The sequence below is a fragment of the Apus apus genome, chromosome Z, assembly GCF_020740795.1.
Source record: "Apus apus isolate bApuApu2 chromosome Z, bApuApu2.pri.cur, whole genome shotgun sequence".
In the NCBI taxonomy this organism is placed as follows: domain Eukaryota; kingdom Metazoa; phylum Chordata; class Aves; order Apodiformes; family Apodidae; genus Apus; species Apus apus.
The window spans coordinates 5,782,115-5,926,293 of NC_067312.1; the positions used below are offsets into that span (position 1 = coordinate 5,782,115).

At 38.8% G+C, this 144,179-nt stretch overlaps 1 protein-coding gene across 4 annotated transcripts; it reads right to left on the minus strand.

The window, feature by feature from the left end:
• Positions 1-29,541: 29,541 nt before the first annotated feature.
• PIK3C3 (phosphatidylinositol 3-kinase catalytic subunit type 3) lies at positions 29,542-102,940 on the minus strand. 4 transcript variants are annotated; one of them, XM_051642147.1, is made up of 26 exons: positions 102,816-102,940; positions 100,967-101,155; positions 100,303-100,446; positions 98,922-99,051; positions 92,797-92,883; positions 90,505-90,600; positions 84,501-84,572; positions 83,990-84,079; positions 83,323-83,427; positions 82,763-82,855; positions 80,925-81,110; positions 78,260-78,414; positions 76,956-77,043; positions 75,738-75,805; positions 72,599-72,704; positions 71,635-71,751; positions 70,794-70,925; positions 68,928-69,056; positions 68,525-68,594; positions 67,800-67,864; positions 64,722-64,806; positions 62,900-62,974; positions 53,854-54,022; positions 49,535-49,625; positions 32,819-32,944; positions 29,542-30,323 (listed from the first exon to the last, which is right to left on the minus strand). In XM_051642147.1, exons 1-26 carry the CDS (start codon positions 102,881-102,883, stop codon positions 30,309-30,311), a joined length of 2,751 nt encoding a protein of 916 aa, XP_051498107.1. In that variant the 5' UTR covers positions 102,884-102,940; the 3' UTR covers positions 29,542-30,308. The 4 variants fall into 4 exon arrangements, with proteins under 4 accessions (XP_051498107.1, XP_051498110.1, XP_051498108.1 ...); XM_051642150.1 differs by lacking the exon at positions 102,816-102,940 and adding an exon at positions 101,448-101,741; XM_051642148.1 differs by lacking the exon at positions 83,990-84,079.
• Between the last annotated feature and the right edge of the window lie 41,239 nt (positions 102,941-144,179).

Below are 144,179 nucleotides of genomic sequence, written 5' to 3' on the forward strand. Positions count from 1 at the left end.
GAGAGCACATTAAATTACTAGATGACAGTCTTTGGCTTTGGCTGAATTTAACAGAGGTGGTTTCCTTCCAGTGAGACCTCACTGGTGTTGTACCAACATGGCGTTGACCCACCAGGGAAAGAAAGCAAATACCTACATATGTGGCCCTGCTAGTCTCTTGGGTCTCTTGCAACTGTATATATATATGTAGCTGAGGCTTTGGGATAACACTTTTTCTCCAATGCAGAAATATCCACTCAGGAAATCACTCAGTTTTGTGAGATTTTCAGGGAATTATCAAGGTGTTATCAATACTACTCTCACAATGGTATTTTAAATACCTCTGAGTAAGGCTCCTCTCTAAACGAAGAAAGAATAAGGAATCCAGTTTCATCCACTGGTGATATGAACAATGCTTGGTATCTAAAATGCCAGATTTCATAAGAGCTGTGTTTTTTTGCTCTGCTGTTGGAGTCAAACGACACATGAACTCTAGGACTATGAATATTCAATACAGTCCAATACTTCAGTCAATACATGCTAATTTTTAACATTTTGTGTCATGGAAGTAAACTCAAGAATCAATTTATCCGTTTCTGTCTGCCACACCACCTGCAGCAGAGATAATGATCCAGAGAAATGAAAGGTCTTTGGTAGAAACTTAAGGTGTAAATATTTCAGCCAAGAAAACGCATGAGATCTTGAAAATTAACTAAACAAATCTAAACAAATGAGACTGATATCTTATTTCCTACTCAGCCTGCTTTTCATGGCTGTTCCCTCAGTGCATTTTAGCAATTCCTATTGATCTCTGGCTTTGTTTTCTTTGGTTTCTATTGGGGATTTTTTTGTCCGATAAAACTTCAAGAGCAGAAATTAGTGACTAATTCTAATGGGTTTTGATCTCAAAACACTTACAAAAGCTTTTATATTTTTATCAGCATGTGGGATCCCATATAGGATTACAACATTTGGAATGTTTTCCTCCCTGGTTCAACTTAAGAGTCCCTACAACATTAACAAAAAAATACAGGGAATTCCAAAAAGCAGTGCTCGTGACTCCACCCTATTCTGAAGAGTGGAGTCTCAGCTGTCTACAGAATAACTTGTCTGCCTCCATTAGGTAAGCCTAAATCAGCTACACAAAAAGACATGGTCAACCTGAATCAAAAGTGAGAAACTTGATTCTCTGCTCTCTCAAAAAATATGCCAGTCTTTCCATCTTTCATCACTTTAGAGCCCCACTCCTCTCCTCCAGAACCCTCTCAACAAAGTCTTCTCTCTCCAGCCAGTGACAAAGCTCTTGCAAAGAATTAATATCAGAAGAGGTGAAAAGGGACATTACTGAACAGTACTAAACTGTCATTCCATCACCTGAAGAGATTTACCCTATTTTAAGAGAAATTATGGAAATGTTTTGGTAAAAACACTTATAAATATTTTGTGTTATTTTTCCCAGTTACTGATTCCATTAATGATCCACTTTATATGTGATAATAGGTATTTCCTATTAAAATATTCTCAGAAAAAAAAATGTATTTTATGTTTATAAAAACAAAATAATAAATATAACCAATATAAGTATAAAAATAAAAAAATAATAAAAAATTATGTCTGAACATCAGAGTTTTAATGCTCAGATATAGTTTAAATTGTTAAGCAACAAGCTTGGGAAGCCATTTCCTAGAGAAAGAAAACACATATACTTCTTCGGGTCATGGTGTTATCGGATGGAGCTGACATTTTATGGTCTTGAAATGGGAGTAGCGACAATTGCATGTTATAGAGCACTAGTTCAGTGTTTTGTTCTGGGCCTGTCTCTAGTGGCCACATGGTCCTTTGCCATACTCCTGTAAGAAAAGAAAACAAGACTGCCAAATTGTGCTTGACAGCAGCTGCAGTGATTTGTTTTGGAGATACAGGATGATTTGGAGAGATATCCCTAGATGTTCTCCACTTACTGTTCACTAGTTCAGTTATCAGAGAAGATTAAAAGCCTGCTGATTTCTGGGGGACGAGGAGGCAATTATCTTTTTGGTCAGACGCTGGCAAGGACCTTCAGGTTTCTCCACCAAGACATGCATTTACTGTGTGAACCTGGGTAGATCACACAGGTTGCGGTTCATCTTACCTAGCTTTGGTGGGTGAGTATCTAGTACAAGCCAAATGACTCCTTGTGTGCCTGTTTGACATCTGTTTCAGGCCTATATGCCTATTTCTCCACTGAATTATTAACTTTGACCGAACTCCTGGCTTTCAAGGCTGTTAAGATGCACCTCAGGTCCCTTCCCATTTCCTTGAAAAACAGTCCTCTCTTTCACCGAAAAGTTACACTCCAAACTTGTTTTGGGTTTCTACCAGGGCTTTCGTTTCAGAAGGATCACAGCCTAACAAATGTGAAGAAGAGGGAAATATTCCCAGACCAAAATGTAAATTGCATGACAGAATTGCTACAGCCTTAGTGTGTCTCACAGATTCTCTGTAAAACTGTCAAAGAGATTCTCCTTTATCCCCAGGACATGATAAGAAGGTGACAACCTGGGCTTAAGAAGCAGGACATGTTCAGTTTAATACCAGTGGCCACAAGCAGTTCAGACAGCCACCATGGCTGTGGACTGACAACCAGCAATTCCTAAGCTCTACATGGCTTGAGCAGGGGGGAGGCAGATAATAACTCATGAACTTCCTATATAAACATCAAAGCAGATTTGAATGCAAGAAGGTTTAGTACTATTATATTAAATAAAATCCATGATAGATGGCTAAGTCACAGGAGGCCAGTAGCAAGCCTTTGCTGCTGTCAAGTGATTAATTTCAGGAAGAACATCAAAGAGAGGATGCAAGGAAAATGAATGAGACCCTTGCTGCTTAGAATGAGACAGCAGTGGGGAACTCCACCCACATTAGAACTGCAGCCCAATGCCTAAACCTGCCATAACACATCATAATTTCCATTGCACTGGATTCTTATAATCAGGACAAGTGGTAAAACTTACTTTTCTCCAGAGTGGCAGTAAATAGCAGGAGATTTAGACATCTGAGAGAAGCAGGATAGCAATATTATAGTATAGCTGGCCCTGCACGCCCCAGAAGTTGTTAGGTTAAGAATCACAATATTAAAAAAAAAAAAAAAAGCAAAATCCTTGTGTTGTGATTTGCATACTTCAGCTTCCTCTCAGATGGAGACTTTAAACTCTTATCTGCACTGAGAGAGAGAGATTTTAATTTTAAAAATAAATCAAAGATTCTTACATGGATAAAGTGAATCCAGCTGTCAGGGCTTTATATAAAAAAAAAGGCCAAAGAGCATGGGAGTTACCTATCTGTGGGGTCCAGAAGACCCTCCAATGCTACTTTTGTTCTTAGGAAGCTGTCAGTATGTTTGAGAGAGAGAGAGAGGAATGTATTCACTGAGTTGGTTTTCTTTCCATGGACCAGTGAAACCTGGGGACAACTGAAGCAGATAAACTTGGCAGCTGGAATAATTCTTGAACCCTGATTCTAGCTGCATACTGAACTTCTCGGGAAGCTTTAGATCATGTGTGGGCTTGTTTTTTCGTTTTTGTTTTGGTTTTAGTTTTTTTCCCCCTATGGCTGAGAGTTAGACTTTCATCAGAAAGGACAGATGTTATTTGATGCTTTGATCAGCTCTGTGGAGAGCCTGATGCTTAGGATAAACTGCACCAGCCCAGGTGGGTGGAGTTTGAACACCTATTCCTAACTGAGTAAGGTAACAGAGAATATCAGCCAAAAGCATGGAAAAAATTGTGTCTGCCCTCTAGAGAGAAATTCCATGTTGTACTTTGCATGGACATATGGGGCCAGTACTTTCAGACACATCTTACCCAAGGCTGGTTCTTCTCTGCTCCACTTAAAGGAGCCAGACTCATCTTTTTCAGTCATTGGATTCTCTCAGATGGGAATCCAGGATCCCTAATACTGTGGAGTCTCTTTAGGTGATGGGGAAAAAAAGGCTAAATTTGGAAGAGCCTGTGTCCAATTTCCACTGCCTTGCTGAAAATAGAATTTAACCCATCGATACCATCACAAAAATTCTAGGACTGCAGCAAGTTGGGAGTGTGTAGGTGACACTGCAGTTTGTTATTATTTGTATTGAGGTGTATGTGTTCAAAGGCTATGTAATTTTTAAGAGATTAATAAACTGCAACTAATTTCACATATGAGGGGTTCTGTGACTTCCCTTCACATACTCAGTAAGACACACAGTAAATGGCAACCTTAAAAGACCTACCAGCAGAGATTCGTCAGTCTCAAAAGAGAATTGATCATAGCCCTCTGGAAGTATGACCTCCTGTTTAACACAGACCACAGGATTTCACCCATCATGGCAGGGGGAATTACTCTTTCTTTTTTCCTAACTGAACACTTTCAAGTTCAATAACTAGCTGGTGGCTGGACTATAGCTTATCACTGAGTAAGACATCCAGTCTTGGTGTAAATGCTTCATTGTGAATTTACCACCTTCTTTGGTAAGCTTGCAAGGTGCTTAAACACCTTAAACATCTTAACAGAATTAATTATTTTCCATTTTAGTTTATTTAACCTGACCTTCCTGCCATCCCATTCCATTATGCTTTAGAGCATTGGATTGAATACCTCTTAAGATAATTTCCCTGGTTAAGACTGTTGCGCAACCACCACACACCTGACACCAGGGACTGAAATGGGCACTTTTTAGTGCTAAAATCTTCCATGTCAACAGCCTGAGATAGTTCAAAGGTGCTGCTACATGGGAGGATAATCTAAATTTGGACTGCCACAAACTGATATCCTGCACTACTTATACCAGTTCCTGTCTTCCTGAGCTCACTGAGTAAATCTGTTCAGTGAGTTCAGCCCTAAGAAATCCCCTTCAATAAAAGTAATGGATCAGGTTTTTATTGGCTTGCTCTCTGAACTGGATAGACACATGACTTGCCCGATACTGGGACAAGGAAAGGCAGTTCTGACAGGCTGAGCTTAGCTCTGTTGAACTCATACTTTGGGAGAACCACAGTGGATTTGAACCATTTGTGGAGCATGGTCACAAAGGAGACAGTGATGGGGAGGCTGCTACTGATCAGCAGAGATCTGAAGATGCAGTCCTGAACTTAAGTGTGAAAAAAATCAAACTAAACCAAACCACATCTCACCTCCTTGATCCCACTGGCGATTCCTAAGTTAATCTCCAGTACTGGTCAAGGCATTCACCACCATGTGCAGGATTTCTCATACCAAAAGTGTATGGAAGGAGTGATACTTTATAGACGGAGTGCAAAAACCCTGATTGAAGACCCGACTCAGAATCCATCTTGCAGACATTATATGCTCGACCCCCACCAATAAAGGGCTCCCATGTTCAAAGTAATGCAAGACAGATTGATGGACTGGCCTGAATAAAGGTGACCCATTTTTCATATTATTCTAAAATATTATCTTTTCTCCCTTCCTAAATAAAAGGTTGGAACTTAAATCAGCTAAGTGCGTCATTTGATTAAAAAAATATATATATATCTTTATATATATATATATATATATAGGCACCATCTATAACACTGACAGTTCAGATAAAGGGCTTAGTTTCAGTTCAAAATATAAGTTTCTAGTATGGAATGTAAATGAAAACATTTGTTTTGTTTTATTTTTTTGAAGTAATTTATATTTAGTACTCTGACAGTTACAAATCGCATGGATAATTTATTGAATTTTTTGCTCCCCACAAACCCAGTCCTCCTTTCTTGGAAAGACCCATAATGTTATGGGAGCCTGGCTAGAAATACTAACTTGAGAAGCAGTGGGAAGGAAGATAAAAAACACAGAGAAATTACACAGATAAAAAAATAAAATAAAATAAATTGCAGGCGGTAGTTCAAGTTACAAAGTGCTGGGGGTATTAAAAAGAAATCCATCATATGTGCCAGGAAAATGCATGCACTGTACTGCATTCATATGCTGGTCCTCCCCTTCTAGCTTGGAGTCACAGTACATTTTTCCCTTTTTCAAAGGGAACTGGATATTACTGATGTGACTAGCTCAAACCCTTGCCTATCAAGAAAACAGAGAGCTCAGCAAGCAAGAACTAAACTACATACAATTCTTACATAACTTTCTCTAACAACATTCCTATTTTCCCTTTCCCTCACTGCCATTCTACCCTACCTCTACCCCAGCACACCAAAGTCTATGGTGCTGCTGCACAAAGCAAAGATGTACAAAAATTTAAAAAAGAAATTATAAAACAAGGTTGTGCTGTTTGTTTTAACCCCGATAACTTCAGAGACCCGGTTCAAGCTGCAACCCTATGCATGGTTGTATCAAACCAACTGAGTGGCAGAGAAAAATGAAGCATACAGCTACTCCTGGCAGAGCCAAGCATTCCAGTGGTTTGCCATGCCCATTCTGCCTGGGGAGGACAAACCTTAGGACAGATTCAGTTCAATGTGATTGCAAGGCACTTAGGACCTTGCTCAATGCCAAAGTGTTGTGTGATGGGGTATTTTCCCTGAGTTAATGCACATAAATAATCATTTAATCTAGAGACTCTAATCTAATTTTGACTTTACAGCATCTATGTGAGGATAAGAGGAAATTATACAGGAAAAACGGAAATCGAAGGAGTCACCTCAAGACCCAAAACACTGTGTCATGAAAATTACTGTGAATTAGATAAATGCTCAATTTATTACATGCTGGTAACAGCAGGAATAATTTTGTGCCTCACGGAACAACAAAGTAAAAGACAGATTGGATATCCTATCCTCTAAAGACCAGTTGTGTATAAAAAACCATAAAATTCACCTTTGCCAGGATCTTCTGAAAACCAAAAATATAGTTTTGCAATCATTCCAACACCATCAAATGCCAACAATAACTGAGCAGCCAAATGTAAGTATTAATATTTTGGTGTAGAAATCACCTAAAGGTCCAGTTCAAAAAGAGAGTGTCATCATACCCCCTACAAATCCCTTTTTTTAAAAACAAACCACGGTTCATAGAAATAAAGCACTCCATCTACCCCCTTGCCTTTTGGAATTTTTGTTTATCTTTTTCTTTGAAGAAGATACAGAGCCATACAAGACCCAGCACACAGAGTTCTAAAGCACTTAATTAGTTTTTGCTAGGGCATTTCAGAATACTTATTACTTAATTACTATAGAGCTTATTCTCTGTCTCTAATATATGACTAGGATTCAACACCTGTGTTTTCATTGGTTTGCCTGAAAAAAAAGCTAAACACAAAAGAGGAGGCTTGACAAAACTGTTAAGTCTTTGTCTCACAGCCTACAGTTTTGAAACTCAGTAATACAGACAGATGGTGGCAAAACAAGCCAAATTCCATGGGAAACTCAGAGCTGACATCATTTTCATATCATTGTTTTGTCAGTAAGAACAAGCAGTAAAATAGCTTAATGTTCACAAAGCAAACAGTCAACCTACAAACAGCTGAAAATCACATTAGGTAACCAACCCCATGGACTGCAAAAAAAATTCTCCAGGCAGATGTTACAGCATCCTACAGGAATTGCACCCTAATGCACCAAAGCTTTCAGGTTGCAAACTTATATGATTAGAAATAGATGCTATTCCTGGGTCAGGTTGCATCTCAACTGAAGTTGGTAAATTTAAAATTGAGACATCTTACCTATGTTAGGTGTTTTGGTCCCCCTTTAAAATCAAGAGAGAAAGAGCTGCTGAGTGCTGCCCCATGGGTTCTCAAGTTGGCACTAGAGGTGTGAAAAGATCAGCCCTTAGTGTACCCAGCTCTCCCATCCCCAGTGGGCCAAGGTCTCTACTCCAGCAGCACCTAAGAGCAGCCTTCTGACTGGCTTGTACCTGGAAAAAAGTAACTTCAAAATGGAGAGTAAGGAACATTTTAGAAACTTGCCTCTATCAGACAAGCAGGACTCATTGTTGCCTGTATTCTCATGAAAGATTTCAGATGGGGGTGACAGGGAATGTAGAACACACATCCTTGGGCCTCCCCAGTCCTTCCCTCCCTCCTCATTGACAGAGCTTTAATCTAGATTTGAAGGGGTAAGGGGGTAAAACTGAGACTGCTGTAAATAAGCCCCAAGTATGCATGGCGGTATTTGTAGGATGGGGTGCTAGAGAAGACGCTTGTTCTGCCATCTCAGTTGAGGTAGGGGACAGAGTTATAACAGGAAGAAAAATGCAAGGGTTATTTATTATTCAGAAGCCACGGAAATACCTGAGAAGGGTCAGGCAGTAATTAGGGCCTGTGCCCACAAAAAGGTGTTGAGATCATTAGATCATCTGAAAAGCATCTATACCAGCGAGCGCAGCACAGGCAACAACCAAGAAGGAGCTGGAAGCCACGATGCAGCAGGAAAACTATGACATGGTGGCTATCACAGAAACATGATAGGATACCTCACACAACTGGAGTGCCACAGTTGATGGCTACCAGCTCTTCAGGACAGATAGACAAGGAAGGAGAGGCAGCGGGATGGCCCTGTATATTAGGAATTGCTAGAAGTGTCTAGAACTAGACTATAATGATGACAAGTTAGAGTGCATTTGGATCAGAATTAGGGGCAAGGCCAGCAAGGCTGTTATTGCTATGGGAGTCTGCTATAGACCTCCCAACCAGGCCAGTGAGGTGGGTGATCTGTTCTATAAATACCTGGGTGAAATCTCATGGTCGTTTGCCCTTATTTTTTTGCGGCACTTCAACTTCCCTGTTGTCTGCTGGAACTAAAACACAGCAGAGAGGGAACAGTCCCGGAGGTTCCTGGAATGTGTCAAAGATAACTTCCTGACACAGCTGGAGAGTGAACCAAACAGGCAAGGAGCCCTGCTAGACCTGCTCTTTGTGAACAGGGAAGGGCTGGTAGATGTGATGGTTGGAGGCCGCCTTGGGCACAGCGGCCACAAATTTTATAAGTTCTCTATTCTTAGAGATGCCAGGAAGCGGGGCAGCAAAACTGCCACTCTAGGCTTCTGAAGGGCAAACTTTACCTTGTTCAACAACCTGATTGCCAGAATCCCTTGGGAGTCTGTTCTGAAGGTTATAGGAGTCCAGGAAGGCTGGACTCTCTTCAAGGAGAAAGTCTTGAAGATGCAGGAGCAGGCCATCCCCATGTGCAAGCTGGCAGCAGAGAAGACCTGCCTGGCTGAACAGGGAGCTTTGGCTGGCACCCAGGGAGAAAAAGAGAATCTCTGGCCGTTGGAGGAAGGGGCAGGCCACTCATGAGGACCACAAGAAAGCTGTGAGTCTCTGCAGGCAGGAAATTATCTGTTGCTGGATAAAGGATTGGTTGGATGGCCAGGTGCACAGAGTTGTGTTCAATGGAGTAAAATCCAATTGGCAGCCAGTCATGAGTTGTGTTCCCCAGAGCTCAGTGCTGGGACTGCTCCTGTTTAACATCTTTATTGGTGACTTAGATGAGGGGATAGACTGCACCCTCAGTAAGTTTGCAGATGACACCAGATTTGGTGGGGGTGCCAATATGCTTGAGAGTGTGGAGGTTCTGCAGAAGGATCTGGACAGGCTTGATCCTTGGGCTGTGGCCAATGGCATGAGTTTCAATGTTGTATCCTGCACTTTGGCCACAACAATCCCAAGCAGTGCTACAGGTTTGGGGATGAGTGGCTGGAGAGCTGCCCAGCAGAGAGGGACCTGGGGGTGTTGATTGACAGCCAGATGAGCATGAGCCAGCAGTGTGCCCAGGTGGCCAAGAAGGCCAACACCATCCTGGCCTGCATCAGGAATAGTTAACAAAGCCGGACCAGGGAGGTGATTCTTCTGTTCAACTTGGCCTTGGTGAGGCTGAACCTTGAGCACTGTGTGCAGTTTTGGGCACCACAGTATAAGGACATTGAGGGGCTGGGAAGGACGCAGAGAAGGGCAACTAGGCTGACTAGGGGTCTGGAGAACAGATCTTGTGATGAGAGGCTGAGAGACCTGGGGCTGTTCAGCCTGGAGAAGGGGAGGCTGAGAGGAGACATCATTGTTCTCTACAACTACCTGAGTGGAGGTTGTGATGAGGTGAGTGTTGGCTTCTTCTCCCTGGTGACTAGAGATAGGACAAGAGTAAATGGTGTCAGGTTGTGACAGGGGAGGTTCAGATCAGATATTAGGAAAAAATTATTCACAGAAAGAGTGGTGAGGCATTGGAACAGGCTGACCAAAGAGATGGTGGAGGCACTGTCCCTGAATGTGTTCAAAAAGCAGGCAGATGTGGTGCTTCAGGAGATGGTTTAGTGGTTAGGTGTTGTAGGGTAGACAGTTGGACTTGATGGTCTTGAAGGTCTTTTTTTACCTTGATGATGCTATGATTCTATGATTCCCCTTCCAGGCTGCATGACCCGGCTCTGCTGGAAGGCACTCATGCTGCTACTGAGCACCTGCTGTCGCACCAGTGGCACCAGGGGGGCCTCAGGGAGGAACAGTCACTCATGCACATCATCCTGGGGTTTCCATCAAATCCTAGTGACTGCCCCAAAGCCACATGCTGTTCATTTTATTTTTTTTAAAACACTACCCCCCCTCCTTGCTGCATCAAACTGCTTGATTTAATTATTAGTTTCTTTTGCCTTTTCTCCCTCCCAAGCCTCTTGCCTCCCCTGTCAAAGCCTCATCTTGCCTCTGCTTCGTCATCTAATTAGCTTGCACAGAACACCTGGGTTCTGCACGCCAGACTGACATCTTTTGCCATGCACCAATCTACTGCTCAATTGCCTCGATTAGCTCCCATTGTACACCTGGCTACAGCATTAATGTGACATCTGTACAGTTCAGGGAATGTCTGCTCTATTATGGAGCTTTTCTATCACTTCTCTGAGAGAAAGAGATTATTGTGCCCTTAACTGTATCCCTACGTTAGCCGGAGGGATCACTCTCTGCCTCCTTGTCTCACATATACAACCACTCAGCCTCTTTGCAAATGTTGAAGCATGGAAAAAATTGGTCCTCTGTGAGAGACATGAAATCACAAACCACCAAGACTTTGAAAATAAAAATGTATTTGAATGCTTGGAGCCAGAATTGCAAAGCTGGGTAGAGCTGTTATAACTGTTGCACCTTGATTGAACACTGCTGTAATCCCAGCAAAGTCCAGCTCTTTGTCCTATTTGGGCTGGTTATAAAGTTGAGGGGCTCCTCAAGCTGCAAAGCAGGACTTCAAAATCTTCATTAGTCTCAGACTGCCCAAGTTGCCTGCAATAAATTGCAGATGAGAATGTTCAGGGGATAGGTCCAGACTTTATCACAGTTATTTTACGCTTGCTTCCATAGAACTGCTCATTCAATTTGTCACATGCTCTTCAAAGGACATTTGAAGGAGAGTAGAAAGACATCCTCAGAAGGTGAAACTCCAGACAATGTTAACTATTTTAAACTTAACAATAATAAAAGGTGTAACAAAGTAGTTTGTTCAGTGCAGGTGAGGAGAGGGACATGGAGTTCTTGGAGCAAGTCCAGAGGAGGCCACGACCATGATCAGAGGGCTGGAGCAGCATTCCTATGAAGACAGGCTTAAAGAGTTGGAGTTGTTCAGCCTGGAGAAGAGAAGGCTCCAGGGAGACCTTAGAGCATCTTCCAGTGCCTGAAGGGGCTCCAGAAAAGCTGGGGAAGGTGTTTTTACAAGGGCATGAAATGATAGGATGAGAGGGAATTGTTTCAAACTGAAAGAGGGGGTATTTAGGTTAGACATTAGGAAGAAATTATTTCCTGTGAGATTGGTGAGACACTGGCACAGGTTGCCCAGGGAAGTTGCGGAAGCCCCATCCCTGGAAGGGTTCAAGTGTTGGACGGGGCTCAGAGCAACCTGATCTAGTGCAAGGTGTTCCTGCCCATGCAGGAGTTTTGGAACTAGATGATCTTTGAGGTCCTTTCTAACCGAAACCATTCTGTGATTCTACCAACTGAGGGCTAATGCTTCCCAGCAAAGATGACAGCTTTGTCCCTGGATCCAAAACTATAAAATAGCATTTTCCAACAGGTCACTATTTTTGGTTCATAAATTAAATTTTTATATGATCCAAGCATCTAATAGGACTTATTTTGGGAAATGTCACGGAAGAAATTAGTTAGCATAATTCATTTTGACAGATGTCAAAGCTAAAAACAACATGTTTAGTGATGTTCTGATGAATCTGGAAGGTGTATGTTATGTCTTTTCATCCCTCTGTCCCTTCTTTGCAGTAGAACTGCTGCAGCTTGTTGGCCAGTTTCAACTATTCCTAGCAGAGCACAGAGGCTATATGAAAGTATGCTTCGTGGAAATGACTATCTAATTAAGAAGGGAGACCTTATTAAGTTATTTGCCGAGTAAAACAGCTGTCAGAAGAAAAACAAAACAAATACAACAACATCTAAACATCAAGCACAGCCACTATTTGCATTTTAGCAGGCACAAGAAAATTTATCAGAATGACTACTTCATAACAGACCAGTCTCTTCAGCTCTTTAACACTTCCACTGTTCAAATAACAAGCTGTTAATTTTGCATTATTTTGGGTGTCTGAGAGAAGCCCCCTTGGATTCAGTTTGCACTTCAGTTTGCAAGAAGAAAGTTAACACTGTAAGAAAGTAAAGGAGTAATGGGTGACCACTGTGTTGCATTAAACATCTTTGACCTTTCTATCCATCTACCCAGTCTGTAATGAGACATCACAGAAATTGCAATGAATTCCTTATCTCAGGACTTCAGATGTAGATTCACCGAGAACCAGCATTATACTCACTGTAACGTTAACTTCTAAATGGTGACACCTTTTAGATGTAGCCAAATTTTGAGGTCATGTGAAGTGTCCCAGGCATGTGTTCTCCTGTATTATGAAGCTAGAATAAGACTTCAGATTTACTGATGTTGAATTTTTCCTGTTGTCAACATTTTCTTCCATCTCGGCCATTTTATTGCCTTATTTACAAAACAAACATTAAGTCTTTTCTTCCACAAAACAGAAGTTGATCTGCTTATGCAAAGCAGGCCTCTTGAAGCCTTAATCCAAGAGCTCTCTTTGGCTTCTTCTCTAAGTTGATCTTTTTCTCCTTTTGTGATGAATTCTGTGGTATTTTGCCTACATTTCTTCACATGTGCATGTCTCCTAAAAAGCAACTTTAGTTTACCCAGTTCAAACTACAGAGCCTCCTGTAACTTTGCTGGCATACCTGAGACATTTAAAGACTCCTAATGCCTTTTATCAGCTAATAAACCCCTTGTTTTCACAAAGTTTAATCCATCACATTAAAGGATTCTATGCGTTTAAGTTGTCCCACTGGATTATTTGACTACTAAAATTAAATGACTAATTGTCAAGCTGAATGGGCACCAGTCTTCTAAATCACCTTCAGCCCATGATGAAATTCCTGCCAAGCATTTCAGCCACTGCCAGAAATTCCTTAGAAGGCAGCAGAATAATAGGGAAAGGACTGGACCTGTCTGGAAAGGGAGAGCTCAGTTACCTTGAGATGAGAGAAGCAACACATTGCTGCATTCAAGTACATTTGCATTAACAGGGAGAACTTGGGCAATGGTCCTTTTTGGGGACTGGGCAAAACGGGGAGTAGATGCTTGCAGACTGCTGTATGGCAAGAGCAGATACATCCTTATTATTGCTAAGAAGCAATGTGTGACCAGAAATACCTACACACTTCCAAAACAGAGACAAATACCTCTAGGACTGGGGAAGGAAGAGTTATGGGGTCTTCCTTTCATCCCACAGTACTGCTCAGCCTTCTCCATTCGTATCACAGCTTTTTGAGGGCTCTGATCAGTGCACAGGAATTAATTTATGTGCATTTAAACACTAACAAGGCAGGTCCTCCTTTCTACTAGAAGTACTTTACCTATATTCTTCACCTCAAGTTAAAATCTTCTCTCATCCCAGTTCTTTATCCACTCTCCTATCACCATTTCTCCATTTGGAAGAGTCCTGAATTTTTTATTGTCCTTTGTGTTAATTCATATTATTTCATCACACACATTCTAACAGTGTCTTAGCTAAAGGGGTGGCACAGTGTCACACCTAGGGAGAATGAGCCCTTGGAACAATGGAAAGAAAAGGCTAAAATTGTTCTGCTGCTATAGAAAACATCATGGGGAAAGAAACTATGAGTAAGACTGGAAATAGTTATTCCGAGCTACAACACAGGTGTTCTCTCCTCACCCAAGAAACAGAATTAAGCCCTTTTTCTTTGATCCCAGTTGTGAGCCAGTAAATAATTCCCCTCGGAAGCAGTCGATCAGTTTTCATGTCTCTTGCACCAGGTGACCTGCAGACAGTAATTTCCTTTTGACAGGGGTCTCTTTTACATACTGAGAGACCACAGCACATAGTTACAGTGGAACCTGAAAATGAGTTCTTATTGCCTTCAGGGGAAAATTATTTCATCCAGAGCAGCCTCCTATGTACCACTGTAGATTTTATTCCTGTAGCAAATATTATTTCCATATCCTATAGTTAATCTGCTGAACAGAGCAGCCCCACCAGTTGAAATAATTGCTCGGAAAACAAACCTGATCTAAACATGCCTGTACAAATATATCTGCAGTTTTGACTTCTTTTGGGAAACAGAGAAAACCCCAACATCCTCAATTCCATGTATCAGCATGGCCAGGGTTTTCTTTCACACCAAGTGTCTCCATGGACCAAAGATTAAAGAGAACAAAATCACTATATGCAAGTTTTAGAAAAGCCTGTCCAAACTGCAGGAGGCAATTGACTCACTGGAGTGTAGGCTTGACTTGACTGTTACAGACTGAAAGTGGCTTTTCAAAGCTCTTTGTGTTAATAAATTCTACCTATAACATCATTCATGGTGCCTTTTCTGCATTGTGCAATAATGTGAACTCACACACAGTGAATAATTAGCAGCCAATGGGCTAAGAATAATGGATATGGAAACAGCTTCCAAGAGGGGATTTTTTTCTCTTTTTCTCTCTTGACTTTTCAGGTGAATATCTGAATAGTCAGAAATGAGAAGGATTATATCCTGAAGGAAATTAATATCAATCAGTTTCCAAAACTAGCTGCTTTTGCAAGCTCCAGTTACTGAGGAGACCAACACATTGGCGATCGTGCCACACAGAGGACTTCTGGCCATCTCCTTGCTCTAGCCCCTGGAGCGATGATGGACTCTCACTTAGACATCCAGTAGAGAGGTCTCTGAGGGAAGTTTCAGAACAGCCCATGGAAACATGCAGTGCTCAGGAAAACTACTTCAGCTCCTGGCTTGTAGCCTGGAGCCCAGAAAGGGCATAGCCTTTGGCCCTCCATCTTCTGGAGAAGTTTTACCAGTAGCAGACATCTCCTGTGATGTAACTAGTGTGACTGTATGATGTCCAGCTTTTCTGAAGGGTGCTTATTTGTATTTCCTTGGAGCAAACCCATCAGATGGAGCCTGTCACAAACTGAGAGCATCACCTGCTGTCAGAGTCCTAATTTAAGTTTTGGCATTGTTTAAATCTAGCAAAGCAGGCATAATATCATGCCTGCTTAATCATATCCTGAGGCACAAACTTTAAGGTTAAAGAAAGCAACTGGGAGATTTGTCACAGTCCTGCGTGACTCAGTAGGTGGTGTCAGCACCACAGACACTCAAATTCTACTACTTTAACATAATTTTAAACACTCAGGCTCAGACTTTTTATTTCCCTAAGATCTCACTATTTAAAATAAAGTGTTTTTTTCCCCCTGCATCCAGCACTGGTCCTTCATGCTTCTTTTGTGACTAAAGCTTTAAATATTAATTGTCATTGCACGTGACAGAAGAATATTATCAAAGCAGTCAAACTATAGACAAAGGGATTTAGAACATTTGCAGTGGCACACAGCCCTCCAGATGAAGCTCATGACAGCTTGGTGGCACAGCAAGCATCAGGCTCAGTTTCTAGCCGCAGCAGGTCAGTACTCACCTAGGGCAGATATACGAAAAAAACCCAATCAAAACAAAAAAAATATACTATCCTGAATGAGGCTGTAGAAAGAAACAGATGTGATACACCATGGGACTCTTCCTTCCCAAGCAAAACTAACAGACTTTCCAGGTTAGTAACTTGGAGCTCCTCCTTTTAATCATCTCATTGCAAGGCTTGTAATGAAGGCAACAGAAAGAAAAAAGCAGTCTTAAACCAATATTGACATATAATTGATCTGGGTTCCTAATCACTGCTCCACAGGGATTATCAGTGCTTTAAAAAAAAAGATATATTTAATCACTATGTCCCACTGACATCAGTTCAAAGGTAGCTTCAGCTGCTCTCATCTTCAAGAAAGATCTTGCTTGACCAGACTTCAGTTAATACCCATGCTGTCTAATTTTTCAACATTTTCAACCTTGCAGAGATTCTTTGCACAAAATCCTGTCACTTCTAGTTGTTCTTTCTTCTCAGTTTGAATAGACAGGTCTTCAATCAAAAAAAGAAGTTAGAAAACTCTTATCCAGTCTTTTCCTTCCCTGCACTATAAATTAAGAATGTAGACACTTTTTTATTTGCTTTATTATAATCAAAACCAAAAATAACCCTCAGGGCTTGGTTTCCTCCACTTTAGTCCATTAGAGAGATTTTGAGTATTCTGTCTTGTGAAAATCAAGTTCTTCAGTATTTTGCCTAAGAATTCTGGTGAACGATTTATTCAGCATTTGCTCCAGATTTTCCTAAAACTATCTGATTTGCTTTTTAGAACGGGAAACACGTCTCCTAATATACAGCTATACTCCTGTATTTTGCAAAAGGAACAGATTTCCTAATTGTCATTTGACTCTAAGTAATTCAAGTACTTTTATTTATACTTATATACCTCAGAATTACATCAAACCTCTAAAAAGCATATTACATTTTAATTGTGCTGAATAGTTTTCAGTATGGAATTTTTCCATATAATATATGAAACATCAATTAAAATTAAAGGTTTTTAAATACGGCATTCATCAAAAGCAGACATGAGAATCTAGCTTTCCTTACCCAAGAAATCTGCCCTCCATGCAAGAAAAACATTTTTCTGCTCAAGGCATATTTCCTTTTTCTAAGACACCCATTTCTCTCCTGCCCTCTTTTTGCAGAAAATTTGCAAAATGGATGACAAAGTGCACATGCTTTTATATGCCTGAACATATGACCAAGGACTCAAACACAGCTGTATTGTGTCATGTCTTCAGCTGCGACCAGTAACAAAAGTTAAAAGAAGAGTGAGAAGGGCAAGAATATATCAATATCTTGCTGTTGATATTCAAGTTTCCAATGGCTTATACCTTCTGCAAATTCAAGGACTGCAGGAAAGACTGTTTAACTGACCTGGATAAATGTTTTGTACATGCACTTATCTAATTGCTATTTAGCATCCACAAAACACTATGATAAGGACCTCCATAGTTCAATTATGCACTGTGTAAAACAAACTTCATTTGTTTCAAACCTTTCTCTTGCTGATTTCCTTTTGATACCATCTGTTCATTAACAAGAGAAAAAACAAACCTTTCTTTTTCACTTTTTTTCCATATTACCTAGGATTTTCCACAGAATACCTTAGAATAGACAGGACCTTTTGAGACCACGCAGTCCAACCCTCCTGCTTAAGCTGGGCCAGCTAAAGCAGCTGTTGTACAGTTGGGTTTTGTACATCTGCACTGATGGATATTCAAAGCTAAGGAAAAAAAGAAAAAATAAATAAAATAATTAAAAATTTAAAAAGGGTGTGTTCAGACTTAACTTTCTGTTCTTGAAGTTGTGCCCACTGCCTCTTATCCCATCAGTGGCAACTACTGAGAAGAGTCTGATACACTTTATTCCCTACCCCCAGGTATTTGAATACATTGGTAGGATCCCTTTGAGCCTTTTGCAGGATGAACAGTCCCAGCTCTCTTGGCCTTTCCTCATAGGAAAGAACAATCAGTCCCTTAATAATCTCTCTGGGCCTTTGATAGACTTGTGTCCTGGTTTAAATATTAAAGCTGAATTCCAAAAACCAGAAGACAGAATTGCTCTCTGTTACCCCCTCTCCACCCTCCCAAGGGAAGACAGATGGGGAATAAGGAAGAGAGATGTAAACTTTGGAAATTGAAACTAGAAACAATTTACTGTAACACAAGATAAAAGGGTAGAACATGGGGGAAGAACAGGTAACTATCTCTATACAAACCTGATCTCGATGATGGCAGGGATATGGGAAAGGAAGGCAGCTCCAGGGGAGAGGTCCACAGCTCCTCACAGCACCTGATGCAGCTGGATTCTGGAGCAAGCACCTGGGAAACCAAGGGAACCAGCAGCAACCCCAGCTGGTGGAAAGGGGCAGGAAGGGAGAAGGGCGCAGCTTCCAGCTCTCCTGGCTTTTATAGACTGTGACAGGAAGTTGGTGGGAATACTGACCCTTCCAGTCTTTCAGTCTCTTAAGGATCCTCTCTATAGGTGTGCAACACCGTGCCGGGGTCTCCCAAACCTTAACAACTTGCTTCAGTAAGTCTGTATCTTCCTTGTACTGGGGAGCCCAGAACTGGACAGAGTACTGCAGGTTTTAGAGACCTCCGTCACATCCTTCTTCAGCCATCTCTTTTCTAGACTGAGGCTTCCAGGTCCAGATCTTGTGTTGAGAGCAATCTTGTTCCCTTGCTTATCTTTTTTACTCATCTTCATATCCTCTAAATCAAATATATAAAGTTTTGGATGGAACAACTGTAGCTTTGCTTGCATTCAGTGTGTGGATGCACTTGCACAAATGAGGTGATATGAGGATTTTTTCTGTACATCCTCTACTCCTTTTCTAACAGCTCGTAATGTTCACTTGCTCTTTGACTGGTAATGAGCATGAAAAGATGCTTTCCTAAAACTATGCATTAGTACCCTGAGATCTTTTTCCTGAATAAACCTTTTAATAGGCAGGGTTGTATAATTCAAGTTTTTCCCTGAGGTACTATTGTAAGAATAACTTTCAAATCATCCCCCTATTCTTCCTTCAGTTTTTGCTTTGCTTTCTTTAACAAAAACTGAAAAAAGGAATTTATCTTGCATTAGTATTTTTGCCTCATTTCAATTACTTTCCTATTGCAAAACAGAAAAGTGAATGGAAGAATGAAGGGAAAGTGAGGGCTAAAGGCAGAAATGTTATGTGCAAAGATGGAATATTGAAGTAATGTATTGATTTGACAAGTGGTTTTCTTTCTGACATGCTTACAGCACAGCTTATGGAATGCCTTCTACAGTCACATGCTGGTCTGTACAATGACAGAAGAATTCAGACACTGCAGGCAGAGCATTAAACGTGTAAAGCCAGCAATCCAAGGCTCATGAAGCGGAAAGAGAACAGCCAGGCCATCACTTCCTATTCTGCCTACTTCTACTATTTCACTTGCTTTTCAAAGCCAGATTGGCTGCCATGGCCTATAACCGGAAAATTGAAGGGGTCTGAAGTTGCTGGGTGGAAGACAGACATGCATAGAGACTGCTCTACTGCCATTGTTTGCATGGTTTTCTTTCTTTTCACATATCCAATAAATACTTTTTTTTAACTTCTGACATGGAATTTAATTGAAATGTCTGTTTTTTAAGAGAGAGAAGTATGTCACCTTATCAGTGAGGCAGGACTTGGAGACTCTTAGATTTAATTCCAAAAGGATGAGAAGCACACCAAAGACACTCATGGCCAAAGACAAAACTTTTCTTACAGACTAAGGCTGACTGGTTTTGCAATCCAACACACAGCTGCTTGGTGTGGAGTCAGAAATTCAGAGGGATGCATTACTGCCACCTTCACATTTTTTTGTAAAATTTTAGACTAGGCCTCTCTTTCCAGCTCTGTTTTACATAACACTAAGCTTTCTGAATACATTTTTTTTTTTTTTTTTCTCCAGAAGTTACTGGGCATAGTCTCGCAAGCAGACTAGAAGGATTTCAGTGGCTGATTATACAGCTTGGTTTAATAATAGTTGACAGTTCTTCTCACTTTGATTAAGAAAACAAAAATGACATTTTTTAATCATACTTTCAGGTTGAGTGAAGTGAAAATGTGTGAGGTGAATTATTTCTAGCAGAAGGTTTACAGTTTCTTGAGAAGGCTACTTCTTTATTCTATGCAGCTATCTAGTGTCCCTTCTTATTTTACAGTTAAATTAAACACCAAAATCCAGCTATGTTATTTACATGTCCTCTTTTTTCATTTGGGCTTGGATTGCTGGTTTCATCCATAATTATTTGAATAACAGGAATGCTCAGGGATTCTAGACCTGTGAAGACACTATGCAAATGTAATGATATGGTCCTTGCTCAGAAAATTTTAAAGGCCAAGAGAAGACAACACAGATGGATACAACAGATGAAATAAGAACCACTTGGATCCCTGATGCCAGATACACAGGATTTAAAGGAGACTGGATAAACTGTTTATACATATGAAATGGCAAACAGCTGGCATTATATCTGTGGAGCACTGGGATCAAGCCTGTCTTTTATTGTGCCAGCAGAAATTCACTGTAATGATTTAAAATTCAAGTAAAGCTCCTTTCTTGTTTAGATGGAAAAATAATAATAATAATAATAATAATAATAATAATAATAATAATAATAATAATAATAATAATAATAATAATAATAATAATAATAATAATAATAACCCTCCTTCCCAAACTCAATCATGCTGGATTTTATGATATTAAACAAAATATGAGGGGAACAATCAATTAAATCCTCAAGAGACATTAAAAAAATTGCAGCATCAGTACAAATCCATTCTTAAGTTGAGACACTCATGCTAATCTCTACCCTACAAAAGTTAATAATTTATGACTCTCCTGGCATCTTTCCACTATGAACACCTGAACATATTTGTTATTTTAAGCTTCACAAAACACAGGATCAGGTACTCATTAACATGGATGATGCAGATGAGAAAAACATGGACCCTGATAAAAAGGCCTGAAAATGTATGTGTCTTGTGGCCATTGCCAGCGTAAGCTGAAAACCTGATCATCTTATTTTGCTGTATTTCAGCTAAGCTTTCTTTTTGTATGTACCAAACACCTGAAAGCAGGTAAATAACAGAGATCAGACCATCTGAAGTATAGCCTACAATGACAATTGGATGCTACATGAAGATTTAGAGCCCGATGCTGGGCATAACACAAAAGTTAGTTGATTTCCTAAGACAATATAATTATCTTTTCTGTGATTTAAGCTTGGTTAATGTGCTTAGTTGTGTGAAATACATTTGAGTCTGCTCCAGTTTCTGGCATTTCCAGAAAGCTGGCACTCTCTGCTGCAACACCATCCACTAATAAATTCAGGTAAAAAGCAGCCTGTCTACTTGGGACACCATCTGCTTCTGGTTTTCCCTGGTTCTGGGGAGAGACCTCTCATTCATGTAATTTTGGCTAAGTTTATGGGTATATAAATATGGGAGAACTGTCTCAGTGGTTCAGTGCCAGCGTTATACTCCTAGTACTTTACTATATGTGCAGCTTGGAACTTCTGCAGAAGGTGGGCTCACTGTTACAAGGAACTTTTTAAGGTAACCAGCTGGATGAAAACATGATGGGACTTGCCCTTTCTCTGAACATTCCTGTATCTATGACTCTTCTCAGAAGATAAATTAATGCCTAAATGTGATTTGAATGCACACTAATTCACAGCTCAAAGCGAATAACACTGCTCAGAGAGTAACACAATGTCTGCATACCAGTGACTGCAATGTCTTCTTGGAGAAGATGGCGCAGGATGTCAGACTCTTTTAAAATTACTTAAACTTCCCATGACTGGGAGACCCAGATAGGGATACTTTCTGTTTGGTCCTTGCAAGGAACATGTCAGTACTGGAAAACAGAACTACCATGTATGTGTTTCAGCTTCATATAAATAACTGCATTTAAAGTCTCAGCCAGTTTAGCCATTGGAAATCTACTAATACAGTCAGTGAAATCTAATAATTTCAGAGTCAGATCATCCTAAAACAGGCATATAAGCCTTCATTTAGCTTAGCTAAAATGGAGCATACAGTGCCATTTAACATGACTTATGGTTCCAAAGACCTCCATGGCAGGCTGGCAAATATAAAATTAAAAATATATATAACCCATGCTCTTCTGGAGCAATAGCTTGAGATGAGGAGGTATACTGGCTAATCTGGGACCGACATTAAACAAACCTTTAGAAATCCTAATGTGTGAATCAAATATTACAATTTAAAGCTAAAGCTGATGGTCTCTATTTGGTTGCCTGGCAGGACAAATGGAAAGGAAAACATTATAAAAGTTATCCAAGGGCAGCAAAGAATTGAATAGGATCCTGTAGATACTGTAATCTACAGGATTAGAACATGTGTACGCTTGGCATCTTTAATCTAGAAGGATCAATTGCCCCTAACCTGTGTCTGTATGGCATCAACTGCAATAGTATCAGATTCCTCTTTTGTGCTCCTGTATTACAGTACAGTACATTGTGTAAACTACAGTCAAGTATTTGAGCAGAGATTGCATCTTCAGAGACACTCCAGTCCAAGGTCAACACTCTGCAGTCACAACAATTTGGATAGCTGGTAACCCTGCCATGACACCTGTTGCTTGCCTTTGCACTAGTACCAACAGCATGTATGGAAAATGGCAAGATACAGCAGTAAGGCACTATAAGTCAATATGCAAAAACTTGGATAACAAAGAGAGCTATCTTTATGACTGCACAAAAGGCTCAACCCTAAAACTGCCATTGAGTAGCATTACAAGATACATGGCTAGGGATATTAACATGGGCAACAAAATAATGAGAGTGGAAAAACCTGTGCTAATTAAACCTTTTGTATACATTCATAATGGAGAAATAAGACTGAACTGTGGGTGTCCTGATTTATGCTGATTTACAGGTCTTAAATGAGTTGGTGTTCTTGCTTATTATGTACCTATAACTGCAAGTGAGAAAATAATTTTCAGGACTCATAATTCTCGGTTGTTCTTGCACACACCCATTTACAATCCATACACTGTTATACTAGAAAAAAATGTACAAGTTTCAGCTATAATTCTAGCTATATTTTGTCACTGAATAAAATAATTTATCACTGCAGCATATCAGGATCAGGTACTCATTAACATGGATGATGCAGATGAGAAAAACATGGACCCTGATAAAAAGGCCTGAAAATAAAAGTGTCTTGTGGCCATTGCCAGCGTAAGCTGAAAATCTGATCATCTTATTTTGCTGTATTTCAGCTAAGCTTTCTTTTTGTATGTACCAAAGTTTAGGATTAGTTAAAAGCAAAGAAAAAATTTCATTTTCTGTGTTTTTACTACAGTTTTCTAAGACACATGGATGGGGAGAAACAGCCGAACAGAGTACATTTTTTCAGTCATCTTTCTACTGTATTATATGGAACAAATATGAGCCAAGGCTGAATGCAACATGCCATCAAAATGCATTGTTATTTGGCAGATTATAATGGCACTTCTCAGATCCATCTGAAATTAAAGCCCCAAGCTACGGTACTCGTGTGAGACAAGTTAAAAACAACTCAAGCACCACTGAGTTCACAGAGCTGGGAGGGAAATGCAAGTTCAAGAAGTGCAAAATTTTCAAGGCCAACGACAAAGCCACATCCAGCACTGTACCACTGAGCCTCTCAGCTGTTGTTTCAAAACTAGCGTCTCTCAAGTTAGAATTGGACCTAAGACCTGTAATCTCATTTTCAAAGTAAGATGCCACTCAGTACCTTGCTATTAGCATGTTGTTTCCAGCTTGGAAAAGAAAGATGCAATATGCCCCAACAGCTCTGACAAGATACCACCTACATGTTTGAGTAAATTGTGTTGTTTAAACACACAAAACACCTCCAAACTACATAACACCTTCCCCCCCCCCCCCCCCCCCCCCCCTTTAAAGAAAGAGGTTCTTGCCATGCATGCTGCTGCCCTCATCCTTAAGGGTGGTGAATGAATCAGAAAAACATTACAGCATCAAGTGCCTCCTCTTCACCTCTGCTGGCTCAGAAAACTTGGTATCCACATCATTCACTGCATGATCAGACTCCAGTGTCAAAAGTGAAAGTTATCCACACAAGAATGATGCCCATTCAGCGCCAGCTGAAGAGAAAAAAAGCCCAAGTCTAAGCTGAAATGGAAGCTACCTATCTCAGGCAATAGACGTCACTACTAGATCATGTTCTGGTTTGGTGGGTTTTCTGGTAGTGGGGGAAGGGCCCCAGAAGTGGCTCCCATGAGAAGCTGAGAAACTCCCCCTGCTCCAAAAACCAGCTAAGGAGCCATTAGAAGGACAATAGAGTATTATACAAAAGAACTGAGATAACACCTGAGCCAAGTGAGCACTTAAAGGAAAAAGAAGAGCTGTGCTGGAGAGGGAGAGCAATGCTGGTGGTTGGTGAGGAGGAAGTGGAAGAAGGTGCCCAAGTAGAAGTTTCCCTGCAACCCATGGTGAGATGGCAGCTGTCCCCCTGCACTCAAGGAGGAATGTGGTGGAACATTCCCTGAAGGCACCAGGAGGGGTGAACTTGACCACTGGACTTGGATCTTGTGGCCAGAGGATTTGCTGCCTGTGGACACTGATTATACAGCTTTGGAAGCCCCCAGGCCAGGGGAGGGACCCCATGGGGAAGCAGGGGAGGACTGTAAGGAATCCTTCTTCCTGAGGAGGAAGGAGCAGCAGGAACCACCAGCCTGTGAACTGACTCTAAACCCCATCCCCATCTCCTGTGCCACCGGGGGGAAGGAGGGAGAGAAACCGGGAACAAAGTGATTTGGGCCTGGGAAGAAGGGAGGTGTGGGAGTAACATCCGCAATCCCTGCTGTGTGTGTGTCTGTGTCCTGGGTGCGTTTGCTTAGTGTGAAATTATTATTTTTTCCCCAAGTTGAGTCTGTTTTGCCCAGTGCCTTAATCGATGAAGAACCCTCCTTGCCGTTTGTCTCAGCCCAGGAGCTTTGTCCTCCTCATCCCAGTGTGTGTGTGTGTTGAGGGGAGTTGAGTGAGCGGCCAGGGGGATGTTCTTTATTGTCGCCACGATATTTATTGTCAAGCCAGGCAGGAGAGAGACAAGAAACCACAACAGAACAGCTGTGCTTTCATCAGAAATCTCTCCCTCACATGTCTGTTGACAACGATAAAGCATTAGAAAGGTGTCAGATGGCTGACTGGACTGAATGACTACAGGTGACAACAGCAGATAGGTGGAAAAAATCTTACTGGCAATGAAAAATAGCTCTGTCCCTGTCCTGGGGACATGGTGCCCCTGTCCCAGAGTGCTACACCAGCTAGGCAAGGTATGTAGGCATCCCTCTATATCTGCAAGGAGATGTGGAACATGTTATTCCACCTAAAGTTCAAAGGGAAGCAGTTTGTGAATGGCTTGCTAAAAGTAGAGATTTTCTTTATTATTTCCCATCATCTCAGCATGAAAATTATATATGACTATGCCAGAAAAGAAGCCTATTTAAATAAACAATCAGGCAAAAAAATAAATATATTTGGCAATATGGGATTTTCAGTCTCTAAATCTGCTAGATATTATATTAGTCATGAGAGAGAAAAGCTTTTGTTTACAATTAACTTCACAGTCTGATTCCCAGTGAAAGACAACACACTGAATAAAGGACTGACAAAAAGTTGCCCTGTTTTATAGATTAAGGACAGAAAAAGGAGTTTGTTTGGCACAGCACAATGTGTATCCATTTTATTTACTTTTTACATATTCCAATTATAATGTATGAGCACTTAGCAAGATGGGGAAAGTGCTGTTATCTGACTGTCACTGTGAGGACTACAGCCTGGAGCAAACTGAATGGCTCTCCCATAGAAGAACTGATCCCAGAGGTCCCCAGAGTTCCCACATTAACTCCGCTCTCCCTTCACATCACCTTACGAGCACTGTAGTTTATCAACTGAACATCCTTCCTTGAGCGAGTCTGTAAAATCACCATCTTTTGATCCCTCACCATTGATGAGGCGGATGGGGAAAAATTTTAGAATTGTTTCTGCCAAGAGGAGGAATTAAAAATGGCTGTTAAATTTTACACAACTTCTAATTGTGGAGAGGTTTTATTCAGCATTTAAGTACAGAATTTAAGTTTTATTCAGAATTTATTAAAAATTTAAGTGGTACAGCTTAATCCACTTTGGAAAGGACCATCCCAAACACAGCTTAATTGATTAATCTCTGTGTGCAGATGAGCTATGAATTCCTCTCCAATAAATGTTCCTGCTGTTTCAGGTTTGACAATATTCAGGTGGACTGTGTCATTGGTCGATACTCCAGAAGCAACTGGGGTTAGGTGTTTTACCCTCCCAAGTAAATTTTTTTCTCCCTTGCAGAGTCTGTTTTAAATCACAGATGCTTGGAAGGAGAGGAGGACACCACTACTGCACTTCCAAGTAGCTTCACTAGTACAAAGAATCATCACATCACATCAGTTGAAGAGGTTACAAAAATCTATTTCAACACAATCCACCTGCAATCTGTTTTCAATGACTCCCTTGAGACTCCTTAAATGTACACGCTTCAGATACTTCATAATAACTGCGGTATTTTACCATCCACTGATGACACCAGGTCTTGTGAATAAAACCTCTGCTGACTACAAAATGCAGGCCATTTGGTGATAGTGCCTCCCTTTGCTGCTACCCCCATTCTGTAAGGAGGTGTTAAGATTCCCATTCTCTGTTTCTTCCCTTTTCCAAAGTCATTATCCCTCCAAAGCCTTCTAAAAGTGCTTTTTATTTTAGATTGCAGACAAGCAGAACAAAGCCAGGTAACTGTCTGGAAGAGCAGGGACATTACTTACCTAAAGGATATATGCTTTTTATACTAAAGGATAGACACTATCCTTCTCTTCCTCATCCCTTTACCCCACCCCCCAAAAAACCTACTTTGACAATTACTGCTTACCCCAGAACAGAAAAAGATTCTGTCACTTTCTGCTCCTGAAGCACTGGCAGTTGAAAAAAAACACAATGACAGGTAAGGGAGGAAAAAAAAAAAAAAAAAAAAAAGGATGGAACAACTTCTTTTGCTTTCCTCACTCTAGATCTTGACAGAAAGACCACTAGAGATTCCAGAAGGAAATGAAATCAGGATGAAACCAAGATGGATGTTGAAAGTCAAATAAAGCACCCACAAGTTGGCTTTATATTACTTTTTCTCTCCAGTTATACAAAATACAGCTGCTACCTAAAACAAGCACAAGTTTTTTTATGGACTGTTCTGTTTCTTTTTCTCTGTAATGCTTTCTAGAGAGATTTTTAACAAGTTATTCTGTGACACAGCTGGTACAGCCTGGCTTCCTACCAACTGCTGCACAGTGCTTTGAAACACACTGTGGAGCTCACAGCCTCACTCTATGTAGAATTTTTTGTGTGGAAGCAGCCCCATGCATGCACACATCTAAATACACGTGCAGGGTGAAACTGCTTTCTGACACTCCCCTGGGGACCTTCAGCTGACTGGGGATCTGCCTTTGTGTAACATACAAGGATTTCACCTCTAAGATTTTTGTACTCCTCAAGACAAAATATTAGAGATAGACACATAATATACTCACAGTACTGGAATACAGATATAACGAGACATGCTAGATAACCTACTAAACATACTTGCTCCACTAATTCAAAGCTTAAGACTCACACACTGAAAAAACCCACGTTTTTTTTTTTAAAAAAAAAGCTTATTCCCCTTTCCCCCCTTTTGGTTGTTGTTTTTATGTTTGTTTGTTTGTTTGTTGTTTTGTTTTACTTTCTAGAGATGATGCTGCAGGAAATGCTAATAGTAAGTAGATTTAAAAAATAAAATTAGAACCTATTTAGTTAATAAGGATTAAAAAAAAATGAAAAAAATTAAAAATAATCTATTTAAAAAATTATTAGTATTTAGAAAGTAACTAATGTACTTTCATCTACGATGTTGTAGCAGTTGTAGTGCTGTCCTGTTCTTCATACTGTTAAAGAGTTTATAGTGAACAAAATACGCAGATGAGCCTGAAAATAGTCACTAGCTGGATCAGACATATCCAGAGTTTGTCAGCACCCAGCTGATAAGCGTTCTACAAAATTATTTGGAAAATACAATGAAAATATATACAAGGTCACTCAACAAGCAGAAACACAGATGAACACAAATGTTGGACTATGGTCCACTGACTCCAGCAAGCTTTTCCATTTCTGTGCCTGAGGTTCTCCGTTTATAACATGGCCAGTGATTCGCAGTAGAATCAGGGACTTCCCTAAGCCTTACCCATCAAATTCAGACTCCATTTTCAGTTCATGTGTGTACTGGTTTTGGCTGGGATAGAGTTAATTTTCTTTGTGGGGAGAGTGACTGAACTGTTGTGTGGTGCTTAGTTGCTGGCTGGTGTCAAAGTACAACGACATGCTAAGAGTTGTAACTGAGTTTATGGTTTTAACAGCCTGTTGCGCAGTCCCAAATATGAGCAGGTTATTATATTCATTTTACAACACATTGTGAATAATCATGCACTCCTTCATAATGTGTCTATAAAAGTTTCATATTAACACTTTATAAACATCTCTGCAAAGTGGAATGTGATGTAGAATTAGGTTGATGATGCCTTTTGGGTTTTGACAAGGAGACATCCTTGGTCAACTGCTATGGTGTGGCTCACATCCATACTTAGTCTTGGGCAGAGGGAAGAGGAAAATTTCAACAGGAATGGAGGAGAAATTCTAGGGTTGGGGATCAGGAGAAAAGAATTCAGTCAAATAAAGTGTAGCTACAACATACAAATCAAAGTAGTATGAGCAAGTAGGATGCCCCTTCAAAACAAATAAAAAAGGAAAAAGACAAGTTTTTTTTGCAGACTTTTCTCTGAATGTCTGAAAACTCCCTGCTCTCAGAAGTATTCTTGGAAAGTAACACAAAGTACTGTATTTAAAATGAACTCATGGAAAATGGAGGCAGTAGAAAAAGGCGTATTTCTGCCAGGTAGCACAAGACCAAAAAAACCTGTAAGAAAATTATAATTACTACACCCCCAAAAAAGAGTCTGTTAAGGATAAGCTACACAGCTGTGGCTCCTCTGTGGAACTGTGCTTTCAAGCTAACACAACCACTTAGTAACGAGGGTAACACACAGTTCCTCTAAGTCACACATATAAAAGAAAAGAAGGGCTGAACCAATGTTGTGCTTAAATAAAAAATTTGGGTAATATGCTGAAATAACTATGGGCCCATCACAGCCCTAGTGGGTTTTCCCCCACATCTTCTGGTGTTTGCTAGCATAAGGAGCACAAAGCAAGACTGACTCACAAATATCAGTCAGATTCAGATAAAAATCAGTTCTTCTTATCTTTATATTTTGGAGGGATTTCTTCCTGACTTAAATTGTTATTAAAAAAAATAATAATAATACAGGAGTATAAGAGGACCCTTTGAAGAGTTACAAACATTTATGAAGAACTAATTACATTGTTGATCATTGAAAACAGATTCATTATGAACTCAACATGTGGCACAAAAGTAATTTTATGGATGACCTTATTTCTGCATCAAGCAAACTGGGGAGTGAAAATCCTTGCAAAGAGCCAAGAATTATGAAACATAATCCCCTAGTATGGCACAACTCAGCAGGTAAGATTCAAAAGACAAAACTTTACACCTCGAGACTGCAACAACAAAGAGTTTATTAGAATCAAGAATATATAATCACTGTATGGAAAACATTCAGAGTTGAAGTGTGAAATACTGAACTGCTCACTATGCATTCTGGTTGCCGAGCCTGTTAGTCATGATTTAATTGGCTGCCTACAGCTGGTTAACTTATCAGAACTTAAAAACATTTCTGTAAGGAGAGAAGAAATGATTGTCTTTTCTAAACGGTAACACTGCCCAAGGTGGGAAATAACGGATTATACGAATTTTATTAAAAACTTACTAAAGGAACAAAGTTGGTGAGAAGGGAGTAGAGGAGACTGCCATAGTTTTGTGTTTTTTTCCACACTGAGGAACTGTAACCTTATTGCTGTAGCTTTGTACATACTTGTGTTCAGTACAGCAATTATTTTTTTAAATAAGAAAATATATTAACAGGTACAACAATTTACCATCATATCCAGCCTCTTCCAGTTATCTTTGGCTTGAAAGGAAGTTGCTTACTTCAACCTTGAGACTCAGAAGTTTTCACTGGAGAGAAATGCCACAGCATCTGAGCCACAGGGATGGTATCAACAAACATTTTCCTATGAAAGGTGGTTGTTTTAAATCTTTCAACGAACACAGACTCAAAAAGCTTCTCTACCTCCTGATCTCTCCCTTCTCCATGCTACCAAACCTTCAGCTTTTGCCTTCCAAAACTGTTCGTTGAAGTCCACAAGGGCTTGAGAAAGTCTCTTTCTTGAGCATTTGCTTGTTTCCACGACATGTAGGCAGAAGGCTTATTTTCTCCAATACTAAAAGAAACAAAAAAACCCACATGGCACAGTATTTATACAACTTGGTTTACTCTCAAAACCCAAAAGTTCTGTGTAAATTGAACTAAAATGTTTAAAAACATGGTGAAATGCCTAAAGGCATATGATTTCCACAACCCTGCAGGAGAACAAACAGCATGGAAACTAACTCCATCTGCCCCTTGACAAATGGTTTCATTCAATCTACACAATCCTGCTGCTAAATTTTGTCTTTATTTTGGCATCCAATAGGAAAAAAATAGAAGCTTTCCCCAGAGGGAGAGGAACTACAGGTGCATTCTGGGATGCAGCAGAACTAATATTTACATCTTAATTTGAGTTTGCTCCTAAACAGAGACCAGCCAGCCCTTAGTAGAACCCCAAATAGTAAACCTACATTTTAAGTGGGACACCTCTCATCCCCCAAGCTTTCACTTTCTAAATCACTGCTTAACATGAGCCCTGAATTTAACTGACCTGACTTGTAAATTTACAAGGGAAACAAAATATGAAGCTGTCACTTCAACTGGAGACTGTTTCATTCCTCCACAGAAATAAATAATGCTGTTAAAATTAAAATTACTCTTGAGGGAGAAATGGCTATCCAGTCTTCCTAAGCATCAACTAAAATTAGCATACACTTTTTTCTGCTCTTGAGCACTATTGTACAACACTATTAATTTATCCTAAATGTTAAATTTATTTTCTCTTCAGACAACTGTTTTTTGAAAACCATTAGGGAGACAAGTACAACATAAAAAGGTCTGTAAAATATCTGATAATAGAGATACGTTAAAAAGTAAACTAAAAGCTTTATAACACAGCTTTGAACTCTTTACAATATTGTTATCAAAAAAAACCACCCAAAACAAGCTGATGCCAAAATATCTAGACTGCTTTATCGAAGAGCTGTACTTACTACTCAGTGACATATAACAGAATGCTGATACAAAAATGGTTACTGCAATAATATGCCTTCCCAAAAAGCTCTAAACTCCTGCAGTCGACAGCATAGCTTCCTTGTAGGCCTATTTTGGAGGCAGTAAAAGAACAGATATCTATTGATAACAACAAAAAAAAACCTTGTTGAAGGGCATTTCAAATGAAAAGTTGTGTGGCATTGGGCCAACATCTGCTATTGAAGCATGTGCCATAATACTTGGGCATTGTTATTTTGTTTGGTTGTTGTTCTTTTCAGATAACTTATATTACTATTAAGAGCAAGGCCAATGGCAATTCTATGCAGCATAGACATGAACAAATGGAAAGCAGCAATTAGTCATTGTGTAGCATGACCCCTTTACAGTAAATTCATTGACACATTCATTGTTAATTTTTTCAACAATTTACAGACTCTGTGAAGATTCCAGGAGCTAATTCTTAAGAGTACCTCAGACAAAAAGGAAAGATAATGATTTTGACTAATGTAATACTAAATATCACTAAAAAGTGTCCTATCTCACTTGCAGTATAAAGAGAATGTACATTAATGAAATTTTATTTTGATTTATTTTATTTTTTTTTAGTATATAGAGCTCAGTTCTTTAGACTTGTCAACTGCTGATTAATTTTTACTATTTTTTGTACCCTCCTCACACTTAAAAAGCATCAAGTACTCTTGACGAGGAAAGCTAGCTAGTCTAATTGTTTGCAGAACATGAACGAAAACAGTAATCTGAACTCCAAACCTGGCACAAGAATCCCCTATCACGTGGAGTCAATTTTGCCCTCAGTATCAAACCCTGGATACACCACTAGTGATGGGCTTGCAGAAGAAGTCTGTGCCAATGATCACAACTTTCTTATCCCAGCACACCATCCAGTTTCCAGTCCACACCAGTGCCCACTTCTCTGGTTATATTGCTCTGCTTTGTGTATAAGGGTATTAAGGAAGGCAGTGTCATAGCCTTGCAAAAGCCAAGCGAGAGAATAAAGCTCTCACCCAGTGCACTTAGCTAGTCATTTTATCACAGAAGGCTATCACACTGGTCTGGCATGCTTTCCCTTTTCTAGATCAGAGCTGACTATTCCCAGTCACCTTGATTCTGTTCTGCAGGTGCAAATCTGCAGCTAGAGAAGTCAATTCCTCCTAGTGCCACTGTCACGGTTTGACTCAGGATTGGTAAGTAGGCCAGCCACAGTTAAGGAAGTCTAGCAAAGTTAGGCCTAAGAAAGAAGTTTACCTTAACTCATTTATTCTAGTAATTAAAGCTAAAGAAGTTCTGGGTCCTTCCCTCAGAACTCCAGCTTTCCACCTAGCAGTTGGTAATACGACAAGTAACATCCCACTCAGCATGATTGCTAAGGTGCTTTAACAATTTTTCTGGGTCCACTAAGAGCTTGCTCTCCAGTCTTGGCAGCAAGAACATACTTTGTGTTTGCTGGAAAATGAACTAAAACAGCATAAACAGCAAAGTTAAGTCTCAAACTTACCACTCTCGACCTCTCACCTTACTCAGCTTTCACTGAGGCCATCGACTGAAAAGATACCTCACCTGTGCAAACTTGTGTATCTGCTCCACCACAGCTGCAAAGAGGGCATGGACACTTTCATCAATTAGACTCTGCATATAATGGACAGCTTCTTCATCAGACAGGTCCAAACGGAACTTGTCCTGCACCTGGAAGGGGGAGAAAAATTAATTCAACTGTTAAAACACACTAGACTATCTGAATTATACGATAGCAGACATAATTAGTTCAGTTATGGAAGTTTAGTAGAAAATCAATCTATCTTTTACTTCTAAGTTATAGCACAGAACTGGAAATGTTATGTAGTGTAATGTAACTGTAATGTTATGTAGAATGCCTATTTTTAACAGTTTTTAAAAAATGAGTATTTAAATAAGCCAGAAACAGCCCCCTACAGTTGATCCCCCCAATTAGTAATATAAATGCTTGAGATCAGAAAGTCAAGAGAAATATCTGGACATGAAAGTTTAAACAGAATTGAAATACTATGAGAAAAAAATACCCAACATTCACTGAAGAAGAATGAAGCGCCACTTGAGAAAAAACACACAACTTTACATATTAAATATTAAAAATGCTGGAAGAGTCTGGATGATCCTAATTATTTTTTAAAGTACCTAAGCACTTCCTTATTCTAAGCTTATTTTCAGATAAAATTGTCTTTCAGAAACTGTGAGGCAATTAAGTAAAGAATACAGAATCAGAGGAAGGGGCAAGCAGATCAACCCTGTCAAAACTGACCTGTACACAACAGGTGAGATTTCATTAATTTTTATTATATCCACCATCCACAAACGGTTGGTGTCACTGCTACCCCTTTTATATTGGTTTTTCTTTTGACAGCAACATATTTTTACTATTGGACCAATAATGGATGTTGTTCAGTACTTGCAATTGGTCTATGAATTAAAATCTGAAAGCACTGTAATTAAGAATACAGCAACACTTTGCTATTTCAGCCTTGGCAAAGCCTTGAGCCATGAATATTTACAAAAGCGCAAGGGATACTCTGGTGTGAATTCCAACTAAGTCCATGGCAATGGTTTGGGACTGCTCCAAATGGCAACATCTCACAAGAAATGTTACCAGGGACCTTCCATTGGAAATACTCAAAGAACCTCTGTGCATAAAATTGGCAAGACCTTAAACAGATCTTTAGGGGGAAAAAAACCAACAAAGCAAAACAGAACGAAGGAAAAACAAAAAAAAGAAAAAAAAAAAAGAAAAAAAAGAAAAAAATGAAAAGACTGCTTTACAGGAACCAAGTAAGTTTTGCAGGTATGCTTTATCTCTCACAACATTGATGACAGGCAGAGGCAGAAATAAGCACTTTGGACGAGTTCAAATAATGTGATGTAGGGATTTGAGGAAGTGCTATAGACATCAAAACATACTTTTGTAAGTTTTCTGAAGTGTTGGTTGTGCAGCAAGGTCTGCATATAGGAATGGTAAGTGTTTAGATTCTTTCTGGAAAAAAAACCAAAATTATCTTAATAGTTCAAAGCTGTGCCAGGGGAGGTCTAGACCGGAAATTAGGAAGCCTTCCTTTACCACGAGGGTATTAAAGCACTGGAACAGGCTTCCTAGAGAAGTGGTCAATGGCTCAAGCTTGTCAAAGAGTTTTAAGAAGCATTTGGGGAATGCTCTTAACAACATGCTTTAGTTTTTGGTCAGCCCGGGTGATGATCACTGTAGATCCCTTCCAACTGAAATAGTCTATTCTATTTTCGTTTTTGGATAACAATGTTAACCTTAGGTGCTCAATTTAGAAAAGCATTCATCCTGTTTAAGAACTCCCAAAGTTCATCATGTCTTATAATTAAGGAGTCCAAGATGCCAGCATTCTCTAATCAACCCTAAACCACAAAGTTTAAAACTACTAGTAGTTTTGAAAAGTAGTGCTGACCACATTATGAAAACTGCCCAGCAAATTCACATTACTTGTAGAAAATTAATGGCTGTCATCAAATCACATGCTTCATTCTCATATATTTCAAATTATCTGAGCTCTTGTGGAAAACATCATACCATTCTGCTTGAGTCTCTAGCATAATGAGCTAGGTGAACTTTTATCAAACATCTTTTGCATCAAGTATGCACTTACAGCTTATCTGTGACAATCTCTTTTACAGATTTTTATACTGAGACAGAATGCTTCACTGACCACTTCTGCCTATTTAAGAATTGTGACTTATTGCCTATCTGCATTTGCCCAATTTCTATTCAAACAGTTGAGCTCATTAAAACTTTTTACATTAAAGAACTGCCCATCAGAAATCTCTCCCCTGTAGGAAAATACCAAATGACTTGAGTTGCTTCTTAGTCTTTTTCTAGATTTGACTAAGGAGACTGACTGTAAGAAAAAATCAAGCCTTTACTGAAAATTTTCCACGCATTGACTATTTTTTAAAGCATTGACAAAAAAGTAAACCAAATTATTCCAGTAATATTCTTAATAAGGGTGAATTTGTAAAATGATACTAACTTTTCTTCCCATTTTGTATTAATTTTATGCACCAAGGATACTGCATATGCAACCACCCTCTCCACAACAGCAAAATATTCTGAGCCATTTAGTATTACTTCACATTCTTTTCAAAGGCAATGTATTCCAGAACAGCACCCTTTAGCACTACAATAAAAAGCTTGTTAGTCTCCCAAGTATGGAAAGATAATGTTGCTTCACTCAAAATACTGTTATAACTTTGATTCTGATACGTCTGAAGTAAGCATAAATCCATTTTTTCCATAACTTCCTATAAAAAAGAAGATTGATCAATACAAAATCTGTTAAGCCAGTAAAGCTCAAACTCTCAAGGATGCAAGTCTCAGGAAGAGATTTAGAATATACTTCAGGCTAATATTACAGGACTTTTTTCTTCATAACAAATGTGATGAAAAGGAAGTTTATTCTCTCCCAGAGATGCATTATAAGTTTGACAGCCAATGATGCACACAGTAGAATCCAACTGAGTTTAATGCACTATTCCCATGTTTGCAGTTATTCATAAGCTTAAATACCTCCCCAAATTACAGCACACACTTCTGGCAGATCTATTTTCACACTCACAGAACAGGTGATGTAAAAAGAATTCAGAAAATTACTAATTACAGTTAGAAAAAAATACTGTAACACTGTTAAACTCTAGTAACCAAGCCCTTCAGGTAATTCCTAATTTGTTCACAGAAAAACTCACGATGTCTTGCAGTTAGTGATATTAAGATGAAACTTCATGCGATGGAATTAATGACCATATAAATTCATGTCTCATCTTCCTCAAGAACAGACTGGAATACTGATATATGTGGAAATAAATTTATCCACAGTAAGACCTTAAAATCAGATTGCAATTTACACCAGGATCAAGTGCTGTTGAGTACTAGACCTCTGCATGAAATTTTTTTAGCACTGCAATTAAACTGCCTGCTGCAACCTAGCTGAGAAGAAGCATGCAAAGACGACAGGTCACCTCTTGAGCTGCAGCAGCAGCAACAAGATTAATACACATTGACTTATAATTCTTGTAACAAAACCAATATTAATTCTTATAAGTTCCAAAGCAAACCACGTATTCTGAAAGCCAATGGTTTACCATACAGGAGGTGCAATTAGGAAGAGATTTTTGCATGGTGTAAAAAAAATAAAAATAAAATTGGTGGGGGAGTCATGGTCTGACTAGTTATAAAATCATCTCATTCTACAAAATTGAGCAGAATGGCCACCATAAAGACATGAAAAATCTGCAACTGGAATTACTTAAGAGTTCTCATGTTGACATTTAAATTAAGTGAACTGGTTTAGTTCAGTCACTAGTGACTGTCAAAAAAGAACAGAAACATACTTGATGAACCTGTTTAAATTTTTGCTTTGGTTCCAGAAAGGAAAGTTTAGAACTAGAGAGTCCATGAAGATAGCAACATTCAACTTCAAGGTTTCAAGTTGTCCACTTTCTGTTCCTTTGCACAGTGGATAGTTCAATAACAAAATGTAATGATTGCGGTAATATGAAACTGCATGACTAGAAAATTTATTATACTTCCCCAAAATTTTAAGTGTCCTCTAAGAAAATACTGTCATTTATGACCGAGCTTTTCTTTTTCAAAAGACAAAGAAAAAAAAAAACAACTTAAAAGGGGGGAGGGGGTTGAGAGGAGAAGAATTTAAGTATAAATTAGTTGGAGCTGAATTGATAATGACAACAGGAGAAAAAGGTGGTCATCGCTACAGAATCACACAGAGGAGGGGAATTTAGCAAGGCAACAAGCTAGAAAAGGAAAAAAAATCCAGCAAAATCAACATGGAATACTTTGATTCACAATTATGCCATCTAAAATCACATCTTTAACAACAAATTCAAGAGGAAAGCACTACAAGAGGAGGAACAGGATACTTAGTAGCTTCCTCACCTTTCAGCACAGAGGAGAAAAAACACAAGAGTGATTTTCCTTTTTCCTTTAATTTGTTTGTTTGTTTTCCTGTAACTGATATGTATTAAAGTTCTTACTGCTGCCCCATGCCATGACTTTCTAAGTATCTACAGAGACTGTAGATTAAAGCATTAACTGAAAGATCCTCCTTTTTTAAAGCAAAGGTGAATTTATACAGCATTTTTTGAAAAAATATGGTTTAAAGCTGCATTTACACATTTCATTTACAATCAGATCACAGTTTACAGATAAATTATTATGCTTTCTAGTTTAAACATAAAATTAAGGTGTTAAAATATGGGAGGGTGTGGGATGAGAGAACAAAACCAGACATCAGTTTTTACTAAACTTTTCCTGAAAAAAAACAAAACACAAACAAATCCACAACAAAACAACAACAAAACAACACACAGACACGTAGTGAGAGTCAAGTCAAAATTAGAATTAACTTCCTCTCTTCCTCTACCTTCCAAAACCACACAAAACACTTTAACCTTTTAACACTTCAAACTTCCTCAATCTATTGGAAAATACAAAAGCCAGGATCTTACGATGACACAACCTAATCAGAGCAAACACTAACTAGAATCTCACAGTTTAAATTCTGGAATAAGTAAACAAAGTCCCACACCACAAATGTTATTATGGGGAAGAAGAACACTATGAGAGATGAGACTACAGCAGAAATGAAACTATTCCATGGAAAACAGTGGTATTTCCTACCAAAAAAAAACCCAACCAATAACCATCAAAACAGAGGCACAAAGGCACCCCAAATCTTTTTTTAAAGATATGACATTTCAAAACTTAATAGATATTTACAGAATTACAGAATCATAGAATGTTTGGAGTTGGAAGGGACCTTAAAGATCATCAAATTCCAACTCCCCTGCATGGGAAGGGACACCTCCCACTAGAACCTGCCCTTGAACACCTCCAGGGATGGAGCCCCCACAACATCTCTGCGCAGCCTGTTCCAGTGTTTCACATTTGGTATGATATTTCACTAATAAAAGGGAAATTGTGTAGTTAACTGAAAGGGAAAGGGCATAACATCTACTGGGATAATGGACAGTGTTAATGGCTGGTAAAAAGCTACACTTTTTGCTTTGTCTCCCAAGAGAACTTTTCATTTTGAAATGAAAACAAATCATATGAAGCAGATTTCATAGAAAACTTCCAGTCAGGCTCACAAAGCTGTGTACAGTGTAAAAATCACGATGGTAATAAAGTGATTAAATACTCAAGAAAAACCTAATAATAAAATTAAAAATTGCAGCTAAAGATCTGACAGAATGGCTAGACTATGTCCTCATTCAGTTGAATGAATCTCCATGTTTACCCTTCTCCATTTTGGTATTTTATATTGTTGGAAGTGTGACAGGCTTTGGACTGAGAGATCACACACAAACCCAGTTCAGAACAGTGCTAGTGCAGGTAAGTGCACTTCATTGCAAAATCCACGATTTTCACTTGTACTTTTTACTCCTTAAACACAACTGTCCTTTTCCTCCCACTAAAGAGCAAATTTGTATAGATTTTTTTTTTCTTTTTTACTTCAAGTCTGAGCTATTGTACACTTATAGGCCATAGTTACGCTTGTATTAAACTCAGGATTTTTTCCTTTTTATACACAAGCATCTTCTTTCTGCTAAGAAGGTAACTAAAATGGATTAGGTATTTAACCCTGAACATCAAGATCAAGACTTTTTAGAAATTCTTTGGAAGCTTCTATAAACTTTAGGGCAGTATTCAAATCTGTACTTAATGAATATTGGTATTTGTGTTTCCACAATTACTTAAGAAGGTAATGATACATTTTAAGGTAACATATCACAAGTACAGATAAGAACCGTTTCTCATTTCTGTTTATTTTTCAGAGTATTTGCAAGTCAGCCATTCTGGAGACAGATGGCTGCTCCAGTATTTATTCTTCCACCAACTTTAAGCTGCACTGCTGGTGGTTACTGTGACTACTAGCTAATAATTTTATTACTTCAATACAGGATTGCCCATTGCAAAGTCACAGAATCACAGAATAGTGATGGTTGGAAAGGATCTCTGAGATCACTGAGTCCAACCATAAGAAAAACAAACAAACACAAACAGCAAAGAAACAAAACTCCAAGCAAAAAAACAACAAAAACAAAAAAAACAAACAAAAGCCAACCATACAAAAAAAAACCCAGAAAACCAAAAAAACCCCAGAAACACACAACCTACAATCTTGACCATTAGAACATGCCCTGAAGTTCCTTATTTACACGTTTCTTGAATACATCCAAGGATGGTGACTCCATCACGACTTGGGATAGGCTGTTCCAGTGTCTGACCACTCTTTCAGCAAAGAGATTCTTCCTAATGCTCAATCTAAACCTTCCCTGCTGCAACTTTAGGCTTTTTCCTACGATCCTGTCATTATTCACTTGGGAGAAGAGACCAACATCCTACAACCTACAACCTCCTTTCTGGTAGCTGTAGAGGGTCAGTGAGATTTAAGAGAAATTTTGGTGTCCTTTTTCAGTAAATCATACATAAATTGGATATAAGCACCCTTGATGACTATTAAAATCTCAGATAAAAATCAACTGATAGCCAAAAAGAAAACAACAGTATTTTGTTATGTTTTCATTGGTATTTTTACTATTTTGCTTTACCAACTATTTTGCTACCTAACAGTCAGGATTCCACGTTCCTGTAGCAGAAACTGACATTTAATTCTTGGCTTATTTTTCAGCAAAATACTTTTGTCCTTTCCCTGCTGCTTGTCCAAACAACTCACTGTAAAAACTATATATGCTCTATTTGCATGAACAATTTCATTTAAAAGACTATTCCAACAACAGCTTTTGTTTTCAAGGCTTTCCTTTGGAAAAAAAAAAAAAAAAAGCAGTATCTAAACAAGCCTGTGTAGGCTTCTGTAATATTTTAAGAGATGCAAGGAAAGACATTAGTGAACATCTCTACACTGAACTTCCAAGAAAATAAGGGGTTTGCCTGCTGAAATAAATAAAGATGATGCTGTTCCAGCTCAGAATTTCATACTGGCTAAAACTTTATAATGAAACAGACAGCATGATACAAACAGGAGCACGGAAGTGTTCTCACAGTTGGTTTGTGTAATGTTTGGTTTGTTTTCGTGGGTTTTTTTTATATATTTTGAACCAAATTAATATACATACAAAATCAACGGCCTAGAAACAGAAAAGCTGGGTGTGCAGCTGCAGCGTCATTACCCAAATGGACACAAAGATGAACATCTGCCCAGGCAAAATAAGCCCCATCTCAATGTGACACTTTTACAAAGAATAAACCTCCCCAGAGCAGCAAGCAAATATAAATACTGCAACAAACAGACTCTGATCAAGCAAAACTGAGTTTATTTCTGCTATATAAGTAAGTTTTCTCTTGGCACTAATAAATCTCAGAAATGTTTCCCAGCTCTACCTTTTAACAAATACTGGTCTTTTCAGTTGGGTGAAAATTGACCGATCTCCACTGTCTGAAGTTATGTCAAGCTGACATTAAAAGTCCTTTCTGTTTCACTAACTTGAGAACTCAGCTCTCTAATTATCCATTGATGGACTCCTGGAGAGGAAAAAGGAGGGTGAAAAAGCACAGGGACTAGAAAAGCACATGGAGTTTTTCTACAGACTAAATGAAGAAAATGGCAAAATTAGCACAGCCTTAGCTAGCTCCAAAAATCTCTCTGTACCTGAAGTCACACTGTATTTCTGCTTCAGCTTTTATAGTTGTAAAACAAGAATAATTTTACTTTGCTATGCTTAATATAAAAGGAAAAAAATGTCTATTTTTCTTCTTGCTAGTTTCCAAACATTAATAATATTATTTTTCTTATCACAGGGGATGAGATATAGTCAATGCTTGCACAGTCTTGAAAACACAGAGGGTGCTCTTAGTGTTACACTCCATAGGAAGAGAATTTTTCATTCTGCTGAATGTTTTCAATTTAGTCTTTTCCTGTGTATACCCAGAGGTGCTATCAAAACTGAATAGGGCTGGTTTCACAAATAGCAGTCACCTACTGCTTGCTGGAAGACAGGTATTGAGTTTGTATTCACAATAACCTCACCTGCAAGTGAAATAGTTGCAGCATCTTTGCAGCACCTTCTTTAATCAATGGGTATCTGAAACACAGCTCAGTCAATTAGGACACTGTCCTTTAATGCCTGTCGAGTTCTTTGTGCACCAATGAATCACTGGTCCCTGATGTTTTTCAATTTAAAGGTCAAATTTGCTATGAAGGACAGATAGAAACCATCTGGCTTTCCTGTAGAAAAATCAAAAGCTTTTTTTTGATAGGAGGTGACAACACTGAATACATTAGCTACATCTGAAGACTGATGGTCTACCTCTTCCTTAGGCAAAACTAGCTGTATAATTGACTCCAGATTTGAGTCCTTACTACTTAGATTTATAGCACTGGCTAATTAAAGAAAAAAACCAAAATTAGCAATTACTGTTGCAGCTGTACTGGAAATAAAAAAGCAAGTAGCAGTATTAGGAAAAAAAAAAAAAGGCATGTATGGAAAAATCCTCATTTTATTATCACTTATGCACTAACAAGTCAACATAAAGAGATTTGAGCCCAGTTTTTTTCCTGAAAACTGAGAAGCAGGAAAGAGTAAGGGAAGAGTGGATAATTTAAAGGCAATTACTTGAAAGGCCACAGAAAGGCAGAGCCAAACTGGGGAGAATCTCTGGGTACTTTTCAATTTAATTTTACTTTGTGACATTTTTGAGCCAAAGTGGGTTTCAAAAAAGCCTAAATGAGAGAGTGGCAGCAGGAGAATGGTATCATGAACCATGAGGTGAAGCACACTAGACTGACAGTTTTCTTTATAAATAGTATGGACAGGACAAAAGGAGATGAAAGGATCAAAAAGGTAACTAATTTCAAGCTCTGCAGCTACTTTTTCTTGGTAAAAAAACTGACAAATCTTTCACTGTTAAGCAAAACATCAGTAATTTCAAGATGGTACTAGGGTCTGGAGGATGGGGACAATTTTATGTAGTTGATAAAACACTGTCTTCTGGGTTTTTCTATGAGGAAAAGTAGTGATTGAACCTGGAGTGAGGAAAGTGAGTCACTAAAACAAGCTTTTCTTACAATGGAAAGGTAATAGCCAATATATCTAGCTGTAACGGGCGTGAATGCTGGAAGAGGACCTACACAGGCATTGGAAACAGCGACAGGTATCCTGGGAAGAGTACAGGGAAGCTGCCCAGTTATATAGGGATGAGGTCAGGAATCACAGAATCTTAGGGGTTGGAAGGGACCTCAAAAGGTCATCTAGTCCAACCCCCCTGCCAGAGCAGGATCACCCAGAGCACATCACAAAGGAACTTGTCCAGGCAGGTTTTGAATGTCTCCAGCAAAGGAGACTCCACAGCCTCTCTGGGCAGCCTGTTCCAGTGCTCTGTCACTCTCACACCAAAAAGAAGTTTTTTCTGATGTTTACGTGGAACCTCCTATGCTCCAGTTTATATCCATTACCCCTTGTCCTATCACCGGACATCACTGAAAAAAACCTGGCTCCGTTCTCCTGACACTAGCTCTTAACGTATTTGTAAACATTGATGAGGTCACCCCTCAGTCTCCTTTTCTCCAAGCTAAAGAGACCCAGCTCCCTCAGCCTTTCCTCATCAGTGAGATGTTCCACTCCCTTCATCATCTTTCTGGTTCTGTGCTGGACTCTCTCAAGCAGATCCCTGTCCTTCTTGAAGTGACCATCAAGAGCACACTTCCTCAGCTTATCTATGAGGATGCTGTGGGAGACAGTGTCAAATGCTTTACTGAAATCAAGACAAACCACATCTACTGCACTACCATCATCTACCCACCTAGTTACCTCCTCATAGAATACTATAAGGTTGGTCAAACATGATTAACCCTTGGTAAAACCATGCTGACTGCTCTTAATGACCAAGGAAGGAAAAGGCACAGGTAGAACTGAAGTTGGCAAGAGATGTAAAAAACAAGAAGGGCCTCTACAGGTACGTAAACCAGAAGAGGAAGTTAAAGAAAGCGTATCCCCCGAGATAAGCCAAAATGGTGAATTAGTAACTAAAGACAAGGAGAAAGCTGAGATTCTCTTTTAACAGGCTGCCTAGAGAAGCTGTGGAAACTCCATCCCTGGAAGCTTTCAAGGCCAGGCTGGATGGGGCTCTGAACAGCCTTATCTACTGGGAGGTGTCCCTGCCCATGCAGGGGAGTTGGAACTAGATGATCTGTACGGTCCCTTCCAACGCTAACCATTCTATGATTCTGTGGTTACCTGGTTAAAAAGCACTTTTCCATACACTGTCAAAGAACTGACATGAAACTTCAAAGGGAGCTTTTTCTGTTTACAGGCCAATGCTGAGTAGTTTATTTTTAGGTTTGATTTTAAGTGTGAGAATGGTCAGCACTGATTTAATTTCTGAAAACCAAAGTTTTGCAAAATGAGTAAGAAGGTTCTGTCAAATTTTGGTACACTGTAAATCTGGATATCCTGCAGAAGTCATTGGGAGTTTCTTCTTTTCAAGCTAACAGGAAGAAAATGTCATCTTTCTCTGATAAGCAGAATCATAGAATAGCTTGGGTTGGATGGAACCTTAAAGATCATCTTGTTCCAGCCGCCCTGCCATGGGGGCAGGGACACCACCCACTAGAGCAGGTTGCTCAAAGTCCTGTCCAACCTGTCCTTAAACACTTCCATGGAGGGGGCAGCCACAGCTTCTCTGGTCAACCTGTGCCAGTCTGTCACCATCCTCACAGAAAGTAATTTCTTCCTAAATGCACCCTCTTCCAGTTTTAAGCCATAATCCTTTGTCCTCTCACTACAAGCCACTGTCAAAATTCCCTCCCCAGCTTTCCTGTAGCCCCTTCAGATACTGGAAAGCTGCTATGAGGTCTTCTTGGAGCCTTCCAATCTACAGGCTGTATCAACTAAACTGTCTCAGTGCGTCTCCATTGCATAGGTGCTCCAGCCCTCTGATCATCTTCATGGCCCTTCTCTAGGCTCACTCCAACAGGTTCATGTCCTTCTTGTGTTGGGGGCTCCAGAACTGGATACAGCACTGCAGGGGAGGGCTGACCAGAACAGACGGGGAGGATCTCCCCCCTCAACCTGTTGGCTATGCTTCTCTCAATGCATCTCAGGACACAGTTGGCTTCTGAGTTGCGAGTGCACATTGCCAACTCACATTGAGCTTCTCACCAACCAACATCGTGAAGTCCTTAAGGCTGGACTTGATGATCTTAGAGAACTTTTCTCAACCTTAATGATTCAATGATTCATGGCTGCTCTCAATCCACTCTCTACCCAGCCTGTATTTGTGCTTGGGATTGCCACAACCCAGGACACTGCACTTGGCCTTGTTGAACTTCATGAGGTTGGCATGGGCCCAACTCTCAAGCCTGACAAGATCCCCTTCAAGGGCATCCCTTTCCTCTAGTGTGTTGACCACACCATAGAGTTTGGTGTTGTGAGCAAACCCATTGGGGATGCACTCAATGCCACTGTCCATGTCACCAACAAAGATGTTAAATAGCACCAGTCCCAGTACTGATTCACGAGGAATGCTACTTGTCACTCATCTCCACTGGGACAATGAGCTATGTACCATAATTCTGAGTGCCAACTCCTTATCCGACTGGTCCCTCCATCAAATCTGTATCTTTCCAATTAAGAGACCAGGATGCCATGAAAGACAGTGTCAAATGCTTTGCAGAAGTCCTGGTAGATGATGTCAGTTGAGCTGCCCTAGGTAAAAGGCCACTAAATTTGTCAGGCATGATTTTTTCTTAGTGAAGCCATGTTTTCTGTCGATAATGAGTAAAATCAGCTTATGCAGAGCTTGTTCTCTTGAACAAGAAGAATGCAAAAGTACTTTCACACATGACAGGAGCTGAGCACTCTGCTCTGCTTACACCATCCTGTGGGCATAAACCTTGTGAAACAGGTGTAATACATACTTTTTTTACAGAAAGTTGTACATGAGACAAACTGCTCTTTCAATTTTGTCTTGGCTTCTCAAGACATCTCAACTATTGGACAGAAACGACACCCAGTCAGTATGCTTTCAGTTAGATTTTAAGCTTGATCATAGAATTGCATCTGCCATTTAGCTCCCTGGGATGCTGTTACTAGAAGGCAGATTATTTTGGCAAAAAAAGCCTCCAAATATTAAGATCCTGCCTTTTCTTTTGTTCCTTAGGTTAGTAATAATATTCCTTAAGAGTGCTTTCTCATTTACCACAGCAGTCTGAAATCCTTTTTTTTTTTTTTTTTAAATTGAAATCATGCAATTCCTCACTGAAGAGGACATGTCCCACAAAAAATCTCCTTTTATGATCTTACTTTGTTTCCTGGCTTGTCTGAACATAAGATATTCCAGTGATTGCTGACTTCCAACACCTTTTTAGTCTAACTAATGAGTATCCACTTGAAATATACATTTATATCATACAAAATGACAAAACAGAGAACAAGAAATCAAGTCACACAAAATGACATTAGTGTTCTTTATTCTATTTCAATTTATTTTAGCCATCATTATATTATGGTATATGCACAATTTATTTTGTTCCACAATATGTATATTATTACAAAATTTAAGACTTGATTCTGGCTCTACAAACTTGGTACATTACTTTCTGAAAGTTTAGAAAAGGGGAACACCAAAAAATACTTCCAAAGGTGGCTTTACTGACTAGCATGCTTTTACATGTCACTGTCTAATTCCTCAGCAGGCAGGCACCTCCTGCTGCATAAAGCACCTCTCTGTCCCTGCCTTTCTAGGTGAGGAGGATACAATATGTCACTTTAAGAAGCTACAGTAGATTGGAACCTGAGATACAATCTAAGATCCTAATGAGGAACCAAAATTGTGGCCATTCAAGAAAAATCCTTCTTTAGAATTAATCTTTAGAATAATAAATAAGAATTTGAATAAGAAATCTTTAGAATAATACTTCGTAACAGCAGTATAGCTGCACCTGCTGAAAAATTCAGTATCAAGCATCTCTATGCGAAAACAATTTTTCATCAAAAAAACCAAAACATAATACAACCTTCAGTCAGTAAGCACTGCCTTCTTTTTTAAAAAAGTGTATTTTTTCTACTATGCAATCTTCCCTGTAATTTAACCGTAGATTAGTAATCTGATTTATCACCAAATGTAGCTGACATTGCCTTTATCTTGTTACCTCATTGACCTGACTTCAGCTGCCTGTGAGACCAGAGCCTCAACAGTTCAGCCAGGCCCCTAAAGCAAAGATGAGGGCTCCAGAAGGCAGAGAATGAGTGTTACTAGAGCACCAATTAGGGAAAAGCTGGCTATGAACTTCCACCTACACTGTAAGGCAGGATACCTTCTTAGATACAAAAACATTTGTAAATCTTCACCTTTGTCTTCCATGAAAGTGCTATCACAGTTGAAATGGATATTGACCTGACTCACACATCAAAGATAATTTACTTTTACAGGTCAGTCCAACATGGATCTTTAGCTAGTTTGAGTCTGTTGAAATATATATGGATTTTTTGTTTAAAGCTTTAAGGAAAAAAAAAAAAAAAATCAATTGAGACGCTGAAAGCATTTATTCAATTTTCCTACAACAAGGTACAGTATTATCTTGTTAAATGACAGAACAAACTTGCCACTCAGCCCAAGAGATGCAAGACATCTTGTTCCTTTTTTTATTAGTACTAACAAAGATCATAACTGATTTGAGACAGGCTAATGAGCAGATAATATGCAGAATGAGTTTTCCAACACCGTATTAAACTCCCCCCAATAATGATCTGTTCACTATTGTATCATGTTCTAAAATTATTCTGATCCTAGCTCATTTACAGCTGATTTGCTAACTGCTTTTTTAAACCAAAAAAGTAAAACCAAAATTTGAGAACAAAAGAAAACAATTACTTCATAGAAGCTTTTAACATAGTTGTATGCATACAGTAAATCTTAATGTCAACAACTCCTTGATGGAAGGGATCCTCTATTTATCTACTTATTAGAGACCCCATTAAGATGTATTATTTTTACATAAATTCCAGGAGTGTATTCAAAGGCAAAATTTTGAACGAAAAGGTCCAAACCTGAACAGTTAACAGGAGTTAAACAGCTGAGTTGTCAAATGAAAGTTTAAATAAAATAACAATACTTGGGGAAGGGCTGAAAAGTCAATGATTTACAAAGAAAACATTTACAAAAAAGCTAAACAATTCTGTTATCTTTCTCATAATACCTTATTGTGTGTTTTGCTCTTATTTTTTAAAGGAACAAATGCACTGCAAATGAAACTACAAAATTTGGGAAAGTATTATCTTTTCTTCCCCCAAAAAATAAAAATTGAAAGTTAATTGTATTCCTTATAAAAAATACTTGCCTTACTGTTTCAGGTCACTGTATTAGAACTTGAAATATTAATTTACAGATTCTGAATCTTCGCTTTCTTAGCTTAGCAAAAACACTAAAGAAAAGCCCACTTTAGAGAAAACCCACTACTCAAACAAAAATTACACTGAACTGACTTCCATTGGATATATAGGCTCCACAAAGTCTTTTGTGGATTTAGAAGAGAAAGCCTTTCAATCTAAAACAAGTTATAAAAAAGCCAACATTTGCTTAAACTATAAGTGTAATGAAATCTAGATGAACATTCATCCAGTGTTTTTAATGTCAGTTGTTGTTGAAATGTCAAACGGGGAAGAATTATTCAGGCTAATACAAAAGGACAAAATTAGAATTATGGGACACCCTTCAGAGATGTGTTTGTTCTCACAGTAAAAAAAAATTGTTGATGAACATATACCAGACTACTGGTTTATATATTCAGTAAACTGGTTTTATACCTACCAGTAGACTGGCTTTAGAAAACCATCCATGACTTGTAGGATTCCAGAATAGATGGAGTAGTCCTTCACAGTACAGTCAGCACTGATTGCTTCACTTATAAAAGTTTTTTAAGACTGGAACACTGTTCTTCACAGAATGCTAAAACACCACTTGTAACAGAGAGCTAGAGCAGCCTGTGCACTTACTGTACGGACGATAAAGAGCAATTCTGTATTTATGGGCACACGTGTTAAGTGAACTCAAAAATCTATTCTGCTACCTTTAACTTCAATGATTCCAGGAATCGCTCAGAACTCAGAAAACATGAGCAAGTATTCTGAAGTCACTAGTTACAAATAAATAACTGCAAAGTCCCAAAATGAATAATTGTTTCAAAACAGCCATCCTGACAAACTTGACATTGTGCTTGGGTGGGATCTTCATTCAGTAAGCCACCTGGACCATGTTCTCACAAGGAGAGCCCCTCATTCGGAACCACCCTGATAAATGAGACACCGTCCTTGCTTGATAAGGAGCAGCGGCTGGCAAGAGGTCTCATGGAGGCACAGTGCTATCTTATGAAAGACCACTTTCCTGTTTAAAGACACAGCACATGTGTGAAAATAAAGGTCAGCCTGGATAGGGGGCACCAAGTGATCACCTGGACCCCTGTGCCCCACTGACCCATTTCCAGAACATTCCTGAATCTACCACTGAGTCTGCACAAAGTAGGCCAAGCCTCACCAGGGGAGGCAGAACCAGGTGCCATAAGAAAGGCAGACTCAAAATACTGCACATGTGCACCTGCCATGCAAGGACCACAGCATCATGCCAAGACCATCACTGGATCCAAGGGTGGTGATATCTTTCCTATCCCCTCTTTCTTCATCTCTCTCTTTTGTGCCTCACTTCATTTATCTCTCCCTCTCCCTTTCCCTGTTTCTAACCTATTCTTGGCACATAAGGGTAACATAACTTCTAATTTTGCTAAGTTTTTCTAGTTGTAACTTGTTTTGAAAGTACCATTTTGCTAAGCTCTAGTAGTTGCTATCTGTTGCTTTAAGAGTGATATTGCTGTGTGTCTTCCTCTTGACAAGCTTTACAATTTTACTGAATTTTAAGTAATGTTTTGTTTAAGCCTCCTGGGTAATAGTCTTTTAGAATAGCTCACAGAGAACTCCACCGGTTAATCTCACTGGATGGGCTGGTAAAAGAGATTAATTAAAAGAGAAGGGCTGGATCCAAATATCCCTAGCTAGACGCCCACCTCTGGGGATCTCTACCCATGCCCACTTTGTGGGATGTGATAGATATTTAATTTGGGACCCCACCTCTGGGGAGCTGTGCCCACTCTGTGGAACATGACAGTAACACATGGCAAATGAGTCACCACAAGTGACTGAAACTTTCATTACATGACTTCCTTGCTTATTGAAAGACAGGGAAAAATTTCCAGTTACCTTTTTTACAGTCTTGTCAGGTTCAAGAGCAATATCTGGAATGTTGGCATCCACCATGAGGGAGAATAGGTTCAAGATCAAGTTGGAATACCTAAGCAGAAAAGCAGATTAGGTAAAACACTTTGTAAACTGTACAAAAGACACTTTGTAAACAACTTCATTTAAGAAAACATCATCACCATAGTGAGAACTGGCAGTGCTTCAGATGAGATGCATTCATAACAGTTTAGTTGAACATATTTATGTTAAACACATAAGATACTTGGTATTAGGCAGTAAAAGTTTAACCCTTGAACTGTCTCAAACTGCCAAAACTGAACAGATTGCTCTGGTTTTGTTATAATTTTCTGAAAACTCTCAGATCATTTATTCAGAGACATATGAAATATAAACTATGCCTTCAAATATTGTAATATTTAACATCTTCTACCTCAAGTAGGATGAACATATGGTAGTATATTGTTCAAAGATTATTTTTTATTAAAAAAGGTACCAGTGATATAGCAGTTATATAAATTAGCATTGAAACAGCTGAAGTCTGCACAATTACAAGAAATTATTTTTCAAGTTGCTCTAAGGGTCTTTGCTGTAACAAGTTGAATATAAGTGATTTAACCAGATCAAAGTCTGCAGTTGTTCTGTTAAGGCACAACAACACCAGTAGGCATGCTGCACTTATGAAGTACAGATGTAATTTATAATAATTAAAAAAGACAAGGCAGAGCACAGTTTTTAGTTTCAACATGGTGGTGAAAAAAATCATTAATTCTTTAAAGAATACCATTTTGTCCTTGCTGGAAATTACCTGCCAGTTGCATTTTGAAAGGGTAATTTTCAAGCTGTTCAACATAAACTGAATCTTCCTTTTCTCTGTGAGGTCTATCTAGTCCCCTTTCAGAGACAAAGTACAAAATCTAAAATACTGCTTTGCTAAGAGCACTAGGAACTTCACAAGTGACAGAAAATTACTTCTTAGCTGGAAAACTTTTTTATTAGCAAGCTCATGAATATAAATAAACTGACAACCACAAGGAGTAGGAAATAAAAATAAGCAAACAAACAACTTACACTAAAGAACTACTTCTTAGCCGTATTTCAAAGTAAACACTGCTCAAAAAAAATCTCTTCTGGAAAAGCATAATTCCATCAAAAACTCTTGACACTTCATCAGTAACTGGAATTAGTACTATGTAACACATTCCAGTGCAAATTATCACCCTTTGTAATACAAAAATTTAAAACAAACTGTTCGGGCAGAAATCTTTGAGTCCAATTTGCTTCACCTGACTGGCAATCAAATTGCTTTGGTGCTAGGAAGAGTCACCACAAGCAAATTTCACTTTAAACATGCTCTCCTAGGTTGCTGGTAGCTTCACTTAGTAGTTCTCCCTTTGCACACAGAAGTCCAGAGTTTGAGTCCCTTTTGCTCTTGAACCACATACAGGATGAAAGCTTATCAGCTCTACAGCTTACTGGGGTTACTTCAATTAAGGAGATTTGTAAAAAGGATTTCAAAGATCTAGACATCACTGCTAGATGCTAATTACAAGCTGGCTCTGTTCCAAACAATGAAGACTTTTTGGTTTTCAGTGCTTCAAGCAAAAGCACTGTAAGCATAAGACCATCTGAGGAACATCATTAAAAAAAAAAAAAAAAGGTAATTTTGGTGTGAGTATGGAGCAAGAACAGAAAAAAATTAGGAAAGAGCTATCTGCTATGCTATGTGCAGGACTCTCTTCTGCCTCTTACCCCAACATTTCTTTAACTCTGTAATCAACTAGATGGTGATCTAGGGATGAAAAAGAGGTAATTAAATATTTTTTTAGCTGGTCAGCTGAGAGCTCAAATTCATCCTAAGACTAGACATTTTGCTGTAACACTCAAATTACAAATATGATGTGTAAAATTCAAATGTTTATCAAGCAAGTCGTATCATTTGTCTTTGACATCTACATCAAGGGAGGTTCTCCTCCCCCTCTATTCTGCCTTGGTGAGGCCACATCTGGAATAGTGTGTCCAGTTGTGGGATCCTCAGCTCAAGAAGACTAGGGATCTGCTTGAGAGAGTCCAGCGCAGAGCCAGAAAGATGATGAAGGGAGTGGAACATCTCCCTGATGAGGAAAGGCTGAGGGAGCTGGGTCTCTTTAGCTTGGAGAAGAGACTGAGGGGCGACTTCATCAATGTTTACAAATACGTTAAGGGGGAGCATCAGGAGGACAGAGCCAGGCTCTTATCAGTGATGTCTAGTGATAGGACAAGAGGCAATGGGAGCAAACTGAACATAGAAGGTTCCACGTAAACATCAGAAAAAAATTCTTTACAATGAGAGTGACAGAGCCCTGGGACAGGCTGCCCAGAGAGCCTCTGGAGTCTCCTTGGTTGGAGACTTTCCAAACCCGCCTGGACACGTTCCTGTGTGATGTGCTCTGGGTGACCCTGCTCTTGCAGGAGGGTTGGACTAGATGATCTTTCAAGATCCCCTCCAACTCCTAAGATTCTGTGATTCATTCCCTGAAAAAACCCCAAAACTAACAAAAGGCTGCACACCAATGATCATATGTCAAACTACTTCCAACTTAAAACAATGAACAAAACTGTTTTTCCAGTTTAACTTTTAAATTGTTTTTATTTGTTTGCACTATGCAACAACCATTCCACCAGGAATCCTGAAACATGGAGATAAAGCACTTGAAATATTTAGAGAACTCTCTGTACCCCAAGGAAAAAAGAAATCATAAACCACAAGTCGACAGAGATGACAGAGTTTACATTTTGTCTTAGCAAGCAGAGGTTATGATTTCACACTATGTAGCCAGAAGAATGATCTGTGAACGAGTTTGTGTCAACATGCAGAACTAAGCCATTCCATCTCTAATTATTCTTTCTTTCAATAAGCAACTAATCTTAATATTTTTTAGTTCTAGTTGCTTAAAGTAATAGCTATAGTAATACTAATATTATCCTACAGTATCTTTGTTGAAAGCCTTAAAGATATTTATTCAGAACTATTTAAAAATACTTTGCTATTATTCTGAACAAACACTGGAGAAACTATAATTACAGCTACAGTCCTGGATATTAAAAATGAAACCATCCTGATTTACAGTGTAGTTTTATAGACAAATTACTGCTATACTCCACACTTAATGATGATCTTTGTAGCAAATCTTTACATAAATTAATGCAGTGGGTAAATCTTCACTGACAGAAAAGACCTTTTCATTGAAACAGCTAGGTTTAAACAACAATAAAAAAAAAGTATTTCACAAGTAAGAAATACAATATTATGAAACAGTTGTAAGCAAAATTTAGAACATGGTACATTAGCCCTTCTGATTGTTCTCTAAAATCATCAGTATCATTTTCTAATAACATGCCACTGCTTTTTCATGCTGAATTGATTTTAACCCATTAAAAATAGTATTAGCTCATAAAACAACTACTTACTCTTTCTCCTTTTACACAAATAGAGAACTACATGCAGCATTTGTATCGACTATTTTTAACATTACTTTTAGTTTTCACATACACTTTTTGTATTGCTAACATTTTTTCACATATTTGGAGGTTTGTATTATTTGATCTTGATACAAAAGTGAAATTCTTTTGTCTCCATTGAAGACGTACTAAATCAAATCACTGGACAGACCAAGTGTGCTTACCCATGTTCTGCTCAACAGAACAAATCTGAGCTCAGAAAGTTGATGGTACGTAATACAGTCACTGCAAAAGAATGAAGCTGATTCCAAGTTTAAGGGAGAGATCTGTTAGTTCACAAATAAATACAGTCTAAAGAGGTTTTAGCTGTCACAGTTCTGGGTATATACAGAAACCTGACTGTCAGTACAAGTAGCTAATTTTGTCCCACAAGAACCAGCTAAGCTTATGTAAGTGCCATCTTTAAGCTAAAGAATTTGATCATCACTAATTTAAACTGGAGGAAGATAAAGCAGCAAACAATCAATGGCTTAAGAGTAAAAAGGACAGTTACTTGATGGGAAATAACCAGAGAAAAAGTTGTTTTAAAGGTAAAAAAATATCCAAAATAGCAAGATACAATTTAATACCCTGCAAGAGTTATGAAAAAGCTATTTAGGTTATTAAACAAGCAAAACTGGAGACTTCAACATGAAGAACAATTACATTTAAGCTCGACATAACACCAAGTCTGTGATCTTTTTGTTCCTTTCTTACAAATTCCAACATTTAGACTTCAAAGAACTTTTGAGCTTTTGACTCAAATATTTTCTCTTATTCATTTACTCCTCTGCTGCTTCATAGTGACTTTAGTAATTTAAGCATCAAAACAGTACTGTTACCTGCGAAGATGAAGAAAGGCTGTGTAGCACTGCTTACGGAACTCCTGGTACTGTTCACTCTGCGTGCCACCCATACCTTCCACCATCTCCTTGTTCAGCTTCATTGGGGGAGGCAGAGGTTTAGGGTCCCGACCCAAAATATAACCAAAGTCAATGTGAAACAGTTTACCTGTAGAAGGAAAGACAAACATAAATACCTATATCAACACTTCACATGGTTTCAAATCTTGATGCAAAGCTTGGAAACAAAAATATCTATAAGCACAATCTCTAGTAGATGCTAAGAAGTTCTCTAAAAAAAAAGAAAAAAAAAAAGTCATTGTTTCCTGTAAGACTTATAATCCTGTATTTCGTAACTTCAGTTGCCAATTTGAAATTTTATCTTTCAAAAATAAAGCTGATTTCAAATTCATTAAGAGAAGAGCAAGATGAGCTTCTTCTGCCGTTCCTTTTTAAACATGTAGAGTGCATTAAAAAATACTGAAGCTATGTTGAAATACATGGTTATATAATATGAGTTCTTTGCACTGGTCACAGTACAGACCCCTGAGGGACATCACTTGTCACTCCTCTCTGTTTGGACATCAAGTCATTGACCACTACCCTCTGGATGCGACCATACAGCCAATTCCTTATCCAACAAACAGGCCATCTATAAAATCCTTATCTTTCCAACTTACAGAGAAGGATTTTGTGGGGGACTGTGACAAAGGCCTTGCAGAAGTTCAGATAGATGACATCCACTGCCTCTCCCTTGCCCACTGATGCAGTCACTCCATTGTAGAAAGCCTCTAGGTTGGTCAGGCAGGATTTGCCACTAATAAAGCCATGCTGGCTGTCTTGAACCACCTCCCTGTTCTCCATGTGCCCTATCAGACCTTCAAGGAGGATCTGTTCTATGATTTTCACAAACACAGAGGTGAGGCTGACAGAGGTCCTCCCTTCTACCCTTTTTAAAAATGGGTGCAAAGAAATACATTTGAATACAGCAAATTTTCTAAGGGGGATCACAAGGATATTTAATACTCAAAGTATCTGCTAGGTGAGAAATGCCACACCCATTACATCTTGCATACCTAATTGTGCTAAATAAATGCCCTTCATTGAAAAGTTTTTTCAAGCTGCTACAAGAGTTTTCAGAGCTCATTTTTGTACACTCAGTTTTTGAAGTAGGCACTTTGATATATAAAAACACAGCCCTGCCATTAATTTACAAAAAATGTTTTTAATTCAAAAGTTGGGGGTGGGGTGGTGGTGTCTGCTTTCTGTTCACTTATTCAAACTTGTCACCTTGACGTGTCAAGAGACAACATTTTGAATAAAACAGTAACTCTTGTGGCTGCAATTAAATCTTTTTATTTTGCTCTAGAGAAAGGAAATAAGATGCTGCAATTAATAACTTAAATTGGTAACAAGCATGCATCTAAAACATTCAAAAACACGTTAGTAACTGACATATATATTCATATAAATTAATGAGGAATCAAAAAGTTATACTTCATTCACAAAATTAATAGCTATAAAGAAAGTGTAAGATTAGGCTACTCTGCATAGCATTATATGAAGACAAGCTGGACTTAAATTCTCCTCAAGGACTTAACTACAACTGGAATAAATGAAGAACAAGCCTGCTTTGGACAAATGAAATTGGTCAGATATTTAATACTGAAAATTAAATGAAGTTTATATTATTATTTATGCTAATAAATAATAAATCGACCAAGTTAAGAAATATGATTATTTGAAATCTTACTAAGATAAAGGGTTGCAAGTATCTCATGTGACTATTCCAAGTGAAATTTGTATCAGGGTATAACACTGAACATCCCACTTTCACTGTATTACTGAATGGGATCCTTAGACTACCACTTAGTCTATTACAAGAACCACGCTGGTGAAAGTGGTGGCATAAAATTCAAGATATTAGCATGAAGAGCAAGATAAAAATAGGAACTTCAGCACTCCAACAGTATGCAAAGGAATTTTAAACAACAACAACAAAAAAACCCCATCAACTTGATCTAGAAATTATTCTACTGAATACATAATTTTGAGAGGACAGAAAATACACTAAATGAGAATTTTTATTCTGTAAGAACTGACTTCCACTTTGAATAGCACGTCTCCTAACATAGCCATCACTCCTGATTGGCATCTGTAGGATGGAGGCAGAAGTTGCCAGTAACAACTTCAGAATTTATTTTTTTTTTCTTTTTTTGTCAAATCAAACATGTTTTTTTCTTCAAGAGTACAGTTCCTCAAAACAATATTCATTCTAAACTTGCCAGCTTCAGGTATGACCATACTTTAAAACCAGCTTTATCTAGTAATCACAGCTGATGAACAGTCTACAAGAGAACTGGCATCTTATTTGGGCAGGTGTTGAGCGAGTTCTCTAGTCTGAAGTGTCACACAACTTGTGTGGCTTGCATTTGAAACCTCCTGAAAGTTTTGCAGTGTGGTTGGTAAGAATCATATCTTGTCAACCGAATTTAGAAGATGACTCTTATTTCACAGTTGAGGTGAAAAGGCTGAGGTTGGAAGGGACCTCTGGAGGACATTTGGTCTAACCTCCTTGTCAAGCAGTGCCACCTAGAGCCAGCTGTCATGTCCAGGACTGTGTCCAAACAGTTTCTGAACATTTCCAAGGATGGTGACTCCAGGACATGACATCTCAGGGCAACCTGTAGCAGTGCTCCATCACTCTCACTGCAAGCAATAATTCACACTCATAGCATACAACTGATATACAACTATTAGCTATAATCCCAGCAAATTAGACTGCTTGAGACCTTTATGCAAAATTTCTTTCTCTGAAACAATAACATTTCCTTCCTTCAATATACAGTGCCATAAAAAATACACTTCAGTCTCTTTAGACCATCATGTTTTTAACCTGAGCTTCTAGTCCACCTTCTTCAGATTTACTACATAAGGGCTCTTTATTAGACACGCTTATAAATTAAAAGACAAAAACAGACTTTTCCTTTTGGTTTATTGCTGCTCCTGAATGACTGATAAAATACATGGGTGAGGATTGTTTGGGGTTTTTTTGAGCCATGTTTTAAACTAAGAGAAGTTACTTAAGAAAACAGGTGAGGATGATATAATCTTCTGAACATCTTACATTCATGTAAGAGTAGATAGATGGACTAGGTCTAGATTTCTGATATTTAGATATAGAAACCTCCACACACCTACTTAAAAATGTGAGTTCCCTAGCAGTTCCTGCCTAGCAGTCAGGGCATGAGGGCTTTGAAAGTCCACCTGACCTGAGTTCCTTTCATTTTTGAGAGTGAAGCAATCTTTGATTAAGTGAAGCACAGACCTGCGAAGACTTAAAACTGATACCTGGTGATTGCAATAGCCAGGAACATCTGACTTCACCCAGAGTCTGACCTGTTCATGGCTTTTACTGCCAATACCTAGATTTTAGTCTAGGAGAAAGTTCTGATGTTGCTGCACAGAAGTTGTTTTTTTTCACCTGAGGACTGCTAGTAAAAACTAGTGAAAACCTGCACGAAACTAACATTCTTAAACAAAATGTGGAAGACAAGGCAAGTTAGATGCAATTACTAAAATAAAATCAGTCTTACAACATCTGTCTTTTAACTGGTAAGAAAGCCTTGACATCCATAAAATGGGAAAGGGCACAGTTTGTGCTCTTCACACCTCAAGCTGTCCATTCTCAAAATACACTCCATGCAGGCATATTAATAAAAAAGTCAGATATGTGTTATTACATAAGAAACACTGTTCAAGCTACCTATAAAATAAAATGTTTTAGCAGAACAGCAGCTAAAAATTTATACTCTTTGCTAGACATCACAGAATATGGAGTTGCAGAGAGAAATCTAAAGAACAACAATGTGTTAGGGTTTTTTTTGTTTTGTGGGTTTTGTTTTTTGTTTTTTGTTTCCTTTGTGGTATTTTTTTTAAATTTATGTTCCTCTATCAAGAACATTTAAAAATGTATTTTAAAATTTTGCTGTATTTTAGATACTACAATAGGTCGCAACATAAATAAATTAAAAAAAAAATCAATGTACTTATTTAAGCATTGATAATAGAATGAGGGTTTGAACCCTATTTTTTCCATTTATGTCATCTTCAGACCTGCTTTTGGATAGATGATTTTAAGTATTTCAAGTACAGATACATAGTGTCATCTCACATACAGAACTGTTCAGATCTCTGTTGTCTTACCTGACAACCCTTTCTGAAACTGAAGAATAAATTAGATATCAGTTGGCACACTTCACACTGAAAACAGATCACAGCCCTGCCTCTAATGTTAAGTGAGAAAACAGGCCAGTCCTTCCACCTGTCTACACACAATGCAAAAATAAAAGTTTTCAAGTTATGAACCCTAAGTCTTTAACCTGCTTTCAGACATTAATAACATAATTTTATCCATGTAGCAGTCCACTCTACTGCTACAGAGCAATTTCAGGTGTACAGTTCAGATCAAAGTGCCTGCATTTTAGGGAACCTACAATGGGAACTTAAGAGGTGGGTCCTTAAAGGTTATTGAAAAATTAAGCTGGCCAGTCATGGGGGTGAGCAGTAGTTATTCAGATGAACACGTGCAGTGCCTCTCAAGAATTCCATTTTATTGTCTTAGGATATCCTGAAGTATCTACACATAGCCTACAACTGACAGGGCCTTCGTGAAACCTCTGTCTGCTTATAAAGCAAGCTGAAGTTACAAAGATACCTCAAATGGGACAAGGAAGCTTTGCTTGTCTATAACAGCTGAAACACTATCAAGTTCTAATGATTGTACTGACTGTCTTAAGGCTTCAACAGTCTTAGTAAACACGAAGACTTCCATATCTGGGAGTTACATAGGTAGCTAGATCCCAAATCCACAATCAGGAGCAGTGTGGAACAAATGCAGAAGAAACCACTCCCAAGGGAAGGCATGACAGAATTTAAACACACCAGCGTAACACACAGACAGCATGCAAGTTTATTTAACATGCTGCACCGGGTATACCACAATCCAGCTTCACAACCATCCAGGCTCCTCCTTCCAAGGCCAGAAAAGGCACATTAGCTGGTACAATACTGCCAGTAACACATAAATCAGTCTGCAATCCTACAGCAAAGCATTGTCATTACTTAAAGCTGGGTATTCAGCTGCAAAACAGTGTCTTGCTGACACAAGTCACAGTAATTTCTGCTGTTGTAGGTCTGGAAACAAGAAATTAAAGCATACAGCAATTGATAACATATTTATTATCTGGGAGAAATATGAAGCTGAAAGTTCTCAGTGAAAACATATTCCTGTAATGCTGCACTGACTATTACAATGTGCCATTCAGGTTACAAGGCTCACTGTAAAACTGATGCAAATATTCTAACTTCTAACATTGCTGATAGAAGAGGATGTTTTGACTGAAAGTTCTTTATCTCTTTCCAAGTAAACTTCTACAGCTGCCCTTTAAATATAATTGTACTTAAACAAGATTTCTTGTTTAAGACTACCTAAAATAAGTGACCTTATTTCTTGAATTAGAGGCATAAAACAGTCATGAAAGACAATAGAAATTATTTCATCTTGGTAACGGACCTTCTCATCCTACAATGCAAAGTAATAAATTTCTAACATTGAGTGGGGAGTTTTTCAATGAAATTCAGTATATACTGCTAAATATTTAAATTCTGCCAGATCTATTATAAGCATAGACATCTGTTAGGAGATGACGCAATAATTCTTTTGGAAGGAGTCCAACACATATGTGGTTATATCCACCACACTAATGGGTAGTGCTGCAGAAGGTAACAGTGTATGTTGCCATATAAATCCAAGAAAAGTACGTGAACTCAAACCTGATACTCAGCATTTTCTACCCTGTTGGAAAGCTTCAATCCATTAAACAAATAACATCAAGAAAGGACGCATCTGTGGTCATGTAATTTTGAAGAAAGATACTTAAAGCTTCCATTTTTCAATAAAAGAGTTAAGTTAGAAAAAGCTAACTTAAGCCTAAGGGATATTCAGTAGCAAGAAACAAGCCCTTGCAAAAAACCTTTGTTGTATTTGACATATAAGAATTTCTCTTGATAGCTTAAAAACCCTCTCTCGGTACGTGCCAGAGCACCGGTAGCACATGAGGACAGACTAAGTCAGAATGCCTAGTGGGTGTGTGCTGCCCTCTGCTGTGCTGTTCAAATCCTTCCACGAAAGCCAAACAGCCATTGTGCTGCAACTTGTAACAGGGAAGATCAAGTAAACCCCAAATAAAAACTGTAAAATGCTACTACTCTGAGTATGTAAGCAGTGCTTGCTATGGACAGATTTATACCCAACACCTTAAAGAAATTATAGAGGTTATCTCAAGACACATTTCTAAATGCCCATTTATTCATTTCCAAGTAGATAAGGAAAAATACACTTGGCTTTAGTTGCTTCCCCATGTGCTCAGACTTTTTACCCTAATCAAGGCCTAATGGTTAATTTTCTACTCTTTCATACAAAATATGCTGATTCAAAGTAATATGCTTCAGCCTCATCTGTAAACTAAAAAGTCTTTCACATGCATGTGTCTCTTTTCCCCAAAAATGTTTTGTTTTGTTTTTTACACATTTCTGATTCAATAAATGTCCCACTTTATAATAAATACTTCACAACCACAACTATTAATTCTTCAACACTATGTAAGTAAGGCATTCAAGGCACCAGAACTCCTATGGAATGCTGTGGTTCAAAAGTAAGCAAGAAAAATCCAACCACCAACAAACAAGAAATAGATCTCAAAATCTTCCTTCCCTACAAGAAACGTTTTGTTTGTTAAAACTTTGAGAAGTTCATGCACCTACACACAAACTCATATATCCTGGAAACTCTAATTTCCCTCCAACCCAAGGCACTGATTGTAATAGTTGAAGTAGCTTAATTTTCAAATCTTTCATTTCCTGTAGTAGAGAAATAATCCTTTTATTTAGAATCACTAGAATTATTCACTCCACCCGCTCTATTATTAATTCATACAGATGGCAAAAAAAACCAACAAAACAACATTAGAGAGTTAAAACAAATTAGAGAGTATCAAGACACCTATCTGCAACTTTGAGCTTCCCAGATACATAAGTTTTGCTGCAAACTAAAGGATGTACTTGGTTAAACAGCAAGTTTTACTACCACATTTGTGAATTTCTAATTCATCTGTGTACACTGTAAGTCTATTTCCTTCTTTGTTTTTAGAAAATAATTTAAAAAAATATATAGTTCAACTTGGCCTGAATGGTCCATCCAACCCAGGCTGATGATGAAACACTTGGGATTTTTGCTGCATAGTGTTTTTACAACAAAAAACACAAGATTCTTAAGGAACAGAAAATGCTGAAGTGAATCCTGCTCTAACAGTTTTCACATGACTTTCTCACTCATGGACATGCCATGAAAGCTTCTTAGAAAGACATGGAAAGCTCATGGAACCACTTTATTCAAAAGAAGCTCAAATCTGAGACAAGAATTCACATGGAGGTCTCAAAGAAGTCATCAAGATTATAACCACTTTCTTGTCTAAACATCTGCTGTGTTCAGAATAGTATATGTGAAAAAACGCAGAATTACTTGAAAACTGTTAAAATACACTTGGCATCCAATCAGGGCATTTTGATTTTCTTTTCTGATAGCATGTTAAGGTACTAAACAGGAATGCAATAATTTAAATAAAAAAAAATGGTTTTATAAAGGTCAAATAGGATATTTGGGGTTGCAGTCACAAATATTTTTAATGCATTATTCTTCCAGCTTTGAACCAGGAGTTTCTGAGAGAGACCTAATTATGATTTGAGCAAAGTTCAAGATAACAGTGAAATTGTCTTAGGTAAAAGGCAGTCAAACTTTACCATATGTTAAGTACATATTACTTTCAGAAAAAAAAAAAAATAAGCATTAGTCAAGTAAATAAGTGTTTAGCCAGAAACAACTAACAGATCAAGCATTCCGTGTAAGAAATTGTCATGGTTTGACTCAGGATCAACAATCACAGTGACAATAACGGTCTTGATTCTCTCCCTCTCCCACCCAGGCAGGGAAATGGGAGAGAGAACAAGGAGAGACTTTCCCAATTGAAAACTAAACTCGACAGCTTTAATTAAATACTATTGATAAAAGAAAATATGTAAAAATATATACAAGTATGTGCAGGAATGTGCAAAACCCTACTGCCTCCCTCCACCCCCACCAACTCCCACGGCATCTCCTGAGCTGTAAGGAGTTCTGAAAAGTCCCAGAGCTGCTGCAGACAGCGGCAGAGCAGGCAGGAGCTGAGGGAAGAGTTATGAGGGTCAGGAATGCACAGGCCTAGGGATCAATGGTGATGGATAGATGGTGTCCTCCCTAGATGCCAGCCATGGATGGAAGAGAAGGGAAGAAGAAGCAGGAAGGAAGTCTAGTCCGCTCCTCCATACGGGAGGGTTGCAGATATGACTTTTCTTTTAGTATACAAAGTGAAGCAAAGTGTCCCTGGTGTCTTGGCAGTATATATAAACATTCCAGCATTACCAGTCCTCTAGCTGGAAAACTGCTGCTAGCTAAAAGAGAGCTCACTGAAGAAAAAAAAATCAGTAAAAGAAAATTGGCCTCATCCTGGCTCAAACCAGGACAAAAATGAGATGGCAGACAACACAACTGTAAAATAAAGACAACTGAAAACAATACACAAACCTCAGTGTTTATAAACATGCCTGTGTTGATGTAAAGTTAAACTTCTGTTACCTACAAACACATAAATGGTTTTTAAACTGGCATCAAAACTATGTATCAGACACACATGGTATCTTGCCTACTAATGTGTGGTTAATCTACTTGCTTTTCTAGAACTGCCACTTGTACTAATAGTTTAAACCTAAACTTTAATTCACTGGATCAAATGCTACCTTAGATGAGACAATATAAATTTGCATTTAAACATATACTCTAATCGACAACACTCAGCATGTTATACTCAAAAGGAAAAAGGAGCAAAACAGTACCAACACATTAGAAATTAAACAACTGCTGTGATAAAATTATACTGCGAAAAAGAATTACCTGTTTTTGTTAGCAGAAGGTTATCCAGATGTCTATCTCCAACACCAAGGATGTAAGTAATTACACAATAACCAGCTGTAACAAGTAAGTATCAATATAAGTACCTTTCCTGGAGAGCAACAAATTTCACATAATTAAAAACAGCATATGACATTATCTTATTCCTTGTTCACAAATAATAAATGTACCATCCAGTCTGAGGATAGGGGTGGTGCCAGTGAAGAATCCTAGAGTATCAGCACTATGAACATCTGAAGTAATATATTAAAATTCTAAATTTTATTCAGTATGGCCTAGACATTCTTTTCTGCCTCCACAATTATACGCCTAATAATAAAGGCCTAAATTCATTAAATATTTGGATTAAGATACTTCAAAGAAAGAGTAAGCATTCTGAGCAAAAAGAACATAAATATATTCTTATACATGTATTTATATACCTACATACACACATACATATATATTACATATATTCAGGGACATTGGGACAGGCTGGAGAGCTGGGCAAAGAGGAACCTCATGAGGTTCAGCAAGAGCAAGTGCAGAGTCTTGCACCAGGGAAGGACCAAAAAAATGCACCAGTGCAGGCAGGAGATCTGCTAGAGAGCAGCTCCGTGGAGAAGGACCTTAGTGTCCTGGTAGACAAGTTATCCATGGGACAACTATATGCCCTTGTGGCCAATCAGACCAGTGGTATCTTGGGGTGAATTAAGAGGAGTATCTCCAGTAGATCAAGGGAGGTTGTTCTCCCCCTCTACTCAGCCCTGGTGAGACCTCACTTGGAGTATTGTGTCCAGTTCTGGGCTCCCCAGCTCAAGAGGGACAGGGACCCACTTGAGAGAGTCCAATGGAAGCTACAAGGATGATTAAGGGACTGGAACACCTGCCTTATGAGGAAAGGCTGAGAGACCTGGGGCTTTTCAGTCTAGAGAGGAGAAGACTGCAAGGGGGATCTAATTAATGTCTATAAATACATGAGTGCTGGGCACCAAGAAAGCAGGGACAACTTCTTTTCACTTGTGCCCTGTGATACAGGGGAAATGGATTCAAACTTCAGCACAGGAAGTTCCACCTCAACATGAAGAAGAAGTTCTTTACTGTGAGGGTTATAGAGCACTGGAACAGGCTCCCCAGAATGGCTGTGGAGTCTCTAGAGACTTTCAAGACCTGTCTGGATGCCTTTCTGGGTGATCTGCCCTAGTTGTTTTGGTTTTTTTGGTCCTGTTCTGGCAGGGGGGTTGGACTCAATGATCTTCGAAGGTTCCTTCCAACCCCTAATATTCTGTGATTCTGTGAGTTTGAACTTCAGATTTGAAGACAAAACTATAAACAAGCATTAGACACTGGTATGAATCTGAATGTATGCACCAGCAGTATTCACAAACTAAGAGTAAGCCAAGCAGTGATAAATTGTAACCAATGTAAACCATTTTGATTCTTACTTCCATCCACTAACAAAACAGTCTGAAGCAGTTCTAAAGACTGTGTCATCAGAAAGAAAAGGGAAAAGGAGAAGGTATCATGGAGCAACAACTGAATTACTTATTTTTTTCTGTAGAATAAAGTTGTTTTTAAATTAATGGGCAGCAGTTGTGACATTTTAACATATCCATCAGTTTACTGATCAAGAACTCCTTCACCACTTTTTCTTGTATTCTAAATGGAAAAAATTGAATGCAGCCTCACCCCCAAAAACCCCTCCATGTTCTAAAAACAAATTATTGTATAAATTCTTCAAATCTCCCTGAATTATAAAGCTGCAACCTCATGATGCAGAAGGAACCTCAGGTACCAAACTACCTCCTGTAAGACTGTAACTCACCACAGCTCTTAACATATGTGTCCATCACTTCTGCACTTATTCCATGAGGGCCAGTCTCACTAGGTGCATGTTTTCTGAAGAAGTTCTGGAGGAGAATATCAACAAATTTAGTTATTCCACATGATAAGAAACAGTGATCTGAAACAGGAGCTTTAGAACTGATGGAAAAAAAAAATTATATCCAGACCACAAATGGCTGTTACTATGATCTGCTGCACAATGGCTCTCAAATAACCTAGTACATTCTCACTTAAATTTATATCACTTTATTTTCTGTCTTAATTGCCATACACTTAATAGACACAGATGTGAAGTTCAAATAGAAAAGCAGTTCTCTTTACTAACAGCTTCATAAAATTAACAGTTCATTGGAAAATAACTATGAGTGCAAAACACTTCTACAAGAAACTGTGGAACTAACAGTTCACCTTTTAACTACATTTTGGACAAACACCCTTACAAAGTTTATTGTCATTACCCATTGCCAAATTCTTCAACGTTCCAAGCTCCTCAGTGGAGAGAGGAATTTTACAAGGGTACACAGCAAGAGGACAAGGGGCAACAATGTCAAACTGAAAAAGGGTAGATAGATTTAGATTAGATATTAGGAACAAATAATTTGCTGTGAGGGTTGTGAGACACTGGCACAGGCTGCCCAGGGAAGCTGTGCCTGCCTACTCCCTGAAAGCGTTCAAGGGCATGTTGGATGGGGCTTGGAGCAACCTGGTCTATGGGGAGGTGTCCCTGCCCCTGGCAGAAGGCTGGAGCTAGATGATCTTTAATCTCTGTTCCAACCTAAACCATTCTGTGACTCCGTGATAATACAACCAACCCTCACTGAGTTTAGAGGAAAATTTAAGTTAAACGGACATTTCACATTTCCTGTGAAATGTGGACAGGATAAAAAAAAGTCCTTCCTGCTACTCAGAAGAAAACTAGGTCTTTGTTGACTGATACAAAATACGAATAAATTATATCCAAGTCCAAGCACAAGTTTCTTCCAGTAAGCAAACAGAAAGGTAAGCAAGCACTAGAAAAGGTGCTTTTTAAGTATCGGGATGACATATGAAACTAAAATCCGAATGAAAAAAAAAAAAAAATTAGGGGAATCTTACAAAAGAAAAGTGGGTACTGAAGGAAGGTACCTGCAGGTTATTTAAGAAAGTTCTGCTTGCAAAGCAGTCCTATTTTAACATGTATCAGGAGGACTGGATGAAGCATTAATTATCTTTGCATACAAAAGAACAAGCTCTGCTGAGGTATATTTAAAAAGCTGAAAGAGTAGAAAAATTCTATTATATTAAATCCCTAAGGAGTAAGTGGAAGGAAGTGTTTAACTGGTTAAAAGGATACAAGAGTGATCTACTTTTGGTGCTCCAAACTTTTACATGCTGTATATATAAATTAAAAAAAAAAAACCAACAAAAAAACAAAAAACAACAACAGACTTCAGGCCATCCAAATGCTAAACTGCAGAGTGGAAGAGATACCTCCAAAAGGCAAACTGTAATTTCAAGATTGATAGAAATTGTTGCTGGAAGGTACATAATATTCTAACTTCAAAACATTTTTTCTTTCCTGCAGACATGCACTACTAGCCAATATTAGGTTACTTTTTAATCTTTAGATACAGTGCTCATCTTTATTAAAACAGCTCTTGACACACAAAATGAACATTTACAAAAATAGTAAATCAAACTTTCTTAACACCTGGAAATGTTCATTCCGCTCTTATTTCCTCAGCCTACAATGCGCAGCTATTTTAACAAGCTTCATAGCACAGAAAATTTGTGCTCTATGAAGTAATCTTAGACAACATTCTTTTGGAGTATTCTCCATTTAGATCAGCAATTCTTCACAGGAAGAACTGCTCCTTATGTCTGTGCAGCAACTAATACAATGGGGCACCTGTTTTAGATTCAGATATGATGTTGTATGTAATAGCAAAATTACAACTTTTCTAGCATTTCTAAATATATAATTTTATAAAAATAGATAAAGAACTAGAATATGAATAATACCTTTCCAACACTACAAAGGATTGCAAAGAAAACGCTTTCATGAACTGTCTGATTATTGAATGTGTAGACGTAGCTTATCACAATTTTTACAGAATGGAAAAAATCAAAAAAACTTATGCAACTTGATGCTGGTCACTGTCTAGTCAATAATAGAGATTTTTTATAAATGGTAAGCATTTTATATGCTTATTTGTTGAGCAAATGATAATGACAAACAATAAGCATTTTGAAATCTCTGTTTATAATAAATGGGGGCTCTTTGCTTTGGCTCCTAGTTACTAAGCTATAAACAAATACATCAACTACAAAAAAAGGCTCTGTGATAAATTGAATTCAACATAAACATGCTTTATTTTCATTAAAAAAAACCTTATTGTTTATGCATCTCATATGGGAATTTGGTATGTTTTAATCTAACTGTATTTATCTGAACCAGCAGAGCTCTGTTACCTAGCTTGTGTGCTGTGCTTGAAACTAGTACAGATTCTGGGTGCCACTATTCAATTATTGGTCCCTACTCAATTACAGAGAGTAAAAGAAAGCTTACAAAGTAAAAAAAAAAAATATCACAAAACAAAAAAAACACAAAAATTTAAAAGCAATAATAATATTTGCATCTACCATGTCAGGGAAACAGATTTCAGAAATTATATGGACAAACTATTTCTCCTGTTTCATTTAAAAATAAATAAATAATTAAAACACACTTCAAAAAGTATCAAGGCAAAATTACTGAATGAATGAGAAATTAGTACAGAGAAGTGTCATGCATCTTCCATCCATTGGTACAGCAAAGCCAGAATTTCAGTATCACAGTGACATTACCCTTAATTATTTAATGGGATAGCTTTCAGGACATGAGATATTCAAGAGGCGATTTAAGCGTATTTTAAACGCAAAACATCTGCTGTCAATATCCTTAAGTTTCAAGCTGCTGTTTGTTTCCTAACAACAAATACCAAAATCTATTGAGAGACTAAAGACTTCTGTAAGAGATCTAAGCCTGCAATTTACACTGTTTGATCAGAAGATGACTTAAAAATCCCTCATCACATACCTGTATACTTTCCTCAGTAGCAAGAACTTCTGCAACTGGTACTGACTGAATAAACTGCATGAAGCCTGTGACCAAAAAAAAAGAGGAAAAAATAAATCTCCAATGCATGAAACTTTCACGCTCCTCTAACACCTTTATTGAAGAGCTACACTGATACATTCAACTTACATTCAACTGCTTCACATTGGAAAAAAAACTCATTTTGTCTCCATTTTCTGCCTTCAGTAATTCTAAAACAACTTGCCACTATCACCAAATTAGCTGCAAAAGTCTGTTGTTCCAAGTTTTCTTGAGAAGAGATAAACCAATGGCTTTCTAAGTATTTATACAGATGTATCTAAAAGTATAGCCAAGTTTGATACTTTTTCTTCTCAGTTTTTTTCCTCCACTTCATGCAAAGATCTATAAATAGGATCACATCTATAAATGTGTCCTGCTCCACACAACCTAGCAGCAAAACCAACACCACCGATTGTCACACATTCCAAAATCTGGATTAGGCTTCTTTCATTAATATATTTGAGTCCCCTGTACAATACTATGGTCACTCAGTTTACTTCCATGACTTACACTGCAGTAAGATTTTCTTAAACATTTGAACTCCTTTTTAGAATCCTGTACTAATCAAAATACCTGTCATGAAAATAAGTGTATCACAACAGACTATGAACAGAAGGAGAAGATTCTCCCAGCATTACTATTTCCTAAAAACAAAGTGTTCATACCATGTTTTGTACTAGTCGCCAGCACTTTATAGGGTGTCAGCTTCAAATCCAGATTCTCTTTTCTTAACAGCTGGAAAAAAACCCAACAAACCAAAAAACACACAAAAGCAAAGATGAATGATATAATAAAATAAAAGCAGATTCTATTTCTAAAAGGAATGTATATTGGACATTGATCTCTATTGTTCGTTAAAATTGTAATGACTGAAAGCCTGTTTGCCAGTTTATTTGTTCAAATCTTCACAGGACCACTGCATGTCTATAATGAAAGAAAAAGTCACCCAAGATCTGAGAACCATGGCATTTTTTAGCAAAATAATCTCCATTTACAGTTTTTAACAATCTTGCTCTCACCAAGGAAAATCAAGAACACAAGACAAGGATATGGATTAATAATTCTCACCTTATCCATGAGTGAAATAATCTGAAGAATAAGTTGATCTTGACGTAAATCATCACCATGCTTAAAAATCACAGGATATTTGCCTCCATCTTCCGTCTTGAAGAATAACTGAGCAGGCATTAAGGCACTCTGGAAAAGGAAATGTAATTCTACTAAGCTGGTTCACAACAATGTTCATATTAACGTGTTGCTACAGCAGAGTTCTAAATATAATTTTTTTTTTTCTGCATTGTAGATCACAAGCGAATTAACCAAGTATCCGGTCCTAGGACTCAAGTATCAACTTCAGTTAGAAAAAGTCTTAGAATAGTCCCACTGCCAACCGTATGGTAGTAAGCATCAGAGCTCTTTTTATATTCCTCAAGTTTGGTCAATAAGAAGCAAATCTTAAGTTTATAAAAGCAGTTTCTCACTGCCTAGGACTCAAGATTTAGAACACGCTACTTCCAGTTACCAAGTGTGATAGTCTTTTTTTTTTATTATCTTACAGCTTTCCTTGTTTTTGTAGCAAGGGGTGAGAAGGATATGTTTCCCATCCCACCCCCTGCAGATGAAGAGGAAAGTACAGATGGATTCAAATTTTGTTTGTATACACATGATTTAAATCAACATAGAAACACTACGCAAAAGGTCACAACAAAACAAATTTAAACTGACCAGATCAGAAAGAGGCATAATTACAGGGTAAACATCAAATAAATGCTAGGGGCAAGACATCTTAAACAATTAATTGCTTCCTTAATCTATTTAGTAAACACAAAAATACCTTTTACATTGTTGTTTGAGAAAGTCAGTGTAATTGTTTTCAATTTCTCTGCATAAAATGGGCTGAAGGGGACCAATTACCTACATTAATGATTTCATCTACTGCAACTGACCTAGTCACTTCCCTTAAAACCAAAACAAAATAAAAGAATACAGAGTTTACTATATGAGCAGTTACATCAAATTCTCCCATGCAATGCATGTTTTCAAATTAAGTTTGATAAATAAAGGAAAAAATATTCTTAAAATAGTCCTATAAAAGCTGCCATGTGATGTCCAAGAGCACCAAAAAATTAGCTATTCTTCCCTCTTTGGGTTTGTATGGTTTTCATCTAATAGTACTGATTGAGAGATAAAGGGAAACTTGCAACCTTTCAGAATGAAGAGGATCAAAGAACCTCTGATTTTATAATAAGTTACATCTCAGATTTCTGGTGCCCTAAATTTTCTACATTGCTGCAGAAGACAAATATGAACTATCTGACTTGAGTATGTCCTGATCAAGTCACTATTCTTGATAGGAAATATTTCATTCCTGTTCCAACAATCTTTCTGCCAACATTCTTCCCTCACCCCTTAAATCACGTTCACACTACAAGCTGACTCAAGTCTCAAGCTTGCAAAACATTTTTTTCAATACAAGATCTTTCAGCATTGCCACCAACATGAGGTACTAGACCATGCAATTGAAGAAGTATACTCTTCGAAGAAACTGACTGGTGTGTAAAAAAACAAGAGGCAGTATGGTAGAAAACTATGCAAAAATGTCCATCTCAAATTAATTTAAGTAAACACGAACTGTAGCACTGTCAACAAGCAGCCTATTGGGCATAATAAATTTATGAGGTGACAGAGATGATGAACTGATATGAGTTCCCACAGCGGCTTGAAAACTTTTTAATTGGTAGAGAATGCAACCTGGATGCAACCTAAAAAAAAGTGTTTCACAAACAAAGTGAGTTGTTTAATCATTTTAAGAGCACACAGCCGTTACATTCTGCCTCAACTATGTCAGTTCCTTCAAATCTTTCAACCGATGTTTCTAAGGTCTGTGCCCATAAGATCTGTTTGTATTTCAGCTATTCAGAAGATCTCGCTTACCTTGAAGAGTGTGGCTTTTTCAGGGATTATCCCTTTGATTTTCACCTGAGGTTCCAGAGGAAGTGGAATAAGTTCCATATCCGCTAAATTCATCTTTTCATTATCTGCTAACAATGCCTGAAGCCTCTCATTCTAAAAGGATAAAAATTTGGTTTTCAAAAAACAACAATAAAACATATACTACGTTTCTATGAATAGTTCAAAAGTTTTTTAATAAACTGTGTATTATTAATAAATATCCAATTTATTAAATTATTTACTCTTCTGAAGTATCAAGGTTGTACTCTTAAAATCCAATGAAATAAAAATTCTCAGTTTGCAGTAATCTGAATAAGAAGGCAAATACTCCCTCTCGTCTAAGTATAGTTAAGCAATCAAGTGCCAGGTGTTGTAGACTTACAAAAATGTTCTGAACACATACCTTAGAAAATAATAGTTCTGTTGCTCTTGGAACAAATGAAACCTTGCTGCTAGCCAAATTTTAGTATCTACCCTGGCATATTTCTCACATCTTAAAAACTTCTGCAACTTTCCAATATCCCCCACAAATTCTTCACTGTTATAACGTCAACTATTCAATTGTTTTCTTATCTTCCTTTTGCCAAAATGACCCAATTTTTTTTTTCCAAATGGCTCTTCTGTTTATAATCTACAAACTTTCAGAGCAGTTCGGGCCTCTGACCCATCTAAGCCTCTAGAAACTTTGTTTGATGTTAGCTAAAATTATTTCATGGCAGGTGTATATCTATTATAAATCTCAGTGCCAGGAATTTTTAGTGAAAGGCTATCATTCCAACTGTCACATCCCAGCCAGAGATTAGTTTTCCAAACCTTTAGTTACCTTTTTCTTTCGATTCCCACTTTCACGCTGTACCGCTTTCATTACATGAACCAGCCGATCTACAAATGTCTGCTGGGCTGCCAACAACGAACGCATAACTCTGACAGACTTATCACCCTAAGTGAATTAAAAGAAACAAAATTAGTTCTTTGGTCTGTAATTATTTTATCCAGAAATTATTTATTTTTACATCTTTGGCCTTTTAAGAGGTAAGTGAATCATGATCAATTTCCTGTCAATCCAAAAGGTGTTTTCTATAAAACACAATCAGAATCACTGCAGCAGGCAATCAGCTATCTGATCTACTAGTGCCCTTCAATTTGCATCAACTATTTCAGTGGTGAACAGCCATCCATGACAAACCTGTTCACACAGCCAAAATAAGGTAGTGAGGATAAGCATGTGAAATAGTCTTATAAAGTCTTATAAAGTGTAGGAGTCAGATTTGAGTGACATCTCTAAGATGGTAATTATGAGGAAGTGTGAGATATACTAACACCAGGAAAGGCTGCAATATCTGCTACAAATTATAGACGGTAACTCACAGAAAATTTTTGTCTGTTTGGATTTGCTTTTCATCTCCAGCACCCTCTGCTGCTGATACACAGAACAACACTGCCTGGGAATTAATGACAATTCGCACTAAACTGTCTCAATTTACACTGCAAGGACAAGTTCTTCCAATAAACAAATATTAAATTAAAAAAAACTGATTACACAGCACAGAGGATTTCAGAACCAGCATGTTACTAATGCAAACAAGCATAAAAAAGTTATCAAAACTTTTTTTTGATTAATAGTTTCTTTGGTTTACAACAAACTCAAAATTCAAGCTAAAGGCAAAACTTTTTTTCAGATTTTCAATACGTCTGACATGAAAAACTGTCCTCCTTCAAGGCATCTGTGCCTCTTTAAAGAATGACTATCCCAAAACAATAACTATCTCCTTGCACAGAAACATTACCTTCAGCAAAGCCTGACTAAATCTTCTCATCACATTTAAGTACATTTCGTGAGTCTTTGGGTCCCTCTGCTGAGTGTCTTGGTCTTCACACTCCACTATTACGTACCTGCAACATAAAAACAACCCAAGTTATGCTGTACTACAGAATTTGACTGAAATAACAGCAGCTATGTATTTGAGGCCTGGAACCAAAAATAAAAACAATCTTTGAAGGAGGCATCCACCAACAGACAAACTCCTCAAAATTGCTTAGTCAAATTCCCACCTGGATCAAAAGTCTATCGAAGTTTCTGAAGTCTTTCACTTACAGTGAAGTGGCACCACTCAAACAGTATGAGTCAGAAGCCCAAATCATATCAACACTCCAAAGAAGCAGTACAGCAGTGGACATCCCATTATGCTACTACCCTCTACATAATATAATGGCTAAAACCCTTGCTATTCAAGTATACCTGCAAAACCAAGAAGAATCTCTTCTGTTCCCTATTTTACCATTAGCAATGGTGGAAGAGACAGCATTGGTCCTGAAGCAGCTCTGCAAAGTCCACATTCCAAAGTAAGTTTTTATTTTTAAAATTATGATTCAGGTACAGGATTTAAAGAGTACCATTTGTGATAGTTATACTAAAAAATTATTTTGGCATGTTAAGCAGTTGTTTGGAATGCTTTCATGTTTATTTCTATTTGCAGCACTGGCAAGCAGAAAGTAGCTATGCACACATCTTCTTTCTGTTGCTCAGTGCATCTACGAGTACTAAGAAGTACTATTGGCTTTTACCCGTTGTTAAGAAAGGAAGAAATTAGCAAGTCGGTTGATATGAATTCAAAAGTGACTCCACATGTTCTACAAGCACACGAAGACTTTATGCTGACAGCTTTACAGAATTACCCTTTCCTAATTCACTTGTGCAGAATCTCTTTGCAACTGAACGAGTATGGTACAAGATTAGAAGTCTGTCATTTGCAGCTGATCAGATTTGACTGGTCTGATTTATAAATACACAATATATTATATGCATTAAAATAAAGCATATGTATCTTATTACATCAGTATTATCTTAATTAAATCTATCACTAGACATTAATTCTAGAAATGCGCTAGTATATTCTACACCACTGCCTCACCAGAAATAAAATCTAGATTGCAGTAATGTGTAAAAATATATGCACATATTTACAAAATGTACACATTTACCAAAACTTAAAGGAAAACAGGAAGAAATTAATTGAAACATGTCATTTTCATCTTGATTTGTTAAAAAGCCCTGGTTTCTCAAAGCTATTTTGAAACCAGGCGTAAGAGCAATGCTTCATACTTGGGTAAGTGTCTCAGCCAAAGAGGAGACAGCAAAAGCAGAAGCACTTACTTCTGTAGGCATTATTAAAATATAACAATAGGATTACTTTACAATGACAAGTGAATGAGCAGGAGGTTTGATTTTCAAGGGTTATCATACTTTTTCCATTGATTATTTTAGGTGTGTGCTGTGTCTGGTTAGCTGAAACGAGCAATTGATCAGCAGTCAAGAGGATTTATGGCTATGCCATCTCTTAACAGTGGCTGCAACACTTATTTTGTCACTGAGAAATTGAGATGTCTGGAAAGAAAAAAAAAAAATTAACTGGGGTTTTTTTGTGTGTTGGGTTTTTTTTTTTTTTGCTTGTTTTTCTTTTTTTTTTTCCTTCCATTTTTTTGCTTTTAATCATAAGAAAAAAACTTCAGAGTTCCAGATGCTTTGAACTTTCTTTAGACTGAAATTCTGAGATGTTGGAAAACCTAAGTGCACAGTTTCTACCTACATGATACAAATAAGCTAACCTACTAACACTTAATTTAATGAAGAATATTTGAAGCTCAAGCTAATCAACTCACATCAACTCACCCTGCAATTATTTTAATCACTTAAATTTAACAGCACTTCTTTCTGAAGCTAAGCATTATCTTTAGCCACTGCAAAATAAGCATATACACTAACTGTAGTTAAGTCATGCACTTGCTTATTCTAAATTTAGGCTACTGAAAAAGCAATCAACTACTAAAACTTATAAAGACATTTACAAATGGAGTTGCTCTCAGGGTAGGCTAGGATTCTTGTAGAAGTTTTATAAGTTTAATAGGTTTACATCACATATCACACTCTTCCTAATTCATGGCTTAAAACTGATAGCAAATTAACACATGAATATGTGTATGGGTATTTTTAATTATTAGATATATCTACAAAGGATACAAATGAGAATCATTTGACTTAAGTTTAGCCATGTAAGGGGCATCTAAGCTCTGTGTTAAAATACGTGTGTATATACAAGTAAATAGATCTGTGTGTTGTGGATATGCATATATATACATAAATAGACATATTCATGCATACTTTCAGAGTCCAGCTCTATTCACCCCAGTTTTCTTCATATGAGATACTTCTATTTCCAACACATACTCAAAAGGCATACAGATGACTAGTTCAGGCACCTCGTTTGGTACCTAAAGCAATGCAGTGAGGCAAGATCCTTAGCTGCATAATCTTACCTCTACCCTATCTAGAGGAACTATTCCCAACTAAGATTCACCCTTAAGAAAGCACACATCTGCGATGACAGTTTGTTTGTCTTCACAGAATAATCACAAATGGAACCTAAAAAATTCTTAAGTTAGTACAAAATTTAGTACTTCATGAACCTTCAGAAAGTACAACCTTGATTAATACCGAAGTGCATAACCTTAATATTCTAGTCAACACTGTCAAAAAACTATTATAAACACAAACCAAACAGAAAAGTAGAATAGAAATTTACCTCCTTCTCATACCATAAACAAACTGGATAACAACTTCTAAATGATAGTTAGTTGTTGTTATTTTTGGTTTTTTTAAACACTGTACTTAATGCACTACAAAATCACCTTCTGTTGTCCACTAGTAAAGCACATTTGTGCTTTTTAAAAACCAGAAGTCTCCTTCTACTAATTATTCTGTTCAAATGCATATTGTTTGAAATCTACTCCTTCATCCTGACAGAAACCAAGATTCAGAGGTTCTCAAGACAGGCCATCTTTTGCTGTACATCCTTCTGGGCATTACAGCTTTGATTTCAATTAGACTTAAGATGCTGATACAGTATGAATAAATAGTTTCTAACTTACCAGTATAAGTAATTTGCCAGTGTGGAATTTTTGCATGCTCGTGAAATCAAGAAAGTGCAAAGGTCTTGCTGGAAGGGATTTAAGGAAAGCAAATACAAGTTATAAAGAAGTCTGAGCCCTTAGGAGAAAAACACCAAATATTTGCAGAGACTTTTGAGAGATACTTTCTTTTCTAAAAGCTGAATACAATTCAACCTAATATTTAAACTCTATCAGTTTTAATGTTAATCCAAACAAATTCAGTGAGAACACCAGAAATGAAAACATACCTGCTACTACTGTAATGTATTTATGAACATGTCAGAAGCACATTATTTTCTCCAACATGAATCTTCAATGTCAAGTTTCTATTTATCATGTATTATCCCTTCCTCAAATATAACTGCTGTAAGATTCAACCTCAAAAGGGACTTGCTACCTTGTTTTACCTCCACAGGTTCTGGAACTCATTAAGATATTCTATATTTTAACATAAGGAACATATCTGCAGAGGATACACATAATTTAGTTACTTTTTCAAGGTTTAATATTTCAACTAACAAGAAATGTGTATCTTTACCAATATGCTCAACTTGAGACTTACTTTCTCAAGTACTAAGATCCAAAAAAGGAAAATTTGCAACAGAGTGAATCTTTAGTTCAAAGACTAATTAACCGCACATCAGATTAAAATCAGATTCCCTCAAACTGTCTCGTTCTTGTAATTCTCTCTCTCTCCAGTCCCATTTCTCTTACTCTTCTAGTGGTGGTATAAATTGAGTATACTCTTTGGCAGATGTAAATCAATAGAGAGTCTCACTTAGATTTAATAGATGAAACCCACACCAGAGAATACGGGCACAGGAAGAACAGACTGCAGATATTAAAACCTTTGGGTAACTGTTTTCCATTGAACAATCTATTCTGAAACACCTCAATACATGCCACTGTCAGTATCTAACTAGCCTGTGACAGCCTTTGTAGTAATTTTCTTCTTTCAAAGAAAACTTATTTCATTAAGAATTCAGCACCCAGTCCCCCAGTTGTGGAAAAAAAATAATCAGTTAAGCTATTTCTGTTTTCTTAGCATTTAGTTTGCATTTACATTATTCGAGTACTTTACATATGCAGCAAGACACAGTAGAAATATCCCAATATTCACAAACAAAAACTAAAAACAGTACGAGGTCACTAAAAAGCCTCAAGTATCAAGAGTACCAGGTAACACATTTGACTTACATCAAGGTTTTCATTGTCTGAAACCTCCTTTGTCTTAGCAGGTAGAGGTGGCGAGGAAACAGGTGGAACAGGATTCATGATCTGGGAACTACATAAAGGAAATCAAGTAATTGTGGAAACAGCAATGCATTCCATTTGCACAGCATAATAAATCCAGAAAATTGGAAAAGAACTATCTTCATCCCTCTTTCAGAACAAACTGCATGAACAGCCCCTTTGACAGCTGCAGTACCTGAAAATGGCAAAAATCTGTGCCTAGATAGCTATAAAGTTTATGGCTGTGAAGGACATTCACTTACATGAAGCTTAGCATTTTGTTTCATCTTCCATAAAAAATAAGCAGGCATGGATGGAAATTTAGTAAATCCACATTTTCAGGATAAGCTTTTTTAAAATGTTCTTAAGATTAAATTGCTAATACACAACACCTGCAAACACTCACCTCTGCAATGCGATTACACATAACAGAGTAGACAACTCCAACGCTTGCAAGGAAAAAATTAACAGACAATAAATTTACCTGAGAGGAAGTAATCAAACAGCTCTACAGATGTCTAAGTGTCACTGCAGTCTCAAAATATACCCTGCATCCCAGGACACCCACCCTAGAGCTGAGCAGCAAGATCAATTAAAAGCAGTATACTTGTAATATGAAAGTATACTCTAGTGACACAAGTGATTAGACTCTGAAGCTTAAGAGTAAAAATCCTGAAAATTTCTATTAAGAACTGACAGGACACTCCAGTTAACTAAGTATGGCTGCATCCTGCTTAATAGGACATTAATCAGGTATTTCTGCCTTTCTTTAGGATTCCTGCAAGAATAAAAAGTGTTCCCCCAGCTCCTTTTATATTCACAGGACTCGCCCTACAACTTCTCTTCCAGGAACAGGAAAAAAATTCTTTCCATTTCAGACTAATCAGACTTTTAGATCCATGCTCTTCAATTGAAGTGGGAAGTGGAGCCTCATAAAGCAACTTCACTGAAGATGTCCTAACTTCTGAGAGAGGAAAGCAATGCCAGTGTTTTGCCTACTCTCCAGAATTTGTCTTCCTTTCATGTAGTAAGTTCAAAGGCCAAAACTTCAAGGTTAAGAATGCTTGCTCTCTAAACTATTTGTTGTCAGCAAATTCATTATGTGAAAGCTCAGGGGTTTTTTTGTTTTGTTTTGTTTTTTTACTATGTCACCAGTTCAGATTACAAATCAGGATGCTGAATATGCAATGGTCCCTAGAAACGAGAAGGAACTTCAGGGCTTGCAATGCTACATTTCTACTTTTCTACTGGAAATCTAAGCTTCTTACCTGTCTATTTCTGCACCATTAGTTCCAGATGTTGTCATGCTTTCTGACATTGAACCCTGACTGTCCCTCTTGCTGGGTTCCAGTCCATTTTTTATATCATCAAAGTTTTCATATTTCAATGCCTGGACTAACTGCAGCAGGTACATCAGCAAATCCTTGTGGAGAAACAAATGAAAATTAATCAAGGGGGTCTGTTAAAGCTGACTATGTCAATGACCAGCCAGAGTGCATAGAGCCCTGCCTCGGTATAAATGAGGAGCCAACTGGGAGCTTACAGGTCAGGACTTAAGGGAGCATTACAAGTAGGCATTAGCTACAGGCCACTCAACCAGGAAAACTGAGCAGATGAGGTTCTTTGTAGGCAGCAGTAGCCTCACATTCACAAGCCCTGGTCTTCATGGGGAACTTAAAAACCCAGTACCTGTTGGAGGGACAACACTAAAGTGCCTAAGTAATCAAGGAGGCTCCCGGAATATGTTGATAACTTCCTTCTCCAAATGAGAGAGGAGCGAAAGACGAGAGATACTATGTTGGACCTTGTTCTCACCAACAAGGATTTGGGGAATGTGAAGCCCAAGGGAAGCCTTGGCTTCCGTGTCCAAGAGATGGTGGAGTTCCAGATCTTCAGAGCAGCAAGGAGGGAATACAGAAAGCTTCTTGCCCTGGACTTCAGGAGAGCAGACTTGGGCTTCTTCTGTGACCTGTCTATTAGAGTACACAGGATAAAGACCTGGAAGGAAAAGGAGCCCAAGAAAGCTGTCTAATATTCAAGGAACAGCTCCTAATAAGCTAAGGACCAATGCATCCCAACGAAGAGGAAGTTAGGCAAAAATGCCAGGAGGCCTGCATGGGTGAACAAGGAGCTCCTCGGCATTGTCCAAGCAGCCAGGTACCAGGTTAGGAAAGCTAAAGCTCTGATAGAATTCCATCTGGCCTCAGACACGAAGAGCAATAAGCAAAGCTTCTATATTATGACAATGATAATACATCCATAGTGATAATTCAGACCTCATGGACAACTGTGATCACGGGACCTGATAAAACCAGGTCCTGAAGGAACCAGTGATGAAGTTGCTAAGCCACTATCCATCATACTTTCAAAACTGTGGTTATCCAGTGAAGTCTCCACTGGCTGGAAAAAAGGGAAACATATATCCTGTTTTCAAAAAGGGATCTTTTTAGAAAGACCTGGGAAACTACAGGCCAGACACTTGCACCTCTACGTCTGGAAAGATCATGGAGCAGATCCTCCTGAAAGCTCTGCTAATGATCATGGAAAATGTGGAAGTGGTTTGTGGCAACCAACATGGTTTCACCAAGGGCAAATACTGCCTGACAAATTCAATGGCCTTTTACAATGTTGTTAAAGTGTCAGGTGGACAAGGGCAGAGCAAATGATGTCATCTACCTGGACTTGTCCCACAAGACATCTCTAAATCAGAAAGATATGGATTAAATGGATGGATCACTCAGTGGAAAAGTAATTGGCTGGATAATTGCACTCAGTAAGTAGTGGTCAATGGCTCGATGTGAAGATGGAAACCAATGACAAGTGGTGTTCCTCAAGTGTCAGTACTGTGATACATACTGTTTAACATCGTTGTTGGCGACATGGACAGTGGCATTCAGCAAATTTGCTGAAAACACCAAACTATGTGATGTGGTTGACATGCTGGAGAGAAGAGATACCATCCAGAGAGTCCCTGACAAGCTCGAGACATGAGCCCATGCCAACCTCATGAAGTTCAGTAAGGCCAATACACAGTCTGCACAGTAACACAGTTAGAGGCTTGGCAGGGAATAGATTGAGAACAGCCCTGAGGAAACGCACTTGGGCATCTTGGTGGACGAAAAGCTACGTATGAGCCAGTGATGCGTACTTGAAGCCCAGAAAGACAAGCATGTCCTGGGCTGCATTAAATGAAATATGGCCAGAAGGTCAAGGGAGGTGATTCTCCCCTTGCACTGTCTTAAAATCCACCTGGAGTACTGTGTCCAGCTCTGAAGCCGCCAGCACAGGAAAGACATGGATTTCTTGAAGCTAGTCCAGAGGAGGGCCATGAAGATGGGAGGGCTGAAGCAGCTCTGCTATGGAGACAGGCTGAGAGAGTTGGGGCTGTTTAGCCTGGAGAAGAGAGAGGCTCTGGAGCGACCTTACAGTGGCCTTCCAGTACCTGAAGGGTTCAAAGGGAAGCCAGAGTGGGATTTTTTTACAAGGGCATGGAGTTACAGGACAAAGAGCAATGGTTTAAAACTGAAAGAGCATGGATTTTGGTTAGACATTAGGAAGATATTCTTCATTATGAAGATAGTGACACACTGGAATAGGTTGCCCAGAGAAGCTACAGATGTTCCCTCCCTGGAAGTGTTCAAGGCCAGGGTGGACAGGACTTTGAGCAACTTGGTCTAGTGGGAGGTGTCCCTGCCCATGGCAGGGGGTTGGAACTATCACTGGCTCTTCCCCCGAAGAAAATTATTAATGAGTGCCACTTCATAATAAGAAGGCTAAGCTCCATAAAGAGTTTATAGCAAACAGCATCACAGTGAAGGTCTTTTTATTTTTCTCATTACTATTATTCACTGAAATGCCTTAAAAAGTAGCAAGCATTTCAAGTAGTCAATGAGACCAACTAATTTTCACATGTACCCACAGACCAATGAATACCTCATCATCAGCTTGCTGAAGCCTGGCCACAGCGTAGCGCCGAACTGTTGGATTGGTGAAGTGAGACGACAGAAGTTCTAGAGAATCTTCCACATCCATGGGCTTCCACTTTCCCAGTAGCTCCAGTGCTTGCTTTGCCTCTTGGGGTAGGTCCCAGTTGACACATTTTAAAAATTTTGTCAAGGCCTAAATAGAAAGGGATTGAACAAAAGCCAAGCTAAACAAATAACTTAGAACACAATACAGACTATTTCAGTTAGAAGGGACATAAAATAACCATCTAATCCAACTGTCTGACCATTTCAGGGCTGACCAAAAGCTCAAGCACACTGTCAAGGCATTGTCCAAACACCTCTTAAATGCTGACAGTCTTGGGGCATTGAACACCTCTCTAGGAAGCTTGTTCCGGTATTCAGCCACCCTCCTGGTAACGAAACTCTTCCTAATGTCCAGTCTATACCACCCCTGGTGCAGCTTTGAACTGCTCCCCTGTCACTGGATACTATGGAGAAGTGCTCAGCACATCACTCTCCACCTCCCCTCCCCAGAAATCTGTAGAGCTTCAATCAGCCTTCTTTTCTCGAAACTAGAGAAATCCAAAGTCCTCAGCCACTCCTCACAGGCCTTTCACCAGATTTCCTGCCCTCCTCTGGATGCACTCAAGGACCTTCATAGTTTTTTACATTGTGGTGCCCAGGACAGCGCACATTATGTCAAGGTGAGGCTGTACCAGCGCTGAGTGCAGATGGATAATCCATGTGTTGACTGGTTGGAGATGCTGTGTTTGAGGCACCCCAGGATGGGATTTGCCCTCTGAGCTGCCAGGGCCCACTGCTGACTCCTTATGAGCTTGCTGCCAACCAGCCTCCCCAGATCTCTTTCTACAAAGCTGCTCCTCAGTCTCTCCCATCCCATTTTTTACTTGTGTCCAGTGCTACTCCATCCTAAGTGCGCAATCCAGTATTTGAACTTCCTATTTTTTTGTAATATTGCTCAGTGGTCCCATCTAGCTAGGTCCCTCTGCAAGGCTCTTGTCCCTCAAGAGATTCAACAGCACCTCCCAGTTTGATATCATCAGCAAACTGGCTAATGGTGCATTCAACTCCTGCATGCAGATTGTTGATACATATATTGAACAGGACTGGCCATAGCACTGAACCATGAGGAACACAGTTGGTGACAGGTGGTCAGCCAGGTGTAGCCCCATTCACTACAACCCTTGAGCTCCCTCTTCAGTCAGGTCTTTATCCAGTGCACTATGGAACTGCTTATTCCACAGTTGGAAAGCAGGATACTGTGAAATTAACGTTTCACTTTAAGTTAAAACTAGATTCGGACTGTATTTCTGAAAACGTAGACCTGGGGAACCTTATTCACATAAGTGACAGTACAAAAAACTGCAACTGGTCTAAGTAAAATATAAGGTCAATGCTTACAGCTTTACCACAACTACCACTACCTAAAAAATGCCCACTACTGGGGGATTATTTATTTAATTTACTCTGGGCTTTTGGTGTGCTTCTGCTTATTCTGGTAATGCTAAACCTTGTCTAAAAGGGATGAAGAAGCAGCTCTTTAGTAAAAACTGGCAACACTGGCATTTTAAGCTGACAGTCAATGTTTGTAAAAAGACTTCCATAGTAACAGCCAGTTCTTATGATTTAAGAGGTAAAACTACAGTCACCAATTTTTATATCACTAATGTAGAAAAAGTCAAAATAATCTTGACCAGCTTCTAAGACACTGAAGCTCTATCTCTGCAAGGACAGAACATGGGAGAGTGAGTGTCAGAAGAAGCACCCTTGCATTATTAAGTCCCCGCAAATTGTTCAACTTACCTTCTCCTGATGAGTAAGGTAATATCTGAATTTCCAAACTAGATCTTGTTCCTCGTATGTTAGCTGTTTTGTTGGTGGATAACTCACTATGATCTATCAGATACAGTCATAAAGTGAGTTGAAATACATCAATAGGCACATAAGCAACAAGTTAACAGATGACACTGTGACAAAGTACAAAATGACAACACAAAAATAGCTAGAAAAAAAACTTTCCAACAACACAAAGTCCTCATGCCATCATGCCAAAGCTCCTCAGTTACATAATTCATTGAACTGGCCATGCAGACAAACAGACACAGTTACTTTAAGACTACCATTAACATCAAAATGATATGTACTTAACATGCACACATTCTTTTCCCAAAAAAATCGTTTTACAAAAAAGAACAGTAAGTACTCTCTGCTCCTTTCCGAGTCAGACCCATTTAACCAAGCACTTGAGAAACACTTAATGACTTTCTTTAAACTGAAATTAATTGCATTTTCCTTAAATTGTCACCATATATTAATACCAACCTACCTAATAAAAATGCATTATAATCATGTGACTGACTTACATTAAGCTGATCTCGTGTAGCTGCATTAGGCTTCAGATCATGATCAGAAGGTCCACTTCTTAAACTTCGAGCAAGCTTGTGATGTTTGCTTTCTACTAAGTTCTCCTAAATGCAGAGGGTAAGTCAGTATTCATAAATTTTTAAACTCCAGAGAAAATGTTTACTGAAGTAAAACCATCTAGCAGAGTCACCAGTATCTTGAATAAAGCATGACACTTAAAATTCACATCAAAAACTACAGTGTATTTTTTTGTTGTTTTACAAGAAAATCCTTCAATAATACATGGAGGGTTACTGCAGATTTTGAGGTTTTGGTTTGTTTTTTTTACTTCACATAATTTACAAACCCCATCTTGCCTTTCGGTGCAGTGCTGCAAAATGCAAGCGTTTCAGACAACACATCCGTGATTTAGACAGCACTCAAACGTGCCAGCTGGTTTAAAAACATTTTTAGGATGTTTGCAGTATAAAGCTTTGTATGCAAGAAAAACTTCTCCAAAAGTTTTCCCACTGTTAATACCATGTTAGCAACAGTAGGAGCCACAATAGGAGCCACAGTGTCAACGAGATTTCAGCAGCCAAGGCAGTTTCCAGCATTATCAGACTTGCTCTTGCAGTGTTAGATTACAGAGTGCTCAAACAGTGTTGCCAGTAGAAGCCCACTTACATTAAGGTTCCCAAAGCTGCCAATACCAGTCCCACTGAATTGGCATCCACAATAATGGAAATCTTTTCTAGAACTGTACTTAGGCACTGTCTACATGAAAGACAACATACAAGAGAGTGTAGGGAGAAAATATTTTAACACGTAAAGTGACGAAGAGTTACTGCACCTTCCTTTATATTCAATTTCTTCAGCTCCCTCCTACCTTATATTCCCACCCTCTTGACCTCTTTTCCCAACTATCTCTCTTTTCTGCTTTCCTGCACCTCAGAAGCAAGCACATTAGGTATGGAAAGGAGGAGATTAACATAAGCATTAAAACAATTTGTGTATTTTATTCTAGCACCAGCAGCAAAAATAAAAAGTCAAACCCAAAGATATTTCTCAACTGGTCAAATTCATCTTCACGCTGGAGTATTAAAATACTGAAGACAGCATTATAGGCAAGCTTTCATCTTCATTTATGAAAACAAAAATATTGTAATACAGATTGCACTTCATGGAGCATGCTTACCATCGACATCTGGGGATCTGGAATCTTAACAATTTCAGAACTTGTTAAAATTGGAGATGACTCATCACCATCCTGAAAGATAAAAAGTTACAGGCATAATAAACACCTCACATTTCAGGGAAAAAAGAACATATCATGCAAAAGCATTGTGAATTATATACTATAATGAAAGAACAATGGAATAGCTCCTTGCTGACTTTTGGCAGTTACAAAGGAGAAAACAGACGGTAAGAAATGGATTTTTTTTTATTATTATTATTATTGTTATTTTTTTGTCAGATAATAAACAAAGACAGATGATAGTTCAGCTGTAGGCTGGCAACTCACTACCAGGCTGGCATACAGGTGAATGGAGAAATTTGCCATTTTTTTAACATGTCCTTAGAAGCACAAAAAGAAACTAAACAGTGTCTTACATCCACCAAAACCAAACCATTTCCTATAAATAACAAACGTGTTGCAAAAAATACCTCCTACTATTTCAATATAGATGGATTTAGGAAGATATGCATGTGCTTATCTATCACAGGTCTTACATGGAGCACGACAGTCTCTTCTAGAATTTCATGTTGTGATGCGTGGAGCAGAGCCCTGTTAAGTTTTCCTTAGGGGATTCTAACCTGTTGCTGCATAAATAAGGGTAAGGAGAAGCTAAAAGCTGCCTGTTTGAACCAGGAAGAAGGAATAAATACAAACCCTGTCACCACATGACAGAAACAACAACCCTGTTTTCCTTCTTCCAGTTGCACCCAGCCATTTGTTGATTTTGTTGTTGGTTTTTTTTTTTACCTCAGAAGTTTAGCTAAGCATTGATATGATCTTTAAAGATAGTAGAAAACAGTAAAACAGAAAAAAAGCAAGATAACACTAGAATAAAGTATGCTATGCTATACTTATACTTAGATTGTCCTCATTTATTTTGGAGTAAAATTCAGCTGAGAATAAGATGTTTGCTTTTTTTAAAGTACCATCATTTCCCTCAATAATTTAAGTTTTGAGGTAACTTGTTCAGGTTTGCTTCTGCCCCTATCCTCCTTTTTTTCCCTCCCACTTTTCCAATCACATATGCCTCTTGGAATAGCTTTGCACTTATACTTTCCAGAGGTAACTTTCAAATAATTGAGGGGCTTGTATGAAGTGAAAGAACAAGTCACCAACAAGACATAGGAGTTAAAACTGCCATTAACCTACCAGATGAAATATTTTTTTCAGCTATGTTTTTTCCCTGACTAAAGCAAAAGTTGTCTTATTATTAAAATGTATGTTCAGGAAGACACTTCTATTACATTTATTATGCATTCTATATCTTTCTCAAAATAATAATTTTTACAGTTTAAATAATAACTACATATACATCCTTCCTAGTTAAGGGAAATATCCATATGGGCTGGCTGTGGCTGATGATGAGGCCAGAACACAACCAGGATAAAATACTCATGCAAACACCAGTCAAAGAGGACATTTGCTTACAGTTTCTGTTTCATTATACTGCCTCAATAATGAAGTTAGCATTTCCAAAGTATCTCTATTATAATAAAATACTACTGCATCAACACAACAGTGAACTGAACTGAGTCAGAGCCACACGGCCAGATCAGCACTTGCACTGTACTAAAACCTCTGCAATCTCATCAGATGGAATGTTATCCTAGTTTCACAAAGTCAAATTACATTAAACCAATGAAATTGTTTGGAAGGAAAAATAATTCTGAAAATAAACATATCTGACGACAAGAGATGACAGACCCATTTCTATCTATTAATTAGTTACCTTCCTAATCAAAACCACAGTAAGGCTGCAATCTGACATCTTTACAAAGCAGCAAAGGATTACCAATGCCACAGTAACAAACAAGCTTCCACTCCATTTAGACTCCTCACATAAAAGCACTGTAGGAAAAAACTTCACATGGGAGTGGATTCACTTGTAAGTATTCAAACTCCTACTGAGACATTTATAACATTCATATCCCAAGTGGATTCTCCAAGGACAAGTAGCAGTAATACCCATACTACATCTTTCTCTCAGTGGAAAAGTTCAGACAAAATAGCTGTAAAGAGTTTGACAAAGCTTTTAGGCTGATAAAAATTGAGGACCTACCCTATAACCACAGACCTATGTAAGAACTTACTAGGATAAAAATGACAAAAGCACAATTGCCTAAAATTTCCTTACTTCCAAAACCAAAAAATGTGGAAAGCCTTCCAATGCCTTATGTAAAAATGTTTATAGTAACCTCTAAAACAAAGATTGGGGATTTTTTCCAATACAAGTGTTAAAAGTATAACTTCTAAATTCATTGTTGGCATAATGGTTATTTTTAACCTTTCAAAACAAATATTATAATGATTGTTCTTTAAACTTCTCTTATGAAACACAGTTAAGACTATGCTGAAGAGTCAAGCTGAAAATCTCTACTCAGCTCAAGCACTAGTAAACTGTGTTCCCAGTGCTCTGCTGTATTTAAGAACACATTCTTAAGCTTGAACCCACACTTGCTATACATATTTTGCCAAACACTTGTGAGACGAGCTACTGTGTCAGGAATGAACATTTTCACAACAAACTCCTCAAAAGAGCACGATGCCATTAGATAGCCTGGGACTGACATCAGTTGTTTTAACTTGCCCTCCAATGAGATTAACCGGCAGCTCTAATTCTGAGTCAGACTTGAAGAGAATCACATGCAAACCTGACTATAAGAGCTTACTAAACCATGCCAATGCCTGTGGGTCAACTCTAAATTAGCATCTGAATTTGCTCAAGGGTGACCTTTTGGAAGTGTCTCTCCTGATTAGCCACATTCAGTAAGCTCTAGTTCACACCATGGAAGTTTTAGAAAACTTAATCTGCTCCCAACTGCCAACAGTCATCCAGCTCACAGGACTTCCTTAACACTAGTCCCAAGCATAAGACGACAGTGCAGGCACTGGGCCTTTAGCAACCTCTTTACTCTGTAAATTTGCTTCTCTCGGCTGCATCACTTGCAAGCACAGCGTGAGAGGACCTGCTGTTTTACCATAGGGAAACAACAGCAACATGAATACTAAAGTGCATTAAATTGTTTTAAAATACTGTTACAGAGTTTTAGAGCTACATCAAGGTCAGTGCGTGTGACTTCATTTTATATAAAGTGTATTTAAGAAAAAAAAAAAAAAAAGCAATTTTTCTGAACCAGCAAGGCTCTTCCCCACTTTTCTAAAAAATCAGTTCAACAACATCAATAAATAAGGAGGTTCCACTTATTCTTTAGTCAAAACATTATTTCAAGAAACACCAATGGGATATAACTTTTCCCACACAAGAAGTAAATGGACACCCAAGGCTACAGATACTACTTTTTCTTTCTTTCAAGTCATTAAAAAGGTTCTGATAATGAGAATACTTTAAAAAAAATAAATAAACTAGATGTAGTAGAGCAATCAATCTATTTATTCAAAGCTTTCACTTGAAACCTGCACAGAACCATGCTTATAATAAATGCTGATGTTATTTGCACTTGGAAAGTCACACTGTATTTGTGCCTAAATGAAGAATAAGCAGCAATGTTCTCATTACTAGCAGACTGCTATCCTTCACATCTTGAAAGCCATATTAAAATTAAGTTAACAGAGAACATGGACAAAGCCACTGCTACTTCATTATAATTGGATGTTGAGTAAAAGAATCTCAAATTCTATCAGCCACTGTTTAACAGGCTCGTTCTTCGTAAACACTTGAAAACAAATTTATCAACAAAAGTGTGACAAGTAATCTACACTCTGACTATCAGTCACAGGCAGGTGACAACAGAACCTTCTTCATTAGACTCAACACAGCAGGCTGGTGATGCTGGGTATGTGTACTGTGCACTTTAATTGGAAGCATGACAAAACTGAGAAGACAGACATTAATTTATGTACCGTTTCCTACTGCTGCCAGAAAAGGGTCAAGAATTTGTTGAAAAGCTACTTCATAACAACAGATCCATCAGCCTGCAGTTAGTTATAGCTTTAATATGTAATATTACAAATTCTATTACTTTATTTCCACAGGAGCTGCCCACTCATACTCATTTTGCTCCACGCGCTTTTAATACGCCTCACAAACATCTGTTAGAATAACGATGCATGCTTGAGGTCTGAACCTTCTTCCTCTCACCTGGCACAACTGTAAAATCATCATGATGACAAGTTGTTTGTGTAAATCAGGAAAAATGAATCTATAACGGTAGGTTTTCTGGAGGTGAGGGAAAGAAATATTTTTTAGGAATCTCACATTCAACTACAAAAATAAGAGTCAAGAGGACACCAAGCCACAAGCCAGGCTCATCAGTTCACACCTGTGAGAAGTTCAGCACATTGTAACATCAAAAGCTAATGGTTAGTGAAATGTTTCAGTGTTTTGATCAAACTCAATTATGCTCTCCAGAATGTTTTTTTTTCATTTTTTGCACAGAATTAAATAACTTAATTTTTTGTTTAATGAAGGAATCTGACCCATTGTATATTTCGTTCCAATTTTGTGGCACGAGAGTTATGTATTCACTACAACAGCTGGTTTCTACAAGTCTGTGAAAGCACTATGAAACAAGCTAAAGGCCAAAAGACTTAGAGAGGTGGGGAGAGATACATTGTCAACTACAGTTCATTTAAACAAATGCTGAAGATGTGCCTGGACACTCAGGCAGGAAGCTAGACAAGCTGTTAACCTAGACACCTGTCTAGACCACAGAGTTTCATCAAGATTTTAAGAGATTTTTAACAAGCCTTCAGTTCTGTAACAGTTTATCAAGACAGGCAGTCATAATGAAGCAAACAATGTCACTACAATAAACACTAGGGGAAAAAACTGAAAAAAGAAAGAACCAAGCCAAACCATCACGAGCAAATGAACAAAATACCTAACCACCACAAAAAAAAAACAAACCCAACCAGCCTCCCAAAAAAAACAGAAACATGCAACAAAACACCAAAACACTCACCACCACACACAACTTCCCCACACCAATTTTTACAATTTATTACTGTATCTTTCACTGCCTTTTTCTAGAATCTGAAGTTGTATCACAGTTCTGCTGCTCAAGTCAACTGGTAATGTTGCTACATAAACAGAAATACTTGTAATTTATTTTCTATTGTACTAACATTTTCTGTACTGAATTACACGTTTTCAGTTCTCAGATGATGCTGAATTTAGTCCCTCTGTTCTAAACAAGCCTCCATTCTCCTTTTCTACCTTCTTTTGCTTTTCCATAAAGTTGCATTATTCAGTAACTTTCCAAATTCTTATGAACCTCAACATGCTGAAAATTCTACAAGGCAATAACTGACCATTTTTATTTATCCAGATTATAGATATACTGCTTTTTCTGTTTCTCTGTGTCCTTCTACAATGCTCAGGTTCATAGAAGTACTGATTATGCCTTTCAATGCCAAACTTATGTCTGTTACACTCACTGTTAATCCTTTGTTCTTATTAAACTTGAACTCATAAAAATAACACCAAGGACACTGCTTTGGAGATGTATTTTTGTGATCAGAGAGAAGAGATGCAAAACATTCAAATCCAGATGTCTTTTTCCAAAGTATTTTCAGCTTGAAAGACTAAAACTTTCTATTTGTTCATTTCAGAGAAAATGTTTGCTCCTGTGCAAACTTTTAATGACTTACCTTTTATAAAGTTACCAATACATACAGGTACATTCTTTCCTGATAGAAGACATAATTCTACACACAGGTACTCGGAAAGTACTGCTGGATGACTGAAGGAACCATAAATCAAAAAGTTTTTAATCACTCACACTTATTAAATTCTGTAATCTTGAACTGCATTACATGAATGATTGACTTCTGCAATCTTGTTGCATCTATACTTTTTGATTTGTGTGCACATAAACAGCTGCCACTGACAGCTGCCTACAGGTACCCTGAAGCAGCTATTTCACCTCAGGAGAAAAACCTACCCATTTTAGGTGTGTATGTTGCTTTTTAAGGAAGATTATAAAGCCTGCAAGGCACGTACCTTTTCGTAGTAAACTATTCCATATTCTTTATCATCACACTTGACACAACGGAATTCAATCATCAGGTACATAAAATTAGAACTTCGTTTTTCCCTCTGAAAAAGAGAACCATGAGAGATGTGTGTGATATGTTGAAGTGCATCAATAGTCAGCATTCTCAGTGCAGCAATTAACCTACTTCCTTTCTGCTGTAACTGATTCATTAGATTATCAGATGTTGCATCAATTGTTCTGTTAACCATTTCACACCACCACTGGAGACCATGTCATCTTCTTCCTGACATTCTTATTTCTTTCCACTCCCACTTGATGATAAACATTCACATGTAAGAAATAAAATCACAGTGTCTTCACCAGTGGCTTTCAAGGTCTGTCAAAAGGCAATGAAGAATGACCAAATGACAGCAGGGATCTTTTGTGTTGGTTTCTTGGATTTTTTTTTTTTTTTAATTAAACACGGCTATGCATGTTAGAGTAAAAAAACCAGAAGATGTGGAAAAAAGAAATAAAAAATGTTGGTTTAGACAGAAGCATGAAACAGACAAATTAAACTTGGACAACCCAGATTAGATTTGCTCCTCATTCAATCTCAGAGGAAGATATGCTCCTGTATGTGCTTTTGAAATGCTGTACCTAAAAAAAGTGTTTAGAATTTTAAAATCTAGTTGGAAAATAAGAAAGAAGTTACAGATAACCACCACCAGAAACATATAATTAATTAAAAAAAAAAAAAAAAAAAAGCAACCCCTTTAATCAGGAGCAACCCAAATTCATTTCATGCACTAATAATGGATTGACGTTCCAGGACAGTCAAAGCAGTTTATTTTAAGGCACAGCTGGAAGAATCCAATATTTTTAGTTTTCTGGAGTTTTACAGAAAAGGAAAGAGCTGGGGGTAAAAGAAGAAAAAAAGAGACAGGCTGAGATCTAAAAAAAAAAACAAAACAAAACAAACACATTAGTAAGGGTTTTAAAGAAAAAAAATTTAAGTTAAAAATTAATCTGCTTCCCAGAGGTCTAATTATAAACAAGACAAGAAAAATCTCAGAGTGCAAAGCAGAAAAGGATGGAGTTGTGTTGTGCAAGATCAGTAAAATACATTAATAGTTTGGGTGTGATTTTACTCAATGAGGGTTAACATCCATTGAGTTCTATGCTTACTTTTTTTTTATATATTTATTTAAATCTTACAAGTGCTTTTCCTTAGCACCCAAAATCAAGGCAAATAAAGCTGAACATGTCTAAAATCAGAGAACAGACTATCTGTCCAAAAAGCTTCCATCACAATCTAAATCCTAGTGTTAAGTTAGTCATACCTAACAGCATTTGTCCTAAACTATTCTAATTTATTAAAAACTGTTGCAAGCAGTTCCGTATTATTAAAAGATGCTGTCTTCCATGATCAAATTCACTTGAAGCTGAAAACTTGTATGACAGCTGTCTATTCTGGTGGATGAACATGAGCCGGCAATGTGCATTAGCAGCTCAGAAAGCCAACTGTATCCTGGGCTGCATCAAAATAACTGTGGCCAGCGGGGCAAAGGATGTGATTCTGCCCCTCTGCTCTGCCCTGGTGAGACCCCATCTGCAGTGCTGTGTCCAGCTCCAGAGTCCTCAGCATAAGGAAGACCTGGACCTGTTGGAGTGGCCCAGAGAAGGCCACAAAAGTGCTCAGAGGGCTAGAGCACCTCTCCTATGAAGACCAGGTAAGACATATGGGGCTGTTCAGCCTGGAGAAGGCTCCAGGAAGACCTTATAGGAGCATTCCAGCACCTGAATGGGGCTTGTAAGAAAGACAAGGACATACTTTTCAGTAGGACCTGAAGCAACAGGACATAAGGGACAATGGTGTTAAACTAAAGAAGAGTAGATTCAGACTAGATACAAGAAAGAACTTTTTTATGATGAGGGCTTTGAAACACTGGCACCGGTTGCACAGAGAAGTGTGGTAGAAGTCTCATCCCCGAAAACATACCAGGTCAGACTGGATGGGACTCTGTGCAATATGGTCTAGTTGAAAATACTCCTTCTTACTGCAGGGGAGTCGGAGGAGATGACTTTTAATGGTCCCTTCCAACACAAACCATTCTATTATTCTCATTATTGTCCAAGTAAAATCAAATTTGGGAGCCTAAAGAATTATTTTTCCTTTTATCATATATACTGGCGGTTGAAGAAAAACAGCTCAAGTACACAGAGTTAGTCTCCTAGGCAAGCAAAGCTTCAATATCAGCAAGATTTAAAAAAAAAAAAAAAAAAAAAAAAGACAAATCTGATGTATGATGACCTACCTCATTGATCATTTCTATTTCTCTAAAGGTCAGTCTGTCCAGCCAGTCTACTTTCACCATGTGACCTTGTCGATGAGACTTGGTCAGCTGCATGAAAAAAACACAATGATAACATTTAAAATTGCTCAGAGCAAGAAAAAGAATATCAAAGCTATAATTGAACAGAGACACTGACATGAAGTCATAGCAAAAAAAACAAACTGGAAAAAAAGCTTGTATATTACACTCACCACAGATGATGGCAAACAGCTAAGCCATGCCATAAAAACAATTCTAGTCTCTAAAACACCGACCATGGCAAAGACCAAAACTGCACTCTGGCCACATTATCTTAACACATTAAAAACAGGAAACTATTTTTAAAGCCAAGTGATGTAACAAAGATATTTATTTTTTTGTGTTTCTAAGTTATACCGTGAAACTTACTAAGACAAATTTTAAAAAAAGGTATTTCAAAAACAATCCAAATCGAGTAATTCTGTCCTTGTTAGTCTTACCTAAAAAAGTTTTCAGACTGGGATTTACACATCACAAGAAGTCAGCTGAAGACCTATAGCAAGTCCTAGGGAGTTTGTTCTCCCTTTCTTTTTAGGCATCTGAAAAGTATTTCCAATTTTACTCCTACATCTACATATTGCTGTAAAAATAGCAAGGAAGTTCGGTGTTTAAAGGACTACCTAACAGTAGAAGAGTGGAAGAGAAGTAAGATACGAGCCCTCCTACCTGTACTTTCAGATGCACTGACACACAATTATTTATAAAAATTCAGCAGACCACATAAATACAGACAAGAATTATGTTTTTGGCTCCTAAGAAATCACACTGTTCCTCAAAAAAAAAAAAAGTAATTCTTGCAGTATTCAAGAAGAGATGCAAAGTAACTAGAAGGCATTGGGTCATTTAATGTTTCAAAGAAAATCAGTATCTGTGTAGAAAACGGCAGGTGAAGAGACCTGCAAAATTACCCCAATTACTACTACTTTACCAGCTTCATTCTGTGGTAAACCAGCCCACCAAGGCGGACTGACACTTGAACAAGCCATACAAACACACTAACTGCCATTTCTTGCCCAGCTGACAGGCTCAGGGAACACACACAGAGTACTTAGTGTACAAACAGAACATGTTGTATGTAGGAGAATACAGGACACACAACAGCCTGCTTCTTCCATGTGGAACTGTACATGAGGTCACTACTAAAAAAGATGCAGAATACTTAAGACTTACTACATGCTGGGAGTTGTGGAGGTTGCAAAGTTTAGGTTTGTCAGATGCCTGCACTAGATTTTCAGAGCTCAACACTACAGAGGTATTAGATAAAAAAAAAGCACTGTGAAGAAAAATAAAAGCTAAAGCATTTGCATCACTAGCGCTGCTTCATTATTCTCACTAAACCCCCATGTCTTAGCAGTCAGGGACAAGTATAAGTGCACAACAAGGGATGGCTGGGGGTAAACACAAACCTCATCATCATATACGCTGGAGAGAGCATCAGCTTCATAGCCAGGTACTGATCCTGACATGACAAACTCACAAGATGCCAAGTTTCAGAAATCATGCAGAATCCAATAGCTTTTTACAAGCACTGCTGACATAATGGGCAAATAATTGTCTATTCCCCAAAAGCCTGTAAACAGCCATTAAAACCACTAATGAAACAAAATGCCAGTGTTCTGCAGCCTCCCTGCCGGTGCTCTTGGATCAGTGAAACTGATCAAAGATCAGTCAGTGACCAGTTATCCTTGCATTTTAACACCTTGATCAGCTGTCACTTCATATTATATAATGGTTAAAGTTGGAAAGCACCTTCAGGATCACCAGGTTCCAACCTTCCTGCTTTGAGCAAGAACTCCAACAGACCATCTTGCTTGTTCACTTTCCACTTTTTTGCTGTTTATGCCACAATCACTCGGGTTATTTTTATCTTATTCACCTGCTCAGAGTTTAATTCCGTTTTTATGGTCTAACAACACTTTGGATACCGGTTCCTACGCCTCAGCAGGCAAAAAAAAATAACAATTAATGTATTTGTGTCAGAAACAGTTCATGTCAGAAAGAGTTTGAATACACTACAGTCCACACTATGGTGTCTGCGCTCTCTCAAGATCTGAATTTAAGGCAGATTACTTACTAAAGTAAGCATGACATCTGGATCTGAATGCCAGTGCTTGCTCATTTCACAAATATGCTAATTAAGTTTTTTCTGATTTTTGGTTCCTCCTGCATCTACTAGAGATGAGGTTTAAAATTGTCCACTTAATGTTAATCTTTAACTATAGTTATTGGCTCTACTAGAGTAAAGGACTAATTAAAACCAGTAACAATGTAAAAAGTAGACAAAAAGCTATTAAGTTCATAGAACAATCTTGTTTTGTTTTTTAATTATTTCCAGATCTGCTAGGAACCAGCCACCTCAAGAAGCACTAGATTAAATTAGCCATGACCATCCAAGGCCTTTTGCTGTAAACTCGTTCCATGAAACACACAAACCATAACCCCATAATAATGATGAGATGGTTTGCTTGAAGTAGCTGATTGACTTGACATTTCTTCAAGCTCTAGACCCTAGTACAGCTTGACAGAAGTAACAAAATTTTGATGCAAACTTTGGAAGACCACTGCAACTTTTAAGAATTCATTAACTCTAATCATTCTATGTTAAGGGTTTTTTTTCATTTGTCTCCAGTAGACTGTAGACTCAGGGACTGCTAATCTTCGGATTACCTTCAAAAACTTCAGAATCTTAACAGCAAAAAAGGAAAAAGAAGGGCAGATGGACAAAGTATAATCCTTAGTAACATTTCAGGATGCTGGACATAACCAAAGCACAGAAACCCAGTCTTCAGTTTTTCTCAACTTATCAGCAGGATTGTAAACCAGTGCACAATATATCTTATGCTATTTTATGTTGTATTCTGCAGCCAGTTCATCAAATTCTATCTCAGCAGTATTAGAGAGACAGAATGTGCCAGGACTGTACTACTCAGGTAACAAAAGACTTGGCCTCTGCCTCATATGTGACTTTATCATTTATTCCAAAGGTAGAGAACCAGCAACATGCAGACCAGTTAGAAACCAAGATGTTGACAGAAAAGGTCTTCTCCCTCTCAGCAATGTAGAAACTCTTTACCCTTACATGTCTACCATTTTAGCCAGTTCTCAAATTAGGCACTACTTTTTATCTAATTTTTTTTTTTTTTAATTCAAGGTAGCCCCCTTCTTTCCACTATCTTAACCAACACATCAAAATTTTCAGCATCCAGCAATAATACAGATTTAGGATAGCACTTACCAAAGCCTTAGCAAAAAAAACTTTAGATACCTTAGCCACAAATTTTAGTTTTCTTGTTCACTGCACTAGAGAATAAATTCTGTGTATTTTAGAGGAAAATTACTACTCTCTTAAACCTGCAAGCCTTCTAGAAAGGAAAAAAAATTATAATACAGCAACTGGTTAGGCCTGAATACAAGAACCAGAATATCTGTAGGCAAATACACATGAAGAACCATTCTCCTGGATTAATATTTAAAGCTTAAAGTAAGTGAGCAGCTAGTACATTCACTTCAGGTAAAGAAGCATGCACCATCTGCTACTAAGAGGCTTCCCTTTACATACTATCCCCATTGTTACCTGCTTTCCTTTGGCTAGCATGTGTGAGACTAGTGATAGAACAAGGGGCAACGAGTGCAAACTGGAGCATAGGAGGTTCCATGTAAACCTGAGAAAAAACTCCTTTACTGTGAGAGTGACAGAGCACTGAACAGGCTGCCCAGAGAGGCTGTGGAGTCTCCTTGGTTGGAGACATTCAAAACCCGCCTGGACATGTTCCTGTGTGATGTGCTCTGAGTGATCCTGCTCTCGCAGGGGGGTTGGACTAGATGATCTTTCGAGGTCCCTTCCAACCCCTAGGATTCTATGATGGTAATAAACGGATCAAAAGACCTTTGAAATACTTTTTGGTTTATTAGAATAAATTAACACACCACTCATGGGAGAAATACTTTAAGGTCACCAATATTTGAGCATGCTAAGGTATTCCACAATCTCCCCATTAACGTTTGTTAGTACAGGAAAAAAATCTGCATTCACAATCACCCCCAGGATGCAAACCCATGGCTTCTTCATCGACAGCAATTTTATAGGCAACACTCACATGTTTTGTAAGAGCACAATCAAATGACGCCTCAACATGAAATGAGAGACTTGCCATGGAATCAGTTATTTAATGTGAAAGGATGCAACTCATCCAGCAGCCAGTCACTGATTTTATGGAAATTCCCTACACTAATAAATACCACACATACAAACTCAGAAGCATGCCAAGAAAATGCACAGACATGGCTCTTCCGCAAGCTTTTCAGAAAAGTTCCTTATTATCAGGAGGACTCTTAAGTTGGTGGCTGGTATCAGATATCAATCAACAGCAGGACACTTACAAATTATGTCTGTTCAATGAACAGGAAAAAACAAACCAAGAATAATTAAGCCCACACAAACTCATTTTGTCTTCAACTAGTCCTACTGCTCTTACCTATATGTAAATATACCTTCATGTGCAGTAGCATCAGGAGGCATTCAGCAACTGATGAGTAAGGCATAGAAAAACTGAAGCCAATTGTGCTCAAACAATGGTTATTTAGGAATGATCTATCACAAGAACCTCATCTGCTGTGTAAACAGCTGGGCAAATGAAAGCTCCCACAGACATACTTACTACCCAGAAACACTATTCACTTCACTATCATCTGATGGTAAAATGTTTTTATAAAATTAACACAACAAAGTATCACTGAAAACACATTCATCTTTCAGAAATTAGCATCTCCCAAAACAGCTTTCAAAAGAAAAGAATGGTGTTAATGACATTATTAGCTTTTTATTGGCCATTAACTAAACAATGGAGATGTGAAAGGAAAATTTCCTCCTCTTCCTCAGAAACTCACTCCCATATGTCAGAAGAACAGGTTAGAACGGACACAGGTATTTTAAGACTGAAATAGTCCACATTATTTGCATTTCCTTGAGCTAGAGAGTGTAAGGGAGTGAAGAAGAAAAAAAACAGTGGCAGAGGATGATCACATTTGCATAACAGACCTAAAACAAAAGCGAAGGCCTACATTCTGAAACCCTTTCTCAAAGGCCCACCACCTACACCATGCAACCACTCGATGAACTATAAGAAGCCTTAGTACTCAGCATTTCTGTACAGAGCTTCCTCAGGCTAGAGGGGTTTGATTCTACTGTGATCAAAAAATGGGCCACTGTCACTGGCAGAAAGTTTTAATAAGTTTTCCATTTTCAATCCAAGGTGAATTAGCCTAATAAAAAAGAGACTCTAAATGCAAGTTAGTTTATTGTTGTGATAAATCTCGAGATGAGGAAAGCAACATATTTATGGCACTGGACCTATCTTTCCCTGGGACTTGCACAGAGGATGAAAACTAGAGCTGAACCACTTAAGAAACCTGGGGACAAGGGTACCTGAAGAATGAGATCAGCTAGTCCAGAAGTTCAAGAGCTGACATTATTCATAATTTCCATAAGTAATTCTGATGGCAAAAATACACTCTGCCATGAAGCTGGGAGAAGAAAATACTAATATACACACATTCATGAGCTTAAATGAATGAACTCTGGCTAATTTCTGCAGTTCTACACAAAAGTTTCTAATGTAGAGGTCTGTCATATGCATGTGAACACCACACAAGACAGCCTGAAACCGAAAGGATGGCTACTGATAGAAACCAGGCTGTCCTCACAAGTTGTTGCTAGGAGCTGCTCTTACTGAACCTGGTGGAATTCTGGCTTCAAAAATCTAAGCATGTTCAAACTTGCAATCATTACAAAGAAACAGGATGCTAAGTTGTTGCAACAGAATGCTATGTATATTGAAAGGTATTTATATGTCCCCTTTTAAAAATACTTCATAGCAATTGAGTATGATCTCATTTACTCACTTGTGTATCTCTTGTGAAGTATCTAAACAACCAAATGGAGATCTCTTTCACATGGTAAAACAACATGAGATGCATGCTGTTGTCACTAAATTCTGTCCTCATCTTACTCCAGTCAAAGTGCCAGGTTTTCACACAAACATCTTAAAGGCTACTTGCATTTCCATCACCTTTGCCAAGCGGCTCATTTGATCTTCTGAGACTGTGCTGCTGGTTCTCCCAGGAGTTTTGGTGGGCTCCGAGCCATCAGCTTCTACATTGGGCCAGACTTTCAGATCATGCATTCCTTGACGAAACATACTGCAGGGGAAAATGCAGAATCACTTCAGTAAATTCAGTATAATACAACTGTCCAGAATCAAAGTATAGCAGCAGCTGCACAAAAATGAAGTATCTTCCTTTGCCAAACCTAACATTCACTGCTGCAACAATGCATAATCTAACTGAGCTGCTATAACGTCTTGTTCCCTGTGCCCTCTACAGCCTTCATTTTTATTGGCACATGGAGTTTAGAAGAAAATGCTTAATTCTAAGATAACTTACTTGGCGAGTGGAAGAAAACTGGGTAATTCCCAAAGCAAATGGGATGGTACAAACGCAAACTGAGGACAGAGCTTGACCTTCATAGTTTTATTTATAATGAAGCAAAAAGCATTCCTCTTGCCTTGCAAATTTTATTACTGACTTTGAGTCTGACTGAAAAAAAAATTAACCAAAAAACTACTTAAGTTTCATTTGAAGGTCAACTGATAAAAAATAGCCTCCTCAGCTGTCAGAAAAAAAACAAACAAACAAACAAAAAAAAAAACACCCAAACAACACACAAAAAAACCCCACCAAACAAAAAAATCCACAAGCCTCAGTACACCATTTTCTCCATCTATACTTGAAATTAAATTGTTAATTGAAACTGCATTGAACAAACTTCACAGGTTAACTGACTACATGTTTTTTCTGCAAGACCCTGCTTCCCTTGTATATTTGTGCTGATCCATCTATAAAAGATGCCCCAAGAAATTAAGAGCACTTCTTCCGCCAGTAAGAGGTGACCACTTAATTCTAACAACTTCAGGTAAACACAGTTTGAAGAAACACTTTAAGTCAAGCATTAAAAATGAGAAATACTGACTAGAATGAAACTACAAGGGTTTGTATTTACAAGTAAACACAGAATTTCAAAGTTCTTGTGTTGTTTTCTATCCTTAGGCCCCACATGCTGGAAATAAAATTTCATATACATGAATTGTTTTCAGCATTTACTACCTTAAAGTCCAACCTTACAGATCTAATAAAAAAGTTAAATTTCTGTGTTATACCAGGCAAGGCTTTTTTTGTTTGTTTGTTTATTTTACACCATAGTAGCATGTATGAAGTCACACTCAGGAAGAAAATACAGTAAAACATCTATGCATCTGACTTTTCAAAAACTGAATAGTTAACCCTGGTTTCAAAAAGATAAATTAAAAAATCTCTTATAACCGCTGCTACCTTACTACTCACAAGTGAGCTTCAAACCTGTACTACACACACAAAAAAAAAAAAACAGTATACCCATATTTCCCAAAGAGTGAGACAGTTGTTCCTCCCACAGGAACTGCTTTCCCAGGTCCATACACATCCCAGATGGTCAGAGCCACCTGCGCATTGCGAGGCAAGTCTGGATACTTCACAGGCAGCTTCAGCCACTCGTTCCAGCTGCAGAGAACACTTGTTATTAGCCATAAAGCTTCAGAATTTAAGTTACTCTGTAATAGTTTATACAACCAAGATGATTCTTAGAATATGAATTTCTAATGGCAGATGGACTACTTTGCTGTGGGGTTTAACCATTCAAATACTTGTCTTGAGCATGATTAAAAACCTAGAGATCAGACCAAAACTACTCTAGCTTCATGACTAAGTACCAGAGATCACCCTGTCCAGTCAGCAGTACGAAGCGTGCTAGCCCAGACCCCAGAAGTTATTTAAGCAGTGAACAATGCCCAAACACACAAGTAACAATTTTATTACTTACCCATTACACAGAAAGGTTTGTTTTGTACTTTCAGGGCAACATTTAACAACCATACAGAGACTTGAAGAAGTAAAAGTTATTTAACAAAGCCAATAGAAAACAAACCTTTTTGACAGATACAAAAAAATAAAATAGATTTTCTTCATATAATTTGATGCTCAGGTAACGAAGAGGAACATGAGATAAAAGGGAGTTACTTACTTCCACCTAGTGCTAAAAGCTTTGTAGGAAGTTCTAACTGGAAGAGCAAGAGGCTTCCCTTCTGCAAACACTTGACAAGTTACATACAAGTCAGAGCAAGTTTCCTGATACAGTCCTGAGAACTTCAGCATTGGATCTTCTAAGAGAGCTTTGTAACTCTTCTGTTCTCTTTTCCCTTCCAGACTTCCTCTATGTGGGGAAGGAAAAATGAAAGAAAGAAAATTAAAAAAATAAAAAGAGGGGGGAAGAGAAAAAATAAACAAACCAACATTTATTTTATGCACAGTAACAATCCTATTTTATTTCCACAGCTTATATTTCAATTACCCAGTACTGAGGTTACCCCTCTTTACATTACCAGCAGGAAGTGAAATCCAAACACTGGAGAGGAACTCAGGATGTGAAGTAATGAACAAATACGAAATATATTGCTATACTGAATCAGGGGTGAGGGGGTAAGCACAGGAAAGGTACGAATTACTTGTTTGTCTTTTCAATGGAGACAACTTCTTCCAGTACAACCTCTAGATTCTTAAGACAGCATCAAATGAGGTACTCTAAGCAGGGCAACAATGAGATGACATATTATTTAAAAGTCACCTTTGACTGTTCAAATCAAACTTTATTAAAGCCCTGCAACAATTTGCAGAATGCTAGTGTTAGGGTAAATTGATGGAACTTCTCAGGCATCAGCTATAACACAATTAAAATCATGCATATTAAAATATCTGACTGTAGGTTCACATGTGAAAACAACAAGAAAACATGATAGTGATGGCAAAAAATGCAAGATCAATCTTTCAGCAAACAAACAAACAAATCCATCAACACTAGCAAAACACTTCAGAGCAGATTAAGAAGTTTCTTGCAAGAACTAGCAGAGCACATTCCAGGCTGACATACACTCAGATGCACGAACTCAGATGCACAAAGAAATCCTAGTTACATTTTTGTTAGGCTATGAATTAGCAAAGAGGACACATACATTTGACTTGAGATACTATCTTCCATTCAGGAGTTAAACAGCCCTCAAATAAGCTTCCCTAAGTTACTTTTCAAAAAAAAAACTGTGCAATATACCGTAATGTATCAACGCTGGGCACACTGCATTTTAGAGCCAGCTATGTCCCTCCTATACATCCCATTGTTGTGATGCTGAACTATCCCAAACTTAAAAATGGAAAAAATGAACCAGCAAATGCAGCACTGGGTGACTAAGACAAACTCCAGAAGGAAGCTTGCACACATCTCGTTAAGAACATACTTACATTTTCCAGCACCTGGACCTGCCTACAACCAAGAACCCGACTAACAGCAACTTGCTTTCAAAAGAACACGCCAAGAAGTAGTAGGAAAGCGCGTCGCCAGCTCGTTCCCTTCCCCTAACGCTGAGGGGGGGAAGCCGTGACAGCAAGCTTATCACAGACGTTTAGCGCTGCGCTGACAGCCCCTGCCTCACAGCACCGCCCTGCGCTGCGGGAACCTGAGGCCACGAGAAGCTGTAACGCCTCGGGAGCCCAGCTTCCAGCCCCGGCCCCTCGCCCGTCCCCTGCCGGCAGGGCTCGGGCTGGGAGACGCCGACAGGGACGGGGCCGCGCCGCCCCCGCGGGAAACAGGCGCCGGCATCAGCCAAGAACCCCCCGGCGCTGCTCAGCTGGACACAACAGCCAGCACCGCCGGGCATCCCGGGCTCCCGCGGGGAAGCCAGCGCATCTCCGGCCAGCGGCCCAGCCTCTCTCCCCCGTGACGGCGGGGACCGGGCCGCTTTCCCGCACAGTCCCGGCCGCCCAAAGAGGAGCCAGGGGGACGCTACAAACCCCGCCCCTCCCACCCCCCCTCACTCACTCACATCTTCAGCTGCACGTTGATGTCCAGGTCGCAGCTATAAACGTAATAAAGCTTCTCGGTCTCCCCCATGGCTGCTGGCAGACCCCGCCGGCCGCCGCAGCGCTGCCCGAGCCGCCCGCCGGCCCAGCGCCGGCCTCCGCGCATGCGCGGGCCCCGCCATCTTAGTTAAGGGGTAAGGAGCGGGGAGGCCACCGACTCGCGCTGGTAATGGCCCTCTACCAAGATGGCCGCCGGCCGCGTCACGGAGCGGGCGGCCCCAAGATGGTTGCGCCCGCTGCGCTCGGACCAGCATGGCTGCCGCCTGTTGTACGGCACCGCAAGATGGCGGCTTCCGCGAGGGTGGTGGCAAGATGGCTGGTGCCGCGCTTGGGTGCGGGAGGGGAGCGGCCCGCAGGACGCTGTGTCCGGGGGCGTCGAGGCTCGGACTCCTGCGCGGGTTTCCAGCAGCTCAGCCTGATTTCGCCCTGCCTGCTCAGGCTGTGATTCTCTACCCCGCAGACAGATCCCTCATTTCAGAAAACCCTCTGGTGCCCTGGAAGGTACATGCTGTTTCTGTGGGGCTTATGGATTGTCTGCCCCATCTTTTTTCCAGGGATGGGGACACGCTGGGTTATTTTAGAGGCAGTGGCTCTTGCTCCGTGTTGCTGACAGCTCTGAAGAAGGCCTGGAGTGCAAGTGGCTGAGAGAGTTGGGGCTGTTCAGCCTGGAGAGGAGAAGGCTCCAGGGAGACCTCATAGCGGTGTTCCGCTATCTGAAGGGGGCCTGCAGAAAAGCTGGGGAAGGACTGTTTGTGTACAAGGGCTTGTAGCAAGAGGGCAAGGGAAAACAGATTAAAACTGGAAGAGGGGAGATGTAGGTTAGACATTAGGAAGAAATTCTTTAGTGTGAGACAATGGAGTAGGCTGCCCAGAGAAGCTGTGGAAGCCCCATCCCTGGAAGCGTTCAAGGCCAGGTTAGATGGGACTCTGAGCAACCTGATCTAGGTGGTTTGGTTTAAATGACCATTAACGTCCTGGCCAAGGCAAACCATTCTATGATTCTGCCACTGTTCAACAGTGTGAGGGACCTGGATGTTTCAGGCTGATCACTGAATTCTTCCTGGTGGTTTTATCAGGAGCCCTGTCACCTCACTTTGGGAGTATTGTTTGCTTGTTTTCTGAAGCCTCAGCAGAAGGCAGCAGTCCACAATCAGCAATCATCACCTAACAGAAAACATAGTTATAAAACATAAGTACAGAATGACTCTAAAACTGACACAAACAACTGGAAATCACCCACAAATTACGTATTGTAAATAATCGCAATATTTTAAACAACCCTAAGTGTTTTGAAATTAATAAGGATGGCAGACACTTAATATAAACATCATTACTATCCTACCCCTACTCTATGTAGGCAAACCAGTTAGGGGTGCCTATAGAGGGGTTTGTGGTTTATGATCCTTCACAGCCACTAAACCTCTCAGTGTGCTGAATGAAAGCGTAAAAAGTGGTGTTTTGGTGTATCTTGCTGTACCTAACAGCAGCACTAGTCCTCAGGAAGCATCAGGACAATGGCACTCTCTCCCAGCTTGCGCTGCTTCTATTAGATAATTGTTGTTTGGAAACAGCACGTTCTCCTCCATTTTCACTGCAAGAACAGGTGGATGTGGAAGGACATGTCATCACCTAGTCCTTTTCTCTTGCAAGTCAGCAGCAGTGGGGAAGATGCCAAAGTAGGTGAGGAACCTTTCTGTAAGGAAACACAGACTATTTCACCTCAACATCTTCCCCCCCGCCCCCTGCTCATTGGCTGTGATTATTAAGTCCTTTTTCCCCTTTTTCTTCAAAACAACTAGGAAATTAGAGAAGGCCATGACCCAGAACCATCTCGGAAGTTAAGCCTTTCCTTTCCAGTATCATCAAGGTGGCATGTTGTGGGTGCAAAGCATAACTTAACCATAATCAATTAATAAATTTTCTGCAGAGATGGTAAAATAACTTAAATGTATATATATATATATATCTTTTATCCAGCTTTTTCTATCTTAATTTCTTGATTTGTGATCACAGTTTCTACAGCTCTGGCAGCTGCAAATCATTTATTGCCTTCCTTGTAATATTTGAAGGCTTCTGTTTGCTTGTTTGTTTGGTTCCAGCTCAAGTTTCTCTGCTTTCCGTGACAAAAATAAACAAACATATGGCTGTGGAGAAGAAGTAAAACATAGAACTGTAAAAAATTAAAGGACAAATAAATCTCACAATTGTAAAGCTAAGCAGTGTGTATCTGAGTGTACACAAAAAGTAGTACATTCATGTGAGTGTGCCTGCTGTGGCATTATTTTGTCTCAGGAAAAATTGGATCCTTATTCAAGTGTGGAATTTGTAGCACAAAATAATCAATTTCACCATTACAGAGACATTTTTAGGTCGTTATTTTTGTTTTGTTTAGTTATCAGAAAGTTTTGCTGAATTATGGAGTCCTGCTAGACAAGTTATCCATGGGACAACAATGTGGCCAATCAGACCAGTGGTATCTTGGGGTGCATTAAGAGGAGTGTCTCCAGTAGATCAAGGGAGGTTGTTCTCCCCCTCTACTCAGCCCTGGTGAGACCTCACTTGGAATATTGTGTCCAGTTCTGGGCTCCCCAGCTCAGGAGGGACAGGGACCCACTTGAGAGAGTCCAATGGAAGCTACAAGGATGATTAAGGGACTGGAACATCTGCCTTTTGAGGAAAGACTGAGAGGCCTGGGGCTTTTCAGTCTAGAGAGGAGAAGACTGAGGGGGGATCTAATTAATGAGGGCTGGGCACCAAGAAGGCAGGGACAACGTCTTTTCACTTGTGCCTTGTGATAAGGTGAGGGACAATGGATTAAAACTCAAGCACAGGAAGTTCCACCTCAACATGAGGAAAAACTTATTTCCTGTGAGGGTGGTGGAGCTCTGGAACAGGCTGCCCAGAGAAGTTGTGGAGTCTCCTTTGGAGACTTTCAGGACCTGTATGGATGCCTTTCTCAGTGATCTGCCCTAGTTTGTGTGTGTTTTGGGTTTGTTTTTGGTCCTGCTCCGGCAGGGAGTTGGACTCAATGATCTTCAGAGGTCCCTTACCACCCCTAATGTTCTGTGATTCTGTGACTATTAGAAAAAAAAAGCTAAGGGAAGAAATTACAGAAAACCTCTGAAGCTGGCCTTAAAACATTTTGAAGTGGTATATTTCCCAACTTTCTCAAATTCCATTGTATCTAACTAAATAAGTAAATAAGCTCTGTGGGAGGCAAAAGAGGATAAAAATGCTTAGGAAAGACATTTTTTACTATAAAATTGTAGAAAGATGCATGTCAGTAAAAAACGTGACTTGGTACTACTTGCTCATGTTAATAAACTTAAATTTATAAGTTCTCAAATACTGCAGTAGGGACAGATAGAGTATTTTTCACCTTGAAGGATCCTGAAGTACTTTGAAAATGTCGTAATGCACATATCATGCTTGTCTGGGCATCGTTGCCTACCCTGCTGGCACAGCCCTTGCTGGAGGTGACACATGTCTGAATGGCTGAAGTGTCTGTATGACATGCCCCGCTGCTACAGCCTAGACAAGACACCAGAGCTGAGCAGGGCCATTTGATATGGAGCAGTTGCAGAGCTAGATAATTTAACACATGTAAGAGTTTCCAAACCTTTTTAAGAAAGGTACACAATTTTTTCTTTTTTTTTTTTTTTTTCTCATAAAGACTATAAGTAACAGGCTACACCTAGATTTAGTTACTTACTGGTATTGTGCCAGTCTTTTCACCTGAAAACTTACAGAAAGCATGGGACTAGCACTCTTCATTGCTTTGCTGATATATTAAAATCTTCCCCATCCCTTTTCTGTTTTTCAGTCTGATAGTTTGTCAGGTCCCAGAAGCCTGATGAGGTGAAGCATTGAGAAGACAGTGGGAGCAGCAGAGAGCTCTGCTGCTGACATGATTCTCTTTGGAGGGAATGGAGCTATTTTTCTTCTTTTGAGGCAGAAGTATCACTCGCAGTTCATACTCAGTTGGTAGCCACAGAGAAATATGTAACCTCTCAATCCTGCTAAGAAATATATACCATCTTCCAGAGGATGGCACTGCTTCCTTATATGCCATCTATTTTCTGCTAATGGGACTAAAACCATAGGCAAGAGAACTGATCAGTTCAGATGTTCAGCCAGGTCCCATGTTCTTGGTAAAGACTTTCATCAAAGTTGCTGGAAGTGGCTGTGTTGTCAGACTTGCTTCATTTAATCGTTTCTGAATTTGGACATCTGTCTGTTAGAAACTGGACGGAGACAACTAAAACCTATGCATAACCCTTAGTACATCTGTCAGATGGTAATGACTTTTGGTCACTAATGAACTGGAACAAAACTGATTTGGCAACTGCCTTTTTCCCTCTAGTAATATCCTGAGAAAGACTTTATGTGCTGGATGTACAGCAGAGACAGTTTCTGCTGTTCAGATATCACAGTGGAGAGGTGATTAACATAGTTGTTATTATATTTCCTTTAAAAATAGATAAGAAAAGAACACTCTTTTTTCAAATGTATGTTTTACATTTATTTATAGGTGCATTAAAGGGGTATTGATTCATATACTGTAGCTACTGAATAATTTTAACTGTTCTTGCAGAACAATAATTACCTGTAAAAAACCCTGTTCATTTGGAGCTAAATTCAAGTCTAGTAGTGTCATTTGGGACCAAAAACTGATCCTTCTAACAACTCTATCCTTGGAACAAAGCTCTCCCAGTGATGTGCTCAGAAAACATTCAGATCTAGACCATATGGAGCAGGAAGCAAATGTCCAAAGTCTAACAGAATATTAGGCCAGCAGCATATTCCCCTGTAGAGGGTTGAGGCTCTCACAAGGGTGGCCCTGTGAATTTTCCTGTACATACAGGATAACACAGACCCATGTGTTTAGTTCTATTTGAAAATTCAAAACACCAATAACTTAGGTTATGGAATTACGTTTTACGTAACAGGCTTCAATTTCTAGCTGTTTTTTGTTGTTTGTTTGTTTCTGTGTTTGTGTTTTGTTGTTGTTTTGTTAGATTTGGGGATTTTTTTATGTGTGGTTGTTGTTGTTGTTGTTGTTTTCATAACTAACACCTGTTAGATTTATATTACAGCTCTTTGAGGGAGAAGTCATCTACCCTTCTGCATCTCTGCTGTGCTTTGCTGTTACAGGACCTATCTTCTAATCACTACTGTAAGAAGTATTTTCTGCCTAGTGTATACCAGGCATTTTCTCTGTGAGTGATATGAACTTCCACTAAACAAAATCTCTAAATTCTTGTTCCCTCAGCCTTCTGTCCAAGAACAACAAAATCATTCTTTGTGCTCAAAGAAACCCAGGACTAGCAGGTATCTCGCTTCGCACATGCAGTCTTGCTGTCTTGCTTTTACTTTTACCAGCACCAACTGTTTCAGTCTGTCTCAGCAAGTTTACAAGAAAAAAGGGTTTTGGCTCAACCAAGACCATCAGAAGGTTGTCCTAAAACACTCCTGGTGTCCTAAAGGTGTCCTAAAAAAAACCTTTTTTTTTTTTTTTTTTTTTTTTATCTTTCCGTAAGACTGTTTTCACGGAGCCTGTTACCGGTTGGTGCTGCATTTCTGCTATTCTGAGGAGCCAGATTCTGACAGTCTCACCTTGCTCCTGGAAGAGATGTCATACCAGTCAGTAAACTCCAGCCTCAGTTGCCATTGACACAGGTAGGGTGGAGAAAATGGCCATTCTGGTTGGCTGTAGAACTCAAGAGTGCTCCAGGGAATAGGTAGACATGAACAGGAATATTATTAAATGTATTCTTGGTAATATTAAATTATTTATTTCAATACATTAAAACAAAGTGTGATACTATCTTTTTTGTGTTCAGTACCCTCAGGTTTCATCACATCAGCTGAAGATGAAGGTACTGGGCTTCTTGCAGCATTTAATTTCCATTGAAATGACAACAAAGCTGTGGACTTCCCTTTTATTATAGAATCAACTTCTGCAATAACCATCTTTGGAGTAGTCCCTGAACTCATTCATTCCTATATTACATGAGCTCAATAAAGTTGCACTAGGGAAGAGTTTGGCCCATTAACTTTAGTTTTCTAATGCTTTTTAGTCAATAAGACATATAATTCCCAAAACAAAGAAGGGGAAGGAACAATAATAGTAATAGGAAACACGAAATGTCAACACAGCCTGTTCAGAAGGGGGAAAAAAAATCTAAAGCAAAAAAAACCAACAAAAACCTGAGTCAGGTTATCAGCTAGAGAAATTCAGTGTAACTCCAGTTAAATCAATTAAATTATATAAGATTGCACCAGATGAAGATCTGGTATGTAATTTTACTTTTTTTTCCAGTTCCTCCCGCCCTCCCTCATAATAAAATTTGTTTAAAAAACCCTCAGTCTGCCAGATTTTGCAAGTTCAGTAGTCTGTTAACTAAGTAAAGATATAATGAAAGCAATAAGTGCTGAAACATCACACATGCAGTACATAATTCCAGCCAGTCCAATTTTATGCCTAAGGAGACTGGCAGAGTTCCTGCTGCGATTCAAATCTTATGTCAAATTTATAAACATGTTTCCTCCATTCTCCTCTCCTATCCCTGTGCCCCATCAATCAGAGCTTATACCTGCACAAAAGGCTGATCCATCATTAAGGAGGCAGGTTGCAGCCAAATGTAAATTTGCACTTTAAAAAAAAAAAAGGAATAATACTTATGCTGCAGGGCAAGGCCACCTTCTGACCCTAGGCAATCTGCCTCTCAATCTGCAGAACACAGACTGAAATAATGTGTCCGCCGACCAAGCAGTAAACTTTTCTGCTTCTGCCTTTTTGAAGATTCTTGGAGTTGCTGCGTCTGCCGGCTGACACTCTGTCTGTCTTTTAAAATATGGAAATCTCCTCCATATGCATTGAGCTCAGTTTTCTGCTTAGCATTTCAAGAGCCCTAAGGACCTTCAGGGGAAAAAAAAACACACCACCATATTCTGAATTTTCAATTTTGATGACAATTTGCTTTCCCTACAGAATGTGCAGAAACACCTTGAAAAACTTGTCAGCTGCACTAAAGGAAATGTTCCTTGCTATGGGAATGAGGGTACATCACTTTCAGCTAACTTAGGGAAAACAATTTTGACTCTCATAGGAGTGGGTCTTATTTTCACTTGCACCCCCTGCTTCCACAAAGTAGCTAACATCTGATTCAGGTTGTTGCAAATAAGAAACAACAATAATAGTAACTGAAAAAAAAACAACCAACAACCAATCAAACAATAAAAACCCAACAACAAAAATCAACAAACCCACAAAAAACCCAATAAAGACACAAATGTAAATTTTGACCAAGAGAAAATTTAGTCTGTCCATCAGTCCATCTGTCTATCCACCCACTTTACGGAGGAGCTCATTTTCATAGCATCTGAATCTAAACAAGGCTTCAGGTCATAAATGAAAGATTGTTAAATTCTGTAAAACTGCATTGTTATGTTGGGATACATAATTATGCCTTGTTTAGGCTTGCCTCAGCTTGCTTTAGAGTCAAGGAAAGGAGTCAGTAAGATTTAAGAGCAATATATGCACATTTAACTTTAATAATTGTGTGAGGCCAGGATATAGCACCGTTTGCAAACCTGATTTCCTCAAAGCATTACAAAGGAAACCTATTTGTAATAAACACTGCTCTTATAAACTTATACTAACCTGAGATGAATCCCACCCTTTATTTATTATTTTTTATTTTTTATTTTTTATTTATTTATTTATTTATTGCTTTATTTATTTATTTATTACTTATTATTTAACCAGCAGACCACTAAAAGGCACATTGAATGTGTTAGTTCTCTAAGCATCTCACACATGCGAAACGTTCAGGGCATGCTGCATTCTGTTGCTCCCACGCTACAGGTAGGTGGTGCTGAGGTACAGGGAATATAAAATTTGATGTTTTGTTTTGTTGTTTTTTTTCTCCAGTTGAAGTTAATGGCAAAACCATAACTGACCCTAAAGGGCTCAGGAAGAAGTTGTACAGGCTGACTGTTCAGAAGACCCAAGGTTACAGAATTACAGATTAAATAACTGGATTTCAGTATTCTGGATGCTCAGTATTCAGCCTTCATTAGCTCTTGACAGATTAACCACGAGCTGAGTTAGGAACAGGGGAGATAAGCCTTGATTTCTGGGCTTGTTTTCCAGCCATTAGACAGCACTTATCTTTAATGTGAGACTCCTAGTTTTAGAGATTGGACTGATAACAATTGTTTGTTTGTGTTTGGGTTTTTTGATATTACTAGTATCTCCTTGTTCTACATGGGCTAGACAGGACTGCATGAATTCTAACAACATTTAGTATTTCTGCTGCTAATCCTGGTTTAGCCTTGACACAGACAAATCTGGTATTAAGCAGAGGAAGGTAAACACAGTAAATGCTGCCTCTTTTCCATTCAATGGACTCAGAAATTCACACCAGGGCAGTTAGAATAAGCAATTTACAGTACAGACTATTTAAATGTTTTAAAGTGGAAGGGTTCATTACAAATTACTTTGCTAGCCTTTTGTCCAGGGTGAGATACAAATCCAGCCATGACTGATAAAGACATGTAAATGAATATGGGTGTTTGCACAAAATGTATTTCTTTGCTTTAGTGGAACAAATTCTGCTCTTGGTTACATTTAAGCATCTGCTGTTGATTTCAGTGCAGTTAAGCGTATGCAACTGAGGACAAGATAAATCCATCTACCTATAGAGTGATCACATATTTTGTTATGGTTCCCTTTTCCATAGAGAAGTGAAGCAGACTTTGACCTCAAGGGCAGGCTGTGTGGCATCAGCAGCCCCACGACTCAATACGTGTCTATGTCTCACTTCACTGGCTGCTCATGTTGGGAACAGAGGGACCAAAGTCCCCCATTCCTCTCTGCAAAATATTGAGGGTCAGATAAATGCCAGAAATTAGAAGTTTATTATTTTTTATAAAAAAGATGTTTAACAAATACTTTAAGATCAAAAAGCAAGTTGAAAACTCTTAATCAATTTTGTCATTCTCACTTCTCTTTCTTATTTGTGGGAAAAAATTAATCACTTTTCTCCCCCTTCTGATAAGACGAGGCTTTTGCACTCTATTAACCCTAGGGGCTAAAAGATAGACTGTTTTCTAACAGGTGAATTAGTGCTAGATAGCATTACCACAAATGCCAAGTCATTAAACATGTAATTGGAATTTTTTTTTTTTTGCTATCTTAACTTTTCTATATTATAAAGGATCTTTACAAATTAATGACAGAATATGAAGCTGCCCTGAGAGCTATTTGCCCATTAAAAATAGGCATGAAAAACTCCCATACCCATCACACGAAGAACTATCCCACCAATTTCCAATTACTTCTGCCACTGACAGTTCACTGGACTGTTAAGTTATATTCTGCCCCATGCTGCTTAATGTGGCTAAGTCAGGCAGGTATTTGCTACTCTTCTTTTTTTCTTTCTTCTTTTTTTCTTTCTTCTTCTTACTTATGTTTTTTTGTTTGTTTGTTTGTTTTTTTCCCCACCTGATTGTAAAGCAATTAAGCTATGTCACTAATGAAAAAGCAGAATTTTAGTACTTTAAAGGAACAGTTAATTTAAAGATGAATCCCTGGCAATAACTAAATAAATCCTTCTAGCACCCTGGTCCAAAAATGTTTCTGAAAGTTTATTCAAGACCTTCAGTAAAAGCCTTTCCTATGGTCACACATATCGTCATGCAAGAAACCTTAGTAAAAAGTGCTAAAAAAAATTTATATCATGTAATGATGGTTATAATATTAGCAATAATAGTATTAAGATAAGGATTCACTGTGGAATCTTTTTTCTTCCATTTGATGAAAATCTTAAATTGAAAATTCAAGAAAACATTGACAAATGTTATCACTTACACTGTGAACTGAAAACAAAAAACATCTAAGGCTTTAGAAGAGTAAGCAAAATACCCAACTCAGAGTGCTTTGGAGCACTATGATGGGGAAATCTAAGTGACTGTGTGTGCTAGCTTTATTATTAGATGATGGAGCCCTTGGAATTGACTGAGGCAAGAAAGCATCCTAAGTTCGTGGATGCTTCTGTCTCAGAGCTACCAAAGCAATTGTATATTGTATGTCTTGTGCAGTTTTTCTTCTCACATATACCACCTCCGTGTGGTACCTGCGACACATCTAGTAAGGCATCTGCTCTCTGTAGATTGGTGATTAAGTAACTCACAGTACAGCAAATTGTTGTATTCAATCTATTATTTTTAGGAATACTTATTAGAAATAATCTATCTCAGAATGGATGATAACCAAAATGTAAATGGATGTTATCAAACATTGTGTTGGGTGTTCTTTCAGGTTGCTGATAGGATCTCTTTTGAAGAAGTTTTGTGGTATCGTTCGTAAGCTTTGGAGGAATATTAACCTAGGCAGCTCTAATTTAAATGGAGGGATCATCAGTTATTTCTGAGGAAGGGGAAAGACTCAGACTTTGTAGAAGTTGTATGATGTCTGTAAATCATTAAAGTTATGCAACTAAAAAAAAAGGTGAGTGCAAAAAAATTTGAACAGGAACTTGGATATACTAATGGCCAAGAAAAGACAAATCCAAAATGGAGTCCAGAGGACTATTAAAATTAACAAGGGCATATAGAACCTATTTTATGTTATGATATTGAAAGAGACTGGGTTTATAAACCAAAAGAGGCAGAACTAATGCAGGGAAGTCATACTATTACTGTATAATTATATTTCCTCATGGGAGCAAATTGCTGGAGGGAGGAAAAGATATTCAAATTAAAGAAAAACAATGAAAATTGCCAATAAGTGCAGATAAATTGCACAGCTGGGCACAGCTCTCCTCTGGACAGAGAGTGTTGGAAGCATCCACATGCCACTTTGATGCATCCTCTGTGGACATCACCGTATATGCTGGTGTATCTCCTTATCACATGGACTCCACAGATATACTTCAATGTGTCCTAGTAAGTGTCTTCCTTAGAAGTCAAAACTGCAGTAGGTCTCTCAAGTAGGATAATGCTGGGATATTGCTGGATAAGATTATATTTGTACTGGAAACAGCAACTCACTCCACACTGGCCAAAAAAGCAGATTTACAGCCCTGATGCTTTTCACTGGAACTGCTACATCTGCAGCCAGTTTCATTTGCCAGACTTTTCCTCACTCCATCTTCAAATCTCTCACTGAAGTCCGCTTTGATATTTTAAAAATTTACCTTGGCTCTCTGATTCATAGAATTGAGATTGGCTTACTTAACTAAACAGAAGAAAAAAAAATAAAAAACAACCAGCACATTAATACAGTAAAACACATTTCCTTGTGCTGTTGTTTTTCCTTTCTTTGTATGTTGTTCTAAGTCCTTTGGCCTCTACGATCCAAATGCAGAGGTTTGAGTTGAGATATTCCTTCATTTTTTAAACTTGTACGTATTTATGCTGGTATGATTAGAAGGTGGAATATATTGCTTAACCAAGGGGATGCGATGTAACACCTCTTTTCAGTGTTGGAATGATTTACCAATAATTTCAGAGATTAAATGAAGATTTACTGTTTCAAATGCCCATGTTCAGTTCGAGTACCCATTGCTGCAGTACAGAGCTGTATATATATAGTATAATTTAATAATGGGTGGAAAATCTCCTGCTTTAACCTATAAATTAATAGTTGAAATTTACTCCTGTGTAGGCAGCTGGTGTCTGAGCCAGTTCACGCCTGGGCATCACATCAGGACTTCTGTGAAATTCAGGTGGGCCACAGGCTTTGTGCTGGGTTTTTGAGCAAGGTTGTTTTCACTCTGCAACGAGCAAGTGCAGTTGTATGTTTCAATAAGGGACTTACCCGTTAGCATGTGAAAATGTTACTGCTAATTTTACACCTCAAAAACAAATCAGGGTTTCACAGTATAAAAGCAGAAACCAGCCAGCTATAAACTGTCAGATTGACTGTGATCTCAGAATTGAATAGGTCTATTTGTTCTAACAAACAGTTAGGCCATTAAATTGCAAAGCCTTCTAGTGTTTGTCCAGGTAAATAAGGACACATCCAAATTGATTATCTGTTGTTCAGAGGTAATGATACGTAATAAACTATTCGTTCTGGATAACATAACAGAAATGTGCTTTACAGATGTGGATTATCTCCCAGTGTAAGAGCAGGATCTCTTAGTTTAAGTCCATCACACTTTCCTGCCCCCCACCCCTGTGGGAAAAATGCATTTGCCTAATAAAACTTTTTTTTTTTTTTCCTTGTTTGATAACCTTGTGTGATTCTACTGCTTCTGGTGATGGGAATTCCTGAGAATTCTGCATGTAGGTACACCTGCAACTCACCGAAGAGAATTCAGGGACGTTAAGGTTGATCATGTTCCTTTCAGTGTCGTTATATTCATTTGAAAAAAGAACATCTGTCATTACCGACATCAGATCCACTAGCTGCCCAGCAATAAATCTTGTGCTCATGTCAAAATGTCTCCAGCAGAATTTCTAGGATGAAGCTTCACAGCTCAACATTAGGCAGAAATTTATGATATATGATATAAGCAGCATGAGCAGTATTCTAAGAGGAAAGGGGTAATATCTAGCTTCTGTCAAATGGGAAGTAGTTAAATGATCCTCACTTTTCCCAGTTAGGAGCTTAACTGACTCTTTTAAACTGTCAAGTAAGAATTCTTCCCATGCATACATTCTCAAAGCCCCCAGAATTAGGCTGTGGCTACCTGCAGATCTGGCTGAAAATCTCTAGTGTAAAGGAGAGGGAGTTAGCAAGTTGGACCAAGAACTGGGGACAGAGATTTTCCGGTACCAGCAGCAGAACCTTCTGTATGGGATCCTACTTCATCACTTGTGATAAATACCAAATTGAATGTTTGTGGGGACAAACTCTGAAAGGGTAATAACCCGTGCTGAGCCAGAGTGAGAATGATGAATGTTTTGTTGTCTTTATTTTTCTCACACCGCTTGCCAGTTAGACTTACAAAGTGAAATTAGAAACCTGCCGAGGTGGAATTTGTCTAGCCAAATTTTGTCTGAGTAAAATGTCGAGTGGGATGGTATGCACAAGTAAAACACTTGCATTTAGACACCTCGGAATCTTTATGCTCAGACTGGTGTTTAAGCTGTCATTGTACCTTGTGAAGAGCTACTGAGTGCTGCCAGTGGCTCCTAGGTAGCTGTTGGAACAGTCCTGGTGCCTGCTGTTGGGTGAGCAACAGCACCCCCAGGTTCCACGGGTGCACTGACAGGTATCCCCTGCACATAGAGACTCAACTCAAACTACCCCAATTTCAGGCCCTTTCTCTTAAGCTGCTCTTAGTGCTCCCCATTGCAGGGAGAGGGCGGGTCTCCTGCAGGATGTTTCATGCCTGGGAGAGCTTGCCCAGTGCTAAGTTGAGAGTGAGGAACCGAGTCATGGTCCAGGGACCTCACCTAACCTGCATCAACGAGCTTGTTCTGTAATCAGGGGAGAAGACAGATTCCTTAAGCAACATTTTTATTTAATCTATCTCAAATGCCATTTTTAGGATGGTACAAACTCTTATTTCTTCCAAACTATCATTTAAAGGTGACTGGGTACAACTTACATAGCTAACATTTGGACTACTATGTTATAAAAGAATCACATAGATTTGGTGGAAAGGAGGAGGTCACCTCCACCTGTTTATGGTGTAGCTTTCCTGATATCAGTACATTTAACCAACGCCCACTGAAACAGAAAGCAAGATAGCTAATCAAACAAGCGAACCAGGCATTATCTCTCAGTGATCATATAACAGATGGCAGACAATATGGAAAAGGGAACACAGAAAGAGAGATATTAATTTCAGACAGGCAGATAGATGGAGCAATACTTTCAAAAGTAATAAATGGCTCAAATTGAAGGCCAATTCTCAAATGCATATTCAGAGATGTATGGGTTCAGCTCTAAATGAAAATCTACTTTTCTTTTTTTTTTTCTTTAAAAACTGTAAGGGAAGTAAGGGTCATGCATTAACATTTGTTTTCTGTCTGTAAAAAAAAAAAAAAAAAGCACAGCTACATTTTTCTTGAGCCCCTTTTTCTCTGAAGTTGCTAAATATTGCAGTGCTTCTGTTGGAACTGAGACAACATCCATAAAAAGACATGAAGATTTTCTTTTATTTTAAAAAAGGGAAGAATCATAGATCGAGCAGTGTTTCTTTTTATTTTTGTTTCATTTCATAAAATGATGAGACTAGTTCACCTGTAAAAGATAACAGAAATCTGAGTCCGAAGATCCTTCAACAACAGAAATGCAAATATATTTCTAACCACTAGATGGTAGTTAAAGCACAGGGTTGAAATGAACTGCTTCGCTGGTAGACGGTTAGTCAAGGTACTTGTGTCAGAGGCTTAGCGAAGTCGCGGTTGGTTTTATTTTCCCAATATCCAGGAGGGGAAAAAAAGAAAAAAGAAAATAAAAAAAAAATGACAGAAAAAAAAATACTAAATCTCTTCTGTGCCTTTTTTGACTTAAAAAGAAAAATGGACATGGCAAAAGTGTTCCTGATTAGATTGGTACAAAAAGATGATGCAGTCTTTCTGGATGAATCAGGAGATATGAGGTTCTGTCACTCTTTAGATATAGACCTGAAATACCAAGCTTAAATTTATAGCCTCATGAATGAGCCACAGGACTCTGTTTACTCATAGAGTAGGACTGGGTGCATTTCCAGAATTTCTTCTCTATGATCAGTTACTTTATCACCTTGATCAGTTCAGAAGATACAATAACTCTCTTTTTTAATACATCCTTCTACAGTAGATTCTTCATCAACCTTCTCTGGTTTTAATCACAGTTCTGAGGCAGGAATTTCTCCCCATCGCTCGCTTTCACATGCATGCAAACACATGCCCACACACCCATAAATGTCTGTATGTTACTTTTTGGGTTTTTGCCATTTTCTTTTATGTTCTGGGGAAAGGCTGGGAGAGAGGAAGCAGTATCAAGAGAAAAGATAGTTCAGGTGCAGTTGCTCGTCTTTTCCATCTCTATTTTCCTGAAAGGAAAATGTGAGAAAGGGTGAAATTTCCATCTGTAGGAATGATACTGTGTATACTTGGAAATTTGAAAATATACCTTGGCTGCAGATTTTGGACTTTCAGTCCAACTTTGAGGCTTTATGACTCACAACTGTTATTCCCTCTGTGCTGGCTTAACTCTCCTATTCCATCCCAATAGGGTCAATTATTTAATCTGGTGCTTTGGTTTGGGTTCATTCCTTATGTAAGTTTTTACAGCAAGGAGGAGCACTGGATAGGTCATTGTTATTACCCATTAATAAATTTTTTTGTGAATAACAGATACCTTCCTGTAGCTCTTCCCATTGGACACCCTGCTTTGCAGCTAGGAGCTTTTCTGCCAAGAAACTGTCCCTAGAGGTATGCAGATCAATACTGGTGCTTAATATACATGAAAAGGTTACTCTGATTCTTACTCTTTAAAAAAATGCTACTACATCTTTTTCTAGTAGTCTCTGAAATTATTTGTCTCCTGGGTATCCTGTGCCATTGAGCTCTAAAACCTCCAAGTATTTGTTTGGTATCTCTGATTATCCAACTAAAAAGAAAAGAACAATCTTGCTGTGTCTCTATAAAAACAACCACAAATGACATTAAGGTTGGAAAGCTGCATCTAAAACTGTTACAAAGTGTTAGATCTCCTGGAGACTTTGTCTGGAATGGCTTTGTTACCAAGGCTTACCTAACTGTTCTTGAGGAAATGGTGATTCTTTGTCTGCATCTTCATATTTCTTTGCTCATCTATGACAAAACCAACAGCTTTGGGCTTGATCCAAAGCTCCTTGAGCACAGGACAAGTTCTCTCTGAGCTGATAGTCTGTTTATTAGCTTCATTATTATTAGCTTCCCTGTGAGCAGGAACATTTTTCACAGAAGCAGTTTCAGGACTAGATGTAGCATTGATATAATCACTGAGATTTGCTCTCACCTGATGGCTTTGCACCAAAAGACTTGGCTTTGATATTGAGCCCACATGTGAAACATTTGAATGTGAGTTTCACCCAGCAGTTCCTGAGTTTGACTAGATGCTGGCTTGGAGCTGCTTATTTTCTAGAATCCAGGTTGTTCAGAAGTGAACTTCTGGGCATTTTTATTTTGCTCTGCAGTGTTTTATAAAGAAACACTACAGCAAAATCAGCATATACTGGTTGTGTCTATTGGCCAGAGGTGTCCTTTAACATCAAGGGGATTACAGTGTAGAACCTGATGTAAGCATTCTTGAAAACACCTTGCTTTTTCTTCTAGTTGCTAGCTTTTGTTCCAACAGTTGCAATTTGCCTCTGAGTCCCTAAAGTTCCTTTCTAATTTTTTTTCCAGAACTTCACAGCTCTTAGCTCAGCCATGAGAAGTAGTCACCATTTCTTCTTCTCAGAGTAAATCCTATCTGTTCCGGTCTGTCTCTTGTTCCATCTGTCTGTCTGATCTGCTGCTTCACATTTTAGATGGGAATACCATTTGCATTGTTTCATGTACCTCTTGTAACCACTGCAGAACTTTGCTTGAAGGGACCAGACTCATCTGTGATGATAAAACTTCAGTGACTTCAAGGTATTAAAGGAGTTAATTTGATCCACAGTCTTCCCTAGGGACCACTCTGGTTACAAAATGTACATCTGTGCATGTGAAGAGTCAGAGGTGGGAAGTGGAATCAAAGGTAAGGTTTTGCAGAGATTGTTCCAGGACATTAGTAAATCATACACTCATTGCTTCACTGTACAGAATATGCTTAAGGAGAACAAGAAAAATGAATGAACATGCAATTCTGCCCACTTCAGCAGTTAAGCTTTTGTTGGAATACTCTTAAGCAATTACAAAGCTGCCAGGACTGTATTTAATTAAATATATAAATATTCCTATGAAAATAAAACCCAAGCCACACTTGCATCATGCCTACAAGGTGTTATTGTTCTGTTTATTTTTTTACAGATGGACATTTTGCCAGAGAGAAATTTGTCAAATGTTGCAAGAGAGGGAAAGAGAGAGAGAGAAGGAGGTAGAGGGATGCAGTAAAAAGGAATGTTGATACTACAGGAAAAATGGCAGTTCTTACATTTTGGAGAGGCAAACACACTATACTGCACATGTGCTAAGAAGCTGCTACTTGAGTTCCCTACTTAAGGCTTCACTGAAATTGCTCAGTACTTACAGGAAAACAGATGACAATAATTAGAGATAGTACATCTAGTTTCTCATCCATGGTCTTGAACTTCCTGTAGCTGATTTGAATGACAAAATAACTTCTACTAATAGACTAAATATTTTGGGGGGAAGGGTGGGGAAACCCTCTTATTTGCCTAGAATCCTATATCTTTAACCCCCAAAAGACAAAAAAGCATGCCTGCAGATATTCAGTGAGGGGAAACACAGCCAGCAAGCACCTATGTCTCTGCTGCCCTTTCTGAAACAGGTTTTGTACACCAAAAAGCACTTAACTGCACAGACCCACCCAGGACAGTATGGGACAGCTTTTGCTCTTAATGGTTGAAGAGTATGCATTTCCATGGTTTCATGAGCACACTAAAGCTTTGCCTGCAGGCCGGGCATGGTCCTAAAGGGCCGTGTCCTCAGGGGTCCTGCAGACTGCTCAATCCTGCCTCGTGGAAAGGCTGGCACAAGGTTTCATGTGGGCTTTTTTTGGCATTAGATAAACTAGTTAAAATTTGCATATAGAAAATATTTTAAACCTCAACTAGAGTAGGGCAGGCAGGATAACTCAGAGGCGAAGGGATCAAGTATATAGATTATATCCTTGTGGTTAAATTATCTCAGAAATAAGAATGCATTTACACTGAGTGACATTTTCTGAAATGTTAGTGGAGGCAGACGAGACATATTTCTTATTCAGCTCCCAGTAATGCAAATACCTGATTTTTTATTGTACTCGAATGCATAAGGTACTGTCCAGAAATCATATATCCTGCCTCAGAATGTGCTCAACTGTTCCAGTGGTTTTCTTTTGTTCTAGGAGAATCAAGTCTGTGACTGCAACACACTATTCATGGCCTCAAGAGATACACCTGCAGGTACGACAGGTCTGTGATGACTCCAGGGATAGGACTTAGTTCTTAGCGTCAGCAAGGGAGATGTTATGGTCTAGGTGCTGGATTCCTATGTGCCGTTACAAAGGAAAGTGATCATGGCCTCTGATATGGCCTCTATGTAAAACTTTCCAGTCATTTTAGGTGTGCTTCATGCCACCTCATATCCTGCGAGAGTGTGAATCTACAAAGGAGGGACTGTTTTTTTTAGAGCAGAGGAAAAAAATCCACATTGTTACCTAAGGATGTGCCTTTCACATTTCCCAGAAGGTGAGGAGGGAGTGGTTAAGATCAAGTAACAGCTGGATTATTTTTTCACTCCTTAAAAGCTGTGGCCATAGTTTTCAGAAAAGCTAAAGGAATTAAATATCCACTTCATTTTTAAGTGAAAAGTTCAAATCTCTGACCTAAGCCTAGAAGGCAAATGTTTTGCTTGTTATATTTGAGCCTCAGAACTGGTTATGTGTTTGGTTTATCCATGCTCCTTTATTACTTGAACCCTCCCATAGTAACAGGCTCTTACATTAATTTACAAAGAGAAGAACTCAGGGACATCCATAAGCTCCTGCACAGAAGCACTGATGAGGAAACAGCTTGGCACTGGGTGCACTCTCTGTATTTTCGTCATACAATCTCAGGTGGTGGCTGCAAAATGAAAACACTCCACTGATAAACACTTATGAATGGTAGTTGAAAGAACCTCTCATTTCAGGTGCAAATCTAATGGCTTCCCCTGTGGTTTGAGGGAGAAGATTAGGTCCCTTCACCACACACTTCTTGTTCCACCACCTACCCTGCTTCCCCACCTTCAGGATCTGAACCCTCCATCTGAACCAAAAATCTGTATCTGTCCCTTAGTAAAACATCTTTTATTTGCCAACTTGTTTTTCCCACAGACTCCCTCTCCCTTTTGTGTTTGCGCTAATGTTCCGAATGTCTACACCGCGTAGCCGATGATTATTTGTGAGACAGAGTGAGTTAATGCAGATTTGCAAGCTGTTCCCATTTGTTAAATGTCAGAAAAACACATGCAAGTCACTGGCTTTAGCACTTAGCTGCCAGCTGGCTCTTCTGAAAGGAGGGGACAAATGACAGTCTATCAAACAGCATGCTTTCAAAGAAAGAGGAGACCTGTTCCAGAACTGCGGCTTCAGAGGCTCTTTTAACAACATAAGCAAAACTGGGAGCCAACCTCATTTTTCCCCCCTGGCTGTAATGAACACATAGCTTAGCTATAGCGTTCCCCCACCCCCAGTAAAAATGAACTGGAATTACAAAGCTTATGAAAAAAAAAGAAGTGTTTTGTTGTTGTTGTTGTTTTTCCTGCCTCTGTTATCCTTTCTTGTCTTTTTAATTTTTTTTTTTCTTTCCATTTTTTCTTTTATTTTATTTTGGCTTAAAAGTTAGGACCAAAAATATCAAAAGGGAAAAGAGCGAGGTTCTGAGATCAGCCTCAAATCTCAAAAGATTGTGGGAAATTGTGCCAAATGGCAGTGTTTATCCATGGGTAAGTGCCCAGTGTAGATTAACATATTTTAATTATGGTCTCTGGGTTTGCTGTGCTCCCTGAAGAGTACATGGCTTAGGCCTCAGTGGTGAGCCAAAGTTATCTGGGGGAATTTTTTTTGTTGTGTTTGTGGCTGTCATGCATGCTGGAGGGGAGCTCTGTCCTCCCAGTGCCCGGAGAGCTGAGACGTGCCTTCCGGCTGGAGCAGATGCTGGAGGAGTTGCGGCGGTGCTGGTTTCTTTCTTGCACCCGACATGCTCTGACCCCGACCCACAGGCCACTGCTCCTCCGCCGCGGCTGCCAGCACCGAGGCCCCACTGCAGCGCTGCTTCCCCGGGTGATGTCCACCAGGACCTCCAACATCACCCGCTCATTAGGATGTCTCTGAACAGCTGTCATGTGGTGCTGACTTTTTGTCACGGCTGACAGTGTTGAGATTAAAGTAGGTAGCCGGAGGCTGAAAAAGTCTGTGTTTTGTTAAAAAGCCCTGAGTCATCTAGTCCCCTGTTATAAATATTAGGTGTCAGATTCGGATTCACACTGAGTCACTCATAGCCTTGGGTAGATCCCATTGCACAAATGGTCCAATTTATTGCAGCAGGACTATTTGTATACAAGATTGCCATCATTGTCAAGATGTCAAAAACTGGCCTCATATGTTTAATGCTTCATAATTAACAGACTGTATTGGTCTAGTGAACATCTTCCAATTATACAGTAAGATTTTTAAACGAATGGTCAGTTCCCAAAGTTTTTGCTGGTTTAAACTCAGTGGGAGTAAAGACAGGGTTTGGGGAAGAAAGAGTGTTATGCCAAGAAAGATTCATCTTTTCTTCTTTCCTTTTTCTTAGTCTAAGCTGAACAACCAGGTTCCTTCTTATAGGAGAAAGAGAAATGAAACTATAAAGAAGGTAATTCACACTGCATAGCTGACAGAAGGAGGCCCTGCTTACCTCTGTCACCAGAGGGAGAGCAGGTGACTCCAGGTGACTCAAGGTTCAGTGATACTCAATGAAATTAGAAAAACTAGGTGAGGTTAAGCCTTTTCTAACTGCAAGCATTGCTAGTAAAGGTCATAGCTTTGCAAGTCACAAATGCGTCTCAGGAGCAGTCCCAAAGAAGGACTTCGATGCCAAAAGTAGTCTCAAATTGTCATTCAAGCCACTTGTCTTTCCACTGTTTAATCTATGGGAATTATAAGCTGTCTGGTGTCTTTTACTCTTTACACTTTTACTCTGACAACTTACCCTGATCACCCCTAAATTAAACAGTGAGGTGAGTGGCTAACTTGTGCCTGAATCTCAGTGAGATCCAGGCATCAGGCAAAGCTAAGCCTCTGAATCTAGTCAGTACAATTTGAACCATCGCTGATGGTCAGATGAAGAATCATAGTATCACAGAGTGGATTGGGTTGGAAAAGTCCTTAAAGATCATCTAGTTCCAACTCCCCTGCCATGGGCAGGGGTGCCTCCCACTAAAACAAGTTGCTCAAAGCCCCATCCTGTCTCCCCTTGAACACTTCCAGGGATGGGGCTTCCGCAACTTCCCTGGGCAACCTAATGTTTAATCTAAATCTCTTACCCCTTGTCCTGCCACTACAAGACCTTCTAAAAATTCCCTCCTCAGCTTTCTTGTAGCCCCTTAAGGTATTGGAAGGTTCTCTAAGGTCTCCCCAGAGCCTTCTCTTCTGCAGGTTGAACAACCTCAACTTAGGAGAGGTGCTCAGCCCTCTGATCATCTTCATGGCCTCCTCTGAACTCTCTCCAACAGCTCCACATCCTTCTTGTGTTTGGGGCTATAGAACCAGACACAACACTTGAGATGGGATCTCACAAGAATGGAGTAGAGGGGGAGAGTGGAACAGAGAGGAAAGGAAGGAGTAGAGGGGCCTTTCTTAGTTAAGGCCTCTTTTATAGATAAAACAGGTCTAGCTCTTTAACCAAAGAGTTAGTTATCCCAGGTTCTAGGCTGCCTTTATTCACATGATTATGAAATGAGAGACTTCAATGGCTCTAAACTTCTCATTATAATCTCAAACTCAAGAATTTCAGACTGTGAGGAAAAGAGCTATGAAAGTCACTGCTCTTCAACTGGAGGAATCTAATCCCATTTTGAATTTCAAATGCACAGACTCTTCAGAGTTGTGTCCATAGCGATAATTCAGAGATATTTATGCACCCATCTGCTTTGTGTCTCAGTGCCTTCATTGAGAAAAATCAGTCAGCTTGGATGTAAAGAGTATCAGAAAATGAAAGCACCAAGCAATATCAGCCTGTAGAGAGATAGAAGACAGTTGTTATCTGAAAACTTCCTCCATATTAGCTTTTTTATATCTTTCCTTTTCCACCATAACGTTTTCCAACAGCCTCATCATGTTCCCTCCCTGGCTGATCAGGGTGAAAGTCTGTCAGTACAAAATATACACATATGTATAAAATATGGTTTCCCCCATATCTGGCTCAGACGCTCAGTCTGCCAAGTAACAGCCTATGGGTCCCAGTCTCCCCCATGTTGCTGTCACCTGGACATGGGAGGCTCTGCGGGGGTACAGGGGTACAGACTGCCTGTATGCACAACCACTCAAACACATGCTCACACAGACTGAATGCAGACAAGAACACTGACCAGCCCTGTTTACACACAGCTGACCATTTTATCCTCTTTCCCCTCAATTTTCCCATTTTGGTTGTCCCAAACCACCCTGATAGCTTCCCTTTCACCTTTGTGTCCCCTAAACTTCCCATAATAAGCCCCCGTTCAACTCCCAGACACTCCTCCCATTGTCTCCATAATGTATCCCTGGGCAGTGACCTCTCTGTCCCTACAGTGCTCCAGAGAGCACCATGGTGGGGTGATGCTTCCAAGGGGCAGCCCTAGGAGGGGCCAAAGCAGAGGGACGTTTCTTGCGTTAAGTTACTTGGGTTCCCCTCCCCATCATTATGCTCTATACTTCTCTGTGTCTGTGGAGATGAGCCTTTTATCTTACAACCTGACAAATACCTGCTCTCCGTGAGACTTTTTTTGTTGCCTAGGTAGATTCTCCTCTGTCTCCAAAGCATATAAGCTCTATCATACTCATTGCATGAGGAGCACTGGGAAGAGTAAGCCCTTTCTCTTAACTTTCTTGACGAATGTCAGGTTCAGGCTTAAGCAGTAAATGCAGTAACAGAAGAGATGTGGTTGATGTGGGAAGATGGTGAAATGAGAGTAATCTAGTTAAACAGAGTAGGGTATATCTGGAAGAGGCTCTGGGATTCTGATCATCAGCTTATGGACTTTTAACCATGTGAAAGTCAGCATCCCCACTTGGCAAAATGGGATATTAGTGCAAGCTTTCTCTTGGGGCTTTATGGGCTGTAAGTAATGCTAGCAAAATACTTCAACAGTTAAGAGTGTCAGAAATGCACAATGGGATCTCATTTTTAAGTGCCCGCAAGACTTCAGATTTTCAAGGATGCTTAGATGAAAGATCAGCAGACGCAAAGGCAGTTTTTAAAAAGTTTTTAGGTGTTTCATTCCAATAACTTCAGCAGGAGATAAGCATCTTTTCTTCAGTTACCACCTGTTAGTGTCTTTTTCTTTAAGTATCTATGTGTTTTTAAAAACTTCTCAGAGAAGTTCTAGATAGCAAGTCCTTAATTTTAAAAAGAAAACTTAAAAATCTTTCTGCCAGAGCTTTGAGGCATTATACTGTTGATATCATAAAGCAATGCTTATCCTTTTTCTAGTCACGTAATTACCAGACAAACTGGATTTTTAAAAAAGTAATTAAGACACTAAATATGGTAGAAGATTTGAGAAAAGACAAAAGCAAATCCATGTCTTGCTTTGGGATTCATCCTGAACCCTGTTTTATCTGCACGGCAAGATGTGCTCTTAGACCATACAGTGGTAAAGTAGGATTTGTGAATGGGGAAATTATTTTCTCATTTTACTACTTCCTGGATGAATCAAGGAGGGTTATCCTGGGCATCCATGGCCATATCTGATTGATAGTGGAGTGCTGCATATGGAGACAGCTCTGAACGAGGAGGCTGCAGGACTTCAGTTTAACAGCACCAAGCAAGGATGGCCAGTTCACTCCTGCAGCCAGAACTAGCATCTCTTCAGGAGACAATGCTGCAGTGCAGAAACTCGGCTATTTTGGAGCCAATTTAAACCTCTATCTCACAGTGATATCTTATGCAGAGAAGGCTTATGCTTAGAGACTTATTCAGAGCCAACAGAAATAGGATGCCTTTGACTGTGCCTAAGTGAACTCCATCTGAATCATTACATTCTCCCTACCTCACTCTCCTTCCTTGAAATGGGGATAACAACCTTTTTTTACCACAATGAAACAGAGCCCAAATCATGCAGGGATAAAAAGAGGGGAGGGGAAGGAAGGGCAGATGGTATAATCCTAATGCAAATAATAAATAATCAGATTAATCCCTGCATCATGACTAGAGTTTCATTAGGTGCAGAACTAGGGAAAAAACCTGTCACACTCCCCTAGAGCAAGTCAGAGAGGAACATGATATAAAGTGCTCCCAAGCTTTCTGTAGTTTTTTTTTTCTTTTATTCCTTCTCCTTCTAATTCTTGTTTTTTCTTTTTCTTTTTCTTTTTCTTTTTCTTTTTCTTTTTCTTTTTCTTTTTCTTTTTCTTTTTCTTTTTCTTTTTCTTTTTCTTTTTCTTTTTCTTTTTCTTTTTCTTTTTCTTTTTCTTTTTCTTTTTCTTTTTCTTTTTTTTTTCCCCTTGTTTGCATTTGTGTTATACTGAGAGTAGAGCGGAGTGTGGGAGGGCAAAGGCAGAAAATTATAGTGCTGGAAACCAACTTCTGTTTTTAAAGGATTTTTGTCAGCATCTGAAGAGCAGGGTGACCAAATGCTCACATTGTAGGGGTCTTGTTTTCGTGATCTGCATCCATATGTCACACAATCAGAGAGGCACAATTGTGAACTAAAGCAGGCAGTTCTGAAATGTCAGCACTCAGGTAGGAGGGAAGCCCTCTTCCCCTGACTTCTTTAGCTGAAATGTTGAGCACTTTGCACTGCTATTGCTACTTCTTGGTTGGAGTGTTTCTATTTCTGCAGTGTCCTCATGCCTGTCATTGCCTGGACCTGGTTCAATAAACACATTAGCCACATCTGAGAGTACAAATATTTCTTCAGAAGCTTAAATGTCTATTTGAACATGTGATTGCGTAGCTGCATGTGCAGTCACAGTCAGCCCTGTGTACAGAATTGGTGCTGACATGTCCAAATTTAGGAATATCACACGTAAGGGGAGGAACTATGCTAGTGTCAATTGATAGGGAATATTGGCTGTCTGCATCAGCAGGTTTGGCAGAAGTAGTCCTGTAAATAACATCAGAGGTTGGGTAGGATTGCCACTCTCTTCAAAACCCACTGTGTAGAGGATGCAACATCGCTGTCCAGTATGTGTCTGTGCTTCCCCTGATGACAGCTTTCTTCCTGCTCACTCACCATCACATGATGAGGGTCTCCCCTCTTGCCCTGTTGATAAAGCAATGGCACCAGGATGCTCTGCAGCAAAAGACCCGTGGTGGCATTCTTGGCATACTGCAACCCAAAAAGTCTGTGTGGAACACCTCTGCATTGCAGATGTTGACCCAGGGATGAGACGTTGGGTTATTCCAAAGAAGGGAATGTTATGCCGAGGATTCCCCATTAACAAACACCAATACAAGTGGAATACAGCTGCACTGCTGGAAAAGGGTGTTTCTTCTAGTGCAGCTGCTGCTAGCCGATACCTGCTTTCACAAACAACATGAATTGAACAAACCGAGTATTTAATACATGAAGAATGACTTATAATGTGCTTTGCAGAAAAGTTTTCAGCAAGCCTGAATTCTCTATTAAAAGCTGCTTGCTTCATTACAGAGGTGCCAAAATAGGCAAAGAAAATATTCCTTGCTTATCCCAAGACTCCTTAACTTCTGACAATTTTAATAAATCAAGGAACATTTGTGAGTACTAAATGTTAAATGTGTATTCACAGTTAATTTTTAATCAACTAACAATGGTGATGTGTTAATTGAATGCCATTAAGAAACCATAACTTGATGCATTAGCTATTTGCCTATGCAGAGGAACTTTTCCCAAGGCTTTCAGTTGTTGCCCAGGCTCCTTTTGAGGAAAAAAAAAGAAAGAAAAAAAAAAAAAAAAAGTATTTTAAATGTGTTTAGGCTTGAACTGCTCAAACCCTAAAATTGAGCCAAGTTCACAGGGTTCACTGAGATTTGTAGTTTTATTGACCTGAGCTGAATTTTAAACAAGCCTGGGCTAAGTTTCAAGTTATATTGTGCCTTAAGGTATGACTTAGAACCTACAAAGTGATCATGTAGGCTCAACATGTAGACTCCTGGCTTCAATATGAATTGCTTAATTTTGGGATGTCAACCAAAAGATAAAAGACAAACTCAGAAGGGTGACATTCACCTGTCTCTGGGACTTGTGAAACTTGCTATTTTTACATCCACCTTATCAGACATCTCCTCAGCAGTGTGAAGTCAATAGAACTCTGCCACTTTTATTCCCAGTGAGGACTTGCACTAAAGCCTTGATCACACATCTTTGTGGCTATACCACAACTAGCTGAAGAAATTGCTATTCCTTGTCCAACCCCATCTATTCACTTCTGCACTTGCTGGTCTGCTGGATGAAATATTTCTGTTGTCTGCTTTACTCTCTTTTGAATTAAAAAAGAACTAGGTTGGCTGAACCAGTCTAATTAGGAAGTCTTTTCTAACCTGGCTGAATCTGAGTGATGATAGGCAGTGTTCACATAAGCAGGACCACGATAGAGCAAGTGTCATGGGACAATAACCCCTGGCAGAGCAACTGGGAATTAACTGAGGCTTCTCCTTTGGCCAGCTATGTTTCAGATAGCAAAAGACAAAAGAAGGTGGTGAAGCCTCTGTTTTCCTTTCCTGTACATAGTGTTTGCAGGGGTGATTTACATATTTCACTAGGGTCTGAAATAATTCTGATCAGAAATGCAGGAAGGAAAAGAGGAGGAGAGATGTGAGACAAAAACAGACAAGTTATAAATATCTCTATTTTTAGATACTCAGATGAAATTTGCTATGGGGGTTTTTAGTGATGGTAATCAGGAGAAGAATGAAGGGCATCAGTAAAGATGATTGAAACCTATCCAACAAAAATAATCTACTGCAGTTGGCTCATTTTCTTTCTGATGTTGTGCTCAATAAAATGAATTTAAACTGTTTATTTTACAATTAACATGCAATGTGCATTTCCAAAGTAAATTATGAGAAGCAATTTTCTTTTTATGTGGGGCTGCAGCAAACAGAGATCACAGCTTCTGTTCACAAAAAACAAGGTGAAGATCAAGGAAGGGGGAAGGTGCCTTCTCATATATGAAATCTGACACTTTTCATAAAAGTTGCATGCCTTTTCATGGGTCATTGCCACAATAACCTCAGGGTGCCACGAGCAGAAGCTGGAGGAGGAGGGTTGCCATGTCCATGGGCACCTGGTGCTTGCAACATTGCAGATAGCATCATCTGGGCCATGAAAGTCAGAGGGCAATCAAGGCAGACATTTGCTATTACGTTAGTAACATGTTGAAGTGCATTTGTTGGAAACGGTCTGCCTGCTGAGAGACCAGAGTCGTATGTTGCTGAGTTCCTGAGCAATTTGTGTCTTGTATAACCAGGTCTTTTCTCTTGTGCCCCAGCTGCCCCATACTGGATGTGCATCACTGGAAGAGGCAGAGGTAACAATGTCCTTTTTTGCCATCTCACCTGTAAAAACCTCCGTGTGTGCTGCATGAATATTCATAATCCATCCCCACTCTCCAAAGTGCTGTCAACAGCTTGGATGAGCTGATGATCTGGACATTATCCTGAGATTACAGAGTTTAAGTTTTGGTTCCTTGCTCTGTTACACTTTTGCATTGTCACCATGTGCAAGTTGCCTCCTAAGGGAAATATGCTGGGTTGTTAAAACATCTTGAATCTTGAAGATAAAGTCTTAACAAGAGTCAGTGGCTAGAAGCCAGGCAAATTCAAATGGTGAAAAAGGTTTGCATTTGTAGTGAAAAAGGAATTAACTCTCAGAACAAAATGCAGAGATGAGGTGAGTTCTGTTCCTTTTATTGTCTTTGGTTCAAGACTGAAAGTAAATGTAGCCAAAGATAGATTATATTTAAGCAAAACCAAGAGACTGGTTTTAGTACAGCTGTAATTTTGTGGCAGTAAATAGTTTATGATATCAAAGTGGTTGGACTTCAGGTGTCAAAAAGTTACATTAAAGTCTGAGATGGTCATGTTAGGCTGACACCTGTGAAACTGATGTCACCAGTCTCAAATGCCTGCCCTAAGATGAAGTCAACCAGTGTGCAAATCAGGCTAAATTTACTGTCTTCAGGCATCTTTCTACTGCACCAAATAAGGAAATGTATTGTTTTATTTGGCTGATCAAGGAATTTGTAACTAGGGACCAAATTCAACTTCTAGCTTTTTAGCCAGTGTGCTAAATGAGAAGTAATCCTGTGTTGGATGCTAAGGCAGGGGATAAAATAGGTACTTCCAGAGGACAATTCAACCGATAAAGATCAGAGTCACTTTCTCAAAGAGTGTCTTTCTTTCTTTTTCTCTCAACTACAGAGAAATTAAAGAGTGACCAAGTCCTATCTTGGAGCTATAAGCTAAATATATAAAGTCAGAGAGGATGAATCTGTGCCAACAAATCTTAGAAATGAAACAAACTGAAATTTTGTTCTGCATCTATGGTTTTGTTGACATTGCTGGAACCAAGATGCTTATTCAAATCTCTCTATGTAAAAATACTTATATATTCATCTGTGGATATCTATATGCTTATTTATATGAATAGATTTTTCCACCAAACAATTCTCTAATTAAGTGCTGACAAAAAAAGAGCAGTATTTCAAAAAGAATAATTTGGGATTTGGGGAAAGTTTGCATGAGGTAGCAGTTCAGTCCCAAATCCTGCTAACACTTTCTGTATATTAATACATTACAGTGTGGTTCATGGTAGCAATAATGTAATAAACTTTATCTATACAATTCTGGATTCTATCATGCTAGCTAAGGTACACATACATCATATTCAGCTATAAGTCAGCTATATGCCATATGGAGGAAAAACATAAAAATATACCACCAAATAGTCACCTCTCTTGGTGTGGAAATTTCCAGTAGCATTTTGTTGTGGCTGGGCATTATATTTTCCTGTACTTATTGGCTGATCATCCTTTTGCTATCTGAGGTAGCAAATGATAATCTAGCATAACTGCTGACAGAGGTGTTTAAGCACTGTCTATTTTTGAGCATCCGTGATGTTTTCCATTTCAGAATTTTAATTGATGTTCTGTCCTCCAGGCAATTATCTCTGAAAAACTCTCTAGAATTTCAGCCTTAAGTTCACAGTCTGGCTTTAGGAATGGGCATGTTTCTTCACCTGTGTCACTTCTGCATAAAGCAACAAAACAGATTCTCTCAAATGCCACCTCACTTCGACTCCCCTATGGTCTGCAAAGGAAGAGTAAAACTCCTTCATCCAGTCCCTCAGTTGCAGTTTCTTTTCCTCCAGCATTTCTCTGCTCCTCACCATCAGTTCTTTTCTCACTGTAGAGCATGCTTTCATGGTAACCACATGTGCCTGGAGCTCATGCAGCTCCTTGAACAGAGTGGTCTGCTTTGATTTCCTCACTCAATAGGAAGAGGCATCTGGCTCTACAATGAGGGAATAAAAGTCAAGCAACTGCTTGTTGGAACATCAGTAAAGGATTTTATTTCAGCAGTTTGCATTTAATCCCCAAACTAGCTCTTCTGGCCCCAGATACAGTCTTCACTGATACTGTCATGCTTCTGTTGATATAATCCCAAACCACAATGCACTTGGAGAGGCAGACATTTTCCACCCACAAAATGAGCAATGGAAGTGCATTTTGCTGGCTGTCAGAAGGGAGGTAGGAGCACCTGAGCACAAGATTCAGGATCAGAGAGTATCTGGCTCTATGTGGTGGGTAGGATGTGATTCCATCTGTAATGTTGCTTCACTATAACATAGCATGGGTTGCATTTTTTCCACCTACAAAAGCAAGATTTAATACTGCCAGTATGCCTGAAGATTTCAAAACACATGTTAAAGGTCCATAAGAGTTAAGCAGATGTCCACCTAACCTATGGGTATTTTCCACAAAGCTCAGTCTTTCATCTGTGGAATAGTACAGGCATGCTGATGGCAAACTGATAATACCTAATCCTCTTTGTCTGCAGGGGAATGAATCAGGAAGAACATGAAGTGAAAGGAGTATCTTTCTTTTTCTGAGGAATGTTGTGCAGGATATTCCTTACCCAGCAAAGTCAGGGATGAGCAGGTTTTATCTTGGTCCACATCTTCACCCAGAAAGCTGTGGATAAACTGTCAGGTCTTGGTGCTCCTGATGGGAAGAAGGAAAAATGTCTCTTCCTTGTGTTAGGTTTTCTAATATTGCTTATCTAACAAAAGATACTTTGTCCTGGCTTCATTCCAGTGAGATGAAGCTTGGGTTCATTATGAACTCCTTTCTTGTGTCCCTAATTCTTTGGCAGTAATATTAACAGATACAAAATATTGTGGTTTGGATTTAAAAATAACCTTCTGTTTTCATCCACCTTTCAAGCCTGAAAGGGAATTTGTAAATTCTCAAGTTGACTTAATTTTTTCCTCTGGACTTGCACCTATTTGCTGTAATAAGAATTTCCCCCTTGGTTTTCACTCATCTCCAGTGTGCGGCAGGAAAAAGGGATTAGGATTGTATTTGTCTTCTTTCTGAAGCCAATAACCTTTCAGCAAGTCTACTATCAGTTCTGGCTGCCAAAACAGCATCTAAATGTCTTACCTGAGGGTCAAGTGTTTTAGATTAAGTTAACTTTTGCCTCTACTGACTTTCAGTATTCTATTTACTTTGGAATCCTCAGTCCTCATGGAGTTTACTATTGTTTTATGTGCACTCAAACCTGTATTAGGCTCTTTGGTTCCTCCTAGTAACCTGGCAAAATAATGGGGAAGGAGTCTTGGGGCTTCTTCCTCCAGTAATGGCCCATTTTAATGAGCTTATTCTCTGATTTGGAGAGACTCTTAACCCTTTGGCACCAAGAGATGGGATTTCTCGACACTAAGTGCTCGGCAAATGCATTTTTGTCAGAGCTACAGACCAGTGGTACCTGGGGGGCTTTACACAGTACTTAGCAGACCCATTTATTTGCAATACAAAGTAATGTTTTGTTTACAGCATCCTCCTCAAGGGGCATTAATCATGAGGCACCTAATTCCAGCTGCAAATTGTCAGTAATCTAGGGGCTTTTTTTGCTCATTTTTTGTCATGGTATAGAAGATCTCTTATGTCTTATGTTAAGCAGAAGGATATGCCTGTGTGAAGTCCTATGTGAAGTTTTTTCCAAGGTGACTTTCAGTTTTGAGAGTTTTGTAAATTCTAGCCCACATACAGTTTATGTATACGTGTACATAACTGGATGGGCACTGTTACCTGTTTCTGACCATATAGTGCTGTCACAGGTTGTCAGTGAAATCTCTGTCACAGGAATTTAGAATTTGACCATCTAAAGGGCAAAAATTACTATCAGGAAACTACCGACATCTACTCTTTCACCTGAAAAAATAAACTAAAACTATTGCCTATCATAGCAGTTATCTTTTGTGCTAAAGGACATAAGGCAAAGTTGAGCACTCATGATTTTTTCTAGGTATATAGCATAACTTCATCTACTGATCTAAAAAGTATAAATACATTTAAATTTATTTAATTAATACAAGTCAATGTATTTAATATTTTAGGTCTATATTTTTGTCAATGGATTAAATAAAATTTTCCAAGTGATGAACAGGAGATATTAGTTTTCTTTTTTTGAAGGTAAATGAACTGATACAAGGAAAATCAATATAATTTTACTTCAGAGTCTGAGTAGTATCCAATGAGGCCCTTCAGATGCCTAAATGTAGGTATCATTTTATACTGTGTTTGGCACTGAAACATCCACATATGTTGCACTACCAGAATCAACCTGGCACCTGAACCACTCACTGGGAGCTCTCAACTACTGTATTTTCACCTCAGCAGTATGTGGACTACGGACTTACCTATACATAAACCCTTATTTGGCTTTTCTTCGCAATACATAATCAAGTTGGCACATGAGCATATAAGAAAAGAAGATTTTAAAAAAACATTCAACAACCAGCCAAAACCACCCACCTTTCTTTTCTTTTAGGACAAGAATATAAACAAACTTGTTACTGGATATAGGACTTTTCCAGTACTAAATGTACTAAAGAAAGAATATATTTCCAAATCAGATTTTTGTTTGTTTGTTTATTTGAGATTTTTGTTGTGGAAGAGTTATTAAAAGTGTTCAGCTGTAATTTCTTTCTCATAATTTTATTTCTTCTTTCCCCTATGAGAAAATGGGGCAGCGGGACAAGGAAAGATAGAAAAAAAAGGATATTAAAAAAAAGATTGAGGGAGAAAATTTTCACTTAAACCAGGGAAAATTTGAAGCACAGACAAATCATTATGAGGCAAAATAGTTTTCTCCAAAGCTTTCCTTAGTGTTGAAAAGGAGGATGTTTTATTTAAAGCACCTTTTTACAAAAAATAAAATAAAATCTGTCAAATATTACTTTTATTTCACTGTTAGTTTCAGCTACATCTCAAAACCTCCCCTTTGTGTTACCTGTTGATGCAGTTTTGTTGCAGAGTTGAAGCAAGCTGGGCTTGGACAGACACTGACTATTTGTGGTCTTCATATCTTGTCTTCTGTGGTTTTATTGAGTTGGTCTTCATATGGCCCCAAGTCTTGCAGACTGCTCCTTACTGCAGGAAGATCAGTGAATATGGCTTAAAGTGTGTTCTTAAGTGTATGAATTGTAGCATGCTATATTCAAAAATAACAAAAAAACAGTGATTATCATCGGCCAAATCAGTAGTGCTTTTAAGTCATAGGATGAGTTATTTTAACTTGGTGGAATTTTTTTTTTTTGCCTCCCTGTAGCAGCTGCCCCTTGTGGGTTTGGAAAGATGGATAGCTTCAGTTTTGGGGCTTGCTGCTTTATGCAACATCCCCAAGCACTATCAATCCCTGCATGTCAGCATTTCCACATCTTGACAGTAATCAATGTACATTTTAATTGGATCAGGTAGTCTTGGTTGTTGTTGTTTTTTTCAATTTATGAGTGACAATTTCTCTTCCTATGTGATTGAGTTTTACATTCACCTGTTTGGAAAGCATGATATCTGCTACCTGGCATCTCATACAGCATCAGGATTGTCTACTGTCTTGTATGAGGTAATGATGACATGTTCCTGTTTTTCTGTGGCTGGGCTCCGTGAAGCATGTCACATTTGATGAATATCTGACAAATGTGAGTTGCCATTTGTAGGCTTGATTTAGATGAGAAGGAAGTTTTGCGGGGAGAGCTGTTCCCCCTGGATGTGATCAGATTCCAACCCTTTCAGTTCAGGACAGTCAGTCTGCAACCCTGACTGCATGACGGGTCGATATCCAATAACTCATGATCAAAAGCTGAAGTCTTCTTAGTCAGCAGAGCTGGGGTTTCCTTCAGGGGATGAGAACACTGCACAGCCACTCTGACAGAGATGCTATTTCCATTTTCCTTTAATCTGAGGACATTACAGGCAAAGCTAAGTTGGCATGAAACATTTCTTACATTAATTACCACAGCAAGATAAAAAGTAATAGAATATATATTTTGGTGCCCAGCCAGTTAAGATCAAACTTGATTCATTTTAGGTCAAAGCTACGCAATTAGGGTTGGGTTTTCTTTAGGATATGAGTTTCCCACTTAACTGAGCTCTACTATCTGCAAGTTTACTTTTTTCCCCCTCCAACTATGTGCAGCAATATTAATAAGACATCACAGAGTTTTTATTTTTTCATTACTAGGTTGCTAAGTGTCACATTCCTTTCATGCAGTGACTCATGGAGAAATGACAAATGGATCTAATCTATCACCATTCACCATGGTATCCAGGTACAGAGCATGAAAATTTATGATCATCAAAAGATTTTTCCATAAAAAACCCTCCTGTCTGCTGCCTAGTTGAGCCAGCACTGGATATTTCTCTGTCTCCCCTGTTGGTGTGAGTCAGGTGTCAGGCCTGACTTCAGCTTTGCTTTGGGGACCAAAATCTTTCAAAGGGGTATGACACACAGAGCATCTTTGCTTTTGGCCAACATCTTCCTGAACTGTTCATACCATATTAATCTTAAATTGCAGATTTGCATTCTCTTTCACGGTTTATTTATTTTACAGAAGGCATCTTCTATTGTTTAATGATCAAGTGATTTTTCAGGCATATAATTTGCAGTATTCAGCATTATTTATAGAAATTTGTCATTTCTCTAGTACTGCTTTGTTAAGCTCATCTTGGAGAATTAGACTATGTGTCTGCCAGTCAAGGACAGGAGAAAAGGTTTTTTCAAATCTTTAGTTCTTCTGAGTTCTGGGACCTAAAAGGGAAAACAGCACCATGAAGAACTTGCATGTGGCAATGCAGTGATGAGGCAAAAAGCCATGAGGGTCTGAAAGCAAATGGCAGACAGCAACTAGCCAGAGCTAAACACAATGTGAGGAAATATGTAATGACCAGTATTTCTGCTAGCTCTAAGGAAAGTTCCAAATCACATCCCTAGTTAGCCAAACATTGAATCTATGCTTTAAATGTCCCAGATGACCAAAGCCGTTCCCTCTTTTTAACAGATGGAAAGGGACTCTGTTACCAGTAAAATTTTTGATCACAAAGTTTCCAGGGTACTTTTGGGATAAAGACAGTTCTCCCGTGAGAATGAGAGCTTATTTTTTTTGTACCTGTAAACAGATCATGGTCTGACATTGTTGAACAGCTAATGCCAAAAGCCATCTTGCTTTGCACCTTGTCCTTTACATTTCTTCCTGTTTTTAACTGTTACTCATTTTTACAGCACCTCAGGTGTGTAAGGTTTTCTAAGCTATCATAAAAGCCAAGCAGTCCCAGTCCATTAGTGACGCGTAAAAGCTGTTTGCAGTTTTATGTCTGCTAGTTTAATCGACTTTTCTGCAGAGTACCACATGGTGTTCCTTCCATTATATCACACTGAGGTATAGCAAGAGAGCATTCAGCGTCAATAGGATCAAAGCACAATGAGCAAGAGCCATATGAAAACTGAAGAGCTGCTATATGAAAAACATTTCCCTTTTAAGCTGGTTTTAAGAGTTTTAAGACCCTCTCTTGCATTTTGTTGTTAAAGTTGGGTCCAGGCAGGACACCACAATCTTGCACAAAACCCAGAAAAACTCCCAAAGAACAACAGGCATATTAGAAAAAAAAAAACCTACAAATTGCTCCATAGCCATTGTGGCAGAAAAAAATAAAAGGTACTGCATAACTGAAAGAGATGTATCTAAAGCCAATGATAGAAAATTGGGCCACTGATGACTTCACCTCAGATCAGAGCCATGTCCCAGGCTGAGAAGAAGGGAGTCAACAGGCTAGCTCTCAAGTGGGAAGAAGAGGATGACCTGCAGCACAAGACTGTAGATCCTCCAGTTGTCTTTTTCTCAGAGAAAACTGAAGTCAATACTGTCAATAACAAACATTAAATTATCAAGCTTGGAGACTCTAATGTGTCTGAGAAGTCTTAGAGATCATTTCTAGGTCTGTGGTGGTACATGCTCACCTTTAAATTAAAGTATTTAAGGAAATACTTAACAACCAGGATAGCAGTCTTCAAATAATTTTAGATAGTTCTCTGATATCACCAGCTCAAGGCTCAGCAGTGGTTGAAATGGTTAATATCATGTTAGCAATAAATAGGAAAGGAAATGGTAACTGCATGGAAAAATTCTGTGCTTGCAGGATGTTAATAGATCTCCTTGATAAGTTCTGGGCAGGAGAGGAAATTGTAGGCTACAAGTCTAAAATGCTGCATGCTGTTATGCTGTTTACTTAATGCACTTAGCTGAGAGCAACACTCTACCATTCTATTTCAGAAGCTTAGTCTTGGGAGTAAAATTTGCGTGATCAAACTCAGTTCACTGACAGCCTTGGACACAGATGCTTCCTACAAATATCAGCAAAGTAGAAAAAAATAAAGAGAATCAGTTGGGTCAAGTCTTACATAACTGAATTAGCAGAATGGGAGTCAGCTGAGGAAAATATAAGATGAATAATTTGTATTTCAGCACAGCTAGAACAGGCAGACTAAACATTTGAAAGAAAAATATCAAGAAATATGCTTTGATACAGAAATGATGAAGATTTTTCCTATCATGTGGGTGGATAGTAGGAGCTCTGAGTCTCCTTCTCAATCTGTTATGACAGTTGCATCACTGTTGCTCCATTTACTCCAGATTTACACTTCAGTTAGCCTAGACAAGCATGAGGATTCCCAGAGTCCTGTCTGTGTTACTGAATGTTCTCAGCATTTCTGCACTCACCCATGTGTGTCTGTTGCATATCCTGTGGTTCTGTGTGCTGAGATGCTTTAGTGTTATTTCCCATTGAGTTGTTTCATTATTTATCTGTCCCTGGGGGAGTATTTGTGGAAATGACATTGGAGAACTGTCAACTCTTATATGTTCTTGTTTGCAATGTCTTGGCAAAGTGAGTTCCAGATCAAGCAAAGCACAGCTCAGAGTTAAATTAATATCTCAGGCAAGCATTTTACAAAGAGTGAAGACTACATGCTTTAGAGTTTTACACTCGGGGGGTGGGAGAGAGAAAGTAATGTTCATAGGCTGCAGGTTCATTTTTGTTTAGGAGCACAGTGCAAAAAGATGATGTAGCCTTCCCTGGGGAAAATCAGCAGGTGATACATATGTTTCCTGTGAACATCTCTTGCAGTAAGGGTATAGCAAATGGATTTTCCTTCTGATTAAGTTTGTTTTGCATCTCATTCTCACTTCTGAAAGTTCAGGAGAAACCTCAGGAACTTTAAAAATGTATTTGTCTGGAAAAGGGTAGGAGAACCTCATCTAGTGATAGGTACTGAAATAGAAAGGCTAGATGAACAAGTCCTTTTCATATTTCACCTTGTGGCAAGAACACTTAGTGCAGGCTGAGAGATTTGTGATCCATGTGTCATTCTCCCTTTGACCTATCCTATAACTTTGGCCAAGTGCCTCTGTGGACATTTCCTTTCTCAACTTTTGTCTTGCTTGCCTCTTCAGTGTTTCAGGGATGCTCTGACTCATGGTATGTGCCGCTTTTACCAAAACAGCTATGCTGGAGTTTGGGGAAGCAATGTCTCACATGCCCCAACACTGTTCAAAGTTCCTTAATGTCCTCACCAAAAGAAGTAGAGCAACAGACATTGTTGATATGCTGCAATTTTTACTTTAATCAGGAAATTTACTTTGTAATGAAAGTGAACAGAGACTGATCTTGACAATGGTTATGAAACAACAAAAATCAGAAATTTTCTCCTGAGTACTGTCTGATACTCTGTATTACCTTTAAAGTCTATGTTTCTGGGAAATGGCTTGTTGGTTCATGCATTTCTAGAAAAATGTAGCATATCTGTATTTTCCTAATAATTTGTAACAATTTGGATGTAGTATTTAAAACAGAGAAAATGTCAGGTTTGAAAGATAAGCATGCCACAGTACAGCATGACCCCCTTTAACAAGTGGCAGTGCCAGAGTTAAGTGATTTTCAAATGGAGGAGAACAGCCACTGGAGACAGCCAGAGAGAGATTCCAGAGAAGCCTTTCTCTTGAAAATAAGATAACTCTGATGGAAAACATCTTCCAGAGGAGAAGACACACTGGCTAGTTATTTGGATGCAGAAGATGCATGGCACTCTGATTCTGTTTCTGTGCTGGTGACAGAGAAAGCAGCTGAGCTTCCCTGTGTCCATCTGTCTAGGAAACCATGTAAAAAATGCTGTTAATAAAGCAAAAGCAGAAGGCAAAATGTCACACAAACTGTATGAACACAGGAAAAGACACAGACAGTTACCTTTGACATTGTAGCTTCTGAAAAATAAGTGCTCTAGATTCACACCCCTAGATGTAAATTCTCCCATGTGCCCTATGGGTCTGTATGCCTGTTGCAGTCAGTACAGTACAGTTTTACGAGCTGTTTTTTGAACTAGTTAATGACATTGGTGGTGAGCTACAGCTAATGAAATGCCACTATTCACTTTAGGGTGGATTGATTAGTACTCAATATGCTGCTGACTGAATCATCACTGAACATAATGAAAACTCAGGCTGCAAAGCTCAGCTGTGGGCATTTCCAGCTGGACACCAAGCATGATAGCCTAAATCTGGCCTGACGTATTCCAGGTCATAGTAGCTGCACAGTGACTAAAGGCAGATAGTTAGCTCTGTTCTATGATTCAGAGGTCAGCTACATGGTAATCACCAAGAGGTGATACCTAGCCAAAAGGAAAACTGAATTGCAGACCGTGTCTCCTAGGCCTCATCCTGCTGGCCCTGAGTTTGCAAGCTGCCCCTCTTCACTCAGAGTGTCCCAGTTGGCAGAGGGTTGAGGGTGACTTCCCAATTCCAATTTCTGAGAAGCTTTTCCAAGAGCCAAATGTATTCTTTTCTAGGCAATGGAAAACTCCAGACTCCATCAGTGAATCCCTGGCTTGAGAGAAGTTGGTGATACACAATTTTGCTTTCTGTGGGACAGCCTTTCCACCCTGTGAATTAACTTAATAGCAATACTAACAACAGTCAGTCAATCTGTGTTAGGAGCCTGATCTATCCAGTATTGCTGTCAGCATGTTATAAATCATGTAATCTTCCTTGGTTCAGACCAATCAATGCATTGCTCCAGAATTTGCTTAAAACTGTTGGAGTTGAACCGGTCATAGCAAGAATGGAAAACAATTGCAAAACTTCCCCTTAAGGTATACAAACCTAAGATACCTCCCATCTCCCTCACCCCCCCTTATGGAAAGCAATGAAGATAATGAATAGATTCCTATCTCACAGGTGTTTAATGAGGTTAATGGCCCCTTTATAACCAGTCTGAGATCTTTGGAAAATGTTATTGCAGACCTAGGCATTGCATTATTATTCTTCCTCTTCCTTTTTGAAAGTGGAACATACCCTTCAGAGTGTTCTGTTTTGCAACTGCATTGTTATGGCTGTTGGTGTATAAAATTGGTACTTGGTGTGTATAATTTATAGCCTCTAAAGATGATAAATAGCTTGAGAAAAGGGAGTGATTTGTGTGTTCAAATCCTAGGAGTTTCAAGAGGACAGTGAATTCGTTTGGGAAATTGTCTATAACTTTCCAGAAACTATTATTTGACCTGCTTCTTAGCAGTGATGTTTCTACTTACTCTGACAGAATTTAATTTTGAAGGCATCCTAGCTGTTATCTGGCTGATGGAGTCTGTCAAGGCCTGCTGCAATCATTAGGAACAGAGGGTTGTAAACATCTTCCAGAAGTTTAAACCATTAAGTTCAGGTGTCATAGGCATTACTGGTATCACCAAGATCTTTTTTTATAGGGATAAACTAGAAATTAATGTATTTAGCCTGGAAAAAGTGACAAGAATTGTAACTATTAGAAGAATATGACTCTGGAACTTGTCTCCTGTTGGAGCAACTAGACTCAACAAGCCTTTGAACAGTGTCCAGTACATTTATATTACATACTTCCCTTAGAAAACAGTGATCTGGACTGAATTCGTTCCAGGCTAGATTTCTGATCCGATTCATCTACACTGGATAGTGGCTCTTTCATTAGTGTTTAATGGTCTGGTTCTGTTCTGTTGTACTTAATTAAACATAGAGCTGAGTAATTATTAGCACCTAATTGGTGATTATTGAGGAAGAGTATAAAAAAGGTATTAAGTCAAGAATCAGATTAACTTTTTTAGGTTCTCTAAGTTATTCCAGATTAAACAGAGGAAGGAAAGCAAGGCAAGGCAAAGAAAGGACTGAACTGGAAACTATCATTAATAACAAGTAAACATTCCATGATTTTTGTTTATTCTAATTTGTAAATGTCTTCAAATTCCTATGAACTTTCGTTGTTATTACTGTAACTAAACCATTATCTTAAAATTTTAGATTTCACTAATACTGATCTCATAAAATGCTGAGCATGTCTCTATAACATTAATGGAAGTTGAGATTATTCAGCAGCTCACAAGTTCAGGCCCAAAATGGTTACACTTGGTTATATAAAATGCATCAACCTCCTAACCTCATTCTACAAAAGTTTCACATTGTTATGGAATCAGCTTAAATGATTCTGTCTTAATGGAGCTCTGGAGTAGTGGTTACCAGAAGCTCTTTCACAGGTCAGCAAAACACTATTATGTTGATGGCTCCTGCTGACAAAGACTAGCAAGAAACAAGTCTTCGTAGAAGATAAAATGCATATTTCATTGGAGGAAGTAGAAATGTTATTCTGTATTTCAACTTGCTCAGACCTACACTGTAGCATTTAACCTCATGGTAGCTCTGTTCTTCCCTCTATAAAAGCATGAAGTAGTCACACAAAAAGCACTTGTTTTGTCATGAAAATGGGATGAATATATGAATCTAAAATGAGTTTTCTAAACTTGCCAGCATCATCTTTTGCAGAAGTCAGATTCTGATTTCAAGGAAAAAAAAAAAAGGACAGCTGCATCAGCTTGTCAGCTGCAATTGGTATTAAATAGCTTTCTACATTATCCTTTTATACATTGTATATCCAAATCATGTGTAAAACCAACTACTGATGTCAAAGCTCATTAGGAAATTTTTGGTAAAGGTAATGCTTCATCTAAAGTCAGGTTTTGCAGGAACCTACAAGGATTATGTGGCTGATGGAAAGTGTGAGCAGATGTCCTTGATCTGTGAGGTGCTTTGGTGAAAGGGGATTGTATGATGTACCACATTTAAGAATCATGTAAGTGTTTATGGAGATGGGGGCATGTTTCTCCATAGGAATTTACAGGGTCTGCAGAGTAGCTGCTTTCCATCTCACAGATACCTCAGGACATAAACAGCTTCCCACACCCTTCCAAAATGACCACCTGTATTTCAACATCCAAAGGCCATGAAAACTGTTTTGTTATTTCAGCACTTAGCAGTGTTTGAAGAAGACTGAGGCTCCACTGACAGTAACATAAAGCAGTTCAGCCCTGCAGACAGTAGTTTAACTAAATTAAACTCATACAACACCAAATGAAAGCAAAAGTGGGTAATAGATCGTCAAGTTTGACTCAGCTAGTCAGGGACAAAACATATCCCTCAGTTTACAGAACAATGTTATGAACTCCAGACAGAGATACCCCAGAGGAAAGGATCCTACAGCCATCTCCATAGAAGCAGTGAGGTGCCAAATGTCATTTGAAGCCCACAGAAGTCAATAGTCAATGAGATGCTGGCCCAGAGGCAGGTGTCTGCATGTCTTGGAAGGTTTAGCTTTCCAAGTTCATTCCAGTGCCTTTCCCCTGGGTGCTTTGAATCATCTGAGACAATCTTGGCTGTTCAAGAGATACGCATCACAGTGTCAGAGTTGGTCCAGTGTTTTTGGAGACCTGCATTTTTCTGAGATGGCAGTGAGAGGCCAAGGGCATGTCCAGGGGCATGATTTCTAATAGACTAAGTTTTCTACATGTGAGCAAATGAGTGTCTTGGCTTTGCTCTCCTCTCTACCGTTAATAAAGTACAAATAATGTGTTTTGTTTCTTCAACAAGGTCTGTAATTTCAAATATCACTCTTTCCCTCTGCCTTTTAATGTTTG

Bases quoted from the DNA above. Each gene is read 5' to 3' on its own strand.
- PIK3C3 (XM_051642147.1), bottom strand. From the start codon at position 102,883: ATGGGGGAGACCGAGAAGCTTTATTACGTTTATAGCTGCGACCTGGAC. The intron at 77,044-78,259 runs GTAAGAAGCTTA...TCCTTTATGTAG, and splicing joins AATGGTGCAGAAATAGACAG to TTCCCAGATCATGAATCCTG. The intron at 64,807-67,799 runs GTATGTGATGAG...ATTCTCCTCCAG, and splicing joins CTACTGAGGAAAGTATACAG to AACTTCTTCAGAAAACATGC.